This window comes from Talpa europaea, assembly GCF_964194135.1.
Source record: "Talpa europaea genome assembly, chromosome: 6".
In the NCBI taxonomy this organism is placed as follows: domain Eukaryota; kingdom Metazoa; phylum Chordata; class Mammalia; order Eulipotyphla; family Talpidae; genus Talpa; species Talpa europaea.
Window position 1 is genome coordinate 88821156 of NC_140072.1, and position 144179 is coordinate 88965334.

The window sequence follows — 144179 nt, forward strand, 5'->3', positions numbered from 1 at the left end:
AAAGGGCACCTGCACCCCTATGTTTATAACAGCACTATTTACAATAGCTAAGCTATGGAAACAACCCAAATGCCCAAAAATAAGATGACTGGATCAAGAAGATGTGGTACATATACACCATGGAATATTACTCAGCAATCAAAAAAGATAAACACATGTAGTTTGCAGCAACATGGATGGCGCTGGAAGGGATCATGCTCAGCGAAATAAGCCAGAAAGAAAAAGAAAAATACCGGATGGTCTCACTCATAACAGGAATCTAGAAAACCTAAATAAGGGACCAGGAAAAAGAATAACTATAAGAAAGAAAAAAAACCAAAATCAACAAACAACTATGAACCAGAGACACACTTTGGGGGTGGGGGGGAAAGGAGGGATTGGGGTCAAAATCAGGGGGTTGCAATTATATGGGAAATATAAAAATTGAAAAAAATAAAAATAAGAATAAATAAATTCTGCCATCAGTAATTACACCAAAAGCAAACAGTCAATAAACATTTTAAGAACAAAAACTCTAAGATTGGGTAAAAGGATGCAGCCACCAGAGGCCAAAAGGCACCAAGGTAAAGAAGCTGGCCCTGCCCCCTACGATTGCAAAGAATCAGGAGGCCACGAATGTGGTAAATGCATTGTTTGAGTAAAGTTCCAGGACTTTTGGCACTGGACAGGACATCCAGGACACACAGAAGAGACCTCACACGCTTTGTCAAATGGACCCACTACATCAGGCTGCAGCAACAAAGGGCTATTTTAAGTGACTGAAAGTGCCACCTGCCATTTACCAGTGCACACAGGCCTTGGTCCACTAAAACCGCTACTCAACTGCTTAAGCTGGCTCACAAATACAGACCATAGTCCTAGGAAAAGAAGCGAAGATTGTTGGCCTGGGTTGAGAAGAAGGCTGCTGGCTAAGAGGATGTCCCCACTAAGAGACTACCTATCCTTTGAACAGGGGTAAATACTGTCATCACCCTGATGAGAACAGGCTCAGCTGGTGGTGATGTGGAAGCCAAGTTGTCTGTCTTCCTATCTGCCCTGTCTTGGAAGATGGAGGTTTCCTACTCCATTATCAAAGGAAAAGCTGAACTGGGGACCACCGTCACCTTTACACAGGTTACTCTGAAAACAAAGGAGCCCTGGCTAAGCTGGTAGAAGCTATCAAAACCAATTACAGTGACAGAGGTCATGAGATCTGTAGTCACTGGGGAAGCACATTCTGAGTCCAAAATCGGTGGCTAGCACCTCCAAGCTGAAAAAGGCAAAGGCTAAAGAACTTGCCACTAAACTAGGCTAAATGTATGCTGCTATGTCTTCTGCACATATAAAGAATAAACACCCTTCAGCCATTGTAAAAAAAAAAATGCCACGAAGGCATAAAATGTTTTCACATCATTCACTTTAAATATAAGAATACAAACAGGTTGAAAATAAAAGGATAAAAGAGGTTCTGTCATCCAATCAACAGCTAAAACTGGTATGCAATGTTAACGTTGGACAAAGCAAACATGAAATATTCATAAAGATACAAAGTGATATTTTATAATTATGAAATGTTCACTTAATCAAAGACATTATGCACTGAGTAACATAGCTTTGAAGTACATAAAATATATTCTCCACTACTCATTTCTGCACTATCCTGCTTTCCTTTCTTACTCACTGCACTTTTCACAATCTGACATCATGTCATATATCTAATTAGTTTTCATATTTCTCCAACCTTATAATTAGACTAGCTAGTAGTAGGCACGCAATACGTATTTGCTGAAGAAATGAGTAGAACTTCCACTAACAATGTGTTTTCTTATGGCTTATTTCCAAAGTTCTATTATCTACCTATTTTTTTCAGTTATGCAATCCACTAATTTTAACAGCAATAAATCTTTGTTAGCCAAGATTTGCATGACAAGTTCATAAAGCTCCAATATTAAATATCATCCGTCTTTGTTCATTTAGTAAACATATTCCAATATATGTATTGATTCACATAAATCAAATAAACAATTATATTAGCTTTCATGTTTATTCAACTTCACAGAAAAATCCAAAAATGTTTCTGAAAATTGGTTATTTATCTAAATACCAATTGTTCATTATGGTGACATAATACTATGTGGTAAGGGAGATGTGCCTAAGTTAAACAAATTTTTTTAATTCCTGATAATCTTCAAGTGGGCAAAAGGAAATCTTAAAAATCAAACTTACAAGTTGTAATAAGAAGATACAGAAAGTAATTTAACCTTTAATACCTAAAACAAGTTTTACAGCCACATCTGTAATTTACATATACAGTGGAGATCACTGAAATAGCTTCCTGTTGCACTGCAGCAAGAAATTTTATTATAATGTAGATTAAACATATTTGCTACAGAGTGCAGCAAGATAACCTCACTGAAGAATCAAAATTTTCATAATGGAACTTGTTACAGTGAGTTAAATATTTTCTTAATTTTATACAGTACATATTTTCAAAATGAACATTATCACTGAAGAATTTGCTAACTACTGTTAGCAATTAATGTTTTATACATACTTAATTTTACTATAGTTATAGTATGTGGCTCTCTAAATGTTAGTACATGAAATGTTAAGTTTAAACATAATAAGGTACTCCTCCAAGATGAAGACTCAGGACATCAAAACTTCGATCATTATTGCACCTATTTTTCTACAGAAAAATGGAAATTTTACATCATAATCTTCCCAAAAGTGAACAGACAAGTTGCAAAATCACAGACTCATTGGCATTAAACAAAATCTACAATGAACAGTTTTGTGAACTGATGTTCAACATTAATATACGATGAGATTTGGTTAACTATGATCATGCAAATAAAAATCCTCCACAATCATATTTTTATGTTTTATAAAACGGTCTTAAAGATATACTTTCATAAACATTTCTGGTGCAATTTTGCCAATGACAAAAATACAAAGCTATCCTTTATTTTTTATTTTATAGATTTAAAAACATGCCTTTGTACTGCTGACATAGAAATAAGCATGTATGGGAGAATAGGGCTAATGCAACATTTAAGAACCAATTATCTTGGCCCAACATTAGCTGCCTTGATATTTAGCAGCCTCCCACAATCACTGGTGTCATACGGTTGTAAATGAAGAATAGTTAAATATTGAGAGATTAAGACACAATTCACAACATTTTTTAAAAAGTAAAAAGCTGTTTCGTAAACATGAAGAAGTCTTTAAAAGAAAAATAATCACATCAATTGAGATATACACTGGAAAATAGTAAAATGTCATTTTCCAAAATAGTAGTTTCTTTATTATATCCCCCATCTATTATAACCAATCTTGGAATATACCTTAAACATAATGATGTATTATATGAAAATGCTCCATTATTCAGTGTGATAAATTTAATAAGTTAGAATATGATTATTTTTACGATGTTAAAGACATGGAAAAAAGAAAGAACAGCACCTGAAATACTAAAGTGAATTTAGGTAAGCATTAAAGTAGTAACATATATTTTGGTTCAAAACACAGTTTATAAAACTGTATAAAGGATACTGCCTTAAGTAATTTGTATCTATATTTTGCAGATTATAACAACGAGGAAAAAAAAGATCTGGTCTAAATCCAAATAAATTTCCACTTCTTCCAAAATGGACAAAGTAGAATTTCACTCAAAGTTCATAAGATTGTGATACCTACAGTAGCTCATATAGTTGGATATCACTCCCACCCTGCCCTCCCCCCAAAAAACAATTTTTTGGCTCCAAAATAAAGTACAATAATAAACTCTTGATGAAAAACTATGTTATGGGGCAATCTATCATATACTATGGGCTAAATATGAATTTACAAAGAGCACATCCCATTTTCAGCAATTTTTCCATTAACATGCAACTCACTATAAAATACAAAACACTTGCTTTCAAGAACAGCTTTATAAAGACACACTGCATCAATAAAATTTTTTTTCTTTTTCTGATTAACACACTGTTATGGAGAACTGCAACTTTTCTAATGTGTATATATCAGATTTTATATTATAGTGTAATAATTTGCATTTTCTGAACATATTGTCCAAGAGGAAATATCTATACACAATAACATTCTAGACTATTAAAATCTAATTCAAATTACAGAATTTTATTGATACAGTAGATTAATAATAACTGAAAAGGATGGTAAAATGGGATAAAGAATTCAGTACATAATTTTATAACACACTCTTTAAAATTAAAATATTTTAAATCTCTCTCTTCTTAAAATTTTCATTGCCATGAAAGGCCAGAAAATTCTGGAACCAATACTGAGGTGTAAAATAATCAAACAACTTCAGGACTATTTCACAATTTGCAAGGAGTCCTCCCATCAGAGGCTTCGCTCAGATGTAATGGCAGACAATTTAGCACCTCTGAAGATTAAGGGTGCCCAGGAGTAAACACTATGTAAGATACACAAGGGAAAGAGACCATTTAAATTCTCCAACAAAGAGTGACATCAAGAAAATGACACCGTTTGTTGAAAAAAATTTTCACAGTAAAACTGCAGAGAATACAAATACAAACACTGACAGATTACTGCTTACGATCTATTCTAACAAAACTCTTTCAAATCAATAGATCCAATAAACAGGGTACTGTCAGTTTAAAGCCGCAGATAAAAGCTATACAAGCACTTTAGAAGTCAGAAACATTAATAAAAAAAAAAGAAAGAAAAATATATTTACAAGTTTCGTCTTTAGTTTATGTCTACATAGCCATCACACATTACATTTTCACAAGACTCTAGAGTCAATGTTATCACCATGTGTATGGCTAAAGTTGTATGACCACAAACACATGAGGTCATCAAAGTAAGGTCCAACTGTCCACTCTTCAGCAGTCCCATTTTGTGCAGCAAAGGCTTTATTCAGCCTCCGGCTTGACAACAAATGATTTTTTTCAAAGCTTTCACAAAGAAAGTTATTGGTTACATTTGTTCATCGCCTTTCTCTTTTAGAACTTCTCCGCCGTACCTTAAAAGAAAAGTCACCAGGTGATGAATTAAAATGGGTACAAAGTTATTGCAGAGTAATTAGTATTATTTACCAATTGTTATTCTTGCTTGGTTCAGATTTCCTCTTTTTTTTCCCTCGAAACCTTTCTCCTTTTAACTTTCTGCGCTGGCATCACATACTTAGATCTATATACCATATGAATTGCCACAATAGCCTTTCTCACAATAACAAAGAGAAAACTATTTTACTTCTCTATTTTAATAATTTTAAAGAGATATGAGTAGAAGTCAGTGTTGACAGCAAAAAAGAAAACACAAATATCCTTTTTACTTATATTTCCTTATATAAAAGAAAATATTTGATACCTCTGAACTTAGGCTTACAAATGTCTTTTTGGGAAAGTGAGTTTGGATCCTAACAATTATCAAATACATGCGTGTGTGTGTGTGTGTGTGTGTGTGTGTATATATATATATATATATATATAAAATACTCTTAAGTTCAGGCATGTTACTATTTACTGGCAAACACTAATAAAGCCTAAAAATTTAGTTCAAAAAGGATCAATATTAATAAGAAATACAAACAAAATAAGGGTTTTAATTAAATTATGGTATAGCTTTTGTTTGATGAAGACATCAATCACTATGGACACTTTAGCTTTATTTTTACATCCAAAAAAAAAAACTTTCAGAAACAATGTTTGCCCAATTAGTTTGAGGACACAATTTATCATTTTTTTCTGTGATCCTAACTTACATAAATGAATCCTGATACAGACAGGAGAGATTACATTAAATAGGACAGAGATAGAGATCCAGCATTAGTATATCAAGAGAACAGCTCTTGTAAATGTGTTAATTATAGTACATCAAAGAGAAATATCTGAGATGTATTAACTAGCAAAGTGGTTGTTTACCTTAAAAAAAATTCTCAGAATTTTCACATTCCTACTTTCGTAAGAGTCTATTACAAAGTTCATGAATTACAAAGGCTGATTTTAAAGACATGATTTTATTCTGTATGATTGATGTACTTCTAGTTTCTACAGTGAAATTCAAACAAAAAGTTATTAAGTATAAATAGTATACTTAACAGATAGGTGCTCTAAAAATCAAGGCAAAACCTAAATGCTTAAAAATACTAAACTTGTTTGTTCTTTCAGTTTAAAACTTGACATTTATGTTTTCACTAGGTCACATCTATTATTCTCAATTAGCTTCAGGTTCCCCAAAAAAATGTTTTCTCTATTATTCAAGTCAGTAGGTAAAACAACAGTATAAACTAATGAAGAAAAATATACACTTAATTATTAAGTAACAGCAAGTGCTAACTGGATCTAATCAAGTATTCACCAACGGTATTTCACACTATCACACATGGAACTTTAATAAATACATACATTTATGGGGAATATAACAATAAAATTTATTATCTAATAAAAAAAAAAGAAAAAAAGAAAAAAAAAGAAATACATACATTTACTGTAGAAACTTCCTCTTCTTCTGTTTCTTCCTGTGGAATATCATCATTGACAGGAGAGCTACCTTGAAACACATCTATTTCTTCACTTGAATCATTTTCTTTAGTGGCTGCTTGTTTGGAGCGTCCTACACGGCTAGAGCAAAAAACATTAAATAAAATGAGGACTCTGATCTTTAAGAAGTAGATTTTCCCATCAGAGGAAATACTTGTTTAAAAAGCAGAAAATCTGGAGTCTTTTCTAACAGTGTACCAGTCTTTATCTGACCCTAGAGAGTGTACTTATAAAGAAATCTCATTCATTCACTTCTATATCTTCATTGCTACTATGTATTTCCAAACCATCCTCATCTCTTGCCTTTTTTCTCTACAAGGTAATATTTAAAAAATGTAAAAACAGATGATGCCACCTCACTCCACAGGTAATTCTCTACCGAGAGTAATTTTGGAAATACCCTTAACATATTAAGCTCTGAAGGCTGGGGCCTCCCTAGTGGCACAAGGGGTTAAGCACAACACTGTGAAGCTATCTGCAGCCTCTGCAGCACAAACTCACTCCCCAGCAAGCCAGGGAGCTACCCACATGGCACAGCAGACCTTTCCTGTCTGGCCCGCTGCTCCTCTCACCAGTGTATTTCAGTGGATCCACCTGTTCTGTTTTCCACTCTGCCTCTGGTGAATCCTCTCACCCCCCCACACCTCTGTCATGTACCCCAGTTCTTGTATGCATTAAGTCTTTAAAAAAAAAATAAAGCTCTGAAGGCAGTCCTTGCCTACCTTTCCATATCTCTTTCCATTCCACAATTTTCTGCAACTACAGTTCAGCAAATCCTTCCTTCAGCTCTCTGAATCTGCCAAAATTTTTTCCACTTCACAACCTATACATACCTTAATGTTCCTGTCCCTACTCTCTACCTAATTCCTTCTGTTCCCAAGGAATCAGTTCATCACTTTCAAAACAGAAAACTTCTGATTCCTCAACCTTCCCATTCCATTCCCTTGTAACCCTAAATTATTCCCTCAAGGCACATCTAACAATTTATAATTCCATATTTATGTGTGATTTATTTAATGACTACCTATATTTTATATTGTAAGTTTCATGAGGACAAGAATCATGTCTGTTTTATGACAGTATAGCCCCCAATACCTAGTACTCTCTGAACGAGAAGGCAATCAAAATATGTAATAGATAACACCAGTTAATCAAATATTTTCATATTTTTTAATTAGCTTATCACATTTAAAAGCAATCTAAAATGTGTATTGTTTAAGGCCCTGCTCAAGTCACATAATTCTTTTAATTGTTTCAGTTTTTCAGGATATAAAAGAAAATACAGTAATAACATGAAATTAACATAATCCTTTTCAATTCCACTGAGGGCAAAACAGGAAGAACAGGCAAGTCAAAACTTATTAAACCAAGTCTAAAACAGAGCTTTCCAGTAAAGGGAAAACAGACTGTTAAGATACAATATACAACCTTTCTCTATTGATTTTCAAAAAGAAATAACCTGTTTCGTTTACAACATTCATGTGAAAACTGATGTAATTTTATAGGATAACAATTATGTAAGTCCTTATTTTTCTTTTCCTCAAATATAAACAAGTTAAAGTTATGAGCGTGAAAGGTATTTACCTCATTAATTTCTTATCATACAATTAACTATTAAAAGTTACTGTTTCTTTGGAATCCTTTTTTTTTTTTTAACAAAAATACTAATTTTCCATGGTTGAATGCAAACACATTTATGAAGCTGACACAAAAATAAACTTACCTTTGCCTTTTACCTGAGGGAAAAAATTAAATGGAAGAAGGTATGAAGTACTGGCTAGACACTGAAGCAATTTTCCTCTTCCTGTGGAATACACAGGAACAGGAAAAACTTCTAAATACCTAAGTATTTAACCAAAGCATGTTGTGAACTCTGAAGTCAAACCATTGATTTAATTATGTAATGCAATTACTCTCAGCAAAACTGCAGAATTTCTAATAGATGGCATGCTATTTTACTTAAACACTTAAACAACTGGGGGTGGGATGGGGAGGTGTCAAATCTACAAATTGTAGCACTGATGTTCCTGTCACATTACTAATTTTGAATACAGATTTCTTATTATAACTCTCTTATAAACGTGTTTGTGTAAACAGTCAAAATTACCTATATGTACATACAGATGTGTTAATTAGAAAAGAAAACCAGGATACCAAAAACATGAGATCAGCACGATCACTTCTATGGATATAAATTAAGAAAAATGATGTCCATTACTTTCTTACAAAATTCAAAGAATAAAAGTAAAAATAAAAGCCATTTATTAGAGTTAAAGTTGCTGAGAAAAGACATGAAGAAAAACTAGTTTGCAATGATAAGGCATACTTGTCAATATGGTGTGATTATTTAAAAATACCTTATCTCTAGATACCATAAAGCCTGTATAGGGAATAATAAATTATTTAGTATTCATTTATAAAGATTTGCCTAAAACCTATAAAAATATACAAATGTTAACAGAGGGTTAACTGGGACATTGATCACCTAGGCAAGTTTGTAAAAATTTATCTTCCCTAGTGTTATGGTTTTAAATATATGGGATTTAAAACAGTTCTATGTATATTGATAAATTTATGAACTTTTGCAAATAATTTGAAATTGGTTTGAAATTTAATATTATTTACAACTTACACATTTTTTTTTGGTTGTGATGGTGATGGCGTTTTTGATGGTCTTCCTCGTCCTTTCTGTGGTGTGGATTGTGTGGATTCAACTGCACTAGTTTCAGGAGACTCTGCTCTGCTTTGGGGAAGACCCAAATGTGGATAATATCAAATTATGATTTACAATAGAGTGACTAAATCTATGCAGAGTTCAGAGTCACACATAATTACCTCTGTTGAGCTCTTCTTGATGCTCGGTGCTGCTTGCTTTTTGACTTCTGTTCTGTGTTTCCACTTTGTCTTTCCTCTTCTTCCTCCTCTTCTGTTGTCGAAGGTCCAGACTTTTTTTTGTTTCCTTTTTTAGAAGTTTTTATTGTTGGTTCTTCTTTGGGGGTCCCTCCACCAATAGGTTTTGGTGGTCGGCCCCTTTTACCTTTTTTTGGTGGACTATTCTGTTCATCCTCATTTTCTAGTATATCTTCCTTGAGCCTTTTTTCCTCAGACCACTGCTGTTCATCAGATTCTGAAGCTGTATGGCCTCTCTTCCGTCCACGCTGACTACCTTTAGGTTTCTGTTCCTGTACCAATTTAGTCAGGTCATCCAAACCTAACTTCTCTTCTGAATCTGTGACAGTTGTTTTTTTCCGGCTTCTAGGCTTATCCAATTCAGACTAGAAATAAATGTCACAATTTCAAACATAAAATTTTATTACACATTAATCTGAAGAATGAAACCAAAAAGTTGTTACCCACTTCTGTTAAATTTTCCATACACACACATACATAAAACACAAATACATATGGCTGATGTGCTGAGTTAATATGAATAGGTTTGCAACAATTTACATTTTTAAAAATCAGTGGAAAAAAATCAGCGGGAAAAAAGTCAAATTATCTGAGTACCTTTTTTGTGTTTCATTAGTCATTAGCATTTAATTATGTTCTTGGTATTATGCCCATTTTCCTATTTGTTTACTGGAATTTTATTTTTTAATCTACAGTCTTCTATACTTTTGTGTTATCTTTAAATTTTATTTTCTATATATTATGGACTGAATTGTGTTCCCACAAAATTCAGATGCCGAAGTTGTAACTCTTAATGTGACAGTATGCAGGGATGGTGCCTTTAGGAGGTACTTCAGTTGAGATGAAATCATGATGGTGGGGGTCTGATGATGGGATTATTGCCCGTCAAAGAGAAGCACCAGAAAGCCCTCTCTCTGTATTTCTTTCCCCATCATGTGAGGACTCAGTAAGAAGGTGGCCCCCTGCAAATGAGAAAAGAGCTCTCATTTAAATTAAATTGGCTAGTACTTTATCTTGAACTTCCAAAACTCCAGAAATATTAGAAAAGAAACTTCTATAAAGACTCCCAGTATATGGCATTTTTTTATGGCTGCGTGAACTTATTTAAACATTATTTTATCTGGTTTTAGAATGCGATGTTAGATGAGGTCCTAAATTGTTTTTCCTCCCATCCCCCCAAAAGACTGATTTGTATGCTTCCTTCATTTTGCATTATGTTTCTAAAAATAAGACTGTTTCTAGGCTATTGTAAGAGTAGCACAGTGTGTTGTTATTATAACTAGATATGTTTGTGTCTGGCTGGGTTGATCTTATTAATCCTCTTTTCTGTATTCACTCATTCTTCCACATGGACATAAAAATCACACTGAAATTCTAACAATTATATAGTCATTTAGAAAGAACAGTCATCTTTTTAAATTTATTTTTTCCATGCAGGAAAAAACATGTCTTCTCTCTCTTCAAGTCTTCTTAATTTTCTCAATTTTGACATTTCCTCCACAAAGGTTACATTTTCCCTACTTCTTTTTAAGGTTATGTTTAGATCTGTCTATCTAATTTTGTTTTTTGTAGTTGCCACTGTAGTAAATTCCCTTTCTCCCAAGGCTTTACTTAATATAAAATTAAATTACCAGAGTAAAGTTAGCCACATATATATATATGTGTGTGTGTGTGTGTATATATGTATGTAAATGATTATCATGCTAAATTCTTAGTATTTCAATTCTCTAAGTATATAAAAATGAAAATACATGCATCTGCATTTTTCATTATTACACTTTAGATACCTAGTTCATGTCTTCCTAAATTAGTCAAAATAATAGTGGTGAAAGCTGCTTGTTTTGATCCCAATTATTAATAAGACTACTTCAAGTATTTATTTTGCCTTTAAGTAGAATGATTAAATTAGTGACTACGAATTAAAACAAAATTTTTAGCATGTTAAGGAAGCATCCTTCTAGTATTGGTTCGCTAGTAATTCATATCTGTCATGAATAATTTTAAATTTTACATCATTTTGGCATGATCAGAGACTTTCTTTTTAGTGCTTTTTTATTTGGCATACTGATTTACTGTATTATATTAATGATTTATTAGCACTAAATTATCCTTATATGCCAGGAAAAATATAAAACCTTTGACTGATTTTAACTTGCAAAATTAACAAACTTACATAAATTAAAAATTTATACATAAAGATAAAATTGCCCAGAAATGGAAAGATAGGAGGAATGTTAAATTAAAACTAAATTTGAAATGCCACCTTCAATTTTACAATGTTACAATTCATTTTAATGTCCAAAGTTCTGAAAAAGTGTTTGAATTCATTGGGAAACTTGAGTTCCTTTGAAAAGGCTGGTGGAAAACAAGAAATTCAATGTTGGGATTTTTTTTTTAAGAATACCATAAAATAATCTAGTTTCCTAAAGCACTACATTCTGTAATTTCTTTTTCAGTTCACACTATGTCATTTTAAGAACAGAGGAAATATAAAATTGAAGCTAGGAAGCAGAAAATGGGGGAAATATGCTAGCTATAAAACTAAATATTTTAATATAATGGTATATGGACAATAATTCCTTTCCTGTAAAATTTCAATGTGAAAAGCTGGTGGGGTGCAAAGACAATGGTACTCTTTCACTATAACCTATTGGCCTTTAAGAGAACTGTCTCATAATGTTCACCTCCTTTGAGGCTATTTCAGCTAAAACTAGTTTATTAGTATGGTTCTTGTAGAACTTCTAAAAAATGAACATCATGTCTCATGACAGATAGCAAAAGGTCTCCAATGTAATTATAAAAATAAAAGTCAAAAGCTCAGAATTTAAAAACAGTCCTACGAACCATAGAGACTTTATTCTATATTACTCCAAAAGATAGACTGAGGAACAGAATTTGTAAGATAAATATTAAGAATTAATATGAAATCATGTTTCCCAAAATTTTTGGAAGGGATAGGCAAGGGGAGGAATATGCAGGTGTGGGAATGGGTGGCCTAACTGATTTTCCCAACAAATGAGAGATATTATGAGCTCTCCACTTAACGCATTTCAAGCATATGGTAACCACTCTCATTAATGATAATAAAAAATTTCTGCACTAAGTGACAAGTAGGACTAGAAGACATAAATACCTTTTCCAATTCAAGGATTCTCTTCTATAAATCCAGATAACAAGATTCCTTTCTGGCTAAGCGATCAATTTTTAATTCTGGTTGGGTGAAATTTTTAAACAGCCAATAAAAATCAGAATTTAAAATTTTAAATGGAAAGAGAATTAATCTGGCAAAATAATTACTAAAGATATGTGAAAATAACTTAAACCTCTTGGTGTATGTAATGATGGTCCAGTGGAAGACAAATAGGAAAGTAATATTCAGAGAAAGTCAAGTTATTTATTACTAACCTTCCACCACTATTAATCCAGTAGATTCAAACACATTAACTTATGGTAATTATTTATCAAAAATATTAATCATTAGAAAAATAATAAAACAGCAGCATAAGCAATTCATTTTGGACAATTCACTTATTCTGACAGACCTTACCCAGTTAAGTATCCGGATTTTACAGATAAAAGAAACTGACTCAAAAGTCTCATCAACTGTTTATAGAGTTAACCTAGAAAATCAAAATACTCCCAATTCTAAGGCCATCAGGTTGTGTTTGAATGTATAACTATATTCTATACTTGCATAAAAACTAACGAATTTGTCTTCTAAAGACAGATGCAAATTATGTCTATCATACAAGTTATTACTGCGAGTAAGACTTAAAAACGCAACAGGGACTTTACAAGAATTACAGCATTTCCTACTTTTACTAGCTGCTTATTTAAGTAATTAAATGCTCAAGAATCAATCAAAATGGAGGAGCTCTTAAGGACCCTCATTCTAGTGCCCTGCTCTAAAACTAAGTCTAAATTTATTGTGTTTTTAAAAAAGCAGAAGTAATTTGTTCTGAGTATGAAATTGGCATGTTTGATTTCAAAGATCTAAGAAATAAAGATTACTTATTTGAATGACAAGAAACACAAAAGACTCAATATACTGAAATAACAGTGGAAGAGAAACTCAGATTTACAATTAAAACCATTAAAAGAAAATGAAATGCCACATTTAAGAGTAACTTTAACTTGTATCAGTGTAAAAATATGATTAAGAGTAAAATTATTATTAAAATTGTTATGAAATCAAACCAAGTATCTCACCCTTACAAGATCAGAGTCGTCTCTCTTGTCATTTTTTTTTCCTGGCAAAGGTGAAGACATGGTATAATCTTCATTTTCACTGTGATCCATTTCAGAACTATCAAGCCTTTGAATAGACATTTGCAATTGCTATTACAATCACAAAAGCATACAAGCCTTTTCTGTTCCCTAGTGTAGCTTTATAGCTTTACAAGAAAAAGTGTCACTCTTTTTCAAAAAGTATCAGCTATAGCCTATCAAATTTAGCATTAATCAACAAGCAATGAAGCACATTAAATTTATTACAGGGGGGATTCCCTGGTCGCGCAGGGGTTAAAGTCTCAGCACTATCAAGCTATTCTCCAGCCACTGCAGCATGAATTTGATCCCTGCCCAGGAAGCTAACCCACATGGCACAGCAGACCTCTCCTATCTTGCCCACTGCTCCCCTCAGCAGTGTGTCTCAGTAGATTCACCTGTTCTGCTCCCCACGCTGTCTCTGGTGACTCCTCTCATCCTCACCTCTGGCCTACACCCCAGTTCTTGTATGCATAAATCAAAATAAAGTTTTAAAAAAATTTATTACAGGAAAATAAAAAAAATTACAAATTTAATTTTTCCCCTAAGTCTTTTTAAAACCTAAATTCTATTTATTAGTGGGAACAGAGCAAATCAGAACTTTTCTTGTTAACAAGTTGGGCTGGCCTAGCTTACAAATCTTCCCTGTTCCCTGCCTCTCTCTTATCCTCATTCCACATTTTTTTCTCTCTGTAGCATTTTACACCCTCTATCATACTACAGTTTCTGTATTATTATAATTACTGGTTATCTTTCCCTGCAAGAATGTAACCATGGATCTTTTGTCAATTTTACTAATAAACACTTGGCTCAGTATCTGAAATAGAGTAGGTACTCAATAAATACCATTTATATACATTGCTGATCCCTAAATTTCAATCTCTGGCCCAGAAACCCAAGTTCTAGACTCACATATCCAATTGCCCACTAAACACTTCAATTGAGTTTCCAATGGCATCTCAACTTTAAAACAGACAAAACAGATGTTTGGACACGCTTCTTTTCCCAAGTTCCACAAAATTCCCATGCACGCACGCGTGTGTGCATGCACGCACACACACACACACACAGTTCCTTCACAATGCTTCTACATCATATAAAATGACACCATATTTTAAACTCATGTACATGGTAAAAAGAAATTCAAAGCATACCAGAGTATAAAGTGATCTCTCTACCAGATAACCATATTAAGATGTTGAGTGCTCTTCAAAACCTTTTTGTACATTAATAAGCAAATGAAAATACATCTCCAAAACGCAAAGATACCCTAACAGTGGTCTAATTCCTTGCCTTTTTCATTCAAAGTATTGTTATAACTCTTCCATACTAACTCATACCTCATCATTTTCAATGACTGTTTTCCATTTTGGATGTACAATAATTTGAGTTTTATAACTGCTAAACATTTAGGAACTAGCTATTGCCACCAACACAGCTTACCCCCACAAGTTAAAATAGGAAAGGCTAAAACAGAATACCAACTAAAATGAGTGAGCAAATAAATATAAACTTGCAAATAGTTAAAATGTTTAAATGGAATGTTCAAGTATGCATTAATTTCCATTCAGTGCGATTAAATGTCTTGGGTTACATTATTTTAGCTCTCATAGGCTTGTTGGAATCCTTAAATGTTACATACCTCCCTTTAATTCTTCCAGGAGAACTTGGATTTGAGCTGCTACTTGCATTGCTTACAGTTTCCATTCGTGAAGATTTTGTCTGAGATTGTTTGCCTGCTGATGAAAGTGGCTTATTAACAGCTCCTAGAACATTGGTTGTTTTTGGCTGGAAGGAAAAAAAATATATATCTCCTTTTATTTGATTAATGTCAAGAGAAATATAAAAAACCATATAAACAGTAATTTTACTATTGATGTAAACCAAAGGATTTACATACGAAACATGAAAAATGTGCCTATCTTTAAACAAAACAAAGATTATAAACGGAATTCACTTAAATAAAAAATTACATAGACAGGCTAACGGCAAAATTTCTTAGTTAATGTAAGGAAAGGCTCACATAGAAAGTGAAAACAAGTGTGATATGTAGTCAACAATGAAAACAGATTATCAGGCTCTTGGTATGGAAGGACGTAAGATATCCTTTATAAGATTTTTTTTATATAAGATTTTATCATGATATTACACTAGAATAGGATAGGATAAGATAGGATATTTAAGGACTAGGTGTCCACAGCTTTATTATAATCTAAAATATAAGTTCATGTATTTTAGTTCAGCCTGCACCTACATAATAAACACAACTATTTCCTACTAGTAAATGTGAAATACCTAATAATTATAATTTCTACCATGAGATTAAACAATTTCTAAATACAAATTAACATAATAATGCCACTAATCACACAAAAATAAACCACCACAAAGAAGTTAGAACAATTCCCAAAACATACTTTTCCAGGAGTAAAAAACGATTTCATTTCTGGAGGCAGATAATTTTTGGTGTTACTGAAGTTCTACAAGCAAGGGAAAAGATGTAGTTGGTAAATATTGAAACAATGTATCTATGAGGTGTTCAAAACTACAAAAATCATACAGTAAATTTTCTTTAAAATACAAAATAAAATACATCTTTATTTAGCTATATAATTAGTTGAAACACAGAATTTCAGTCATTAATTTTAAATATTGTAATAAGCACAAACTAATCAAATACCACCTATAATAGTAACAAAAATATAAAGTTGAGCTCCAACATGCAAAAATTCTAAGAGCGCATCAGAACACACAGGCTTCTATAAAAACACTCTCCAAGAAAAGATTATCCTAACCACACCAATGTGTATGCTTAGAGCAGTCCTTTTTATCTATTGGTTGAACCTACAAAGGATGTTCCAAATCTCCACACAATGGCAAGACCTTAACTGGTATTTTGCTGGGGGTGGGGAGGAGAGGATACTGGTTATTTTCATACTCTCAGTTATTTACTACTACATTATGAACCTCTAAGAGAAATTCTGGAAAACCCACCTTTTACATCTTATACAATGATTGAATTGAGAATGTTCTGAAACAATCTTGTGTTTCAGGGTCTTGGGCCTCTTCCACAGTTAGTTCGTTTCACTTCCTCATAACCAGTTATAAGTCTCAACTGAGGGTTAATAACTTTAGACAGCATTTCTACCCCAAATTCTCCTTCTCATTTTGGATGAATGGCTATTAAACTCACATATTTACATGTGTGATCATACTTTTGCTTTTTCTTGTAGACTGGGTATAAACCTTTGAAACAAACTAAATTATCTTAAATCTCTAAAACTTACGTATGTCCTTCAGTTTGGCCCATATTCTGTTCTTAAGCCACATTTTAAGACTTATGGCAACCTTTTCATGATATATGGGACAGTTCTTGATAACAATCCTTCCTGATCTTCCAACATCTTGAGAGTACTTTTTATTTCAACTTACACAAATTCTAAAATAACTACCTTATCAGGCTGGGTGAAAAAACGAGCTGGTAGTACCGGGTCTTTAGGAGATTCCAAACTGTATGTGGTGCTCTTTGACATGATGATATTCATGGCAACATCACACACAGTGTACAGTTTCTGCAATGGTATTTTAAAAAAATTAGATACTTAAGTTGTATCCTAAATTCTCTGAATTAGGAGTAATTTGAAAACATGAATTAGTGGGGGTTTTTTCCAGTACAATAGTGTAAGTTAAAATGTTTACACTGACCATTCTTTATATTATTATTAGTTTACTGATAAAGACATTACTACTAATTCTGTATTAGTAATTTGATGTATGTCTAATAACTACTAGTAGAAAGAATGGTGTTTACAAACACTACAGAAGTTTCATACTCTACTCTCAAATGTTGAAAGTGACATGGATTCATAACGATTTATAAAGAATTACTTACTTCATTCATTTTTGCATCATCTGGTCCTTGGGCATCTTTTGTTTGTTTAATATTTTCTACCATCTTTCTGATAAATGCATGGCTGTTATTTTCATTTTTAGCCATCAATATTTCCAGAACAAACCAAAGACATCTTGAAAGCAAAAAAGAAAAATTAGCTGTTAAATACAAAAAAGCCAATGTCACAAATGCATATCATTTCAACAATGTAAGTAATCCCCCCTTCTCAAAGTCTAATTTTCCTACCGAAATAATTTAAAAAGGAATTTAAAGGGTGGAAAGAATGAAGTGATCTTAACCCTTTAACCATGACAGGGAGGGAAGACTGCCTAAAGGAATCACTAGAGCATAAAGTAAAGCCTCAAATAATCAAGACTGACTATATCCCTGACTGAAAGCCTTTAAGAAAATATAACTTCCTTACTCAATAATTAAGAATTTATTTATCAAAAATTAGAGAGTACGAAGTCATGGTTGAAAACTACACACACTATATTTTCTTAAGGAGAGAAAAATTAAAAGACAGTTTCAGTAGCTCAATTTTAGAGTTAGTTATATAAAATTCAGTCCAATTAAAAAAAAAAACCAAAAGTGCTTTGTCTCTAGTCTTATACAGAAAAAACGGAATACCTATAGCACCAAGAAGAAAAGCAATGGGATAAGAGAAGGGCAATGTAAAGTAAGGTATCATTCCAGAAGGGGAAAAAATATGTCAGATATAGGATAAATTCTTCTGGAGTGGATATAAGATAGAATGGAGATTACTCACTGATGTACAGGGACAATTTGGAAATACAATAAACAAAGTTTACTAACTTCTAAAACACATCATCTATTTCAAAAAAATCAACATTCTCTGACAAAGAGGGGTGGCTAGTTTTCATTAGTTATAATCATTCTCACTCAGAATTCATTTTGGGAGAACTAATTTCTTTAATCTTAAAAAACAGAAATTGTGGCAGAAAGGAGATTTTCCCTTGCCATGAGAAGTTATCAGTAGTTTGGTTTCATTTCTCCTGAGGGTCTCAAATATTTGACTATAAAATATTTAAGAATTAAGAAACCAAACGTTATTTTCCTTTAATAGGAAGCTAAAAGTATAATAATTTATTCAAAACCACAAAAATCATCCTTTATTATAACAGAATGTGGGCCAGGGTCTCCACCTGAAGAACTATGCTGGTCTTATAAAGGTTTCACAAAATACCATTATATTCTCCATTTCCAAGCCCAAGCATATATACGCTTTCAGTCTCTGACAATAATATTTGAAAAAAATTACAACCATCATAAACTATAATTAAACAATCAACAATAAAGTAGTAAAAGGAAGTAATTCCCTGGTTATCAATTTTGCCATTGTTAAATTAGACCATTCTCTCTTCCTTATAGAGGATGATAAATACCGCAAAGAAAATACCCTTATTATCTAAATTAAAGAGCATTCATTCATTTCATATGTAAATCTATAGAGTTTCCGATCAAAATAGGAAAAGATAAAAACTGAATGGAAACTTTTAATGAATTGTTTCAATAGAAAAGAAATGTCACACTTTTTTAGAAAGGCAATAGAGCAGTAGTACAATTATACTAAGCTGAGGTTTTGGGAAAATATTTAAGAAATGAAATATGAAAAGAAGAAAAAATAAATCATGAAAAGAATCTTAAATGCAAAAGGAATGAAATAAATCTAATTAATTATGAATGAGAGTCCATTATTATCAGAGAAAAAACTTTGAGAAAATATGAAAATAGGATGACAAACGTCTTACTCTTTAACATCTTTAAGCTGTTCAATATCCTGTACTTTGACATAATCTGGGTCATGTGCCAAAAGGTGAATTGTGTATGGAACAACATACTCTGGAAGTAGAGACAATAATTTTTCTGAAAAAAAAAGGGGAAAAAAGAAACATCCAGGTTAGAAAACCAAATTTACTCATTCATTGTTTGTCTATTTGCCTCTCTAATACTATACTTCCTGTATCCCAGTAGTTTACTACATTAAGGCTAGAAAAATATATATATATTGGAATATCCAGAGCTGAGGTACCTCATAAATTAAAGTTTATTCTTTCATCCATCATGTCCAATACTGAAATGCCTCCTAAATGCACCATGTACTAAGACTACAAAGATAAGTATTATAGTTTTCAAATACATATGGGAAAAGTAATCCAAACAAACTATGTCAAGACTAAGAGACTTAAGAACTAATTTTCTTACTATAATAAGCAACCTCAACACTCTTATAAGCTGCTGAATGAAAAAAACTAGTAAATCTTTCAAAGTTAGTTTGGCACAAAAATGGGAACTAAAGGTTGATAGTGTTTGTAACAGAAGAACAGATATAAAGGAGTAGACTTTAAGAGCTTCTGGGACATTTTCAATAATAAAGAAATATCACCTTACTTTACATTCAAGTACTTTTTTGTATTTTGACTGATTATCGGCATATTGTATTAGAGGTCAGAATGATAATCCCAACTAGCTTTATTAAAGGTAATTCAGAAGACTTAGGATTCATATTCTGAACATTCTGCCTATACTTCCTTTCAAAATAAAATTTCAAACCAATGTTCAACCTGAAGGATAATAATCTATGTACGAAAAGACAAATTTTCTTTACTTCTACTGGTATTTTTAGGTAATACCAATTTCAAGGTAGATATAGAAGACAAAAAGTAACAAGGGCTCAAAATTTTGTTAAATTTAAATGAAAGTCTGTTAAATATTTACTAAGTGATTACTATTTTCTAGGCTTACTATTTTTATTGGGGCTTACTATTTTAAACAAAGATGAATAAGAGTAGAGAAAGAGTGAACATAAACAGAAACAGAAGTTATACTTCAACACAGAACTGCTATAAAAATAGCTAACAACTACTGAGCACTTTTATTGACCGTGCATTATACCAGATGCTTTATATGCATGATTCTTTAATACTCATAACAACTATAATAAATGAGTATAATTATACCAATTTTACAAATGAGGAAACTAAGACACATATTACTAAAATATCCTGCCCAAACACAACCATTAAATGGCAGAGGTGTGACTTGACTTCAGAGTCCTGACTTTTTTTCAAAGCAAGGAATGAAGAGAAAGAAAGAGGGTTACAGTGATACAGTAATAACAAAACTGTATCTTAAAAGACTCAAAATGGGTAAACATAGTCTTTAGCTTTCCTTGTTTGTCTGGAATGAGGAAGTGATTTCCAGGTACGTGTTGACAACAGAGGAGAAAAGCTGTCAGCATAAATTTCAAATAGTGTAGAGGAAAAGGAACACAGAATTTATAGTTACAGAGAGAGCAGAGACAAAACTTAAAACTCAGGCTGGAGACAATCTATACGGGCCATGCAGATGAGTTTCAACTTGATCTTAAGAGCAATGAAAAATCAACATGAATTTCAAGCAAGGAAGTGATACAATCCAATTTGCTTTAGAAGATAATTTTGATAGTTGTGTCGCACAGCTAGCGCTGGGTCAGAGATGGGGAAACATTTAGAATATGAAGGTAGTCAAGAGTGTATATAATACTCTAAGTGAAATACAGGAAGACAGAAGAGTTGAGAAGAGGTGAATTCAAGATATCCAGTGGAGGTATAAAAGGATTTCATTAACAATGAGAGGAAAAAAGAAGGTATAAGAAATGTCTCTGACTTCTGACTTGTTAACTGGACTAATTTTAATGTTGTTGAACAAGTTGTAGAAATCAAAAACACAAAACTAATTACATGAATGTGATAAAGTAAGCAGATTTAAAATACGCACACAAGCACCTGATATTCTATCAGTTACATGTGAGAACAATCTTTGAAGTTCTAAGATCTATATTCTTTATTATAAATTAATACATTTTACTGCTCTAATAAAGGTACCTCCAATGTCACTATTTCCCTTGACCATTTAATCAGTTATAGAGAGAGATGTTGATTTAAATTTGCGTTTGGGGCCTCCCCTGGTGGCACAGCAGTTGAGCGCTGGGCTATGAAGCTGCCCGCAACCTCTGCAGCGCTGGTTCAATCCCGGCCACCGGTGAGGGATTGTGTGTTGTGCCACCTGGCACAACAGACCTCTTCTGCTGCGCCCACTGTTCCCCTAAGCGGTGTATTTCGTCACTCTGCCTGTTCTGTTCCCTGCTCTGGCTCTGGGGAATTCTCTTACCCTCCCGTACTTCTGACTGTACCCAGTGCTTGTATGAATAAATAAATCAATCTTAAAATAAATAAATAAATGTGCATTTGTATTTTTTAAATAACCTTTTAAAGGGGAAAGCTATTATTGAAAAAGTCATTTAGAATTTAATGAGTACCAATGAGAATATAATAAATAACAGTAGCATCATTTTGTGTTCCATAAATCTAAAATTGAAAGTCTGTTAAAACTGGAAAGTTTTACTTTTCACATTCTTATATGCTTACCACTAACAGCAGCATGCTGCTTCAGATACTCGCGTCTCACATTTATATTTTTTACAAGACACTGCCTGGCATGAGCTCTTCTCTCTTTTACAGGATCTTTTGCACAAAGTGCACAGATGGCCATATATTCAAGTGGAAGCCGTAATCGGGAAAGGCCTTTGTGAAGTTTCTGAGCAAATACTTGTCTTACTTGATAGCATTCATCCTGTGAAGACATAATTTTCCACGTATTATTCACCTGGCAGCAAAAGAGTAAAAAATAATTTGGGTACAAAATATGCTATATCAAGTAACCAAAAGGCTAAACAGACAAAATTTTATTTACAACCCATTTCTTCTGCTTACATGATTGAGATGCTGAGCCAAATTATTTTAAGACCGAGTGGCGTGTTCACCTGGGTTGTAATTATTACCATTTAACTGATGTTAGAAATTACTTAATGTACTTTTAGAACAAATAAAACAAGTAACTATAAATACATCTTAACTTAAAAAAGGTATGAAAGTTTAAACACTCTCATATTAGCTTTCTTCATTTACTGAACAGAATAAAATTCTGTCCAATTTTATGTATTGTAATTCTATTATTTTAAAAAAAATCATCAGGATTAAAATGTAGAACTCTAAGAGCAAGAGTTACTAATCAATTTCAAAAACTCCAAACTATTTTAGTTCTGTATTAACCATCTGTTCATTACCACTGTGCCTGCTTTCCTACTCTTAAACCACCCACCTACATTTTACTTTACGCCTCCTTATCCTTAGCGACAGTTCCTATTTCTTCCAGAAAGCACTGTGTAATCTTCTTATCCTGTATTCTCCTCTGTGCTTTAACACTCTGTGCATATCTTCACCATAACAAAATTAGTACACAGTATTATATGATTGGTGTACGTGTAAGCCTTAGCCATTGTTGCTCATTCCTTGAAAATAAGAACTATGTTTTTACTCATCTTTGTGCCTCTACACATAGTCTACAATATCTGGTACAATAAATTATCATTTTTTTTAAACTACAGGGAAAAGCTCAATATAACTTCTGAATGATATATATAACATACAAAGACCTTTAGAGTTACACCTTATCCTCCACCAGTTAACACAAGTTATGGTTTGTTCCATATTACTGGAATATTATGTATACTATTTCTTCTAGGAAAACATTAATTTCATTTTTCTTCAAAACCTATGTCATAACAACTCTAAATCCTTATTGTGTGTGTTTTCCATTGAATTGAACTCCAGTTTACTATAATATAAATAACTTTCTAAAAGGTATTCTAGTTTTCTCAGAAATATTTCTATTATCTAACCTCACATTCAACAGAACAAAGTTAACGTAATTCACTCATCTCTCAGTATTACTCTCCAGGGAAAGAAAAGTCTTGATTATACAACTATTTATGAAAATACCCACTTAAAAACTACATAAAAGTTAACATCACAAATATGAACATGTCATTCAATACAAAACCTCCATTCAAATATCATTTAGATGTTTTACAATCTAAACCAAAACCATGCTTTTGTTCCTTTCTCAATAATCCTTCAGGACCCAACAATACAAAGGAAATTAATCACAAAGTCAATTTGAGACTCATGGCATTAAAAAAAAAAGAATCAAGAAGTCATATTAAAATGATATTAAAGAGTAACTATCAAAGCAATTTAGAGAGTTGATGACAAAAAGAAAACGTGGGGCCTCCCCGGTGGCGCAGCGGTTGAGCGCTGGGTTGCGAAGCTGCCCGCAGCCTCTGCGGCGCCAGTTCGATCCCCGGCTACTCCCCAGCCACCGGAGGAGGATCCCACATGGCGCGCAGACCTCTCCTGCCGCCCGCTGCTCCCCTCAGCAGTGTACTTCGGTCCTTCTGCCTGCTCTGCTCCCCGCTCTGGCTCTGGTGAATTCTCTCACCCTCCCGCGCTTCTGACTGTACCCAGTGCATGTATAAACAAAACAAAAAAACAAACAAACAAATAAATAACATGCCTCTATGAAAAAAAAATTAAAAAAAAAAAAGAAAATGTGACAACAGTGATGATATAATAGATATAGCAAAAGAATTAGCTAAATAAAGACTTAAAAGAGGTACTTCAGGGAACTGAGGAAATCTTTAATGTTTGCTTAACAAACATTGATTGTGTTATAAGAGTTAAATGTGAAGAGAATAATAATCTGTATCAGAAAAAAATACAACCTCAAAAAAACAAACACTTGACTCTTCCATGATTATGGTTATAACCAATAAGTGCTTCAATAGTAGGAAAAGATGGCGTTTAACACTAAAAATATTTTCCCCCAAGATAAAGTTCTAATCAAAGTTTATATTCACCACTACGAAATTAATTTTAAACTGTATCTTAAAGTAAATTCACTTTTTTGGCCTTTTCTAGTACAATTATTCTCAGAACTATATCTACTACCTTGCAAATAGTTTAATTACTTTGTGTGCACTGCACTGTAGTATTTGAATAAGAACAAGTTTTGTGGAAACTGTATCTGAGTTTTGATTCGCAGAAATAGTTGGATTTGGATGTGTGGAAATGGGAGGAAGCAAACTACAAGCACATAAAAGAAAATTGTTAGCTTCACTGAGAGCAGATAAAGAGCAGTGTAAAAAACAAGATTTTTAAATGCATATTTGGGTCCAAGTATTAGAAGATGTGATTTTTTTCTTTGAGTATAAATTCTTAAATATTTTTGACCACAGGAATAACATGATCAAAACTGTGATAGTGAAATTTATCCAATAGTAGAGAAATCCACAATAGTCTAAGTGAGAGCTAATGATGTTACAGCAATAAGAATGGTTAAGAAAGTATGAATAAAAAAGATGCACCACTAGATATCACAGGAAATAATTATCTGTACTTCTGCAGTGAGATATAAAGCCAACCAATAGTCAAATATAAATCATGCATTTAGGTCTAAGAAATGCCATTCAAACTTACTTAACACTTATTGAAGCTGTACATGTCAGGAAAGAATTGAGAAAGATAATGAATTCAGTCTTAAATTCACAGAATTTAAATGTTTGAAATTTCTGGTTAACATTTGTTAGCGGGACCAAACTTGAAATGTTTCTAGTATAGGAGTCACCTATACAGAAAATAAGATGGCCAAAGAAGACTTTGTAAGTGGGAAAGCTGGTCATGGACAAATCCTCACAGAATATAGACATTTAAAGGGAAAGAGAGAATTATAACAAAAATCAAGAGACCAAAACCAAAAAAAAAGAGCCACAAGAATACAGGTGCAATGAACTATGTCCAATGATGCAAAAAGGATATGCACAATGAACATTAAGATCACTGGTTGGAAAACAAAAACAAACAATTATAAATCAGAGACATCCTGCAGGAGAGGAGGAGGAAGAGGGATCAGAGGGAGAAAGCAGGGGACTGTGGTGATGGTGCACGGATGCATTGGTGAAGGAAATTCTATGGGGACCACACCTGAGGTGGGGGAGAAGCAAACATTGTTTAAAAATGAGCAATGATGTAAAAAATATGTAAAATAAATTAATTTTTAAAAAAATTTTAAAAATAAAAAAAAAAATCACTGGTTGGAGGCTTTTATAGAGCATTTTTGAAAAAACAGTGAAAGTAAATGCCAAAATGTGAGCAGAGAGGAGTGAAAAGATAAGAGGGTAAGAGAGACTGAGATTACTTTCTTAAGAGGTGGAGGTTTAAGAAGAAGACATAGGCATCTGGTTTAAAGAAATAGATTAAAGGCCTCCCTCGTGGCGCAAGGGGTTAAGCACTGCACTATGAAGCATCCATAGCCTCTGCAGCATGAGTTCGATCCCCAGCTGGCCAGGGAGCAACCCACATGGCGCAGCAGATCTCTCCTGCCTTGCCTGCTGCTCCTCTCAGCAGTGTACTTCAGTCAATCTGCCTATTCTGTTCCCCACTCTGTCTCTGGTGAATCCTCTCACCCCCCATACCTCTGGACTGTACCCCAGCTCTTGTATGCATAAATAAATAAATCTTTTTTTAAAAAAAAGAAATAGATTAATTTGGGAAAATTCTCATTTACAGTTGGGTAACCTGGTATGTTTGCAGTGGTGAGATTAAGCTAATAATTAAACTTTAACCATTAACACATGTTCCACAGTTAACAGAATTCCAAAGCAATCTTAAAACTTAGGCAATCGTAACTTTCACCTTGGGAACTTGATGACTGAGATAGCAATATTACACAAATATTGTGCTACAAAAGAAAGTCTCTAGAATTTAAAGTGTCGGTGCTTTTCACTCATTGTGGATATTTAATGGTCTGTATGAACTTATTATAGATAGTACATTTCAAACAAAGAGGATCTCTTTTTATGTATTTCCATACACTCTTCTTCTTATTTTACTTTTCACTTCCATACTGACAGCACCAATATCCTAAGAAATATCAGACCAAGAACCGATAAATCAACAGACTACAAGCATTATCAATTTGAAAAAGTAATTAAGCAGGTTTTCTTCCAGGAAAGTTAACATATATGCTTCATAGTCTGATCCCTGATTTCCAGGGTCCTAGAAAGTCTATCAGGAGGGTAAAATAGGTCACCACTTGGTAAGTCCAGGACATTTTTGGACCCTTGACAAGCAAGGAATTTATCCAGATACAGATACTGAAGGCAAAGTGTGATCGTGAGACTTTGGCATGGCTTCTGAGACAAGAGAACATTAAGAGATCAATCTGAGGTTTCTTATGAAAAGTTCCAGCAAAGCAGGTTAAGAATCTATATGGTTGGGCCTCCCCGGTGGCGCAGCGGTTGAGCGCTGGGTTGCGAAGCTGCCCACGGCCTCTGCAGCGCCAGCTGGATCCCCTGCTGCTCCCAGGCCACTGGAGGAGGGTCCCACATGGCGCGCAGACCTCTCCTGCCGCCCGCTGCTCCCCTCAGCAGTGTACTTCGGTCCTTCTGCCTGCTCTGCTCCCCGCTCTGGCTCTGGTGAATTCTCTCACCCTCCCGCGCTTCTGACTGTACCCAGTGCTTGTATAAATAAATAAAAATAAATCTTAAAAAAAAAATCTATATGGTTATTTCTGCACCTACTGTGCTTATGCAGGTCTAGTGTATTGGAACTAGATTTAATTTGAAAATTAATTTTACTGATTATTTGGCAGCATTGGAATGAAAGTAGACATGTTTACTGAAAAACATGTTTCTGTAATATACCTTTTAGTGGACATCAGATTCTTGTCCTCTTAATCATTTTCGGGTACTTATCCTTTACCTCTGTACTGGACTAAATCCTGAGTTTTTCTAAAATCTGCCTATGACTTTCCAAACTAACATTCCCAGGATTTTCTCTCCCTCACTTAGAATTATAAGAACTAAAATTTCCTTTTTCTGAAACCACACAATCTGGAGATGGAGAACTTGACATCAACTTCTGAAAGATCACCACTATGGTTGTGCATGAATAATCCTCATGAATGTTGAAATTTTCCAAAATACATAACATACATCAAACGACAAACAGGAAAACCATTATTTGCTTCTAAAGATCTTCACTGGCTCACCCAAAGTCTCCCAACTGAGCCTGTTGCTTGTTTAATATTTAACCGTTATTTGTCTTCTGTTTCCTCAGAAATGTCTATTATTGTGCTTATGACATAGTCTTAGCTTGGACCCCCTACAGGACTGCCTCCAGAAATTGCACACAACTATTAAATTAGGACTAATCTATTCCCAGGATTGACAGACTTATTATATGTAATAATTGAACAACTCAAGGTCTCAATTACAGGACTTCTAGAGAAGCTCCAGACACCAGACTGTAGGAGAACAAAAATTTTCCACCCCAAAAAAGTGTTTTTGGCAAAATGTTTATTTCATGGAAGGCTGCATCAAGTTCACCCTTTTGAAAAAGAGACTTTTTGGGGAAAATTCTTGTATAAAGGTATCTCCCACACTCTAATAGGCAAACCTAAATTTCATTTATTGCTTTTCAATAGACAAGACAGAACTTAAATTTGCATACCTTTATTTATACTTTCCTTTCCCTGGCAAACTCTTAAATAACCTTCCCCTAAAGCCCCTGTCTTAGCTGTTTAAGATGGTATCTGAAGTGACATAAGTTACTCAGTTTTATTGGATCTCTCCCATGTATATATAAGTATACATGTTATTATTAAATTTGTTGCTTTTTTTCTCTTAAAAAGTACATATAAATTTTAAAACAATTTTTTTTGAAAAATAAGATTTCTCTAAAGTTAAAGAAAACTAAACCATGAAATTAAGGGCTCCTTAAAATCTCATTTCTCAAATGATTTAGTCTAATATTTGAATAACAACAAAATAGGATTTGAAATTGACAAAATGATTACAACTAACAAAAAGATGAAGATAGGAGTTATATGTAAGTAGCAATTTTTAAATAAGCAGAAGAGAGGTGAAAAGAAAATATACAATAAGCCCTGAAATAAATGCCAAATTATTTTATATAAGATTGCTTGGAATAAGAAAAATGAGTGTGGAAAAAAACACATAATTGAAAAACTCATGTTGGAATATACTAACTATTATAGAGTCCTTTTCTTAATAATGCTAAAAACTACCCAAAAAGTTATAGTTCAAATATTTTGTTACTCTAATATGGAATCTGTAGACTATGAATTCATTAATATCACTGTTAATAATTTGAAGACTTCTACAAACTTTCTCAGTAATAAGGAACGTTTATGACCTGAAATTAATCTATGGCTTCATAAAGCTATAAATTTCTATAGCTTTTCTTCAATTTAAGAACTAAATAAATTCAATCCTCTTTATTTGGATTCAAATTTAAGAATTCACCCTACTCAGTAAATTAATTTGTAATCCCCAACTCAATACTTACAGTGCTTTCACAGTCATTTGCAATGCAAGTCAACTACAAAATGTTGAGTGTCTTAACACAAGTTTAAGCTGAGATCAAACAAGGGACCTTTTGGTGACCTATTTTTAGTGCCACAGTTTTCACATTTTGGTACATTTTGTTGGTGATGTTGTTGTTTAAAATGGTTTCCAAACAGAGTGCTGAAGTTCTTTATAGTATTTATAAGTGCAAGGAGGGTATGATGTGCCTCATGGAGAAAATGCATGTCATTTAGATAAGCTTCATTCAAGTATAAGCTATAGTACTGCTGGCCATGAATTTAATGTTAATGAAACAACAATATATTAAACAAGTGTTTTTAAATAGAAATAAACATACATTTTAAAAAAGGTAAGAGTTGATCAATTGACAAAAATATTCTAACCAGAGGTTTACAGGAACCACCCTACGAGCAATGGTTTGATTTTTGCTAATTCAATCCTTGTAGTGACTTTACAGAACAGAACAGCTATAAATAACAAGAATCAACTTACTATGCTAGCAACTAAAAACTCAAATGATGAGTTTAGAATTCTGAAATGTTTCTCATGCATAAATTTTTCAAAAGGAAACATTTTATATCATTTTGACTTGTTTCTAAGAGTCAAGGATCATCTTCTACATAGCCATTTTCCTTACATTGATAGCTAATGCACATAGCTGATACTGTTCTAATGTGATGATTTCATGATAACATGGTTCTTGTGCCAGCTTCACAATAGCACTCCCAGCAGCAAGTCTCAGACGTGACATATCTGGTTTACTAAAAAATAAGCAAGAAAAAAAGTTATTTAGATTTTAATGACTGCACAAAAACATTACTACTTTGTGTATATGTAATTTTATAAAAATTCCTCCAAGCAAAAAAAAAAGTAGAAAATAATTTAGTGATACTGAACACACATGTTTACCAAGCTCTGAAATACAATAAATGCCCTAACTTGCTAATAGGTCAACTAACACAGCTGTGCTAAATAGAAGTAAAATGAAAGGTATAGTGGATAGAACATTACATTGCTTTTAGCTAGAATTCTACTTTTCAAATACTGCCAAGAGGCTTATTTTAAATTTAAGGAAAGAGAAAGTCCAGCAAAGTGGACACCAGTGGCAGAGTGAAGACACCAGCTGATCTCCTTTATATATTCACAAACAAATTACAATGAAACAGAGACAATAACCCCAGAAATATAAAAACTGACTATCACATATATCATGAGCAAAGGCAAGGTAGACAGGGGTTATGTATTTAGAGTGATTCAGGGGCAGCACAACTTTTAAGGAAAGGGGGGCTACTATAGAGAGCCCCTTGGCTATTAACACAAAGGCACACATCCACATCTGGGACTTTAAAAACTGGCAGTACATTGGAGAAGGGGCTACAGAGTCAGAGTGTAGGGCAGAGAATGCACCACTAGAGAACTACAGGGGTAAGGCTGAAAAATGGAGATTACTGGCTTGAGCCTGAGGCTCCCAGACTACAACAGTCAAGAGTCCAAAGGTGGACCTCCTTATGGCACAAGGGGTTAAGTCTCAGCACTACAAAGCTATTTGCAACAAGAGTTCGATCCTCTGCCAGGGAGCTAATCCACATAGCACAGCAGACCTCTCCTGTCTCGCACATTGCTCCCCTAAGCAGTGTATCTCAGTAGATCTGCCTATTCTGCTCCCCACTCTGTCTCTAGTGAATCCTCTCACCATCCCAGCCCCGTTCCCTCACCTCTGGCCTACATTGCAGTTTTTGTATGCATAAATAAATCTCAACCAAAAAAAAAAAAAAAAGGTCCAAAGGAGATCTGGCCACCTGTGTGTACTCAGAGAAGACACTATATTTTGCAGCTTAACCTATAATATGCAAAATACCTACTGAATGTTCTTATTAACCAGAGTTTAAAGTCTGGATCCCATGGGAAGGCTCCTATTTGAAAATTTAAGAGAATAATTCTAGACTTGTAGCCCTATGTCAAGGACAATCCTTCACCCATCTCTGCATCTAGTGCTCAAGCTCAACCTAGGGGTTGAGGCTGAGACAAGATTATATAAGACATTTTGGCCCAGGAACTGGTACTCTGCTGCCCTGGATCCTTTCTATTACCCCTTAACAGCACCAGTGCCCCAGCAATTTATAAACAGATGCAAAGGAGTCACTCTATGAAGTGACACCTACAGACCCTGTGTAAAAAACCTAGGATTACACCCAGCTTCTATAGAAAGGGCATAAAGCCGGGCCTCCCCGGTGGCGCAGCGGTTGAGCGCTGGGTTGCGAAGGTGCCCGCAGCCTCTGCAGCGCCGGTTTGATCCCTGCCTGCTCCCCGGCCACCGGAGGAGGGTCCCAGATGGCACGCAGACCTCTCCTGCCGCCCGCTGCTCCCCTCAGCAGTGTACTTCGGTCCTTCTGCCTGCTCTGCTCCCCGCTCTGGCGAATTCTCTCACCCTCCCGCGCTTCTGACTGTACACAGTGCTTGTATAAATAAATAAAAAAATAAATAAATAAAATAAACCTTTAAAAAAAAAAAAAGAAAGGGCATAAAGCCAATTATCAAGAAAAGGAAACTTATTAACCCCATAAAAACTAAAATTGAAGAGACAGAACATTATCATGAATGCTAGAAAAACCCCAAGAAAAAGCAAAAGCCCTGAGAAAAGTTTTAATCCAGAAATATGGAATATGAGGAAAGACAGTAAAATTAAGACTGGAAGTAACTGAACAGAAATCAAAAACTATACAAAAAGATCAATGAAACTAAGGGGTTGGTTCATCAAGATAAACAAAATCAAAACAGAATTAAATTATAAATGAAGAGGAGAAATTACTACAGATGACATCAGAATACAAAGGATCATGAGATTACAATGAACAACTATACTCCCACAAATTTGATAACCTTAAAGAAATGGATTTCTAAAACAATATAGTTAAACATGACTAAATCAGGAAGAAACAGAAGAGTTGAATAAAGTGATTACAATCATAGAATTGAAACAGAAATCAAAATTCTCCCAAAGACAAAAGCCCAAGGACGGATAGTTTTACAAGCAAATTCTATCAAAACTTTAAAGAACTTAACATCCATCTTGCTCAAATTATTTCTAAAAGTCTAAGGGAGAATGCTCCCTAACACATTTCATGATGCCAACATCACCCTAATACAAAACCAGATACAGACAGCACTAGAAAGCTAAATTTAACAAAATAAAACTTCTGCTATATATGACAAAATTCATAGACCACTGAATATAAACAAATCCTTCCCAATATAGTAATATATTAGATGAATTACAGGGATCTTGGGCTAATCTATGGATGGAGAGCTGTAATTCCTTAAGTAGGACCCCTTATAGTTCTATAGTAAAAGATAATTACTGGAGTTATACAAGTATTTGTCTATCACGGAGAGGGACCTGAAAAAAAACTACACAATCTTAGTCTCCCAGATCTAATGATTTTAGGTTTAAAATTCTTGCTTTATCTTTCTAAGGATAATGTAAAAATATTGAGTAAATGAATACCAGCATTAATAAGGTTGTGAAGCTATATATCCCATATGTGCTTTTCCATTAATCAACAATTATTCCAAGCACCTACCACTTGGTAAATCACTCAACCACTGCCAAAGGAAAGTCGATTTTACTTGTTGGGATTTATTTTATATAAAAATATTATAATTTAATACTTTACAGCTGTTTTGAAGACCAGGTCTATATACATCCTTGTTTTAAAATTCAGAGCCAATATAATTTACATTCATATGCAGAATTCGAGTATACACTGGATTTTTTTTTTAAAGAATACTATGAATATAGACAGGTTAGACAAAGTTCAAATATGCACTTAAGTAATGCACATCATGAATTTAAGAGACAATATGTATTAATACTGGAGAAGTATTTTCCCAATTATGTAAATCTTAAGGACTGGCATGTATCAATTATGAAAGTAGAGGGGAAAGACAAGTTATGAGAGCAAAAGAAGGTAGAAATGACTGTACATGTGAAATGATTCACCAAGTTATATCTACTTGACTAATGTGAGATGGATGTGCTACTGTTAATAGTCTAATGCAAAAGTACAGATGAGCAAAACAGTAAAAATGAAGACAGAAAGGTAGAAAGCAGCTGGCAGTCATTTTTCAATATTTTGTCATTAAGTCTTAGATTTGTTAAGGGGTAGAGGTTATCTCATTTTTTGTTACCAGCAAGCCAAAAAATGGCAGCTGTGCTTTCAAAGAGGACAAATTTCAAAGTTTTTTAGCTAACCGTGACATAACCACTACCAATATAATCACTGCTAGCTGTTATATGTTAGGCAATGTTTCAAATATCTTAAATGTACTAATTTATTTAATTATCATAATAACTAAATGACATAGGTATTATCATTATTTCTATTTTATAGATGAGGAAAGTAAGGTATAGGGAGATTAATTTGCTAATGGTCACCAAGTAATAAGTGGTGAAGCCAGGATTTGAATCCAGGTTCCAGAGTTCATGTTTTCACTAACTATACTACAATATAACTTAAACAAAACAAACAACAAAGTGTGTGTTTTAAATAATTTACATCAGACGATATGGAGAGTGTTCAGGGTAGTTTGGTTAGATAGACTAAGCCTATAGCACTCAGTATTCCCAGGTGGTCTCCTCAAGTACATTTTTTAAACTGCACATACTTCTGGAAATAGATAAGTTGCCATCTATCCAGTCTGTTCTTTTATCTTTGGAGATTAACAAGAAGTAAAATATCAATTATTCACTGGTACACTAATATTTTCATCTTAGATATTTAATGAAGTTAACATCCATGATTTAAAATACATGCATTGTATTACAGCTCTTTGCACCAAATATGTGACTGCTATTTTGAAATGACTACTGTACAAAAGTGTATTATAATAAAAATATATGATTACCTACAAGAAGTGTAATACTACTTTTTTACAGAAACTACATCATTCAACAATTATACCAGATATTGAAATATTGAGAAATCCAAAGAACTCCAAAATAGTAATTACATACCTGATTTTCCCCTGTTCTGTCAAGTCTCCATCACTATGCAATATTGTTGTTAGCAATCTTAAGGTAGAAGTTCCTGACTTACTGTGATTATTTTTCATTCCAAGAAGCCACCGAACCATCATTTTAATAGCTTGAATCTATTTTAAAAAATTGACAATAAAACCTTGCTATATTTTAAAGAAATTCAGTATCGACCTTAAAAAAATGAAGAAATGTTTAATGTATGCTTTAAAAAAGGGAAAAAAGTATTCTTTCCTGCATACATAAAAATAACTTTGAATGTTATAAATTAAAGATGTCTCACCCTTCCTAGGCAAGTGACGATGAAATTACTGAAGATGAGTTCTGATTTTATTTTTCTTTAACTTTCCCCAACTTACACTTTACCCTTTATAACCCAAAGTAAAATCATGCTAACTTCCCTACTCAGAAAAGTTAGGTTCCCAACTGCAAATTATATTCAATCTTTTGTGCCTGAGCAATCACCTCACAATTATACCACATTATGAAATATCTTAAAACCTATTTCTGTCTCTACAACAACTCTTGCTCAAGGAGAGCAGGTAATCTCTTTTTCATATACAAACTTATTACATATCTAAAGCTCAGGGACTAAGCAGGCCTTAAACAGTGTCATGTGGTAAACACTCTTAAGTTCTCTTTCCTGGACCACTTGGTAAACATGAACTTAAGTGAAGATGTCTGCTTTCTAGTTGACAGCTTCTCAAGTAACAAAACTACTGCAGATGACAAATACCAAGAAAATAAGTGTATATGAAATTCAAAGTATCAAGCATTATTCAGTGATGTTAAAGTAAGTGCTGCTCTCCAGACTATAGAAACAGTACACCAAAATCTGAAGCTGGAATACTGTGAAAAAGATATATAAACAAATACACATACTACAAAAGAGCTTATGAAACATAAAAATTAGAAAAACATCAATATTTTATATATTTGTTCCTTGCCTTTACGCCTGGACAGCGGATTGAAATTAGGTCTATACTACAAACTACAGATCATTGTAGTAAATCAATAATCTCTATCTAGTAATGAGCAAGCTTTATGTATAATTCCTAATTCAAGAATGAAATGAAATGAAATGAAAATAAAAACTCTGTTTAAGACCCATGGAAAAGAGGAATAGTCTCAAAACCTGGATAACTATCTTAACTGAAAAGAATGTACAGATGAAAATCAACATTGTCTGCTGCCATTAAAAAGTTGTTATCTAGGGCCTCCCTGGTAGTGCAAGGAGTTAAGTTTCAGCACTATGAAGCTATTGGCAGCCACTACAGCAAGAGTTTGATCCCTGGCCAGGAAACAACCCACATGGCACAGCAGACCTCGCCTGTCTCGCCCGCTGCTCCCCTCAGCAGTGTATTTCAGTAGATCCGCCTGTTCCGCTCCTCACTTTGTCTCTGGTGAATTCTCTCACCCCCTTGTACCTCTGGACTATACCCCAGCTGTTGTGTGCATAAATAAATAAATCTTTAAAAAAAAAAAAAAAAAAAAAGCTGGTATCTGAGAAGTAGCAACATAAAGGTAGATTCCCAACTTTTATCCCCTCAGATTATCTGCAACTTCCCACAAGATCATGGGTTTCTCTCATGGATTTCATGTCCTCTCTCATAGCACATGAAATAATGTCATATAGCAAGCATAAAAATTTGAGTGCTTTTAATAGTGCTATTTTTATAATAGGAATACAAATTTAACACCTATAATTATATTACTAAAATTAAAAAAAAAAAGAATTAACAGGTCCGTGCATATTACTCACTTTGACCATTGTCTCAGGTGAAACTTCTTCATCTGGAACCCAAAGCTTAGTTGTCTTTTTTCCTGGAAGCTAAACATAAAGATTTTTAAATATGGATGTGAATTTCTCTGTTTAACAGTGAATGAATGAAATTTTTACTATTCTGCAGTGATAAAGATCTATGTCTAACCCTATTCCTAAATAGGGCAAATGGCTTGTCTTCATTAGCATCCCCATATAACATTTATATATCCATCACCAGCTGGTTCTTTTCTAGGGGTGAGATAGGACTTCAACCATTTGAGACGTACAATTCAGTTTATTTTAGGCAATTGGCAAGAACCACAATAATAACCAATGAAGACAAAAAGTGTAGTTCTTAAAAAAAAGGGAAAGTATATAAAAAAATTTCTGAGTGGGGGGAAACTTAGACTGCAGTTGAAATAACAGAAAACATGCATGAGTAGAGTCCTGCATAAATACCACCAAAATGGACACATAAACAGCACAGCTGGAAAAAGGAGCCTACAAGGCAGTCAGAACCACTGTAAAATTTTCGAAAAGAATATATTTAAAAAAGAACAGGAGGAAGAATGGAGTTAATGGGCTTACGTTTCTCCAAAATCTCAGAAGGAAATACCCTTCAAAATTTTTTTGTCAGTATAATCACAGTACTCTAAGGTGACAACGTGTAAATACTGATAAGCATGAATTTATAGTGGCAATCAAGAAATTAAAGAGAAAAGGCTGAAGTACACAGAAGAGGAATTAATAGACAATAGTAATTAAGATAGGCTCTTAGTCTCCAAATCACACAAATCATAAGAGATCTAATATATACAATAATCTTGACAATTTCCCCACAAACTACTTTTCCATAACCAACTAAAAGTATTAGTAGAATTAAAATGCATTAATAGAATTGAAGAAAAAGGAGGGATATGAAAGACAGTAATGTAGCTATATATTTTAACAATTCTGATTATATTTTAAGAGGAGAAACTATCTCATATTTCTTCTAATTCTCCAGAGAAGGTGGTGTAGTGTTGAGTACACAGCAGACACAAAATCGATGGTTACCTAATATGTCTATATAAAATATACACACATCTGCATAAAACTGCATTTAACCATAAGGGAGCAATTCTCCCAGACCCAAACAGATACTCTCCCAAATACAAAGTGGAAACAGAATCATTATTTCTTTCCCAATATTTTCTTCCCGGGCTCTTATTAGTCTCTATATAAGTAGGGTAAGGGACAATCAGTGTCATGACAACCATACTATGAATTAGTTTCTAAGTTTTCATGTTTTTAAAATAGATGTCATTACAAAAATTAAACCTCTCCAACAACAAATATTGGTGAGGATGTGGTGAAAAAGGAACTCTCCTACATTGCTGGTGGGAGTGCAAACTGATCCATTCACTATGGAAAGCTGTCTGGAGGTTCCTCAGTTTACTAAAAATGGAGTTACCATACAACCTGGCCATTCCACTCCTAAGGATCTACCAAAAGGACACAAAAACATTGATTCAGGGCCTCCCTGGTGGCGCAGCGGTTGAGCGCTGGGTTGCGAAGCTGCCCGCGGCCTTTGCAGTGCCAGTTCGATCCCTGGCTGCTCCCCGGCCTCCGGAGGAGGGTCCCACATGGCGCACAGACCTCTCCTGCCGCCCGCTGCTCCCCTCAGCAGTGTACTTCGGTCCTTCTGTCTGCTCTGGCTCTTGTGAATTCTCTCACCCTCCCCCGCTTCTGACTGTACCCAGTGTTTGTAAAAATAAATAAATAAATCTTAAAAAAAAAAAAAATTGATTCAAAAGAACACCTGTACACCTATGTTTATTGCAGCACTATTTACAAAAGGTAAAACCTGGAAACAACCCAAAGGCCCAAAAACAGATGACTGGATCAAGAAGATGTGGCATATATACACAATGGAGTATTATTCAGCAATTAAAAAAGATAAACTCATGCCATTCGCAGCAACATGGAAGGAGCTAGAAGGAAATTATGCTCAGTGAAATAAGCCAGAAGAAAAAAGAAAAATATCAGATGGTTTCACTTATAACAGGAATATAGGGGAACCAAATAAGACATCAGTGTAAAAAAAAAAATAAGTAACAGTACAAAACACAACAAAGCAAAAACAGACAATTATAAATCAGAGAAATACTGCAGGGGAGGAAGAAGAGGAAGAGTGATCAGAGGGAGAGAGGGAGGAGCATAGGGGACTGTGGCGATGGTGCACAGGTGCATTGGGGAAGGAAAGTCTATGGGGACTCAACCTGAGGGGGTGAGGGGAAGCAAATATTGTTTAAAAATAAAAATAAATAAAACAAAAAAAAATTAAACCTCTTTAAAAGTAGAAATAGAATCAGGTGATACATTTTATTTACCAGGAATGTATTTCAGGTTGCATGGTTATACTCAACTAAAGAGATGTTTCAATAATTTTTTTAGGTATAATGGATAGACAGCATATTAAAAAAAATAACAAAAAACTTAAGACTGGCAAATGAAGTGCTACATCATTTCATTCCTTTGTTGTATAAAAATTTAGAAGATAACATTATAAAGAATAAAAGTCAGAATTATAAATTACCCGGTCATTCATGAGAAGATCTTTCACAATGAAAGTGGCTACCAATGACTTCAAAGGAGCAGCAAATTGATCAGGTGCAAGGAGAGCAATATGACCAATAGTAACCAACGGTGTTATAAGATGTTCCAGGTTGCTTGGATCTAGACTCTTATGTAGAGGCTGGAAAGGAGAGGAAAATATATTCAAATCTATTATAAACATGCAAATAAACTATTCACATGTCATTTTCAAATTTAGTAACTACAAAATTTCAATACATATATACGGTATAAGGAGTACCTCAGGCTTCATTTCAACTTCAACAGATTATGTCTAGAAGGCATCATGATTAGGTATTTTCAGTTCTGTGCTATCAATTTCGTATCATATATTTTACAACCACATACAAACATGTTAAAGAATACTAGGGCTCACCAATATTCATTTGTGTTCTACTTTCTGGGCATAAGAATGATCACTCTTGAAGACTGCTCTGCATTTAGGTGAGGATATGTGAATAAGTTCTGGTTAACAGGATAAGAGTCAAAATGAATTATGTGATGGCTGCACTGAGGTAAGTATGAGCACTGGCTGACTTAATGTCAACAATCCAGTGGTACTGAAAAAGAAGTCAATAGTCAAAGAGTCTGTGCCTAAGTCGCTGATTAGAATGCTGGCCAAATGTCTAAAGAGACTTGTTTTGATTTTTCTTTTTTTTTTGCAGGACTAAGGAATAAGCTTTTATCAAGTACAGTCAGATGCATTTTGGTAGTTTTTTATAACATCAAATATTAAGTACCATAATTAATAAAATTATTGTTATTATTCTGATAAGAAAATCATTAAATGCATTTTGGCATGACAAAGGAATGAGGCTCTTCATATACAAATATATAGAGAATGAAATCCATAGTAGTTTTAAAATAAGAAAACCAAAAGTGACTACAGTAGGCTATCACTAAAATAAGGGGATAAAATGTGTGTGTGTGTGTGTGTGTGTGTGTGTGACACTTATATATAAATAAAAAATTCCCAGAAAAGTACATTAGAAACTGACAACATTGGTTGTCTCTCGGGAAAGAACTGGGTGGCTGGTGAAACAAGAGAACAAATTTACTATTTACTACTCAGGTATTTGTTTTGTACTTTACAATTTTGAAGCAAGTAAATATATTATCTTTTACAAATTGTGGTGACCTATTTTAAAAAACTGATGCTCTGTTCCCCATAATAAACATCAAGAACATCAATTCTAGGCTTGAAAAAAATACAAAACTGTACTGTTCCAACATATTAGGGCAACATGGGGTTAATTTAATCAAAACATATTTAAATGCATTTATTTCTGGCTATTCTTGATAATTTTCCTTAATACTGCAATTACACAACTATTTACAACATGAACAAAAACCTGACATTGTTTTTTTGATTAGTTTATTATAATGAGCGTCATGATTTCGAACAATAATATAAGAAATTCATCTCTGGGATCCTGGGTAACAGGCAACCTCTTAAAGATCAGATGTCTCTATGAAATCTTTTCTCAGAAAATCATTCAACCTTGTATTTTATAAAAGGGCGACTATAGATTAGGTTCTTGTAAAGATGTAATAAAACAGATGTGAACATTTTTTTATAATACGTACAATTTTTAAAATACAATCTTGTAGAGATGTAAAAACAAAATAACAGATAAAACATCAAAATGAAAATAACAGTATCCTATAAATACAAGCTATTTTCAGCATTATCCTCAATATCCTTGAAAACAAAAAGATTAAGAAAAACAACTTTCCTATAAATCAATATGAATTCATTGAAGTCATTGTTGTATACAAAACAAGACTACAGAAAAACCTCCATCCAAATGCACGAAATTTTAAATAAATTATTTGCTATCTACAGCTAAGATTCTGTTTGAGAAAGAAAACTACCTTTCTTCTTCTTTCAGGTCTCAACATACATGAATATATGACAAATTTAACATAAATGCTTCTGAAGTATTTATAGCAGCTCCAACATAATTTTCAAATTGTTTTGAAGGCCCCAGCACTAAAAGTATAAATTTGGATTTTAGAGATTTTCTGTTTAGCTTCTATTTGCCAGAAGGCCCCCAAAAGCCTGATTATAATAGCTAACATTAATACTACAATACTCATAATGATTTATATAATTATTAGATTATATAAATTGTAGAGAAAATAGTATGAACTGTATGTTGAAAAGATACACCTTATAGCTTACAAAATTAGGTAAGTCATTAAAGTATACACTCATTTACTTTATATTACCAATCAGTCTGATTTATAAAATCCTATGTTTTAGTAATATCTTATAAGTTGAATTTTATTATTTAAACCTGAGAACTGGTAAAATAACCATTACCTACTATCAATAAGTATGATTTTACATATCAAGACTTGCTAACAAAAATTTCCAAATGCTTAAAATATAAAAAATAATGCCATAGTATACAATTGCTTGATTTCTGACTTTGAATGAACATTAAACATCTGAGTAAACAGACATTTTCACGTTAATCACTCATTGATATTGATTATACGGATTCAAATTCTGAAAATAGTCTATAAAATGATCCATCTCCAAATGTGAACATTCTGTAAAATCATTGACTTTTGCTTTTTTTAACTATGACACATGAAACAAAAAATTTTTTTTCTCTTTACCTCAAATATCTGTGCAAACTGAGTCTCTTTACTAGAAAATATCGCATGAATACAATGAATGGCATATTTGGCTTGACGGGGGGGTCCTTTTTTAGATTTGTGATGTAAAACAGGAAGCAAGGCTCTAAAAAAAAAAATCAAAAAACAATAAACCAGAAAAATCAACAAGATTTCTACTAGATATTTTAATGTTTATATTTCTGAAATAGTTTTGTGAGAACAAAGTCACATCTACTCAGACTTATTATCAATTATCCATAACTTTCCTTTACAAATATCTTCATTAAAGTATTTTTTCTCCTTTTTACTAAATAATTATAAATACAAGCATGGATAGTAACTCATCTTTTTCTTTTTAATGTCATTCCCATCAGTCTTTTCTCTTATTCTCACTGCTATCACTCTAATTAAGCTTCTGCCACCTTAGGCACAGACCACTGTAATGGGACATAAATTATTCCTTCTTTCTCAACTCTCTTTGTCTCCTGATTCAATTTTTACTTTGTGCAAGAACAATCTACATAAAGGGAAACGTGGTTATTAACCAACACAAACTGGGAGCTTACTATATGCCAGGCACTATTAAAAGTCTCAAATCCTTGCCTTCATACTACCAGCGTATTCTTGACATGAAAAATGATAATACAAAAATTAGTAAAGTATTTGTTATAGCAAACTATCATTGATAACTGCTATAGAAAGGGGGGAAAAACACAGAAAGAGGATAGGAATAAGGAGGGGGCAGCATAATTGTGCTATTTTAAATGAGGTGGCTAAATAAGACACTTCTGATAAACATTTTTTTATTGAACTTTTATTTTCTTACATTGCTGTTCATTTTTGTACAATGTCTAATTTCCCTGCTCAGGTATAGTGCCCATAAATCTCCCAATACCACATCACCCACAAACCATCACCACTGTCCCTTATGCGCTTCATGCACTTCCCTCCCATATTTTGAACCATTTCCCCTATCCTCTCCCCCCGCCCCACTGTATGCCTCAGATCTATCATTTGCCTGCAGTGATAAACTAACATTGAAACACAGTTCTAAGGAGGAAGGGAGTAACATGTAAGTACCTAAAATATCAGTCAATGTTGCATAACATTTCACTACACAAAAACTTAAAATGAATACCAAATAAAGCAGCCAGAATTTCTTAAGTTTAACTGTTATTCAAACATCTCATAGTGAAAGCACTTCTGAATACTTCTCTCTGCCCAGTAGCAACCTAGTGCTCCAACTAAGAATTCACAGAAATAATAGTTCATCGCGGTAAGTAAATAATGGCAAATATTTAAAAAAGACAAATGATGAAATGAAGGGAAATTTTGCATCTTGTATTACAAAAGAAAGGTTATTATTTCTAACATGTAAAGGCTATCTTCAATTAGAGACTGAAACAATCAACAATATCATGGGAAAATGGGCTGGATAAAAAAAGGCAGAAAGCTCTTCAAAAGAAGAAATACAGCTTGCCCTGTGATATGTGAAAAGATGTTTACCTTAACAGCTGGGACTACATCAAATTAAAGAGCTTCTGCACAGCAAAACAGACAATAACAAAAACAAAGAGAAACCCCACCAACTGGGAGAACATTTTTGCACCCAACACTAATGATAAAGGACTGATCACAAAAATCTGCAAAGAGCTGATGAGACTCAACAACAACAAAGAAAATAACCCAGTCAAAAAATGGGCAGAAGAGCTAAAGAGAAACTTCTCTGAAGAGGAAATGCAAATGGCCAACAGACATATGAAAAAATGTTCAACGTCACTTGCAATCAGGGAAATGCAAATCAAAACTACCATGAGATACCATCTTACACCAGTGAGAATGGCACATATTAAAAAAACTAGCAACAACAAATGTTGGCGAGGTTGTGGAGAAAAAGGAACTCTCCTGCACTGTTGGTGGGAATGCAAACTGGTCCAACCACTATGGAGAGCTGTGTAGAGATTTCTGGACCTACTAAACATAGAGCTTCCATATGATCCAGCAATACCACTCCTAGGTATTTACCCAAAGGACACAGAAACATCAATTCCAAAGAACACCTGCACCCCTATGTTTATAGCAGCACTGTTTACAATAGCTAAGCTTTGGAAACAGCCCAAATGCCCAAAAACAGATGACTGGATCAAGAAGATGTGGTACATATATACCATGGAATATTACTCAGCATTCAAAAAAGATAAACACATGCAATTTGCTGCAACATGGATGGCGCTGGAAGGGATCATGCTCAACGAAATAAGCCAAAAAGAAAAAGAAAAATACCGGATGGTCTCACTCATAGCAGGAATCTAGAAAACTTAAATAAGGGATCAGGAAAATGAATAACTATAAGAAAGTGAAAATCAAAATCAACAAAAAACTATGAACCAGATACACTTTTTGGGGGGTGGGGGCCGGGAGGGGAGGGATTGGGGTCAGAATGGGGCATGTGCAGTTGTATGGGGGAATATAAAAATAAAATTTATTATTTAAAAAAAAAAAGATGTTTACCTTTACTCATTAAAAAAAAAAATTAAAACTACAGAGAGAACTTCTGCTTCAAATAACAGTAATTGTCAGCAGTTAAATCAAGTTGGATTTCTCTCTCACCTTAATGAAGCAGAAAACCAGGCAGTATGTTAAAGGTTTCGGACACTAAAAATGTAGTACAGTACTGTAATTCCTAAAATATGGGAATCAATATAATGAAAAATCTAGGGCAGAATAAATCTGATAGGGAGAACGGAACCATTTCTACAGATACAATTCACACTGCAGTTCATCCCCTGTACATCAACACTACATCCTATTTTTTCCCTAAGTTGAGAAACACAATAGGAAATTCTGTATGACAAAACATGAAATAATATGCACAATAATAAAATATAAATCACCAAAAAAAATAAATAAAATATGGGAATCAAATTAGAAGAGCCCTCTATCAGACCCTACTTACTGAGGGGGCAGTGTTCAGACCACAGTACAAGGAGAAACAAACAAAATAGAGCCTTGTGATTATATGTAATTATCAAGGGAGAGGCGGGAGTTCAGGGAGGCAAAGGAAACTATACATTCAAGGGCAAGTTATCAGAGGCAGGAGTTACAAAGAGAAAAAGAGAGCTCAAGTCCTAGAAATCTAAAGAGGGGTATTATCTCAAGTCTTTGGCTAAATAATGACCAGTGTTCCTGTTGGTGGGAGTGCAAACTGGTCCAACCTCTATGGAGAGCTGTGTGGAGATTTCTTGACTTACTAAACATAGAGCTTCCGTATGATACAGGAACTCCACTCCTAGGTATTTACCCAAAGGACACAGAAACATCAATTCCAAAGAGCACCTGTACCCCTATGTTTATAGCAGCACTATTTACAATAGCTAAGCTTTGGAAACAACCCAAATGCCCAAAAATAGATGACTGGATCAAGAAGATGTGGTACATATACACCATGGAATATTACTCGGCAATCAAAAAAGATAAACACATGCAATTTGCAGCAACATGGATGGAGCTGGAAGGGATCATGCTCAGCGAAATAAGCCAGAAAGAAAAAGAAAAATACCGGGTGGTCTCACTCATAGCAGGGATCTAGAAAACTTAAATAAGGGACCAGGAAAAAGAATAACTATAAGAAAGAAAATATCAAAATCAACAAACAGCTATGAACCAGAGACACTCTATGGGGGGTGGGAGGCAGGGAAAAGAGGGACTGGGGTCAAAATAAGGGGGTTGTAATTGTATGGAGAATATAAAAATAAAATTTAAATAAAAATAAATAAAAGCACACACAAAATAAATAATAATGACCAGTGTTCTATGAGTGATTAAAAGCTACCTGAGATCAGTTTAAAAAAAAAAAGGTTAAAAATTCCCTAACACATACATCACTAGTAATAAATCATGTTTTCCCAGCCTCAGTAAAAACCTGTAATGCACACACAACTAGGAGAAAATTAATCAACAGAAACAAGTCCAGAACACAGCACAGATGACAGAATTAGCCAAGATATTACAACTGCTGTTAAAAATATGTTCCATATACTCTGGGCCTTCCCTGGTGGCACAGCGGTTGAGCGCTGGGTTGCGAGGCTGCCCGCAGCCTCTGCAGCGCCAGTTCAATCAATCCCCAGCCACCGGCGAGGGTCCCACAAAAAAAAAAAAAAAAAAAAAAAAATGTTCCATATAATCCAAGAAGGTTAGGGAGATAACAGGAACAAAATGAGGGCAGAAATAAATTACATTTTTGAAACATCCAAATAGAACAAGTGAATATAAAAATATAATATCTGATATGAAAAATACATTGATGGGACTAAAAGCAGATTATTACAGAAGAAAAAAAAATTAGTGAACTTGAATATGTGGCAATAGAAGCTATAAAAAATAAAACAAGGGTGGGGAGAGAAGACCAGGAAAAAAATTATAACAGGGCTTCCATGACCTGTTACATAATATCAAGTAGTCAAAAAAAAACCTCTACTAGAGTCTCAGAAAACAAGGAGATGGGAAGAACAGAAAAAAATTATTTGATGAAGTAACAATAAAAATTGTCCAAATCTTAAGTAAATAAATCCACAGATCCAAGAATCTTCATAAGAAGCCTCAAGCAAAAGAAACAAAAGTAAACTATTCCAAGGTATGTCATTATCAACTAGGTAAAAACAGCAATAAAGAGGAAAAAAAATCTCAAAATCAATGAGAAAAGACAGTATCTACAAAGGAACAAGGAATAAAAGAACACTTTTTCATCAGAAATTATGCAATCCAAAAATAATTAAGTATCCTTTAAGAAGTAAATGAAAATAATTGTCAGCCTATAATTCTATTTTGAGCAAGAACTCCTCAACGGTGAAGGCAAAATGAAGATTTATTGAGACAAAGAAAAGCTGAGATTAATAGTTAAGCAGGATTCTACTACAAGAAATATTGGCTATTCAAGAAAATCTTACCAGATTAAAATATGGATATACAAACCAAAAAAAAAAAAAAAAAGTAAGAAAAATGGTAATTATGTATTAGAGTTCCTTAGAAAAATTCCAACTATTCAGCAAGACATGTATAAGGGCCTAAAACAATTTGTCATACCAGGTTGCAAAAAAAAAAAAATTTTTTTTTTCAAAAATTAGTGGGGTTGTTCAAAAGGACTCCTGAATAGCATCCCAGATACACACGGAACAATCTGAGCATCGATGAGCGTGATAATTGCAATTAACAAAGCACATATACCTGTAAATCCAGGAATCTTTTTAAAAACAATGCACTGGTCATATTTGGAGGATACTAGGAAATTATTTTGAATACTGTTAAATAACATAAAAGAATAAAACATTTATTCTGCTTTTCAAAAAATATGTAACACTAAGGAACCAAAGAATAGATATGTTCCTTTTTATATTCTCCTAACAAATGATGAAGGAATAACAGACTATCACCACTGATAACTAAGTATCATCAGCTGGTATCATCACAAAAAATAACCAGCTATTACGTGCTTCCTGATAGAGACTACCATCAGAATACCATTCCTGTAATAACAAAGTTGAAAAACAACCTGATTATTATGTGACCCCTATAATGGAGTATACCACCAACTATAAAGTGGCCCTGTTCAAAAATATTGAATTGGAATTCAATTAAGCCTATAGACACAATTACCACTTTACAGAAAATTGAAAAGTATGCCAAAAGCATACAATTAACACAAATCAGTTCATGTGAGAATTCTACAAGACAGCCAGGTTTCTTTATCAAAGACAGAAAGGAAGAACTGAAGGGGGGATTCTAAAGGAGACAAGGGACTTATGAGACATTCCATCAACAACAAAGTAGAAATCTCACTTAGATCCTAATTCAAAGTTTTAAAAATTACTACAATTTTTAGGAAAATTAATTGGATATAGTAACATCCAGCAGAAGCTATAAGTTAGTAATTTATAATCTAGTTAGTGGATACAAGAATGTTTGTTATAATATGCTATTATATACACGTTTGAATTTTTCAATAAAATATGTACAAAAAATCATTCTATGATTTGATTTTTTTGTGAAATGAAAAATTACTATTTACTAATTATAGTTACTTCAGTAAGCTTCCCAAATGAGACATATCTTCTTCTCATAAACTATATTTTATAATACAAACATTCATAATCTCTTTTCTTACTAATCAGGAAAAAAAATGAGCAGATGACACTAACGTAAGAAGCAACTTTGGGTTTTTTTAATACTTTGAGAAATTTTAAACTCAAGAAATGTTTTGCATACTCATTTCAACAGAAATAAATCTAAACAAAAGAAAAAATATAATTTCAAGAATTCTGAAACAGTAGGCAGTTTTAGAAGTTAGCGAAATATAAATGAAGCAACCACCTTCTCTGACTGCTTTTTCTAAGAACACCCTTTTTAAAGGAATCCTTTATTCCCTCAATAAACTGATTTTGTTCTTTCAAATTCAAGGTTTTATCCCTCCCTAGTAACAATCATATACACAGAGAAAATAAAAAGAAAACTGAAAATAATATGAAAAACACTAAAGACTTAAAATTCGCTACCCTGAAATAATTTGTTAACATTCTAGTGGACACATACATCTAAAATTTCCCTCTATAAACATACTATATTAAAATACATGAAAATACAAAATGTGCAATATTGGGAAACTTTTTTTTCACCCAATAATACTGTGGATTGTTAAACATTCTTTTTAATGGCCATATAGCTCTTTAGTGGATGCTATACCTCAACTAATCTAAACAAGCTCTTGCTGAGGAGCATTTAGATGGTCTTTCTTTTTAAAAATATTAACAATAGAATCATTACGATTTCAATGAGAGTTGTTTACCTATTGTCTCATCTTATTATCCTTTAATTTGTTCTGAAATCCAGAAACTATTAACATATTATTAATAGTTAATAATTCTGCCTAGATACAGAAGAACCTTAACACTACTCTTTGCAACTGTTCCACCAACTCTAGGGGTGGTAGTTGCTTTTAGTAACTCAATCTCTGGGTTACCAAAGCAACTTTTTTGCTGTTTGATCCTTCAAACATTTGTATTAATTAATTTATACTTAAACTGCATCAATTTATACTCCAAGCAAGAAAGCATCAATGGAATGCAAGCTAATACTGATTGTAGCATGGTGTTTTTCTTTGTATTTGTCTTTATTACATGAAGGATTTCCTGTTTATGAATTTCTTATTAATTCCCTTTGCAAGACTTGATCACTATTCCTTTAAGAATCTTTATACATTACAGCATACCATCTGTGTTTCCAACAATTTTCTTGAATTAAATTGCATTCTTCCCAACCAAGATATAAGAGAAATCTAAACTGACCTATTCATTTCAATTATCTTCAGTGCTTTATATACAGGATTAATAAAATTATTTTTCAACAAATGGATTTTAAAAATTCAATCCATATTTCATTTCTGACTTGTCGTAAGTGTCCCCTTCCCCACACAAAAAAAGGAGTAACAGAAATATACTTATTACTAACACTTTAATTCATTTTATATATTTAAAACCTGAGATAAATAACTTATCCCTCACTCAACTGTGAAGTCAAGATGAGCAATCCAGATTAATTTTTCTTTTCAAAAGTTTACTAGTTATTTATTGGCTAATCTAACTTTTTCTGACTAATTTCTTTGTTAAACATCGTACTTCTCCACTCATTATTAGAGGACCTGAAAAGAACTTGTGTACTTCCAGGTGTTGATTTTTATTTCTTCAATATTTTCTTAATGGCTGTTACTATTATAGGAAAAACTTTGGATTTTTACATACTTATTTTAGTAATTTTATTTTTAGTTTTCCAGTTGATTCTTTAAGAGTCTCCAAGAAATATAATAATTTTGCTTTTCCTTTTCAACACTTGTACCTTGTACATTTTCTTATATAATGATATTGGCCAATGTCTGTAAAATTAATGACAGAGTGCATTTCCTCATCTCATTCCTGATTTTACTGGAATATTTCTAGTGTTTTACTATATGATGGTGTCTAAAAATTTGAGAGATATTTACTATTTTATAATGGCATTTAATTCATTTTTATTGGATTTAACTAGCAACATACTGATTTTTTTTTAATCAAAAGCACTTGAAACATCTATCAAAATGATCTGTGTTCCCTTTTCCTTTTATTCATTTTTATAACCAACTATAACACGGTTAGCTTTGTATTACTTGAAATAACCACATTTAACCACTGGAGTAAGTTCTCTTTGTGCTGTTTACTTAAGATTTCTGCATCAAGATTAGTAAGATTTGTCTTAGCTTTCTGTTGGGGCATCTTTTATCAGTTTTAGCATTCCTGCTAGTTACTTTGGATTTTTAAGAAGTAATCTGAATGCTCCCCACCCCCACTATGATCTGAACAATTAATAAGAACTAGAATTTCTGATTTCTTAGATTTGAAATTTGCCACATTTTAGTAATTTTTTAAATAAGTGTAGCCTTATAAGTCTTTTTCTTCCCTCTTCTTGAGTTAATTTATATTACCCCTTAAAAAAAAACCCTAGGTTTTCAAATATGTATGCAAAGCCACATCTAAAAGAGAGCGTATGAAATGATAAGAAAAGACAAACCAGAGAGATAAAACAAGAAGAAAACCAAAGTCGGATTTAGGGAAATAAACAAAACTGAATTCAAAGGGACAAAGCATACAACATTATGGATAGAGCAACAATAAAAAGGACTAATGCTAATACATATTAAAGAGTATCTTTAGTTGTTTGCCCTTACTTAAACAGAACTTAACTTGTTAGGAAATTCTTTAACTCCATTAAAACTCACTCTCTGTTGAATCATTAATTTCAGAAATTATATGCAGTTGATGAGAAATGTCAGTCCCGGGCCTCCCCGGTGGCGCAGCGGTTGAGCGCTGGGTTGCGAAGCTGCCCTGCAGCCTCTGCAGCGCCGGTTCAATTCCCGGCTGCTCCCCGGCCACCAGAGGAGGGTCCCACATGGCGCGCAGACCTCTCCTGCCGCCCGCTGCTCCCCTCAGCAGTGTACTTCGGTCCTTCTGCCTGCTCTGCTCCCCGCTCTGGCTCTGGTGAATTCTCTCACCCTCCCGCGCTTCTGACTGTACCCAGTGCATGTATAAACGAAACAGACGAACAAACAAATAAATAAATAAAACATGCCTCTATAAAAAAAAAAGAAAAAAAAATTAAAAAAAAAAAAAAAAAGAAATGTCAGTCCCATTACATTTCTGCTGTACATGACCCTTGATGTTTGTGAAAGCACTTCCATAATCCCTGAAAATTCAGCAAACTGCATCCGAATATTTTTCTAGCCATCTTGATCTTCAGATTCAGGTTTTCACCCTTCTTAAACAAATTTACTATTATTATTTAAAAAATAATTCCCCTGTCCATTTTCAACTGCCTTTGCCAGAAAAGCCAATTATGACTTAACACTAAGTGCAATTCATTCTGTTCAACTGATTTCTTTGCCCATTTTCTCCACAATTTATGGAATTTCCTCAAGTTCAATCTCTATCTTACTGATTACATTTTCTATATTGGTTACTCTGCTCCTTTCAATAAACAAATATTCCATTATGCACATATGTTTCTGCTCTTCTTTATCCGTGGCTCTGTCACTACCCATTTTATATTTTATCTTATTTTTGTTCTTTTTTCCCCTCAGAGGTCAGTTTAAGTTGAGCATTGTCTAAAACCTTTTTCCCTAGAAAAACTCAATTTTTCCAAATAGTGTTTATCAGCTATCCTTTGAGTATCAAGTATTTGAAAGCTTTTTTGTTTCCTAGTTTGTCTTTTGGTAATTCATCTTTTTAATTCTCTCTGGTTATGACATTTAAATAAAAACGCAGGCAGTGTCTCCCTGATGACTGAATATTAGGCATTTCTGTTAAAAAATAAACATCAAAGCTTCCAACGCAAGCTACTTGTGGTTAGGTAAGTAGCACAGAGGAAACAGACTAATGAATTATTTGCCTCTGTGAAATATCTCTCCAAGTCAGTAAAACCCTTCCAAAGTCCAGCTCCACTTGGACAATGGTTATACCTGATATATGAGGGAACTCTCATTTTGAGCACATCTGCCTACCTGGACAGAGGTGGACTTCTCAGACAAGCCTAGTCAGAATGGAGCCCATAACTCACCATCATTTTTGTTAGTGAGTTGGCATATAACTTTTCTGTTTCTGTGAAGTTGGTAAGAAGACATTTGCTTCATGATTCTGTCTAAGCCTTACCTAAGTTTTGCTCCTTCTGTTAAGCAAAATAGGTCAGCCAGAAGAAAAAATGGTATGGTCGCAGTCTCTCCTTGAAATTTTCCATCTTTTTTAAAAAGACTGCCCATATCTCAATTCCTTCCAAATTATTAAATGATCAAACACAGCAGGGTTATGGGTAACAATTGTCAATATTCTCACATTCACTCAATTCAGTCAAATAGCTTAGTACAATTTCTGTCTGGCTTTTAGTAGTATCTACATAGATACATTTTTTTCATTTTGCTCTTTTTAATACTTTGATGAATTCAAGGGAAGATAAATATTCACTTAACTCTATCATTTTTCCTCAAAATTAACTCACCCAATTTAATATTTAAACCACATAATCTGCATACATATTTTATCTCATAGAAGACATATACTACGAGTTACTTCATCGAGAACAGTGTGTGCACACAGCAGGTATTCATTATCAGTTGAGATAATTCTCCTCATGAGGAACATATGAAACATACTCAGCATATAAATCACATAATTTTAAATACTTCAGCTCCATATTAAAGCAGCATATTAAAATGCCCTTGTGTGCTCTAAAATGCCCACCTTTCAACCTTGCTCTCACAGTTCTCCTATAAATATATCAAACAATGTTTCTTTAAAATATAAAGGGTACTAAGACAGTCCAGAATTAAAAAAAAAGCCTCCAGTGAATAAATTAAATTAAAGCTTGTTCAAAGTTCGAATTAAGAAAAAAACTATGTCATAATCAATATAATACCACAGCCACTAGACAAACAGGCTTAAATTCAAATCTTCACTGTTACTTGCTAGTTCTATGACCGAAAACCATTTACATCGGTGAAGATTAGATTCTTCATATGAAGACTAAGATAAGTCCTAAATGAGATAATACAGTAAGTGGGCAGTCAGTAAGTGAGAGAGTATATGTGAGTGCGTGACTGAGAGAGAGAAAGAGAGAATGCATATATGTGTGTGTGTGCACACACGTGCACGCCTCCTCATTCTGTTCTCTGATCTGGACAAGAAATTCACAGCACAACCCCAAAGGAAATTTATGTTTTGGACTCCAGTGAAAATTAAGTAGTCAGTTGTAAACATTAAAGTTTCTTACTTCTGCCAACAAAAATAGTGTTATGAAATTCTGGAATATTTCAATTATCTCAATATTGTCTTTGTGTATCAATAGTTTGCAGAATTAAGTTTACATGAACAGGAAGTAATAACAAAAAGTACACCAGAGATTCTAACTGCTAGTTTTTGTTCACAGTCTCTTTCTGAAGAAAAGGGCATAGGCAATTTTTCAACATGAAAAGAAGCATTCTACCTCAGCGATGACTTACTAGACCAGTGACTAAAAGCCAGAAGTAATAAGGCAGAAGTAAAATCAGCCACCACTGACTATAGCAATAGCAGGACCAACTCTATCTGATACTTTCTCCAGAACAGGAAGGAGAGATGAATACAGGAAAGTAAAAATGGATCCATAAAGAATGAAGACTTAGTCTTCTTTTGAGCTATTTTAGAATCTTGAACAATAATCAACCACAATATAACAGCTCAATTTCCAATTCTAGGAAATGCTAAAACATACCAAAACAAACGAACAAAAAATAACATTGCCATTAAGATGATATTCTATGTTTCCAGCTTCCCTGTGCCAAGTAAAGCAATGCTTTTGAAAATTTTCAATCCAATACCCTTAATCACAAAGAAAAGTGTGCTGTGAACAGTATTCAAAAAATTCCTTTGCAATTTCTCAATGGACCTTAATTTCATGATTTCTTCTATGCCATTGTACATGAAGGAACCATTTCACTATAAATTTTTACTAAAATCTTTAAACAAAATTAATGCTTTAGAAAGATACGTCTACCCCACATTTTCACGAACCTTCCATAATCAACAACCAATATTCTCAGAGAGAAATAACAATCTAAAATAAATATAGATAATAAAACCTAGACATTACTTTCTCAAAACTTAAAAGATTCTCATAAACCAAAAAAGTCACTTATTTCTTCTATTTTTCCAGAATATCAGAATAACATCAACTCACGATCTAATATGTGGGAAATCCTCTTCAATTTTGCTTCCTGTGTTTTTGAAAATTTGGAGTGCAGCCTCTGCTACTTTTTCATCATCCATTTTTAGACAAGCCAGGAGAGATTCAAATGTTTCAGCAGAATGAAATGATATGGGATGTGTAAATGACAGTACCTACAGAAAGAGTCATAAAAATGATTTGTAACCCTTTTGATCTTTCTAATATAAAATACTATATATTAGAAATACGACAAATCCAAGTCAGTACAAAAGTAATTATGTTAACAAGTAAACGAGAGCACTATAAATAAATATTAAAGTTAATCAAATATATAAGTGGAATGTCTTATGTAGGAAGACTACATAATCTAAAAAAATACTTTCTAAATTAAATTACATGTCAATATAATTCTATTCTAATAATTTGGACTTTTGTTGATGTTTGGGTTTGTTTTGAGGGAGATGGTAAAAGACATTATAAAGTTACAATAAACAAGATGGGGGTAGGCAGAAAGAGGGGAGAGGGCCCAATAGACTATTGTGGAGGTGACTGATACTTTGACCATGGGCGTGGTGTGGATAACACACATTTGAAGAGGTATGACTCTATACTCCTAAAATATATTTACAGTGTTGTAAATCAACACTGCCTCAATAAAAATAATTTAATTTTAAAAAGTTACAATAAGTCATTGTGGCAATAAGGTTGCAAGAATCATAGAACAGTAAAACAATAAATAGATCCCAGCATACAAGAACTTTAATTATATAGAATATAACATCTTAAAGAGGAAATATAAGATACATGAGAATAGATGACATTTTTAATAAACTGTGTTGATAGAACTGTTAGCTATGTGAAGAAAAATCAAATTAGACCTTCTCCTATAATACACACTTTCAAAATAAATTTCAAATGGATTATGACTCAGATTTAAAAATCAAAACAAAAAAACCCTCTGAATATAACAGTATTTTAAATGTAAAACAAACAGGTTGAATCAAATCTGCAATATAAAAAAAGCAAGCAGTAAAAAAATACATTATGTACAATGCCACATTTACAAGAATCAGTAACAAGGGAAATAAGCAAGGTGATTCAGAAATACTGATACAAGACACATGACAAACTATCAAGAATAGTAAGAGAATAATAAACCCAATATTCTGGAAAATTACACCTGGGGGATGGGGGGGGGGGGAGATCACTCAGGGACTTCAACACATTGAAGTTAACACATTTGAGTTGATTTCTATTTACTTTTCTTTTTTTCTTTTTTTTTTTTATTTATTTATACATATAAGAACTGGGGTACAGGCCAGAGGTGTGGAGGGTGAGAGGATTCACCAGAGACAGAGTGGGAAACAGAATAGGTGGATCGATGAAATACACTGCTGAGGGGAGCAGTAGGCAAGTCAGGAGAGGTCTGCTGAGCCATGTGGGTAGCTCCCTGGCAAGCCAGGGATTGAACTCATGCTGCAGGAGCTGCTGCAAGCTTCACAGGTTGTGTCTTAACCCCTTGTGCCACCAGGGAGGCCCTTATTTACTTTTCACTAGTATTCATTTTATTAGTAAATTTCATAACTCATATATGACAGTATATGTCCTATCTTGTATAAATGAAGTATGTCCTATAAGAAAGCAGTAATTATGCAAAGTTAAAACATTATTTTTGCTTGTCATACTGACAATTCTCTTTAAATTTTACAATATTTCTTGCTTGTAAAGATAGGGAGATATGCAACTTACTACTAATGAAATTATTTATGTGTACAGTTTCTCTCTCAAGGAATTTGACTATAAACATAATGTGATTATATTTAAGAATTTTGAAAATGATCATTCTTTTTTTTTTAAAGATTTATTTATTTATGCATACAAGAACTGGGGTACAGGCTAGAGGTGTGGGGGGTGAGAGGATTCACCAGAGACAGAGTAGGGAACAGAATAGGCAGATTGACTGAAATACACTGTTGAGGGGAGCAGTGGCTGAGACAAGAGGTATACTGCACCATCCCCTGGCCAGGGATTGAACTTGTGCTGCAGTGGCCGTGGGTAGATTCATAGGTTGCATCTTAACCCCTGTGCCACCAGGGAGGCCCCATTTTCTTTAACCCAGTAATGCCCTTTAGTATCCACCAAAAAAGAACATTAGCCAGAAATCTTAAACATGTTTACCTTAATAGTGATTATAAAGAGTAAGATGAGAAAATACAAATATCCAGCAAAATAGTTGGAAACTAGACTATGATACCCAAGGATGGACAAATCACCATTTCAAAAAGTATTATTTTTAACAAGCCATATACTTCGCCACAAAATCTAGTCACATGATTTAATTTAGTCCTTCTAGAAGCAAGTATCTTCATTGCAGATGAGGAAATGGAAGCTTTTGCCCAAATGCATACATCTAATAAATGACAGTGAATAATCAGGTATTTCTTGATACTCTTAAGAATATTATCTTAAACAGAGAAAAATGCATACACCCAAAATTGCATATTCAGTTCAATCTTAACTATATAAAATTTTCAATCCACACTTATTTAAAGAATAAAGGGCAACAAAAGACACTAACGTTTATGTGTGGTAGATTATGTTATTAGAACCTCAAAATATTCAGCTTCCATTGAGAATACTCAATTTCTAAATTACCTAAAATAATTAAGAAAATTTTATTTTTGGGCTATATAAAGAAGCAAACTTCAAGAATAAAAAATACACATGTACAGGTTTCACATTTATCTAATTAGAACTTAATTTCATCTTAAGCATATTTACCTTAAGCAGTTCAAGACCTGCTCTGATGGCTTGATCAGTTGGAACACCTTCATCTTCATCATCTGCTGTTCCATCTATTGATTTGTTCACTTGCTTAATAAGAGCACTATGATAAAAATATGACAAAAATGAAATTGTTTTTGAATGACTTTATTAACAATGTTTAAGAAAAACAATCCTAAATATTTTATATAGAGATTATATCCAGACCATATACAAATTTGATATAGTTGCTTCCTAAACACTATTGTAAATCAAAAAACTGTAACACTTTGAGATAATTCTTTTCAAAAATTATATTTTCCTTTGTCCAGTCAAATGAGGTCAAATGTTATTTGATTTGCTATATATTAAAGATACCTATATTTTTATTTTTTTATTTTCCATGGAAGCTTCAGACCCAAACACATAAAAATTTATTATTGCTGCAGAAAGAAAAACAATGTATATTGAAATAAAGGATAAATGGCAAAAGTAAGCACTTTCAAACCATTTATCAAATTATTACTGTGTGTCATGTACTGCTCCAAGGGCCAGAAATACACAGATCTGTTCCTGAAACATGTAAAACATAGCTAGGCAAATACCTCACTAGATTATTTGATCAAAAATAAAAGAGTGTTTCAAAGTTTTCTCCTAAAAACAAGTTTTGTCATTTTAAAATAAACACTTAGAAAGGATTGTCAGTTATCTAAAATAATCATACACACAAGTAGGTATTTTTTTACACTAAGTTACAGACATACACATATCAAAATAAAAGAACATTCAGTTATTTAGTGTTCCTTAAAAGATCTTTGTTTCTATAAAAATAGTACCTATTCAAAATTTAAGGTCAAAGTAGGAATCAAATTTATGTGTCAACCCTGCAGAGTCCTGTTAAATTTATTATCCACTTAAACAGTTGATATCTAAGGATATTTTCTCTCCTTTTCTGCCTTATTTCCCTGATTAATCTCTTTTCATAGCTTCAACGACCCCAAATATAAATCTGAAAGTATCCTCTTTCAGCAGCCCTACATTTTTTTCACTTAGATGTACCATAGGCATGAAAAACACAACATATTCAAAATAAAACTCTTTTTTTTTTCTTCCTCTCACAATTAAGAGCATGAAGCTGCCAGTTTAGTGAGGGAAGGCCAAAGTAAGCAAATATACATTTAAAAGACAATAAAGGAGCAGTAAAGACAATAAAGATCCAGACAAAAAGTGAAGTCCTTTGGTCAGGGAAGTCAGGAAAGGCATTCTGAAGAGGTACACAGAGATAACAACAACAGAACAAGAACCAGTGATAAAAAAAATTTAAAAAGCATTAACCTGGAAAAGTAGACAGAAACAACTATTTTAAAATACTGAGAGTTCCACGCGTTAACATCAAGAAAACAAACATAAATAGGGCATTTCTGTATCCACCAAAGCTATTTAAAAAATAAAAAGGAGAAAATTTAATCTCAATGGTGTAAATATATAGAAAATAGTTAGGAATAAAATGTTTTAATCCACAGAAATTGTATGCAAATTCTAAAATTATAAAAACAGGGACCTGAATAAAAACACTGTATTTTTCAAAAGATGGAAACTAAGTAATATAAAATTGGTGTTTTTTCCAATAAATCTATAAATGGTTAGGGGAACACAAAGGTATGTATGGGACAAAACTTAACAAACAAACAAACAAAATTGCTTGGAAACATAATTTTTGGGGAATTAGGAATGTAAGTAGTTTCTCAAAGAGATAAAAATATATCACAAAAACCTGAAAAGACAAAGTGACCAAAACAAATCTGATAAGAGTTCAAGTCATATAAAAATACATACTATAATAAGGAACATGTCAAATCAAAAGGAGCAATAAATTTTTCAATAAAGGAGTTGACGTAACTAATTATCACATGCTTTAACTAAAAGGATGGAGCTCTATTTACACCTTACACTAAAATGAATTCCAGGTCAATTAAAGATTTACATGCAACAGACATAACCACATAAACCTGATACTAAAGACAGAAAGAAATCATAAAGGAAATACTGGAAAGATTTAATTACATAATTTAGTATTTATCAATGTCATGCACAAATTTAAAAGGCAAACTGATTTAGCAATATTATTTTATGAAGCAATCTTTTTTTTGTATTGATTTTTTTTTATTTTTCACATCATTGTTCATTTTTAAACAGTATTTGCTTCCCCTCACCCCCTCAGGTGTAGTCCCCATAGAGTTTCCTTCACCAATGCACCCTGCACCATCTACCTCAGTCCCCTGTGCTCCTCCCTTCCTCCTTCCCTCTGATCCCTCTCCCTCTTCCTCCCCTGCAGGATGTTTCTGATTTATAATTGTTCGTTTTTACTTTGTTGTGTTTTGTACTGTTGTTATTTTTTTACACTGATGTCTTATTTGGTTCCCCTATATTCCTACTATAAGTGAAACCATCCTATATTTTTCATTTTCCTTCTGGAGGTTCCTCAGTCTACCAAACGACCATATGACCTGGCAATTCCACTTCTAGGGAGCTAGCCAAAGGACACAAAAACATTGATTCAAAAGAACACCTGTACACCTATGTTTATTGCAGCACTATTTACAATAGGTAAAACCTGGAAACAACCCAAATGCCCAAAAATAGATGATTGGATCAAGAAGATGTGGCATATATACACAATGGAGTATTATTCAGCAATTAAAAAGATAAACTCATGCCATTCGCAGCAACATGGATGGAACTAGAAGGAATTATGCTCAGTGAAGCAATCTTATAAGCAATAAGAAAATTCCTCCAAGGCCCTTGAGGAATATCTGTAATATGGGATTATTTCCTATCTCATAAAGTTCAGAAGCAAATGAGTTGTTAAAACACATAAACTTTTACAATCATGAGGCACATTTAAACACCAATAGCTACAATCTTTTACTATTATTTATTTTTTTGCATATCCCCTACATCACTGTGCCTTTCTCATTACTGAAGTCAAAGGCCTTTTTAAGTCCTCTCTTTGACTATCCACAGTATGCATTATTTCTGAAAACTTCCTACATCTTACATTTACATAATTTTTCTACTGAAAATAAAAATTCCAAGGTTCTGTTCATCATCTTTTCATCTTTTTATTTCTTTCTAAACAATTTCATGCTTGTGGAACTTCTAACAGCTTCACATTGAATGCAATTTGCCTTTTTAAAAATTGTTTATTGTCTACAAATAAAAAGCACATTCTTTATTTCCTTCAAAATCAGTCCCTTTCATTCTTTTTAAGCCATTATTATTCTTCCTATCTTTGGACAGAAGCCTTTATACTTCAGATTCCTCTTTATTCCACTTTTCCAGTAAAATGATACACATTTCAGGCTGTTCTTTTAAAATTTTCCTCAAACGTGTTTTCTTTCCATTCCATTAATCCAGCCAGACAATAACACCACCTCAGCAGTCTAACTCTTCTATTTCTTCCTACCTACCATCCTAACCATCACCCATGGTTCTCAACAGATTAAAAAAATAAATGCTCTAAAAGTGTCTTAAAGACTTCACAGTCTGATCCCAACTACTTTTATACCTCTCCATACTGTAACTTAATGTCACTTATTTCTACTGTTCTTTCCTCTGCAGTTAGCTTGGCTTATAATAATTCCAATGCCAGGATTACTCCTACCAACTCTATAGAAACAAAATGTTACCCATTATTCCTCCTAGGTAAAATACTACCACTCAAAGAAATCCTGTTTCAGTTCTCTGAACTCTATTTTCATTAACTTTATGAAATTATAATTGCCTGATAAAACTTCTTTTATTCCATTACTAGAAAGAAGGTTGATGGAAGCAGAAAGTATGCCGGGCCAATATTTAAACAGCATTGCCTTCAACAGAGAAAGCATGGGATTAATTATTAAATTAATGAATTTCCATCTGATTCAGATTCTTCCTTAGACTAATATAGAAGGGTTATAGTTTCGTTTTCTTTTCTTTTCTTTTGTTTCTCAAACCACAGAACCCTTCTTCAAATGAAAACTGATGCAAGACAAGTCCAAAGTGACTAATGGGTATTCAAAGTAAGTTCTCCCTACTCTGTGGGTCACCTGCCAGAAACTCAAAGGGGCTTCAGTGATTATAAAATATACATTAGTATTATTCATTTTGGATTCTAATATACCTCTGAAAAAGACCAGTGGTGATTAGTAATTCATTTACGACATATTTTAAAAATGACTTTATTTTTTCAAATAAGATATTTTAATAAAGTTAAAGAACAAAACAAGAAAACCTCCTAATTTCACAAAAGGGAGTACAGACATAAAAAGTATTTTCGAAGATGTCAGGTGATATCAAAGGTGCATTTCAAATGACGGTTTATAAATATTTTCAGTTTTCAAACATGTGAAAATGCATCAGATTGTTGCTTTACAACATATTTACCACTTTGCTTTATCTGAAAGCATAAATGTAATTTGATTGTTTTAGCTAACTAGTGCAAGCTAACCAAAAAGATGAATTTTTGGTATACTGGTAACAGATAAAAACTAGATAAAAACTATATATTTAAAAAAAACCCTAAATATATATATATATATGCAGATGTATATATTTAGTTATATATACACAGATACATACAGACGAATGCCTTGTGTATAGCAGATACCTAACGGTGACCAACCAAAGCATGAATGTATGAACATTAATAAAAATTTAATATTTTTATATAAAAATACCTTATAGATTCTGTATCTATGTGCACAGGTGCTATTCTCTCCAAGAGAAACTTGATCATTTCCAGGAAAGGGTTTGTAGGCTGTTTGGGGTTGCCCAACTTCTTAGTTATTTCACGCTGTAATTCAAATTTTGAAAAATATTACAAAGGTCTTTTTAATTATGTTAAAATGCTAAAAGTTAATCACAATAAAAACCATGTAGTCTTGTTGCTAAAATAAACCAATAGGATTCAAAATAATCTGTAAAAATACCGTATGATAAATTTAGCATATGAGAAGGGTACCATTTCAAATAAGTAGGAAAAAGATAATTCAATGTAATGAAATAACTGAAAGGACATTTAGAGTACATTTAGAGTAAAAACAGGGCTAGATTCCCACCTCATACCATATATCAAAACTGTTACAAGAGGATAAAAACAAATACAAAAGAATAAAATCATGGGTCAATAGCTGCACAAAGTTCAGTAAGCAAAATTATCAGGGAAGCTTGATCAAACTAAAGATTACTGAACTTCATCTGAAGATTTTACTTATTCAACCTGGGATATCGTCAAGAAACTTTTTTTTTTTTTAAAGAAAAGCTTCTTGCAATATATTAGCAGAAGATTTTAAAAATACTGATATTGGTAAATACTATCATTGAAATTTGCAATAAAATAGATTTCACAAACAGATAAAAATCCTGGCAGGAGGCAAAACTTTGAGGAGAATAATGAGAGACTCTGCTAGATATAAATAGAAATTACGGTTTGTAAAAGGACCATAAAATGAAAAGGCAAACTACAACTAACAGAAAACTGTTCACAACTAAATAAGCAATAGCACAACAAACTAACAAATCAGTAAGATAAAGACAAATATCACCCCCAAAATAAGGCAGAGATTATAAACACACAATTTACAAAACAAATATGAACAGTTAACACGTTCAAGAGAAAAACTGACAGATGCCTAGCAACCAAGCAATAAATATCCTTTCAAAAATGAATTGCTTTTGTTTGGGTTTTGCTTGTTTCCAACAATGATACCAATATTGAATTTACCCTAAAGAAATAATCGAGATAGTGAAAAATGATTATTCTATAAAGATATTAATGATACATTAAATCAAAAACTGGGGAAAAATCTAAATGTGTAACAAGTGAACTATTTAATCAGCTGTATTACATATATGCAGTGGTATGCTATTTTAAACATAATACTATAAAATTAAATACAATATTGTAAAAGACTGAAATTGTACAAAGCTATATATATGTACCACATGATCTGATTTCAGAAGGATTTACACTATAATATTAACAGAAATTATCCCCTATACATAATTTATATATTTTTATATACATATATATTATATAGTCATCTTTGTGGTATTTTCTAAATTCTACATAGTGAGTATAAATTATTTTTGTAAAGGGGGACAAAATAAAGATTTGGAGATTTCTTCAAACAGTAGCTTTTTAAAATTTCTCTCCTTACCACACAACCTTCAGCCTGCTTGCAGGAGCATGTTGGACTAACAAGTACTTCTAACTGTTTTCTTATTTTCTCATCATCTTCTAACACCTGTGTGAATTTCTTCATGAAATCCTGAGCCTTACCAGGATCTGGCAAATTTCCTTAAATTAAATTAAAATTCAATTAAAATACAATTTTAGGAATTTCTTAAAATAATAAAAGATCAACATTTTTCATCCTTTTTATGACTCTGAATAGCAATTCTAACTCACAATTTCAGTTTAGTTTAATGAGATAAGTTGTGAAGCACCTTCAACAGTCAACCTTCACAAACAAAACTTTGGATTTCTAGAAATGTAAAACAAGATCATTGTGAAGGAACAAATATCCAGGAAAAATCTAAATGGGTTATTTCTAAGTAAATGCCTAAATATTTCAGGACATTAAAAAACCTGTAATACCAATTTTATTACTATCTCTTAGATCTTTTTGCATACATTGTTCTCGTGAAATTCACAAGCTGTCAATCAGTAAGTTTTACCTGTAAGAACATTACATTGCTTATTTTCAAACTATCCAGAGATAATTCACATACACAAGCATATCATCTGGCACTGAGACATGCTGAGGAGTATGTTGCTGCTGAGTATGTCATTATTGCATGAGAAAGATGAGTCTTTAATGAATCAAAGATGATTTTTATACTACTCTAGTATGTTCATGTATCAAAACACTTATGAAACTAAATAAAATGTTGATTCTAATATCTATAACTCATCAATGTTACAGAAAGTCAGGCTCTAATAACAGAAATTATAGTAAAGAATAATGAATAGTAATAAACCACAGAAAATAAACTGTATCTTAAAATTTCAAGATTACAAATGCAGTCTTCAAGTCTAAAATTCCAGTCTTGGCTAGATCACTGAATTTAGTGAAAAAAATTTTCCACTAAATATCAATCTTGACTGTGTTATCTTTCCATATTTATAAAATACCAAAAAAAATCTACTGTACAATTTTCAAATTAATTTTAGGAAATGTCACCTTACAGACCCATGAAAATATATAAGCGTAATATTAAAGGTTACATAAGGCCAACCATTTAAAAACAAAATGAAGAGACAGAGATGGGTAGAGAGAGAGAAAAGGGAACACAGACAGAGAGACAAAAAGAGGAGATGGAAAGGAGGCAGAACAGGAGGGAGGCAAAGGAGAAGGGAAAAAAAAAACCTGTAAATTCAGCATTCTATTACAAAGCTACCTGGAGCCCCTTTTTTCTAATACATTTAAAAGATGCAGAATACTAACACGCCTCAGAACAAATTTTGGGAAATATTATACTTATTGAAAGAGAAAAGGATATAGGGGAAAAATAGAATTAAAGAGGATAATCTCCTTTAAGGGATAAGTCCACAGCCAAACTTCTGAGGAGACAGTTATAAAAAGGCAATAGTACAAAATCATTTGCCTTAACTGCCTAGAAATAAAAGATAATCTGACTTTAAAAAGCCCTATTCAGCTAAAACTCCTATCACTTAATCTAAAACCCAGTTAACTAGGTTACTGTTCTCTTCAGAATCTTAAATTTTACTTCCATACAACTCCTGGAATACTTTTGTTAATATCTCAGAACTCTATCTAAGAGTTCTTCATTGCCATCAAGTGTAAGTACAATCTAAACAGTCCTCCAGGTGTTTCCAATTTTTTTTAAGTAGTTTTTATTTTTTTAAGATTTATAAATTTATACAAGAACCTGGGTACAGGCCAGAGATGCGGGGGGTGAGAGGATTCACCAGAGACAGATTGGGGAACAGAACAGGCAGACTGACTGAAACATACTGCTGAGGGGAGCAGTGGGTGAGACAAGAGAGGTCTGCTGCACCATGTGGGATTTTCGCTGGCCAGCTGGGATCGCACCCTCGCTGCAGAGGCTGCGGACAGCTTTACAGCACTGTGCTCAACCTGCTGTGTGTGTGCCACCAGGAAGGCCCCTGTTTCTGATTTTCCCCCCATACACATGCTATACAGAGTGGTCCCTGAGAAGGGAAAGGAAACAAATGCCCTGCAAAATGCTACATTTTCCTATCCCTGCACTAAACAAAAGAGAAGTGCTATACAATTCTTTGGTATTTGCTGTAAAATGCAACTATGTAACATTTTATTTGAAATAATTTTTTTCAAAGAAATAATTCTACAGTTATTAGTCATATCGTTTCCTTCACTCTTAATTTTGGTTCAGCTTAAGATAGGTTCACATTGGAGCAAGCAACACCAAAGCATAGACTCGGTTGTTACAATAACATAATTTGAGTAAACTCTCAAAAATGAATTTATGTAATAAATCCTTTTTCTAGCACTTGCTCATCAAAAAAATTTTTAATTGAGTAGAATTCAAAGTAAGTAAAAATCAGGAGAAAAAAAAAATACCTTAATCTTTTCTTGTATTACCATAGTCTAAGACAGAACTGAATAAAACTTTTAAATGTTTCAATTAAACCACACGCTTTACATGTAATATTTGAAATAACTTACTTGTAATAACCATCACTTTTGAAAATATGGCCTTGACACTGGCATCTGTCTGTAAATTACACAAAAAATTACAATTAACATTTCCTGACAATAATATTCATTATTCTACTGAAAAGTGTAAGTATAATTACTAGTGCTGAGGTCCTTGCCCATACCATCATGGCATGCTCCTTCTTAGCTATGTTTAAACTCCAAGTGAAATGAACGAAAGATGGAGGAAAACTCACACTTGACAGTCATCACCTCATTCCTCATCCTGTTTTGCTAGCCTCCAAACCAAAAAACAAACCAAAACAAACAAACTGCTGCACTAATCTTTTAGAAAAGGGAAATAATATCCTGGAAATACTGGGTTTTCAAGTCTTAGCACTACTGTATATAAAAAGTTGACAAGTATACAATTCTGACTGATTTGAAGTGTTCCTAAAATTTTGGCCTGAAAATTATAAAGCACACTCATGAAGCTTATGGGGAAAACACTGAGTAAAGAATTAAAAAGATGTCACTGACATGTATAAAAGATGTTTGCAAGATTGCCAGGTATTTGGTGCATCAAGGAAGTGATTTTTCAGTGAATGTCATCTCTACCTCAATGTGCTACATGTAATATACTCTGGAAAGTCACATCTATAAAACACAAATTCTGAGAGTGGTAGTTATTTGTTGTATCAAGTTTATTTAAAAAAAGATGTTACTGCAACTTTGGTATACAATACTGAGCTCTACTGACAAAAACACTGAGATGAAAACAAATCAAATAAACTATCCTTATTGAGAAGGAGCTTGCTAAGTATAAGTGAAAGACAAAGCAAAATAGAATACTACAGTTAATTCTCAAATATTTGGAATTTAAAGTATTTGAATAGGTTTATCTAAAACCCTGTGATTTATGTTGCTTAATATAGGTGGAAAGTAGTAGTGCTGAAGCTTTCAGGAAGTTGAGGCACATGAAAAGAAAAAGCATCAACAAAAGTAAAATACTGAAAATTATAGTCACTTTGAGTGACACTAATTCAATCTTAGCTATATGAATTAAGAAAATTATGCGCTGAGTTAAATAAGAATAAAAACTATCTCACTCAGATTAAATTAGAAAAAAGGCAAAAAAATTAAAATGATTATGAAGTAAAATAGTAAGACAGGAAACAGAAAGAAATATAAACACCCAAAACATTAAATGGCTTTGCATTATTTTCTAACTTTAACTCCATAATGTCTACATAATTCCTGGTTAATATTAAGTAATATTAAGTGAATATTAAGTAATATAATTACTACTTAAGTAATAAAAAGCAATCATTTTCTAACTAGAATTCCAATTTCAGATATTAACCTCCTCCATTCTTTAAACACAACATGCGTGAGTAGGAATTCTCTCTTTAATTTGCATGATTCAGTTATTATTTTATGACAATTTAAAGGAAAATTCCACACAGTAAAAAGTAACTAAACATTCTAATTGAGTTGAGATAGTTTTTATGATTTTATGTAGGACTAAACAGGAAAGTCATGAGACCTTCTCAGGTTTTTATCACCAGAGGGAAAAGGGTCCCGATAAATGTATTTCAAAGGGACAGTGAGTCCAAAACAAAATTATATTTGATTACAATCTCACACCTCATTCTGTTCAACAGAAAATGTACACACTTAATATATTACTCACTATTAAGAGTTCAATAATACCTAAAATCAGGAATAATTTTATATACACACATTTAAAAAAAATCTTACATTTTTAATTTACTCTGTTGCATCTCTAGCCAAAGGAGTAAATTAACAAAGTTCTAGGTAGCAAACAGAAGCCCTTAATGCACAGCTTACTATTTGAAACATGCTAATTTGTTGCATGATAACACTGACTGAAACACGTTTATTGGCTAAAACACGAAAACTTAACAGGTTGTCCAATATCCTCCCTTTGCTGAGTAAGTATTGAAATAACAAAAGCACTGAAATTTGAATTTTAAGTCATATTTTATAAAGGAAAACTTATTCTAACAGGTTCAATATACTCATAGAAGATTAAGTTACAGTCAATAAACTATCACCAGGGAAGTTACTGTCAGCTTATAAAAGAAAAATACTAGCCAGTTTTAATTAGGCAAACAAGTCGGCATGAAATGTCTTTGTACTTGTGATTTGAAGGTTTTAAAAAATAGTGAGAGGGTCACGATAAGCCATTCAAACAACCAGTGTTATTAGGTCATTGATTTTTTAGGGCAAATGGTCAAATTTACATAAGAAAACTGGAAACTTTTTCCCTTTAGATAAAAATAACACTACTCTAACAGTCTCTATCCTACAACCATGAGGTGTATTATTAGGCAGGGGGCTAAGAGGTGTTCTACTATGAACTTAGAAATAAAAAAACACCACCACTGTATTATGTGCCCAGGGTGCAATTTTAAATGACTAGGCTTTTCCATGAATTACACCTTTTATAGGCCTACACACAACATTCTCAAAAGGAAAAAAAAAACTCTTAGAATCATTCTAAATATCCAAAAATAAAACAATACATCAACTAGACGAATACCACTATCAAATTATATTACAAAGATTAAGTAGTATATTAAAATTACCATAATATTAAGTAAAAACAGCAAGATATTTAACCATCATTAAGATTTTCTAAAGCCACAAAACTATATAAGATGATGAGCACATTGCAGTCTGCCAGATGAAAGTGTAATTTTATTCTTTTTTCTATGCATTCAGTAGTACATGTATTTTCTTACGTAACAAAAAATCTTAATTCTGAGACCACAGAAGCACATTCTCCATCCTGTTGAATAACACCTTTTGCAGATAAAGCAAATATTAGTGTTAAAAGTTAGGGATTATATTTCTAGTCAGAACTATTCCATACCAAAATAAATTGTTTTAACACATAACAATGATAAAGAGTAACTAAAATGCATGTGCTTTACAAAACTCAGCATCAAAGGAAGAATTTTCATTAAATTTAACGTACTTTGGGTTGCTTAATTAAGTCTAGCAAATCCTTTACTTGATGTCGGAGGAGATTTTGACATTTCCACATTTCATTCAATGCTCTGAAAAAACACAAACATACAGATTTAAATAACAAAACAGGATAAAAATCATTCCAGAATATTCCAACTATATTACTTTTAAATCCAAATTACAAAAGGAGATTAACAGAGATGAGGTAAAATTCATACGACCAAGCAACTGATGATGTTATAGAAGAGAGGCTCAGGTATCATAGATAATATTTGATAACTATATGAAAAGAAAGGGATTGTGGTGACTTTTTTTTTTTGGTATAAAAATAGGAAAGGATCTATCATTAACTGGAATATTTTTGTAGGTTCACCCACAGGTGTTAACTACAGAAATATAAACTAATGATGGAGGAAGGTCTTGTAGTAGGCAGGATGAAAAGGACTCAAAAACACAAACAGAAAATAACCTTGAGAAACTGGGGGTACCTTTCCTGAAACAGTACTTTAATTGCATTTTCATTTTAATCTTGTCTAGAATTATTTGTTATATATGAATATTCATTTTTATATGACATAATTTCTGCTGTCCTCTTAATAGTTACATTGTTTACAGGCAGAAGTTTAAATCTAAAATGAAATTGGACAGATACTTAGGTAAATATATATCATTAAGAGTTTTACTTTAACATATTTAGAGGAACCATCCTATGAGCTGTTTTAATAAAATTACATTAAGCAGCGAACAATTTATCCTATAAAGTTGTTTTTAGAAAAGAAAAACAAAATTATACAAGTGGAAGCAACATTGCAATGGAAAAATACATGCTATTTGGTAGCCTGAATTTCAGCTGTCATTAAATAAATGTAAAAATATAGTTAAAATCTCAAAACTCTCATATTTGTTATCTGTCATTTTAAACATGCAAGTATTTCCCTCTCTAGGGCTTCTTATTTGTATCCAACCAATGTACAAGTTTGCGCCAATTAAAAGAAAAAGACAGTCATCACTGGGTCATGGTCAGAAAACTTCTCATAATGTTGAAAAGAAACTCTCCTCCAACCTTTTACTCCTAATTGGGAAATCACACATTAAACAAAGCAGCACAAAACTGTCTAGAAGAGAGCCTGCCCAATGAAAGAAGATCACAACTAAGACCTCTAACAATACAACTTACTCTTCTTGCTAACGGTTGTTCCTGGAAACTTGGGGAAGTGAAAATATACACCAAGATTAGTACTGAAGTTTGCCTTATTCTTTTAATAATCAAGACGCTCAGTTAATATATGGGCTTATCCAAAAACTACTACATGCTAAAAAAGTCTAATATATAAGGAAATGTTCTGTCTTCCCCAAAAGAACCTAGGCAAAGAATAAAATCTAAGGTTCTTTCTGTAAATAAGAATCCTTACCAAGCATGCTCTCACCAGAAATCCATTTGCTAAATAGCTATTTTTAAGTCCCGTTCAAACTATTTAGAGGTCACAAATTCAAGTAACTTCTGGGTTAGAATGGTAATGTAAATATATGAAGTATGAAATGTATTACAATAGAGTGATGAAAACTGTGGTGAAATTTAGAAACACTGACTGAAAACTTCAATATTATTAGTATTCAACAAAATAAAAGATGAGATAAAACTTAACCAAAGATTCACAAAAAAGGTCTGATAGTGTTTAAGAATGTAGAAATTTACACAAAGTGTGCAAGTAAAGATTAGTCCAATTATATGTTGGAAAATAATTTGACACTCATTTTGCAATGTTGAAAACATGCATGTTTAGCAATTTCATACCTAACTATGCATCAGTGATTTCAAACTTTGGTTATCCATTAAAATCTACTGAAATGTTTTTCTAAAACTCCCAATGCCCCAACTATGCACTGAATTAGATTAGAATCTATAAAGTGAGACTCCGATGTCAGTAATATTTAAATGATTTCAGCATGTATCCAATTTGATGACCATTATACCTTAAGATGTATACAATTTGTATATACTAAACTGAAAAACATTCATAGTAGCATTAGTTATATTAATGAAACAACACAGATGTCCATTCTTTCCAAATTTTCAATGTCAAAATGGTGAAACAAAATTGTGATATGATGACACAATGCAATTCTATACCACAGTTAAAATGAATGACTCACAAACAATATGTAGTACTGATAAACTTCAGGGACTTAAATAAAGTTGGGGGAGCAAGGGGTATAACAAAGCAACAGAAGACTTTGCCCACAATTTTTCCATGTTCATACAAGCTTAAAAACAAGCAAAAATAAATTAATGAGGGAGACACATACATACATCTATACATGTAAAACTTAAAACTAATTTTTTAAAGAAAATGATAAACACTAAATTAAGGCTTGGGGTTTCTCTGGAAAGAAGTGAGGAGAATAAAAGAGAAAAGCTCACAAGCTGGGTGGCAGACTCATAAATACTTTTATTTTAGAACTATGCTTTGAAACTCACATATATGTGATCTCTTTGTGTGCATTAAATATTTCATAATAAAAAATATAGATATTTGGAGAAAACAATCAGATAAGTATAAAGTATAAATTAGACTTATAAATTAGACTTATAAAATCTTGATTAAGTATTTTAATTTAAACATCCATTCACTCACCACCCATTTTTGCAGAATCAAGTGGTCCACAAATTGGAATTTACCTTCAACATATATCGGTGACATTATTTGTTAGTCTGTCTATCGTGATTAGTATTTTTACTTTTTAATTCAATAAAATATACTTGTTGTTTAAGAGATGATAACCTAATGAAAGTTTTATGATTGCTATTTATTTCATTTTCTTTTTATAATTATTTTTCTTTCCTTATTTTCTTTATTATTTTTGGCATTAAAGTTTAATTCTTCATTCGTGTGATTGGGGAAGTTATACATTTTAACACTGTTTATTTAGAGGTGACTCAATTTTCTACTACGGACATATTATTTATAGTCTAATCAACAAATTTCTCTTCACTGTGTTATAAAAGAACCCTGGAACACTTTAATGCACATTATTTATCTACTATCTTATATAATACTATCTGATGGGGTCTATCAAGTATTCCATTTTTCTTTCCCACAAAGGCACACCAAGCAATCAGAAAAACTGTCAGCAAAAAACGATGCTACAGAGGCCCTCTACTGTGTCCAGGCATGGAAGGAATGCTAGAGAAGTTCCCCAGGGACACTCAAGAGAACTAGTAAAGTATCAGCCTAGATACTGACTTGCTTTTTAGCCCATACTCCCATCACTTGTAAAGAAAATTAATAAATTTAAAAATGTGTAAAATTTAAATTGTTAAATTTAATTAGACATTTACAAATATTTAAGGTATTATTGAGATCAACAACGGTGTTTTAAAAATATTGCTTTTTGCATCACCCTATCCCTTCCTATTGTCTCTGATTTCCTTTTTTGGCAAAGAAATTCTTCTTCATTGATCACTTCAAATAGGATCTGTAAGTGATGAACTCTCACTTTTTGCTTAAAAGTGTCTTAATTTTATTTTTGCTCCTAAACGATAGTTGAGCTGAGTCAAGAAGTCCAGACTGACTGTGATTTCAAATAGATTGTTTGAAATAGGAAACACATATCATATCTCATCCATTCTAAAAGACCATCAATTGTACCAAAAAGGGTACATTTCAATTCCAGAGATATTAGCATGTGAAAACACCATGTTTTAAAGTCAATTAAATATCACAGCATTATATTTTACTATATGAAATGGGAAAAGAATAAGCTTTAGAATCAGGTAGAATTGAATTCAAATCCTGGCTTTGTCTCTTAACTATTTGTATGAGTGAAGCAACTTCCTGGGATCTAGTCATCATGTGTAAAACATGATGGAAAAATAGCACTTTTACTACCTTTGGCAAGCTTTCTTTTCAAAAGGGCAGACAGTAAGTATTTTAAGCTTTGTGGGGCACATGGTCTCTTTTGAAAATACTCCACTGTACCACAATAGCACAAAAGCAGCAAAAGACAATACATACTCCTATATATGAAATACAGCAGGTATCAAGAAATGACATTTCCCCCCCTCTAAAACTTTTCCTTAACATTTTTATGGAAGATCTAAATAGCAAATATAATAATTTCTATGGGCATTTTTAGTGAAAATGTAGTATATATACAGGTTGACTTTCAGTAATGCACACCTGGAATTTGTATAATGCAACAGTACATCAATTAAAAAAACAAACAAAAAACAGTAATTTCCATCAGGGAAGTAAAGCTAAAAGTCCCATTAAGAATGAATAAAAATTATATATAGCTCTTTAGACTTTCAATTACTGAGCATTTAACTCCCAATAGTGATAACTACATTTGCTGGAATTTTAAGGAAGTACATTTCCTAAAACCAACAGCAAATCAAGCTCTAGGCTTCAGTTTCCTAACCTTAACATGATTTAATTAATAATGATCTTCCACGTCCAAAATGCCAGTTCCCTACTAAAGCACCCAAAATATTTTCCAAAGGAGGAATGGTCATAAAATTATATTTGTGCTTGCTGGTATACTACTATGTTGAGGTTATGCAATACAAAAATTTTTACCCTACTGTACTATAAAATATAATTCATATCAATATCAAGTGAAAATGAGAAAGGTAGTACTTTCATAATATGGACCTCTCTAATGGTTTGAAGAAAAGTTAAGCAAAAAATACAATATTTCTTGAGACAACAATTTGAAAATCTGGAGATAGAAAAATCCAATTCTAAAAGATTGCAAGTCAACCAGCTCTACTTTTTAATTTCTTACAAAAATTGTTGTTATTCTACTATTGATAGCAGTATTTTAAAAAAAAAAACTTTTTTATTGTGTCTGACAATTTAAACAATGTTTACATTTCATAAATTGTTAACATTTAAAAATAAAGTTGTGTAATTTTTTCCCAAATTCCAATATACTGCAGAAGATGAAAAGAACAGAGTTCAACATTTGAAACATACTTCACAGCATTTAAATCCAGTGTGGCATACAAGTAATATAAGCACTTCATTCGTTCCGTAGTTTCCAAATTGTGGGGAACCATGTATTGAGCAAAGATTCGTTCAACAAGAAGGCTATAAAAAAAGAACAGAGAAGGTATTGTATTGTCTAAATATGTATTAAATTTGTATATAAAATTTCAAAACACAAATGAAAGAAATTTCTGCTTTCTGAGATGAAGTTTCCATTAAAGATTTCTTTCTGTAAGGGGGGCCAAAAAAATAAAAGGATTTAGCTGGATTAGGAAACAGTGACATATCCAGCTATGGTAAAAATATGTATACACACACACATCCATATATACACACACATCCATATATACACATGCATACATGTGTATGCATACATACATGTGTGTGCATGTGTATGTATGGGACCCTATTTCTTTATATAAATGATAAAGGATGAAAAAACTGTAACTGGGCCCTGCAAGAAATTCTAGACATGTACAAGTTAAAACTACAAAGAAATTGGTATGATTCTTGAGTTTTCATAGTGACCATCAGAAAAAAAAAAATTCCAAAAAACATGTCATCAAATCATAATACAAATCTCTAGGCACTGCTGTCACATACTCAAAAGTCCAAAAATTTCAATATTATAAAAATAATAACAATGAAGCTTCTTAGTGTTAACTTAAGGCACTCAGTTGCTAGTTCCTATAGCTCTTAAAATTTAAAACTGACCTATACATTATTCATTTTCTCATTATGACATTTTGGCAATGTCATTTGGATCCCACAAATAATTTGTCAAATCCATTCAGACAGCAAGCAAGAATTACAGGTGTGGGCCTCCCCTGGTGGCGCAGGCAGTTGAGCGCAATGCTGTGAAGCTGTCCGCAGCCTCTGCAGTGCAGGTTCAATTCCCGCCAACCTCGGAGCAGCCCATAAGGTGAGCAAACCTCTCCTGTCTCATCCCCTGCTTCCCTCAGCAGCGTATTTCGTCAGTCTGCCTGTTCTGTTCCCCACTCTGTCTCTGGTGAATCCTCTCACCCTCCCGCGCATCTGGCCTGTACCCCAGCTCTTGTATAAATAAAAATAAATCTTTAAAAAAAAATTACAGGTGTGATTAACTACTACATGGTTAGGATCTACATAAGCTCTAAACTTACAATGGAATAGAAAAATACTCAGATCATATTCACATGTGGGGTTTTTTTTTTAAGATTTTTTTTATTTACTTATGCATAGAAAAACTGTGTGATGTACACCAGAGGTGCGGGGGTGAGAGGATTCACCAGAGACAGAGTGGGGAGCAGAACAGGTGATTTACTAAAACATACAGCTAAGGAGAGCAGGAAACAGGAGAAGTCTGCTGCTCCATATGTGGGTTAGTCCCTAGCTGGGGGTGGAACTCAGGCTGCAGCAGTAATAGCACTGAGACTTAACCTCTCCCTATGCCACCAGTGAGGCTCCTCACATAATGTGTTCTATAAAAATTTATAAAATGCTGTTTTAGCCTTGAGTTAGGAGTTATGTTTATTAATATCTTTTGTCCAAAGGGTTTCTTTTCAATGAAAAATTAATAGGATCCTTACAACACAATTACCTAATGAAATAAAGTTTAAATTATAATTACACATATCCCACTTCTAAGTATTACTCTGTTCAAAATAGTACATGAAAATGAATATATAAGCTTTAACCATGCCTGAAGCTATATGCACAATATTGCTTCATTTATGACTTTTGGTGGGAAGGAAACTAGCGCCTTATTTGCAGTAAAAACTGAGGAGGGTGTTTAAAATTATAAAGAAAATAGTTTGCCTAAAACAAGAGATCAGCAACAATTATCAAAACCAGTAAGAATTTTCTATATAGTGTTCTTAACTTACCGATCATCAATACTATTTTGATAATATATATGTAGCAATTTGTCTTTGATCCATGAAATCTGTTTTGCAGCATCTTTTCCAGCTGCTGATTGTAAAGCATATTTCTTATAAATTTGGGCAAGCCCCATCATGGCTTCTTTGCGCACTCTCCACTTAAAATAGAAACAAAAATGGTTTCTTAATATTTAAAAATGCTTCCATTATATAATAAAGTCATGTTTTCTAGTTATTTTTAATTTATTTTACACATACTTTTATCAAAACTCAGGCTATTACTTTTAAATTACTATGTGAAAAAACAAGTATAATTTACTAACTATATAAAGTATAGCTATATCGTCATACATATATAACAAATTTTAATGCTTTCACATCATCATTAACTCCTAAAAAAAAAATCCATCACAATCTCCATGTTGTCATTTAAAATTGGTGCAGAAAAAATGCTATCAAATTTTAGAAGGCAAACATGTTAACTGAATGAACTGTGATGTCCCTTATAATTTTTTTCTAAATATTGGTCTATATTTTAAGCACACTTGTACTATGTCAATAATAATATTAATTCAAATATATTAAAGGCATTTATGACATTGGCTTTATCAACTGTTGAATGTAAAGACACACTGGAAGTTCATTTATAACTGGAAATGAAAATCAAATATAATAGGAATGTATTCAACTATTGCTGAAATAAAAGGAGTATTTGTTATAGTATAGCTAAACTGATAATTATCTTTGAATAAATTTGTTCTTTAATTTTACATAACACAGTCCTATAATAAGGATGGTTAGTAATGTTTATAACTTCAAATATCTGCACATTTCAATTTTCTTTTGTAGTCTATCATGCATAGCCCTTTATCACATCATTCACCACATTTATACTGATATAAAGACTCTGTAAAAGACTTACTCATAAAATAAGAATTCATTTTGTTTGTAAAAATTTCTCTCTCTCACCCTACCTTATCTCTAATTGCCCAAACTGCCGCTTTAAGGAGAATTTAAACATAAAGCATATTTTATACTGCAAGGAGTCCTCCAATGATGAGCAAAAATATGTATGAATTATAATCCCAACAGTACATAAACACTTAAACTCAAATTCCAAGTCTATCTAGTAAATAGATTACTTGAACAGAAAGCTGTTATCAAACCATTACGCAAATCTTTTTCTTTCTCTATATCTTTGGATCTTTTCAGGTGTAATACCCTAAGTGAAATACTGAATAAAAATAATCTAAATTTTCTGAAAATAAGTTGTTCTGAATACCTGTATATTAGAAAGGAAAATCATGCAATGCTGACCAATCTTTTCCCACCTACAACCAACATTATCAAAGAGAGAATTAAATAATGGACAGAGTACAGTCAACTTGTAAGACACTTTTAAAATAATATAAAGCATTTAGTCAAAATTATTTGGAGCTACAACAGGCTTCCTACTTTCTTTGCTAATTAACCCCTAAATACCTCAAAGATTTTCATCCTTTACCAAAATTATTTTTTAAGGCAATAAACTTCATATTACAGAAGCAATATATTCCAAGTTTCAAAGGTCTGACAGTGCTGGTAGATTATCTTTCATCAATAAAAGAATTTCAAACTCTACAATCTTCTGCCAGTTAAGAGTGTCATTCACTGGTTTCAGGGGCAATCTATATAAAGGCAGGTCATGCAGATACTGAAATGCTGGATTGAAAAAAATGTGCAGTGAGGCCTTGTACACTGTTAAATTTGCAATGTTTTGGATGATAGAAGGGACATTCCATCTTCTTCCAAGCAGAGAAGTAACAAGCAGAGCAGATTACTAGGTTATACGGGTGGTGTAACTACTGGTCTGGGGGGCAGTTTTGGAATTCTACTCATATGAGTGATGGAACAATACAGTTTAGTCCACTTTACATCATATTTATAATTCAGATGAACAATCACCTTTTAGCAAACTTAAAATAGGGGAAAGTTTCACAAAGTGAAATAGGATAACAGTAAGCACACTGATCCCCAGTATATAGGTAGGCAATACTGCAGGACTCCATTAGTTTTTCTGGTTTCTGCAGCACACTCAGTTCACTCATCTCAGCTTGACTGATCTGCAGTTTCTGCCATTACTGGGTCAATTTGCAGTCAGGATAAAAAATGTCTCTGTTGAGTTCCTTGACTTTTTTTTTTCCCTTTATGTTATCTCATTTACCCCCCAACCCCTTCTTTAATGAGGACACTTGTTCTGGGAGTCCTGCTTCACCCCTTGACTATTTCCGCTAGCAATTCTTTTTGAAAAATGCAAATTCTGGGAGCAACTGAAGTGTCCATTTCTCTGACACTGCAGATTAGTTTAATTTTGCTACAGATTGCTGAACTTCAAATACTGCCTTCAAAATAAGATTGCTAGATTATTTAGAAGGTGGGAAAAAAAGGTCTCCTTTCAGAGTTTGCTGACATTGACACACTGATGGAAGATGTTTCTTGTCCGGGACCCTAATCTTCACCTTCCTCCTTTTCTCTATCATGACTGAATTTTTTACTTAAACAACTGAACTTAACCACAGACCACTTTCTCCTCCTAACACTTTCTTCCTCAATACTTTTTTTCTGGGCCTCCCCTGGTGGTGCAGGAGGTTGAGCGCCGTGCTGTGAAGCTGTCCGCAGCCTCTGCAGCACTGGTTCAATCATTGCCAGCTAGCAAGAGTCCCATATGGCAAAGTAGACCTCTCCTGTCGCACCCACTGCTCCCCTCAGCATTGTATTTCGTCACTCTGCCTGTTCTGTTCCCTGCTCTGTCTCTGGTGAATCCTCTCACCCTCCCACACATCTGGCCTGTACCTCGGTTCTTCTATAAATAAATAATACTTTTTTTCTGAGTTCAGTGAAGAAGGGATTATGAGTTTCTTCTAAGCAGCTAAGCAATTTCTACATCACACAAATGTCCTGTTCATATACCCAGCTGTTTTGTGTACCAAGTGGGCTGGCAATATGAATTCTGTTAGGCTGCTATTGAAACTGCAACCTATTTAATTGAATACCATTATCTGCATTTCATTGCAAGTGGCTGATAAATTTTAATAGAAGGGCAAGAAGATATGTAAGTATCACTGCAGGTCTTTTCTAAGATAAGGGATTCTCCTGCACAAAATTCAGTTCTTCATTGAGATCATCTGGTTCTGGCATAATACAAATCACATCTTCAGAGGATTCTGGCTACCTCAGGGGCTTTACTGCTGACATCAGTTGAGTTGCAATTCTATGATCACAACTCTACCTTACATTAGTGGTTGTCTGCTCTTAAGAACTTATAAAAACTCTGGAATCTCACTTTTCATGTCTAGTGCTAGAAACTGCAAAAAGTAGCACTGAAACTTGTTGCCTTCTCTCCTGTCAAGTAAAAATACTCTTATCTGAAAGTATATTACTATTAAAGATGCTGGTATTAGAAGACTTTAGACTAGGTTATAACAAAGTCAAGTTTATCTAATATACCACGAGGCCCTATGGTCAATAGAACTGCATTGTTCCCTAGAAATAGGGAAAGTTCCTCTATTATATGACCCAAACTTGTCCTATTGATGACCATCACCAAAATGCACTAAACATAAGCTCCCAATTTTAGCAATTTCCCCTTAACAGTATACCAGATCTTGCAGCTGATTGCTCCTGGCCAAAATTACTCTTAAGTTCAAGTCAGCAGAACCAAGAAAAGACAAGGGGCAGGGCGGGGGGTGGGGGGGGGGGGGAGGTGTGGGGAGAACAAACATTCACTGAAACACTTACTAAGTGACTAATACTATTCCAGGAAATACAAAATAAAAATGTAACAAGACATGGTCCTCTTTTCAGAAGCCACTGATTAATGAGTTGGGCTAGTGGGTGCTCACTAAAGAAGAAATGCAAGAAGACAAAGAATATAGAGTACAAGTATACTGCTCTGTTGGGTTTACTTTTGCCGAGCTGAAAACATCTTTTATCTTCTATTCCAAGGAAATTACAACTCAGAAAGCTATAGGATCACCAAGTGATAAGCATAAAAGGGAAAAGAGAGCCAACAACAAAAGAGAAGTTGTGTCAGAGCTATTTTACAAAATAGGTGAAACATTATAGTTATGGGTGAAACCTCTTACCAACATTTAGAATTATCTCATTTTTAAAATTAGAACAAATAACCTTAATAAGGAAAAACTAAATAAATTTAGTATAACAGAAATAAAACTTCGTAAATGTTACCTTATTTATTAAAATGTCTCCCCCCAGAAAAGGGCTGATAACATTTAACTCTCAATAATTTCAAATAAAATTCACTGAAACTTTAAGTACTCAAAATGAAAACACCTACTAGTAAATATTATTCCTACTTACCCGTTTGTCTAGTGTTCGCTCTCTCACAAAATTAAGCAAGTGATCATTGACCAAAAGAATGTCCTTTTTAGCAGCTGTAACTATAGACACAATAACATCATGTCTAATAGCTTCCTCGGGGTCATGTGATCTCACTTTAAGATACTCTGAAACATAAAATTTTGATTAAAATAGAACCTTATTAAAATGTTTTATAAGACTGTGTAAGATTTTTAAAAGTAATCTGCAATAAAAATAAAAATAACACCTAAACAGAAAATTTAATGTTTCAAAAAAATCAGGAGGGAGGGAGGGAGGGAGGGAGGGAGGGAGGGAGGGAGGGAGGGAGGGAGGGAGGGAGGGAGGGAGGGAGGGAGGGAGGGAGGGAGGGAGGGAGGGAGGGAGGGAGGGAGGGAGGGAGGGAGGGAGGGAGGAAGGAAGGAAGGAAGGAAGGAAGGAAGGAAGGAAGGAAGGAAGGAAGGAAGGAAGGAAGGAAGGAAGGAAAATAAGTAGTTTGGTCAAAATACAGTAGTTCAAATGCAGCTACGTAGTATATACACTCCCCATCTGGAAGCACAGCAGTTGATTAAGGAGTTCCAAATAAACAAGATAAATGAACCAAGAATCAACATTAAATATTTCACTTTTGCTTTTTTAAAAATGGTTATATAGTTAAATGATTCTACTGGAAAAAAATCTAGAGTATTTAAGTTTCTATCTCTTAACTGGGGAAGCCCTAACAAAGCCCTTAGAAGTTATTGGAAGAATAAAATTAAGATATTAGCTGCCCCAAAACAGGATTATAGTAAAGCCATAAGATAATACCACTTAACTGACCAAGAAAAGCCAAAAGTAAAGATATAAGAAATCAAACATTTAACAATTATGAGTGGTTAAAAAATGATCTTAAAGTATAAATATGCGAATTAAGATCTGGCACTGAGAAAGCTGACAAGTAATTAACAATCTTCAGTAATGATATATTAGGCTTAAGGAAGAACTACCACAACTGAATATAAAGTTAACAAGCAAAATATTATTCAGCTTTTTTTAGCTGAGATAGTATGATAAAATTTCTTTGTTAGGATTTGGATTAATATCATCATACATATGCACACCAAACAGTGCTTATGGTTGTGAATGAATTTACTTCTCTATAAATTACCAATTTGACAAATAATTATAAAGCTAACATCCTTAAAACCACAGTCCAGATGCTCAGTTCCTCCCTGAGCATTCATTACTAATAGTAACTATTTCATTTAAAAAGAGAAAGACCATATGTTGCTTTAAAAAACTTCTGAAGTGGGCCTCCCTGGTGGCGCAGCGGTTGAGCGCTGGGCTGCGAAGCTGCCCGCAGCCTCTGCAGCGCAGGCTTGATCCACGGCCACCGTTGAGGGTCCCACATGGTGCACAGACCTCTCCTGCCCTGCCTGCTGCTCCCCTTGTTATAGGACAGGGAGAGGGGCAGCCCAAAACCCCGCAAACCTGCTTGTTCTAAATGGGTTCTGCCATCCGCCGCATCAACACAAAACATATGAGACTTTAAAGGGAAGGAACTTTAATAAAACTAGGAAAAAATACAGGTAAGGCAAAGAGTCTAGTTTCTAAATGAAGCACCCAAAGTTACCTGTCCCCTCGTGGGTAAAACTCCATCCATATGGGATCAGCCCAGAACAAGGCCCCAAAGCCTGCCACAAGTCTAAAGCATCTTCCAGTGGGGACCCACAGAAAAGGGTCAGAAACAACCAGACAAGCCCGGAAGGAAAAGAGCAAAATCAACATCAAGATAAAAGCTGCCATTGTCACCTCCCCATGGGTTTCACCCTCATCTGTGTCACCCCGTCCACGACCAAAAGACAAGCGCAGTTTCTTCACGTGTCTCTAGGCTCCATGCGCCTCCTCCAGGTCTCCTGGCTCCATCCTGCTTCCTTCCTCAGTCTCTTCTGCAGCTTCTCCTCTCCCTGCTCAGCTCCACCCTCCTTGGGAGGGGCAGGGAACCTCCCCCTTTCCTGGGGACCACCCTGTTGCACCCTCAGCAGTGTACTTCAGTCCTTCTGCCTGTTTTGCTCCCCACTCTGGCTCTGGTGAATTCTCTCACCCTCCCGCACTTCTGACTGTACCCAGTGCTTGTATAAATAAAAATAATAATAATAATAATAAACTTCTGAAGAAACAGAAATGTTATTTCACTTATTCAATAAGGAAAGCTAGTTTTAGTGTTGATTTCAAACAACCTGTTAAATATGTCAAATTCATTTTGCCACCAATATAAATACAAGATTTTTTTCCACTGTACTTATTTCAAATGCAATATATATTTTAACTGCCACTAAGAAAGATTAGTGACATACCATCAATTTTAAGATGTATCCCATGTCCTTCAAGTAAATTATCCCATGCCTTCAAGGCATACACAAGCACTACTAACTCACAGGTATTAATTGTGTGGAAGGAGGCAAAACAGGAAAAGAAGAAATTCTCAATGGTTAGCATGACAAAGCATCTAATAACACTCTTCAGAATATGTTTCTCTCTCAAAACTTGGCTGAACACAGAGGCTGAATCTCACAACACAGCCAAGAAAAGAAATAAGTGTGTGTGTATAACACATTATCTAAGCTCACTCCTGAAATCCTCAGAAAATGTTTTTGTTTTGTGAAAGAAGTAACAAGACATCATAGCAAAAGAAGTTTTTTCTTTTTGCTTTTGGCAGATGGATGACTGATAAATGCCAGAAGACAAAGGAAAGGGAAGAAATCCAAAAAGGGGGGGAGGGGGACATACATACAAAAGTTCATCTCCAGGGTAGAAAAACCCTGAAAATGTTTAGGAATTCAAGGCAACATGCAATGAGAAAACCAGAGAGGAAGACTAAAACTGAAAGCATGAAGAGTGGTTAAAAATTTTGCATAAAGAGTAGTTGATACCCATAAATTTTGCAGAACTATCTTGTAGCCAATTACAAAAATTAAAATGTGCTCCAAAGACTAGGAAATCACCTAGCACAACAACATAAATGTTCTATAGAAAATAAAATTCTATATAAACTTTTTGGGAAAGCAAAGCATTCAAAACAATATTAAGGACTGAAAAGGTTAAGTGGAATTATTACATCAAAAGTATATTGTAGATCACTAGAATAAAATCAAAACATCTACCTATAATTTCCCCAACAGTAGTCTTCTATGAAGTTGTGACTACTGGAAAAAAAATACCTTCTCTTATACTTTAAGAAGGGATCGAAATATGCACAGAACCACTACAAACCAACAACCAAAATATTAAACAAATCAAAAAAAAAAAAACAAGTCAATGAAAAAGATGGGTTTTTATCAATATGCACATAAAAAGAGGATCAAGGTCATTAGTTATCAGGAGAATGCAAATTAAAACCACAATAAAGAAGCAAGATTTAAGAGAATGACTAAAGTCAAAAAGAATGACAACACAAAATATTGGCAAGGATACTGAACAACTAACTCTCAAACATGTTTGTGCAAGTGGAAATGGTACAACTAACATGAAGAATCTAGTCGTATCATAAATGTCTACCGTGACCAGCAATTTCACTCCTAAGTAGTTCCAAACAGAAACAAAAACATAAATCCACCGAAATACAATATATAAACAAGAATGCCAGAACACAGCATTCTTAATCATAATAGCCCAAATGTAAAACCCAGATAGCCATCAAAAGAAAAAAGGAGTATTCACTGGAGTATTATTATAATGAAATATTCAGAATAAGCCAATAACACAGGGTAAATCTCAAAATCATGTTCAGTGCAAGCAACCTCTTAGAGTACATACTGTATAATTCAACAATATATGAAGTCAAATAACAGTAATCACATACAGAGAGGTCATCCTGCTATTCAGAAATGAAGCCCAAGGAATTTAAAGGAATTTAAAAGAATATAATTGAAGACCTAATAGGAACCGATAAAAACTGATAAAAAAGAAAGGCTGCCTCTTCCAAACAATAGTAAAGATTCCTTTATTACTCTTACAGTTTTATCACTTTCTACAGCAGTAAAAATGTTAGGTCTACCACAAAGAACGAAAGCTCTATTAAGTCATATATAAATTCTCTTGTTTTCTACATTGCTACTTGTAAAACAAAAATCACATTTACTGAGGTCTGGTTTAACTTAAGTGAAAAACACTAAATAAAAAAGAAAATTCAAAATCTGAAATGAAAGCTGTAAAATAAAATACTGAACTACAGAAAGCAATTCAAGTGTTATAAGAAACCTATAATTGAAGTATTATAAATGATATCATTTTTACTATGTCACTAAAGTTTTTTAGAAAAATAATAAATTTGAGGCCTCCCTGGTGGCTCAAGGGGTTAATTCTCAGCACTGTGAAGCTATCCACAGCCACTGCAGCACAAGTTCAATTCCCAGACAGGGAGCTGACCCACATGGCACAGCAGACCTCTCCTGTCTCGCCCACTGCTCCCTTCAGAGGTGTATTTCAGTAAATTCGTCTGTTCTGCTCCCACTCTGTCTCTGGTGAATCCTCTCACCCTCCCCACACCTCTGGCCTGTACCCTAGTTCTTGTATGCATAAATAAAGTAAATGATAAAAAAAGAAAAATAATAAATTTAAGACAAAAAATTATTGCATACTTTAAGCATTACTGCATTCTTTAAGCTCCTTAAGAATGAATAATGTGGGCCTCCCCGGTGGCGCAGCAGTTGAGCACTGGGTTGCGAAGCTGCCCGCAGCCTCTGCACTGCCAGTTCGATCCCCAGCTGCTCCCCGACCACCGGAGGAGGGTCCCCACATGGCGTGCAGACCTCTCCTGCCGCCTGCTGCTCCCCTCAGCAGTGTACTTCGGTCCTTCTGCCTGCTCTGCTCCCCGCTCTGGCTCTGGTGAATTCTCTTGCCCTCCCGCGCTTCTGACTGTACCCAGTGCTTGTATAAATAAAAAAATAAATAAATAAATAAATCTTTAAAAAAAAGAATGAATAATATAACTAACATTATTTTTAAACATATCACACCTAAATACCTTCAAGAACTAATCCATAAGAAGGACACGAAGACAGAACAGACCACAGGAAAGAAAAAAATTAACCTATGGAAAGTAAATCAACAAATATAACTTTGGAGACCCCAGAAAGTAAAATTCCAAGCTACTACAGGGAAAGTTAGTGAACCAACCCAATATACACTATACATTCTTCAAAAGGTCTAGAAACTGGTAACAACTATTTCAGAATCTTAACAGAAGGGACAGATGTAAGAGTGGGTGAAATTTCTTTCAGAAAACTCAGCCACACATCTAGGCTATCCCTGCTTTACAAAAAAACAAGTCCGAAATGAACTCTATGAAAAACATAAAATATAATTCTATGGAAAAATGTATAATAAATGTCACCTCTCTAAAGTGGGGGATACCAAAAACAGCTGAGGACATGGATAATACTACAAAGGGAGATTATGTGACAAGACCCAAAATGTAAATTCAGAAGCCCATCAATCTTTTCCTAAAGACATTAGCTGCTAGACTCTCAAACTCCAGATAATCTTCTCTGGGAAATCTGACAAAGCAAAAAAGGAAAGGTTCTCCAACAAACAGTCGAGATTTCAAAGTAGTAGAAGCAACTCTGAGAACGGCCCATATCAAAAAGAAGAAAAACAAGTATTGGCAAGAATGTGGACAAAAAGGAACCCTCACACACTACTGATGGGAAAGTAGACTGATCCAACCTCTGTGAAAACAGTATGGAGGTTCCCCAAAATATTAAAAATAGACATACCATATGATACAGCATTTCCAAACCTAGATATCTACCCAAAGAATGCAAAAACACAAATTTGAAGGGATATATATATATATAAACACTCCCATGTTCACTGAAGCACTATTTACAACCCAAGTTCTCAACGAAAGAGAAGTAGATTAGAAAAATGGAGTATATATACACAATGGAAAACTGTTCAGTTATTAAAAAAAGATAAACTCTTGTCATTTGCAACAACATGGATGGAATTGGAGGGAATTATACATAGCAAATAAGTCAGAAAGAAAAAGATAAATACCAGGTGGTTTCACTTATATGTGGTATAGAAAAACAAAACATAGGGTCAGGCAAAGCCAAACCACTAACAAACCCTAGGAATCTGATTGTAGAATTGAGGCTACCAGAGTGGGAGATGAAGGGTGGAGAAAAAAGTTGCAGAGGATGCCCAATGGACTATGGGCACCTGGTGGTGGGTGTGTTGTGGTACCATACATCTGAGGGATGTGGTCCTGTATCTCTCAAGCATATACAGATTTATAAAACAACCATCTTTTTGAAAAAGAACTACTATGAACAAATACTTAAAAAAGGGAGTTAAAAGTGTATTACAAATTAAACTTTTAAAAAGAATAAAAACTAAATAATAAGAAACAATGAAAAATGGGAAGGAAGTATGCAGAGATAGTTTTCAAGGTCCTTATTTGCTCAGAAATAAGATGAAATTCTGATTAACTTTGGAGTTCATTAATCAACTATGTTCTGAAAGCATGAAAAAGAATGTTAACCATAGCCATGAAAGGAAAAAAAAAATTAGTTAAGCAAAAGAGAAAAAAAATAGAAAAATATAAAGATGCAAAGAAGCATGATAAATAGAAAACACAAAATAAGATACAAGGAATAAGTTTAGCTATGTCAAGTTTAAAAAAATCAATAAATTTCGAAAACATTTATTGATCTATGGAAAAATACACACACGACATAAACAGAAACACACGAACAGGATACAAAACAAACTGAGTGGTTACCCTCTGTAGAAGCAGGAAAGAAAATCATTTGTGAGGGGCATTTCAACTATTTTTTTTAATCTCTTAAATACAGAAAATGTTAGCTTTTCTCAAGAAGACATGGTAGCTGTTATTCCTCTGTATTTCTGAACTATTTCATAGTTGAAAAAAATAAACAGAACAGCGACAGATATGCTAATTACTACAAAAATGCAAAGTTCTAAATTGCCTGACACGCTTACACAGATTTCAGAACAGTCACCTCCACTAAGCAGTTAGTTTACAAATCAATAACATTCACCTAAGTTTTCAAAATATTAAAGGATGTTAACTCTTATAATCCACTCAATGCCAATACCTACTCAAATCCAAATGCCTGAAGTGTTTTAAAAATTGTCCTTAAACTAAAAAACTAGTATTTTCTAATAGCAACTTTATAGGTGTTCCTCTAAGTAGTTACTAGAAAGTAAAATTTCATCTTCAGAGTGTACCTCCCACAATAATGAACTGAAACAAAAAAACTGCACCTATCACAAAAACCTGAAAAGTGGGACAGGTGAGAGAGGGTGTAAGGAGCAGCTTCTTATATATATAAAATCAAATTTTTTCACACAGATCATCTAGGAATATTTGCTATTAGGGCTACACAGTTACCTGTTAAGTCCTTTGCTAAATCAGGATGGTTCATGAGACAATGACTTGCAAACTTCACACATTCCAGGCGGATTGGTACATGGATATCATTGAATCTGACAAAATATAAAGTTTCAGAGTAATCTTTAAAGTAACAGAAACATATATTTAACCAATCTATACTTTTTTTCTAGCCAAAAGAAAAATTAATGTGTACAGGATAATCCAAAGTGGAGTCAGATTATTTAAAGAAAATTTTTGATACTCCACATATTTATGACACTCTAGAACCTGTATATTAAGCTAGCACAATCTCCTGTGATAACTAAACTATATACTTTTAAGGACAATGTTTAAATAACATGTTTGGCTGAAATGTAAGAATTACAATGAAAAGTTTTTCCTATAAATACTATGCTTTCAAATACACCTATTTTTGTAACTGCATATGCAGAGTTCATACAGACATTATATAATATCCCACACCGTGTTTGAAAAAAAAACTTTTCCTCAAGCTATTCTTTCTTAAATACAGAGCATTCACAAATGTGTGGTACATCTTGCACTAAAACCAGTATGATTTTACATGACTCTAAAAGTGTCCAAATTACTTTTACACAGTTAAACATTAAAATTGTCGTTTTAGGGCCTCCCCGGTAGTGCAGCAGGTTGAGTGCAGCGCTGTGAAGCTGTCCACAGCCTCTGCAGCACTAGTTCGATACCCAGCCGGCCAGGGAGAAACCCACATGGCATGGCAGACCTCTCCAGTCTCACCCACTACTCCCCTCAGCTGTGTATTTCAGTCCGTCTGCCTGATCTGCTCCCTACTCTGTCTCTGGTGAATTCTCTCACCCTCCTGCACCTCTGGCTGGTACCCCTATTCTTTATAAATAACTAAATCTTGGGGGAAAAATTATCTTTTTGGACCTGTATTTCCATCTCATTTTTTATTATTATTTGATAAAGAAACTGTTTTGTTATTTTATGTGTAGTTTTTCTAAAGTTGAAATTTTGCTAATTACATCATTCTGATGTCAAGTGACAGGATCCCCTCTCCTCCTAAATCTTGAGAATTGCTAGTTAGATCTAGAGATGTGATCATATTCAGGTTCATTTTTTTAGCAAATCTAATTCATAGATGGCATTGCGTACTCCATCAGGAAGGATATTTTGTCTAAGTTGTCTCTAAGCCATAATAGTTCAATATGTTGTATTAATATATAGCATACTGTAAAAAAAAAAAAAAATGCAACAAGAATTTCAATTGGGATTTTTTTTTCCTCCAAAAATAAAGTTTGGGTAATCCAGATTATGAGTCAAAGCTATATTATACTTTTAATACCTTAAATAAAATGGGCTTTAAATTGAGCCACAAAGTTTAAACTCGTAAAATATTTCACCCTTCTGCCCAAAGTGACAATGGGCCAATATTTATTATTACTGTGCTACATACATGAGAGATAAGAAATCAGACCAAAAAATTTAGGGGTGTTAGCATTGAAAAAGGCTTATAATGTCATTTAACAAACTAGAAAAAAAAAAGACTAAAAAAGATTAAATTTTTTGGGCCTCCCTGGTAGCACAAGGGGTTAAGCACCGTACTATGAAGCAGTCCACAGCCTCTGCAGCACAAGTTTAATCCCCAACCGGCCAGGGAGCAACCCACATGGCAAAGCAGACCTCTCCTGACTCACCCGCTGCTCCCCTCAGCAGTGTATTTCAGTCAGTCTGCCTGTTCTGTTCCCCACTCTGTCTCTGGTGAACACACACACGCATGCATGCACACACACACGCACGCATCTCTGGCCTGTACCCCAGATCTTGTATGCATAAATAAATAAATGTTTTTTAAAAAAAATTAAAAAGATTAAATTTTTCTTTTTAAATCATGGACAATAATTCATTGACAGTTTTACAATTTAAATGAAAAGTGTAATTATAACAAGGTAAATATTTCACTACCAAAAAAAAAAAACCAGAACAAGAGTCTTATAAATCCTATTTATTTATAACAATTACATATTTACTATAAGAAAAAATTGGTGGGAGTGAAATCCTCCTTCATGCTGAGGATAAAGGTAGTTTTCAGTAAGGGCCCATGAAGTGGCTTTGCCATATTCATGGTTGGGGGTGTCTTTAGGAAAAACTAATGAAAAGAGAAATATACAAACACACTCAAAAATTTACAAACCAATTTCAGGAGATTTGTGACTAAAAGCATACTGAGAATCCAGATTATCATTTTCTTTAAAGTGAAAAATGATTGAGGATAGAAAAAGGAAGATACAGTGTCTAGTATTTATTTATTCTGTGGATGCCCTTATCCTTGTAGTATTTCCAAGTAATGGAACTAAATACAACTTTTTATGGAGGAGTTGTATCTCACAATAGTGTATTTTCTGTTGTAATTAATCACTGCTATGTAATAAAACATTATAATACTCTGAGACAGTTTTTAGTAAGCATCTTTTTTAAAATTATCAAAGATAAAAGATGAAAAGAAAAAAGGAAATTATAAACATGACAAATCACTATCAGCATTCAAATATTTCAAAATATAAAAACCCTTCATTTTCATGAGTTCAAAAAAAATCCTAAATATGGATAGTGTTTTAAAATAATATAATCAAATACAGACATATGTTACTTTTAAACAGGTCACCAAAATCATTTACCTGCCCAAGTAGCACTGCCAAAGTGGTTTATTTTGAGAAGCCAATTCTGAATCCTTTGCCCCAAACATTTTTGCCAGTAATTTAACAACTTGCAGGCGTTCCTCATTATCATTACTCTAAAACAAAACACAATCACAACTTTAAAACTGTAAGATAGACATATTCAGAATACAAATCTTTCCTATCACTTCCTTTATCCAATTCACAGAAAACCTTTCATGAACTCCACATGAAAAATTTCTTCAGTAGGGACAATAACTCTATTTTATTGATTTTGGTACCTCCAACAAATATCATAATGGTTATATAAGTGAGACAACCACAATACTAAACTTGAATGTTGGGAATATCAAAAAGCTTTGATACACAAGGTACTATGGATGGCACTACACAATATTTTTGAAACCAGTGCCTCAGACTAACATTAAGTGCACCCCTACTTATTTATCATCTCCATTATTTCTTTCATTATTCTTCTAAAAACACTAAGTACTTCTCAAATATGGTAGCACATTACAACAATCTCTAAAGCATTTAAAAACAAAAATAAAAAAAAATCCTAAAAAATTATTAAGGCTACACAGGTGAGGACCCTAATTTCAGCCAAAGACAATTTAAATTTATTTTATGCTATTGTCTAAGCATAATTCTTCATGCTCCATGAATTCATCCAGTACCTTTCTACCTCTATATTCTTCTGCTGCTTCCTTTGCTTCAATTATATTCTGTTTGTATCTTTTATGACACAATATCTGGCCTCTTATTAGATCTGGATTATTTTTCCCTCTTCCTCACATACTGGATGTTAAATTTGCTAAAAACTGGAATGACAAGTCCTTATTCTTGAATTTCTTACAGTGTATGGGAAAATGCACATAGCAAGTATTTACTCAACATTTTTATTAGAGAAAATCAGGCCAACAAATAAAGGAATAACTGCCTATATCTCATCAAAATTGCTAATTACATGAAAAAAGAGAGGCTAACAACCTAATAGCTCACTTGAGAAACATACCAAATATATACCCCAGAAAAAATGAGATTATTTACCAGCTTTTTTTTTTTGGGGGGGAGAGGGGCTAGGGAGGGCGGATATTTACACTAACAACATGTTTATTTTTTTGTTTTTGAAAAAGACAAATCAAAACTTTCAGAAACAAGAAATACAACATGGAAATTATTTAAAAACTTTTGTGGGATGTACACTGACAATCAAAGATTAGTAATTATAACCAGCTTTAATCTTTCGGTAATGATTTAAAAAAAGTATATTCCCAAATCTACAAGTGAAACTCAATTTTATGGCATAATTTAATGTCACGATGATAGGAATACGCTGCCAAAAAAATTCCAGAGAATTTTGAGACAAGGAACGTTCAGCATATGCAAGTATAAGATAATTATGCACAAAGGAAAAACTGTGGGTAAGATCCTAAACTACTTTGATGGCCCAATCAGGGGATATCAGGAACCACTATAAACTGTGTTTTGAAAACAAAAAGCTTGATGGACATTTATGACGTCAAAAGGCAGTCACAACCTAGAATTTATACAGAGAAAAATACCAACCTGGTAGTCATTCATTTAGTACTCCACTAACTATCATGCCAGACATTGGAAATAAACAAACAGGAAAGGCACAAGCATATAAATGAGTAACAACAAAATAACCCATCTGTAATATTCAGTTAAAACCACTATAAGAATTTAAAAGACAAAAATAATGTTATTTTCTAATTTGGTTGATACAATCACATTATTTTCAGAATATTACCTTTAATTTAAATTCAAGCTGGGGTAAAACTGAGAGCAGCAAGTGACTATCAATATTGTACAGCTCCAAAATTAAGTCAAAGACATGCTCTGACAAATCACTGATAGATGTTTTCCCAAGCATCAATACCTGATTAAAAAACTTTTGAGAAAGAAAATTTATCATTAGTAGAAACATCACAGATAAAATGAATTTTCCAAAATCTTAGTTACTATGCAATTAAATTATTTCAAAATAGTCATATGTCACAGCTGGCAATCAAAACATTTTCTAACAATAGGTGAACAATCACTACAGGCTATATAAAAAGATAAAACGGGGGCCTCCCTGGTGGCACAGCGGTTGAGCACTGGGTTGCGAAGCTGCCCGCAGCCTCTGTTGTGCCGGTTCGATCCCCGGCTGCTCCCCGGCCACGGGAGGAGGGTCCCACATGGCGCACAGACTTCTCCTGCCGCCCGCTGCTCCCCTCAGCAGTGTACTTCGGTCCTTCTGCCTGCTCTGCTCCCCACTCTGGCTCGGTGAATTCTCTCACCCTCCTGCGCTTCTGACTGTACTCAGTGCTTGTATAGATAGATAGATAGATAGATAGATAGATAGATAGATAGATAGATAGATAGATAGATAGATAATTTTGTTTGAAAAAAAGATAAAACATGGAATTCACCTTGCACACAATTAAAGATAGGTAATTTGTACTGATTCATCAATTAAAAGATCAACAGACATGCTACCTACTAAATACACTTTATTCTCCACTATGATAGTTACCATAATTTGCCCAGTATTTATTTGTACACATGTATTTCTCTATTAAATTTCTTTTTTTAATATACAGAAAAATTTTTAATCTATTTATTGATTTATATGTATTTTACATCATTTTTCATTTTTGTACAATGTACGCTTTCTCCTCTCATAGTCCCCATATTAATTCCCACCACCAATTCACCTGTTCACTATCACTACAGACTCTTGTGCTCTTCCTTCCTGTTCTGATCCCTCTACCTTCCCCTCCCCTGCAGAATGTCTCTGATTTATAGCTGCCTGTTAATTTTGTTGGTTTTTTTTTTCCCTCCCTGATCCCTTATGCAGTTTCCCTATATTCCTCCTATGAGTAAAACCACCCAATATTTTTCTTTTTCCTTAAGGCTTTTTTCACTGAGCATAATCCCTTCCAGCTCCATCCATGTTGCTGTGAATAGCATGAGATTATCTTTTTTGATTGCTTAGTAGTATTCCATTGTGTATATATACCACATCTTTTCAATCCAGTTATCCATGATAAATTTCTTAAGGCAAGGGTAACCTCCTCTTGTTCACCTTAGCATGTATAGGCGACTCTAGCATCTAAGACAAAACCTTGCACCTTCATTATAAGAGCCAACTCCATTTTTTAAATATGTAGTTTATATTTTTAACACTCTCTTTCTAATCCTTTTTGACTTCTTTTACATTCCTTTACATTCTGATTATTTTACATATGTACAAAGTTTACAGCACCAATTAAAATCCAATCAAAAGCACACAGAAACACAAGGAAAAATCCATGTCTGACAAAATTTTTTTCCTAGCCAGTTTCCATGCTAAGATCACCATCTTACTATCAAAAATGGTAAGACACATGGCATAAAGGTCATATGTTCTACTTAGTGTCCTAAAAATACATTAAAAACTAATCTGAAACATATGTCACATATTCTGAACAGTATCTTCTGTCTCCTTAAAGAAAGAGTTAAGGATTCTTTATAACACATAAGCTGATTTCTTTTCCCTGTGAGAGTTAACACACAGTTTGGCTTAATTAGGCCTTCTATATGCAAAGAAAAGTGTCTTTTCTGCGTCCTTTTAACTCTGGGCCATTCATAAACATAGTATTTTTTCTGGTCTATGAATCTTTACAAACTATCTAGCATGAAGAGAACAAATGCTATTTTGCTATTCTTTCTTCACTGATTTTAAATTAACTTGTCCTTCGTCTTTGCTTATCAATTTTGTTGGAAAAGAATTTCACAATGTTGAGCTTTAAATTTTCATTCAGGGTGAAAACAAAGTGACTTTGTTGTTTCTGTTCCCAAATTTTTTCTTTTTTAAAACTGGTAAATCTATTTTTTGCTAAACAAAACCAAAAATCCTTTCCCATCTGGCCACCTTGGTAATGAAATCATCCTCTTCTTCTGTCAGTCTGGGGAAAACTCATTTGAAAATTTAAAAAAGCAAATATCAATCCTGCTTTAACTTCTTACAAATCCATCAAAAACATTTATTTAACACTTATAATCTCCATAAAGGAAATGACCAAATGAGTCTTCTCTACTGTATAACAAGAGCCTAGCACAGTAATTGACAATAGATACCCAATATATATTTAGTAAATTAATAAATAATGTAAAATATATTTAGTAAATCAATAATGTAAAACAATCCATGCCCTTCAGGAGGGCTTACAATAGAAGAGGCAGATGTAGATTTATTCAAGTAGTATGAGTAAGGTAAATTCTACCTTAGAATAAATTCTACCTTAGAAATAAATGGCCAATTTTACTTCCAAAAGAGTTTTTACATATTCTCTGTCATAACCCCAGCATTATTAACCCCAATTAACAGATTTAAAACCGGAGGCTAAACAAGATTAAGCAAGGGCCGGGGGGGGGGGGGGGGGTTTGAAGAGAGTCCTATTTCTGTAGAACAAAAAAGAACAGCAAATTACCATAAGATATAAGTCATAGAAATTATTTTATATTAATTTTCTGGAAAAGCTAAAAGTATTTCCTTAGTCTTTATCTTTCTTTTAACTGTTATTGTTAATATTCTCTAATAGGTACAAATGTTGAGAGAATATAGTACAATAAACCTAATTACTGAGCTCCAACAAATACCATTACTTTATCTTAAACTTTTACTTCTTTTATTAGCCAATCAAATATTATTTTCCCAAATCCTAGAGAAGATACATGATGTATAATGCTGTTTTCTTATTTCTGTGGCAGAAAAAGGCACCAAAACAATTTAAGTGTTCCCCTAAAAAACATCTGATTTGGCATTATCAATTTAAATAAATGACCACCAGGAGGAGCTCACCTAGTGGAGCTAAAGGCCCATGGAGATAGACATTGACAGGCACTTGAAGCAATGGAAAAGGGAAGGAGTTATAATTTACAGATTTAAATCTGGGTCTACATCCTTCAAGTACTATTAAGTAAATAATGTAAAAATAACTCAATCCATTCAATCCAGCCAATTTACTCTCACCAATACCCAAGACTCACAAAACTTAAAGAAATCAATACAAGGAACTCCCTGCCAATCTTAGAGCTATTTAGATTATAAAACTTGATTCTCCAGCTTTTGTAAATTCCAGAATAATTTATTTACAAATCCAATTTTTCCACATCATCAAATGGCTAGAATCATTTAAAGCTATAAACCAGGAACAAAAGTTGGGATTTATCCATGTACTGTTTTAAAAGTATGTACTTCTTTTCATGATGACTTTTACGTACTTAAATTTTATACTTTAGGAAAATTAAATATGTAAGAAATTATAAAAGGCTTTCTTTCTCACATTTTGCAAGAAGACAGATTTATATCCTATACGTCACTGGAGGTGGGTAAAAGTGGAAAGGAGGCAGAAGGAGAGAACTACTACACAATTCCAGAGGTCAACATTAACAGCGTTCTAGGTTTGTCCCAGGACAAAATAAATTCACATATATTTCATGTGAATGGGGCCATCTAAAGTGGTGTAACTGGGTCCTCCCTGGTAGCATCAGGGGTTAAGTCTATTAGCAGCCAGTGAAGCATGAGTTCAATCCTCAGCCAGGGAGCTAACCCACACAACACAGCAGACCTCTCCTGTCTTGCCCACTACTCCCCTCAACAATGTATTTCAGTGGATCCACCTGTTCTGCTTCCCAATCTGTCTCAGGTGAATGAATCCTCTCACACCCTGCACCTCTGGCCTACACCTCAGCTCTTGTATGCATAAATGAAATAAATCTTTAAAAAAAAAAAAGAAGTGGTGGAATTCAACAGAACTATGAAGAAAAAATAAAACTTACAAAAAGCTTCTACCAGTGAATCTATCAGTTAAAATACATTTCTTCTGAAAATACAAGATGATTAATTATAAATAAGTAGATTTGGAATGATACTGAAACATCTCATTTCATTACAACTCTTCCCCTTTTTCAGAAAAGATGGGTATATATGGAATCTGTCCCAGGGATAATGAGATAAGTAACTTCAACCAAATCATTACCATTCATAACTGCCTTCAATTTCTAGATATTGATATTAATCCTTATCTTCTACCTGTGTATATCAACTTAATTTCAAAAAACTATGAGCAATTTCTCTGAATAATGAAATATATTTGTAGGGTAAAGAAAATGTCAGGCTTTTCTGCCCTCCCGCCATCAGGATAGATGATGGATCCTAGTCCTGAATGCATGCCTGATGGCGGGCACCTGGAATAGGGTGTGGGCATAGGTAGATGGGATTCAGCTGAGCTAAGACTGTGCTTTTAAGGGCGGCGTCACGGGGGGACGCCAGAAGCAGCAGCACCAGTAGCAGCAGTAGAAGCCGAAGCAGAAGCCGAAGAGAAGCCGAGATCACCAGAGAGCCCAGATAGAGTGAAGACAGCACCCCAGCCTGCCATATGCCTGGTGAACCCCAAATAAAAAACCTGCAAAACTACTGAGGACTCTGACTCCTCCAAAATGATCGGTCTACATGGGATCAGAAAACCTGCACTGTGCCCAGTCCGGCCTTTACAATTGGCGTAAGTCGGCAAGATCCATGTAGACGGGTATTGGAGCCCTCCGAAGACCTGGAGGGACTAAGAAGTAAAAGACTGCCTGTGACGACGCTGGAGGCGCCATGGCGGTATAGAAGATGGATACGTCCACGAGCTACAGGATGAGACCTGGCGTGAAGGAGATGCCCGAAAGGACCAGCCAATGACACCGGATAGGACCAGCCAACGACACCGTATAGGACCAGCCAACGACACCGGAAAGGACCAGCCAATGACCCCGAGGCAGCAGGCCGTTGCTGAAGCAGGGAGAGGCCAATGCACTTGAACTGACGGACTGAGGAACTGACAATCCCGCCAGAAGGCGGAGGACCTTGGCAGGTTATGTTTTTTGTTTTTTGTTTTTTTTTTTTTGAGAATCTGGGGGTGGCCAGTGGGCCTAGATGGCCAAAAGCAGCCTGTGCATGCCCAGCAGCCAGGTGGAGGAGAAAAGCCAACTAAGAAGGCAAAAGCTGGTACTGATGCTAAGTTGAGAAGCCCCAAGCGGCTATTAAGCAGCCTGGGTATGCTGAAGAACTGTGAGTCTCGTAAAATCACCTGTGGGTGATGCCCTGCTCATTCTTGAGTGAGGGTGAGGAGCTGAGGAACCTGTCCTTGGGGGACGGGCGGGGAATGTGGCTTGGGGTGGAGCCCAAGCCGAATGCAGAGTTTGGATCCCCGACCCATGTGATTGTGCAGTGGGTTGGCTTGAGTGCAGGGGTCTGCGAGTCGCATGGATGGCTATGAAGGCCGAGTGTTGGAGCGACTGCAGACAGAAACCCTGAGGGTTGGCGATTACCCCCAACAGAATAAAATTGCCAGTCCCAGAGCTACTGCATCCTGGGGGTGGATGCTGTGTGTGCCTTGTAGCCTAGACTACAGCCGGAGAAGGCCAGGAAGCCTGATGGCTCCTAGTATGTTATAGTAGATGTCGTGAGTGATTCCCCTCCCTCATATGAGCAGTGCCTTCGGCAGCAGATTTGGTGGCTCATCTGCTGGTACCAATAATTGTCTTTTGCACTTGGTTGGTGCCCTGCCTGGACTTATTTGTGTTCTGTTGTATTTTGTTATATTGTATTTTGTTATATTTATTTGATGTATTTGCTTTTGTGGGCCATGGCTGCATTGTTTGTTTGCTTAGAAAATTGTATATATATGTATAGACTGTATGGCAGAAAACCCTGAGGGGGTGGACTGTAGGGTAAAGAAAATGTCAGGCTTTTCTGCCCTTCTGCCATCAGGATAGACGATGGATCCTTGTCCTGAATGCATGCCTGATGGCGGGCACCTGAACAGGGTGTGGGCATAGGTAGATGGGATTCAGCTGAGCTAAGACTGTGCTTTTTTAAGGGCGGCGTCACGGGGGGACGCCAGAAGCAGCAGCACCAGTAGCAGCAGTAGAAGCAGAAGCCGAAGAGAAGCCGAGATCACCAGGGAGCCCAGATAGAGTGAAGACTTGCTGGGGGCTGGGAGGCCTGCCAGCCTCCCAGCCAGCACCCCAGCCTGCCATATGCCTGGTGAACCCCAAATAAAAAACCTGCAAAACTACTGAGGACTCTGACTCCTCCTTTACCCGGTCTGCATGGCATCAGAAAACCTGCACTGTGTCCTGTTCTGCCTTTACAATATTCCATATATTTTAGAATTACATTTAACTCTTTCAAATATTATAAAGTATATCTTACTAACCAAAGCATTTACAAAAACAAAATCTGAGAAAACTGGTGGTTATAAAATGGGTAAAAGAGGTGAAGTATACAATGAAGGGTGGAAACTAGACTTATGGTGGAGATCATGATGTGATGAACAGGTGTAAAATCATAATGGTGCACACCTGAAACTAAAACAATGTTATAAACCAATGTTACCTCAAATAAAATGTATTTTTTTTTAAATTTTAAGGTGTTTTAGTTCTTAGGCAATTTGAAAGAAGCAAGTGAATGAAGATAAGAGCTAACCTTCTAGAAAATATTAACCAAAAATAATTTTGAATGAGAAAGAATATATGATATACACAACACAAAACTTAAAAATATGTACTACTTGCCTAAAATTTGCACCTCAAAGTCTTTAAAATTTTAGCTAATCCTTCTAACAACCAAATACAGGTAAGACTTACATTAGTAATATATGGTTCAATAGCTTGAGCCGTCCTCTTCAGTAAAGCCTTAGCCAAATCATACGCTTGTTTGTTTAAATTCTGAAAAACATAAATATTATCACTATTAAATATCTCTAAGGAGAAAACTAAGATTCAGAATAAAAGGGGGCAAAGTCACTTTTCTTCTCTGAAAACTGTTCTACTAAATCATATGATCCCTTCCAAGCAAAAATAATTATATTCTCTTCATATCTCATTCAGGGCTTAAGATAAACTACAATAAAAGTTAATTAGATGAGACAAAAGACACTTAGTCATCCTAAACTAGCCCCTAAATCAAATCCATTCTATTGAGTACAAATAAAGGTTATTTCACTATAGGTTCAGAGGAACCAAAACATCATAAAAGTGTGAACTGGATCCTAGTGTGGGCAGGAATGGGGCGGGTTCACTGATGAGTAAAATCAAAGATTTGTATTAAAGCAGATCTACTCAAGCACATCTCAGAACATAGGTATACAACAGAAAATAAAGAGTAGAGTATGAAAAGAAAAACAGTGTAAAAAATGTGTTTCTACAAGAACAAAGATCTTCTTTTAAAAATCACTGTTCCACTTTAAATATATTAGAGAACAAGAACACTATATATCATGAAACTCATACTCAGTAATTTTTTGTTTAATCTACAGTGATTCTGTATTGTACTACTTCGTCTGTCTCTGTTATTTACCATTTTACTATATAACATACTATTCATAGACATTAAATTATGCCGTATATAGGACTCTGAATTCTGATTTTACCAGTTGTCAAATGAGTTGTTCTGTCTTGCTCTTATTTATTTCTAGAGTTTCTAAGTTCTATACTAAATCTTTGTAAATTAACTCTTTCACATATCTATACTTTTTTTCACAATATTTAAGGTATCTTAAGGCTTTCTATTTTTCATAAGAAATTCTTCTCTACCTTGAAGGTAAGATGTTTTATATTTTAACATAAAAAGTTAAAGCCTTGCTTTTCAGTTAGATCTTTATTCTATCTGTAATTTATTTTTATGTATAGTATGAAATAAGAATCTAATGCTATTTTCAGGATATTCAGTTGCCCTAAAACCATTCACTAAATAGTCCATTCCTTCCAACAACCTTTAATACCCACACTCTCAAGATTCCATATAATCATGTATCCATTTGTAAAGTCTCCATTAATTCAGTATGCCCCCTTGTCTTTACCGCCTGGTTATCGTAAAAGGGACAAACAGAAACATGTCTTAATACAAGGTAGGATAAGTCCCCACTTTTCTTATTATTCAGAACTGTCTATTATTGGTCATATGTTCTTCAATGTGAATTTCTGAAGCACTTTGTCAAATGACACAGGCACATATTCTGTTCTATTTTAAGCGGATTATCTGCCCATAAGAGCAGACAATCCTCAATGTTGATTAACCTCCAACGTTGACGAGAAGCTACATACTTCTTCCTGAACAGAAGTAACTTCTTTGAAATGTCACTAAACTCAAAGAAAATGCTCCAGTACTTAATCAAGTATATTGTTATACATATCCTCATCTGTTTAAGGAAATCCCTTTCTATTTCAAATCTCCTAAGAGATTTTATCACACATACATAAAATTTTATCAAAGGACCTTGTCCTACATCTCTGATACTTTTCCTTTGATCTGTTAATTTATGCAAGTATGTTAATCTGTGACTAACATTGTCTAACGTTAATCCATTCTCATATCCCTAAAATAAATCAATTTGCCTCTTACATACTTTATACTATTCTGGATATTACCTTCTGTATTTTATATTGGATTTATGTGACTATACTTAAAATTAAATTCACTTATGATTCTCCTGTCTTGCTTTTGTGCCGTTTCCCTGAAGATTGTTCTGCTCATAAAATAAGTTGTGTTGGAACATTCCTTCCTTTTTTTGTAATTTGGATAATTTTCCTGAATATTAACAATATATCCCATTTATGTGATGCAAAGAAATCGGTTAAGCTCTTTGGTGGTTGCTTTAAGTTCTGTTGCTTTTCCTTTTATTACTATATTTGATATTATTGTTTGGGAGAAGAGTTTTTGCTTTACGAACATAGTTTTAAAAACCAATTAAAACTTAGTAATTGATTGTTATTCAAGATTTTCTCTCAAGACAAATTTGTCAAGTTTAATTTTCTAGGAATTCTGTCCCATTTCAAATAATTTGTCATAAAGTAAAATAGTTTATAGAATTATCTTTGGATCTTTTTGAAGTCTGCTGTTCTTCATTTCACTCTAAATACTCTTTCTGTATGCCTAACTTATCAAGGGTTTGCCCCTCTTCAAATTACCAACGATGGGTATTTGTGAAATATCACTGTGTTTTCTATTTTATTGATTTCTGTTCTTTATTGTTTTCTTCCTTGTATACTTTATATAGTCTGATGTTTTTAATAACTTCTTGAATGGGACACACTAGTTTATAATTGCCATTGTGATTAATTCTTTTGACAGACTATGACTGTTTTTAGTTTCAAATCTTCAATTTTCTTACTAAGAGTCTACTTGATTGATAATTACTGGGAATGTGTTAAAATGGCCTACCAAATTGTGAGTTTGTTTCTTCTTTATAGTTCTCTCAATTTATGCTTTTATATTTTGAGTCTATGTACCTAAAACTAGACATCATCTTGCAAACTTTTATCACCATATAATCTCTTCTTTATCAATTAAAGGCAATTACAACTAATATTAATATAAACTACTTCAGTTTTCTTTCAGGTAGTATGTACCTGGCAAATCTTTTTTCCATCCTTTTACTTTCAACTGCTTTGTGACTGTTATTTTTGCTGTTATCTCTTAATAATGACCAGCTGGATAATTTTCAATCCAACCTGACAATCTATGTTTAGTAAACTTGAACCATTTATATTTATTGTAATTCTTCCTTTTAATATAATCTTTAAATTTTTTAAATGAATACTTCATTTAAAGTTCAAAATTAATCAACAGTTCCATACACCTAATCATCACTATGATCATATTACTTATTAACTCCATTAAACCATTCAATCATATATTATTTGTATCCAGTGGTTTAGGATCATTTTGTTAATGAATAACTGTTATTATTTAAAGTATTATTTAAAGTTCAAATTTAAAGTATTTCTTTGTTCACCATTATCTGTTGTACTTACTTTACTTCCTCTAAATTCAGTTTTCATTATTCTAAATTATTCACATAATTTCTTCAGGAAAGGGTCTGTTGACAAGTGAGTATTTGGTATCTTAATTTCCTTCAAACTGGACATGCAACTCTAGGTTGACACATATTTTATCTTAGCACTATGGAAATACAATTCTACTATTTTCTAGTATCTATTCTTCTACTGACAAGTCAGCAATCAGTACAATCTTTACTCATTGGTAAAGGCTGTGCCTTTTCCCTTTGCATAATTCCTGGGTTGTTTCTGTTCTGGAGGTCTACAATTTTTCCAGGATATACCTGGACTGCTTATTATGTTCATGATACTTTTGCTACCATACCCATATATTTATGCTTTTCATCAGTTCTGGAACACGTCAAGCAAATTTACATTTGAATTATCATTTCTTCTCTACTCTCTACTTATTTTTAAATATTAATCTTGGGCCTCCCCGATGGCGCAGCAAGTTGAGCACAGCGCTGTGAAGCTGTCCTCAGCCTCTGCAGTGCGGGTTTGATCCCCGCCGGCCTGCCATTGAGAATCCCACATGGCACGGCAGACCTCTTTTGTAGCGCCTGCTGCTCCCCTCAGCAGTCTATTTCAATCGTCTGCCTGTTCTGCTCCCCGCTCTGTCTCTGGTGAATCCTCTCACTTTCCTGTGCTAGCTCTAGCCTATATCCCAGCTCTTGTATAAAAATAAATAAATCTTTAAAAAAAAAAATATTAATTTTTTTTTATGGTTTCACTTACTACCTTTCGTTTTCTTTTTATCTTTACCTCACCGAGTCTCTATTAATTTTCTCAGCCCTACCTTCCAGTTCTCTAACTCTGTAATTCAATAAAGATTTTAATTTCAGTTCAATTTTTAATTCTTCATTTCTTTCCTCAGTCCTTTCTCCTTTCATATATCTAGCTACTGTGATTTTTAAATCTTACTTTTAGGTCTTTAATCCCTTTATACATATGCTATCTTATTAAGGAAATTTTAAGGAAATTTTATTATTTTTATCTAACACATAAATTGTAAGGTTTTTTAGGTCTGCTCTTGCTATTTGTAGTGTTGGACTTCAAACACTGATGGTAACTTTCTTAAGGAGTTTGGAAATTTTGGATTTTGAAGTCATTTTCACTGACACATCATTTGTGTGAAAGCTATGTAGCTGTAAACTTATATTACACCTTGTCAGCAAAGTCTTAGCTTTGTACAGATCCTTATACTCATGATTTCTGTGCTCCTCTCTTTAACCTAGAACACTTGTGAATCAAAGAACCATTTTTGCAACTGCTTACTGGATACTCAATGAGCAAAATACCTAATACACAGAACATATATACACATACACATACCCCTTGATTAACGTGACACAGGCAAGAAACACTTGTCATCATTTATCCATTGTATCCAAATTAGTAGAGACTTCCCTTTAAATTTCACTCCTCCTTTCCACCTACACTATCAATTACTTTTACTTACAGTCTAATTAGTTACAACATCTCCCAGCATCTAAGTAGCTATTAATCAACTCCTTAAAACATATCCTTTATAAAAACTGAGTTATTACCCATATTTTACTACATGAATTATATCTATTATTTCTTTTAAACTGTTTAAAAAATAAGCATGTTGTGCTTCAGTGAACATTAAACACTACTACATTTATTACTATTAGTCAGTGACACGTTCTTCAAAACTAAGTTTTAAGCAGGATAAATTGTAATTGAACAGAAGCACAAATTGTGGGCCTTAATATTACTAGATGATAGGTATTTCAGTATTGCTACTTACCTTATGGGCAGGTACCAGATTTACCAAAACAGTATCCAAAAGTTCCTGGGACACTGTATCACCTTCACATATAATAGAGCTCATAAGATCTACCATGTGCATATGAACTTTCTGGTTGTGGCCATTGCTGAAATTCAAAATAGATGTTTTATTTAAAATAGAACTAAAATGTATAGGATTTAATCGCATGGCAATAACACATACTGGGTTTTTTTAATGAAACTAAAGTATTATGAAATCAAATTCAGGATACTTATTTCAAAATTTTCTTCCTCCCAAATCTCACAGCAGTATCCAAAATATAGTTGTACTCTACATCTGCTGGATTACTTTTCCATAATTTTAAACAGCCTCATAAAGTAATTAAATGGAACTGTAGTTGTGACTTAAATTCAAAATCAATTGCCCTGCTAAGTTAATTCTATTAATTTTAAAGAGTACACAAAAAAGTCAGAAATATATAAGTTAAATAATCAGTAAAAATACAATAATCCAAATAATATTTTTACACTTGGGTATAAATTACCTTATGGCAGTCTTGTAATACCACTACCTTGTAATACAAAATTAAGTTCCATTCATTTTTAAAACATCTATAAAAATGTTAATGAAGTCTTATGTTATATCTTTGTCTTCCAATATTAATCATAACACAGTTTATAAATATTTATCTACAACTTAAAAAAATCTTTGTATTTTATTAAAGTCCTACTGCTACTGAAGGAAAAAAACTTACTTTATAACTGAAAATAATGTTCTGTATAACTGGGTAAAAATTTCATTGCTATCTTCCAACTCGAAGCATATGTTATATGACTTGACCCAAGCAATGTTCTAAAAATAAGAGATTAAAAAAAGGTGAAACATATATAATCAGCAAAAATATAGAGCACCAAACCCATTTAAAATGTCATGCCAAGATATATTGCTTACCTCCAGTAAATAAAAATACCTATTGAATTGTGGGCTCTTTGTATCTTCTAGACCCTTCAACTGCCTTGTTATAAACATAAATATATCCTTTAAAAAAAAAAGATGAAATATTTTTAGATGGTATATGTCAAATGAAAATACCCACTGAAACGGTTAAAGTGAAAGTCTGCGCCTATCAGTATCTATCATGATAAATTTTTAAGCATCAGGAAAAAGAAATATTTGGCTGGAAATTTTTTAATGCACACTATCGTATAACACTATATCTTATTACCCATCACAGGAAAACAGTAACTCATTTACCATGACCTTAAAGCAAGTTTAAAAAAGACACTTGAAAACTCATTAAACTAAAATTTATACAAACTAGGGCCTCCCTGGTGGCGCACTATAAAGTTATCTGTAGCCACTGCAGCACGAATTCGATCCCCAGGCAGGGAGGTGACCCATATGAGATAGCAGACCTCTCCAGTCTCTCCCGCTGCTCCCCTCAGCAATGTATTTCAGTAGATCCACCTGTTCTGCTCCCCACTCTGTCTATGGTCAATCTTCTTACCCCCTGCACCTCTCTCTGGCCTGCACCCCAGCTCTTGTATGCATAAATAAATCTTTTAAAAAAATTCATACTGGGCCTCTTGTAATTTTGATTTACAAGGTAAGACACAATTTATGAAGCTATCCGCAGCCATAGCAGCACAAGTTTGATCCCTGGCCAGGGAGCTACCCACATGGCACAGCAGACCCCTCCTGACTCACCCGCTGCTCCCCTCAGCAGTGTGTTTCAGTCAATCTGCCTGTTCTATTCCCCACACTGTCTCTGGTGAATCCTCTAACCCCCCCCCCCCCCCGCCCCGCATCTCTGGCCTATACTCTAGTTCTTGTATGCATAAATAAATCTTTAAAAAAAAAATTTATACTAGGGCCTCCCTGGTGGCACAAGGGGTTAAGTGTCAGCACTGTGAAGCAATCTGCAACTACTGCAGCATGAGTTCAATCCCCAGCCAAGGAGGTGACCCACATGGCACAGCAGATGGATCCTGTCTTGCCCACTGCTCCCCTCAGGAGTGTATTTCAGTGGATCTATTTGCCTGTTCTGCTCCCCATTCTGTTTGATGAATCCTCTCAACCCCTGCACCTCTGGCCTACACCCCAGCTCTTGTATGCATAAATAAATAAATCTTTTTAAAAAATTATACTAATTAATAATGTTAGAATTAAAAAAAAGGTCACAATGGCTGAGAACTGATCAAGTTTGCTGAAAAAAAGCACTAAGTGATAATTATATAGGGAGAACCCAGTTTAGGAAACTTAAAATTACAAAACAAAATGACCAAGTGAAAAAAACAACAGATTACAGAAGCTTTGAGATTTTCAATGTCCCTTAGAAAAAGCTAACTTGTCAAGTTTCCTACCTATCATTGTAACTTGTTTTTCCCTATTTCTCAGTCTATTCCATATCTTGATTTTTTTTTTTCCTACATCTCCCTTTGTACCTAGATAGAGATAGAGTCAATGTCACTTGAGTCAAATTTTTGTGGAGATGTTTTTGAAAAGTTTGGGAAAGGTTAAAATTATAAAAGCAAATTCTGCAAAGCATGCTATCAGTCAAAAATCAAACAAAAAAAATATTTCTCTGTAAATTAAATGATAAACAAGCATATTTTTTAATGGGAAGAATGTAGTAAGCAGATGACTGAGTAGCTTCTCAAGAAAAATACTACCAAGAGTACATCCTTCAAAAATCATTACTTTGATAGTTGTATAAAATGTCTGAATTAACCCTTTCCTGATTTGCCATACTGACTCCATCTTAAGATGAAAGCCAATAGCCATTCACTTATAATCTCTCCAATAATCACTAACCTAAACATGAAGCCAGGCATATAAAAAAATTTTTCTGATGACAACAACAATCTGATAGTGGAAAGATAATGATCAAAGTAATAATTTGCTATCATGTATATACTACTACTGTAGAAGAGAAAATAAGAACTTGACATCAACTAAGATTAAAAAAAATTTAGTGGGGCCTCCCTGGTGGTGCAGCAGATTGAGCGTAGCATGTGAAGCTGTCCACAGCCTCTGCAGCATTGGTTCGATTCCTGGCCAGGCAGGGCGATAACCACATGGCGCGGCAGACCTCTCCAGTCTTGCCTGTTGCTCCCCTCAGCAGTGTTTCTGGTCCGTTTGCCTGTTCTGCTCCCCACTCTGCCTCTGGTGAATTTGCTCACCCTCCCACGCCTCTGGCGTATACCCCAGATCATGTATAAATAAATCTTTAAAAAAAATTTAGTCCTTAAATATTTTTTAAAATACTCCCAAATTAATAATCTTTAAGTTCTACCCAATAAAAGAAAAAAAAGGCATATAAAATAAGACCAAAACAATGACCCCAAAAAAAGATACTTTAAATTTTTCAATTGTAAAATAATCCAAAAAGATTCTAGTTTAATCTCTTGCTCTTCAATATTCTTCTCATAAATTCTTCTGTTGTAACTAGAACAGATCTGTAGCTATTCTTTTGGGAGGACTTTTCATGACCCCAAAGCCTGGAAGTAGGTCATGATCATGCAAACTGAGAAATCCACAAGATAGGTAAAACAAATTGTGAGGCAGTAGTTTAAAATTAGACATTTCTCCTTATGGGAATGACAACAACTCTTCCTGGTGAAGAAGCCAACCAAATACAGAAGAAGCTCACAGCCAACCAAATACAATCACTGCTTAAATCAATAAAATACCTCCAAATTAGAAGTTCTCAATTCAAATGCAAGACCTATATCAAGGTTTCATAACTCCAGGGGCCAGCCTATATTATCAACTGTTAAGTCTGTAACCATTCTCAAATCTTAAAATTCCATGTTTATGAAACTATTAACCCAACCTCCCTCATCATGAGCCAAACAAGCTTTCAAACTGGAATTTTGGCAGACTTGATCAAAACAAGGATCCTTGCTCCAATATTCAAGAAGCTACACCATAAATTTAAAAACCCTATCTGGACATTTTCTTCACCACTATAAAACCAGCTCATGACACATACTTTACATCAGTATTTGTTAAATGAAATCAACCCAAACTGTGTTTTTCTCCATACTGGGTGTTAACCTTCCTACAGAATCAATTCTCTAACTCGCAGCTACCACAATTATCTTCTGCCGTTGTTGTTTTTCTAAATTTCTGCTTACTCTGCCTTATTCAATATATTTTTGAACTGCTCGAATTATTTCATGTTTCCTACCAGCACTTAATTTTTCATCATATTACTTTACTTAATTACAGTAACCAAGTACGTACTAGGTGTCATTTACACCTTTTCACTAATATTTTATTTATTGTGTTTCCTTCAATACAATTCACATCCCACCTTCCATGAAATGAACTTGGACTCTTTATAAATTTAGGTTTACACAATGAGCTACAATCTCACTCATGTGAGAATGGCCCATATCAAAAACGGCCAGAAATAAGAGTTGGTGAGGATGTGAAGAAAAAGGAACCCTCTTACACAGTTGGTGAGAATGTAGGCTGGTCCAGTCCCTCTGAGAAACAGTATGGAGGTGTCTCAAAATATTAAAAATCAATCTACCAGGTGATCCAGCAAATCCAATTTTAGGTTATCTACCCAAAGACTACAAAATAACTAAATCACTGCAGTACTGTTTACAATAGCTAAGCCATGGAAACAACCTAAGCTCCTAAAAACAACTGAGTGGATCAGAAAGATATAGTGTATGTACATAATGGAATACTACTCAGCTATTAAAAATTATAAACTCTTGCCATTTGTGATCATTTGAGTATAACTCAAGGAGATAATGCTAAGCGAAATAAGTCAGAAGAAGAAAGAAAACTATCAGATGGTGTTACTTATATGTGGAATGTAGAGAAACAAAAGAAAGGGTACAATAATATCAACTAATTAAAAAAACCTAGAAATCTGACTGTAGAACTGAGGTTATTAGTGGGGGGACACACACAAAGTGGAAGGGAACACAATGCACTATCAGTGATTTGGAGGTCTGTATGGGGTAGTAACAACACCTGAAGGGAGAGATCATATACCTCTAAAAACAAAAACATGAAATAAAATTTAGGTTTATACTAGAAACTGTCTTTTAAATAATAAATATGACCTTTGTTGTGAATTTTCAAAGGGATGAACAAAGTGTCCTCCAAATGATACCAAATTAGAGCTAATGATGAGGTAATAAACAATTATAGAATAGGGGACTCCCTGGTGTTCTAGGAGTTAGTCTCAGTGCTATCATGGCTAAGGCCTAAGTTCGATGCCTGGCCAGGGAGCTGACCCACATATGGCGCAATAGACCTCTCCTATCTCGCCCAATGCTCCCCCTAGCAGTGTATTTCAGTATATTGCTCGTTCTACTCCCTACTCTGTTTCTGGTGAATCCTCTCACCCCGCTGCACCTCTGGCCTACACCCTAGTTCTGCACAAAAATAAATAAAAAAATTTTTTAAGAATCATCGAATATACTGTACTAATCTACTATTTCATAAAGATAGAAATTGTTTTACAATACTGTTACACGTGGCGTTGGGGGGAAGAAGGGGTGCCTCAGAAGAAAAAACAAGTTTAACTAAAGATTTAATTGCAGCTAATGTCAAAGAATGTATATAAATTATTTAAGTGCTTTAACTCCCATTTTATTAGATAAATGGAAGTAGCAATCAATTCAACAGTTCTTTAAATCAGTACTTGCCTTTAGTTTATCAGGAGATGTGTAAGGAGCTTCAGGAGCATAAATCCTGAAAATATCAGCAAGGCAGCAGGCTACCAATAAGCGAACATCTTTATCAGGATGCTTAAGGAAAAAATCTGATGCAAGGTGTAAAGCTAGGTTTAAATAAAGCTCCTTTTCTTCTTCAGAGTCCTGGTCCATATCCATGAAAGTTTTCACAACCATCTAGACAAAAATAAAATAATGAAATCCTCTATGTAAACATAGTCATTTGAAATAAAAACTCTACTAACTGCAATGGTTAACTTCAAATAAATACATTTTTCCCCTGAAAGTATCTGAGTTAAAACTACAGGGTAAATAACTTTTCTTTAAAAGACTAAGTTAAATAGAGTCTTCCTGGTGGCACAAGTGGTTAAGTCTCAGCATTATGAAGTTATTTGCAGCCACTGTATCATGAGTTCGATCCCCAGCCAGGGAGCGGACCCACATGGCGCAGCAGACCTCTCCTGTCTTACCCACTGCTCCCCTAAGCAGTGTATTTCAGTGGATCCACCTGTTTTGCTCCCCACTTTGTCTCTGGTGAATCCTTTCACATACACACACCCCACACACACATCTGGCCTACATCCCAGCTCTTGTATGCATAAATAAAATCTTTAAAAAAAAAATTAAAGTAATTTTCATGATATCAGATAAACAGATTTTAAAAGTATAAAACCAGTCTTACAAAGTGTTTCTAGTCTCGCTTTTACAATTGAGCTAAAAGGAGTAAGCGCTTCCTAAAAATAGTATTCCTAGGGCCTCCCCGGTGGCACAGCGGTTGAGCGCTGGGTTGTGAAGCTGCCCATGGCCTCTGTTGTGCCAGTTCGATCCCCGCCGGCTACCCGGCCACCGGAGGAGGGTCCCACATGGCGCTCAGACCTCTCCTGCCGCCCGCTGCTCCCCTCAGTAGTGTACTTCGGTCCTTCTGCCTGCTCTGCTCCCCGCTCTGGCTCTGGTGAATACTCTCACCCTCCCGCGCTTCTGACTGTAGCCAGTGCTTGTATAAACAAACAAACAAACAAACAAATAAATAAATAATACATGCCTCTAAAAAAAAAAAAAAAACCTTCTAATCCTTTTACTAGAAAAGTATGACTCTAAAGAAAAACCTAGGATGATCACTTACTTTTCCATATAAATTATGAGCCATAAACCACTCCAGATACATGGAGATTTATATATCCAGATTAAAAAAAAAAAAGACCATATAAGCAGATTCAAGAAAGAAATATTTCTAGAGGGTAAAAACTACCACCAAATGACCTTGTGGTCAACTCAACATATTATCTATTGTGCCACAGTAAAAGAGAACGTGAACACTGATAATTCATTAGTGGGACTCAAAGTCATGTATGGAATGAGCAGAAGGAAACTATACAAAATGGTTTCTTTTTCAAAAATATTTAAAATAAAGGGGAGAGAAACAAGAATGGTGAGGAATGGTAATGTTCAAATTTTGTGGAGAACATTTCTAATTGCAGTATTAGTACTCACAAAGTATACACAGTCTACAGTATTCCTACTTCAAGTGAGACTTTACAAAATTTCCTAAATTGACAGGAATATTTAAACAAGTCTGATGAAAGGTGACCATCTGACATCCACTAGGTGGTGCTGTGAATACTAATCAAAAAGTAGGACTCGCCACCAAGTTATCAATGGCGATGCCTTAGTCCTTAAGATGTACAGCAATGATTTCCTACTATAGCGCTAGACTTTTGAGTAATAAATTGTTTGATGTCTTACTGAATTCTTAGCACAGCATGGAAAACAATGTTCCTCACAGAACAGACCCCGAATTCTATTTTGCCAGATGTCAGAATAAACAGTAGACTAATCCTTTCAGTCTGGCAATACAGTTATTAATAATTTAAAAGTGTGATTTTGAAAGTTACTCCCTAATTTTCTAATTGTATTACTTTTAAGATAGATACTTTGATGACCTACATATAAAAAATGGAAGAGAACTCACCACCCCACGTACCTCTGGCCTACACCCCAGCTCCTGCATGCATAAATATTCAAAAAAAATGGGGGGGGGGGAGAGCTATGTTCAAGGGGCTATCCCTTCTCTAGAATCTCTTCAAAGACTAAGAGATTAAGCTTTTTTTTTGAAAGATTTATTTATTTATTTGTTTGTTTGTTTATACAAGCACTGGCTACAGTCAGAAGCGTGGGAGGGTGAGAGAATTCACCAGAGCCAGAGTGGGGAGCAGAGCAGGCAGAAGGACCGAAGTACACTGCTGAGGGGAGCAGCAGGCGGCAGGAGAAGTCTGCGCGCCATGTGGGACCCTCCTCCGGTGGTCGGGGAGCAGCCGGGAATCGAACTGGCGCTGCAGAGGCTGCGGGCAGCTTCGCAACCCAGCGCTCAAGCGCTGCGCCACCAGGGGAGGCCCGAGATTAAGCATATTTTTAATAAAATGTTACAGGAAACCGTAGATATGACACCTTATATGTTAACAAACATAATTTATACATCTTACATCTGTACTTGTACATATCAAAACTTATTATCAACCTACATACACTAAATTCTTTCTATATTTCTCTAAGAAGGATGTCAAAAATATAGTGGAAATGTATATTAGGAAAGTAAATGAAGAAAAAGTGTGTCAAGTAAATTACTACTGGGTGTAAGTTTACAAAATAATGGATGCACAGTACAAACTAAATGCAAGCACTTTGGAAATCATTCCATTAAGAATAAAACAAAGTTTACTGAAGGGTTATATAACAGGTAGTTCCTCACTACTGTCTAGAATTCAAATGGTGTTATGAAACTCATTACTGACTCAAATATGAGTCTTCTAAATTGAAGTTGCATGAGAAAATAGGATCTCTAAAGATGTTGCTAAATACTAGTCAGCCTGTAAGTGTCGTCTCTGTTTCTTATATGTCATTGCTGAAATACAAACAAATATAAGGAAATAAATGTATCTGTAAATTCAATAGGGTCAACAGATGTAAATACAGATAATGAATAATGTTAAATACATAATTTGCAGCTCAACTATTTTAGGGCCTCCCCAGTGGCGCAGAAGTTGAGCACTGGGTTGCAAAGCTGCCCGCAGGCTCTGCAGCACCGGTTCAATCCCTGGCTGCTCCCTGGCCACCGGAGGAGGGTCCCACAGGGCGCGCAGACCTCTCCTGCCACCTGCTGCTCCCCTCAGCAGTGTACTTCGGTCCTTCTGCCTGCTCTGCTCCCTGCTCTGGCTCTGGTGAATTCTCTTACCCTCCCGCACTTCTCACTGTACCCAGTACTTATATAAATAAATAAATCTTTAAAAAAAAAAAAATATGTATATATATAAGTTCCCAGCTAGATAAAATATCCACCTATTTTTCAGTAAATTTAATTTCCTCAAAAACATCTTTCCCATTTAATAATAAATATCTGATATCTGACATTCTAATACTTTATGCATACAAGTATAATATTAAGACTTTAGGTGAAATTTATAATTGTATTAGAATTCTTATCTTTTAATTAAAATAACCCTTGTAATAATAGCTATACAACAGGGTACTTTACTATAAGGGTCCTGGCCCTCAACCATTTAAGTAAGGCAGTTTTCCGCTATTAAAATACAGGTAAATAATAAATCAAGTCAACATAAATATCTAGGTAGATACAGCCTAGAAAGGGGAAAATGCTCAAAAACAGATAAAGAATATCAGCGTCACATTCTCCTTGGTAAAAATCTTAAAGGATGGCCTATCACAGAACTCTTCATTGCCTTGAATGAAAAGGTATAAAATATTACTCAAAGACATATAGAGGACTATCGTCATACAATGACTTATCCATGGAAATTCACCATCAAACTTGATCCATTGCTACATGTCAGAAGTAAAGAGAGAAGTTAAAAGCTCTTTAACCTACTCTCAAAATAACAATTTAAAATAAAGCCTGAGTACTCAGTGCAAAGACTTAGAACTTTCTCAAACTAAAATGGTTCTCATAAAATATTAAATGAGATATAGGAGAAAAGAGACATCTTACCGCAAATAAAAAAGAAGGTAAGAGTATTCTGGATTAGTTTTTTACACCCAAGTAGAGGAGGTCTTAGAGTAAAGTTGTCTTAAAAACACAGTCCTATTTGATTTCCATAGTTTAGCCTCTCAACCTAAACAGATGTACAAAATACAAAAGCCTTCTTTACTCACCTTTAACCGTCTCACCATCTCCTCTTTAGATATTTTATCTGAGATTTCCTTGACACCAGGAGGATAAGTAATTTTTCCATCATTGGTCCTTGTCTTTGAATGAGCCATGTTGGATATATTTTTACCCCTAAAACAAGAGAACTATTAGATGCAGACCAAAAAATAGGTACAAACAACATTCATAGTAAACATGAAAAGTAACCTCCCTCCCATACTTAAAAATACCTTTTACGCTATAGTAATTCACTTATCTCACTAGTAAAAAAAAAAAAAAAAAAAATCACTTGATTGAACATTTACATTTTTTTAAATATTATTTTCATATGTTAGTGGCAAGTTGGGTTATCTGCATTAACCCTTCAGCTATAGAAACTGTACCTCCCTGGTGGCGCATAAGGTTAAGTCTCAGCACATGAAGCTATCCGCAGCCACTACAGCTCAAGTTTGATCCTAGGCCAGGGAGCTACCCACACAGTTCAGCAGACCACTTCTGTCTTGCCCACTGCTCCCCTCAGCAGTGTATTTCAGTAGATCTGCCTGTTCTGCTCCCCACTCTTATCTCTGGTGATTACTTTCATCCCCCACCCCTTTGGCCTGCACCACAGCTCTTGGATGCATAAATAAAGTAAATGTTTTTGTTGTTTTTTTTATTTTTTTATAGAGGCATGTTTTTATTTATTTGTTTGTTTGTTTTGTTTTGTTTATACATGCAGTGGGTACAGTCAGAAGCGCGGGAGGGTGAGAGAATTCACCAGAGCCAGAGTGGGGAGCAGAGCAGGCAGAAGGACCCAAGCACACTGCTGAGGGGAGCAGCGGGCGGCAGGAGAGGTCTGCGCGCCATGTGGGACCCTCCTCCAGTGGCCGGGGAGCAGCCGGGGATCAAACCGGCGCTGCAGAGGCTACAGACAGCTTCACAACCCAGCACTCAACCGCTGCGCCACCGGGGAGGCCCTAAAGTAAATGTTTTAAAAAAAAAAAAAACCTAATATTGATAAAGAAAATATCTAAAATAAGCACAGATTTTAAAAGCAACATAAATTACTCAGGCCAAAATCTAAGAATACAGGAAACCAGAAAAGTAAATGGAACACTGGAACTTTACACCTATTTATGCCCTGAGGGCATTTGCCAACACTGACAAATCTAAGATTCAGTTTTAGTGGTGTTAAGCAACAAAAGAACAAGTAAATCTGTACCTGTCAAGGTAAATATCAAATAAGATATCCTTTCTGACACTAACAGAGTTAATCAATCCCAAAAAGAACACCTGCAAAGGAAAAAGTAAACCAGAATACCAACATGTGCCCATACTCCTCAACACCACCCACAGGGGACAGAGCTAAGTAGTAATGGATACAAGGGAGAAATAGCTACTTTTGGCCATGAATCTGCACATTAGCTGAGATACACATAACCTCAGTATTCAGAGAACCTTAGTAAGTGAACTCAGTGACCCTCCCAATAGGTAGTACTCCCAAGCACCTAATGTAAGTAAGTCTAAATCCTGGCTAGAGAAGGGCATCTTCATCCTATACCTCAAAGAATCTATACTGTAGTGTTTCTTTCTCTCTCTTTTTTTTTAATTTATTTCATTTATTTATGCATAAAAGAGCTGGGGTATAGGCCAGAGGTGCAGGGTGTGAGAGAATTCATCAGAGACAGAGTGGGGAGCAGAACAGGCAGAGCCATTGAAATACACTACTGAAGGGAGCAGTGGGCCAGACAGGAGAGGTCTGCTGTGCCATGTGGGTCAGCTCCCTGGTCAGGGATTGAATTCATGCTGCAGTGGCTGGTGACAGCTTGATAGTACTGAGACTTAAACCCCTTGCACCAACCAGGGAGGCCCACACTGTAGTTTTTCTAGGACAGTGAACATTACCAAGTCAAAAATAACCAAGGAAACAAGGTAATATAAAAACAAGAACCAGAAGAAATCTGCAGACTTGTGATAATTATCAGGGATTATAAAACTACTTTGTTTTAAAAAGTTAAAGAAATAATAAGTAAATTTGGAATTTCTACAAGAAGTGAAAAATTATGAGTTTATATCAGCAGGTTATAGAATTAGTGACCTGGAATAGAGGTCAGAGGAAATTATATAAAGAAGAGAATATGCATATCACCACAATGGTATCATTATATACTGGTAGTATGACTAAAATAAAAAGTGACAACATCAACTATAGGCCAGGATGCAAAGAAACTTAAACTATCACACACTACTGGTAGAAATGTAAAATAGCACAGCCACAGTTGAAAACAGGTTGGCAGATTCTCATAAAACTAAACATGCATCTACCAATACAAACAAGCAATTGCACAGTTGAGCATTTATCCCAGAGAAATGAAAGCTGAGTTCATACAGATCTGTACCAGAATGTTTACAGCAGCTTTATTCATATACCCTAAAACTGGAAGCAATAGAAATGTCCTTCAAAGGATGGATAAGTTAAACTCTCAGAGATCATACGATGAAGTACTACTCAGCAATAAAATTCAAATACTTACATATGCAGTAACTTATGGTCATTATGCTTACTGAAAGAATCCATCACAAAAGGTTTCATACTAATGGTTCTATTTAACAATCTCAAAATTATATAACTACAGACATGGGGAACAAATTAATGGTCACTAAGAGGCATGATGAGTGACAGAAGGTAGCCTGAGCTACCCTTTAAGAGGGAGACAGGAAGAAAGAGAGAGAAGGAAAAAGAGAGGCAGAAGCAGAAAAAGAGCACAAAAACCCAAGAAAACTGATTGTCTGTAAATAAACATTATTATACCAGTGTCGATTTCCTGATTTTGTACTATAGTTACAGTAAGATACCACACCACTGGCAAAAGATGGGGGAATGGTTCATAGGTCTCTGTATGCTATTTTTGCAACTTTCTGCCCATAATTATTTCAAAAAAAAAATTTCAAATGTTAAGAAAAAATCAGTTATACTCATCTGAATAGCAGTCGGAAACTTTAAAAAAATACAATTTATGGTGAAAAAGTACAAACTACCTTGGAATCAATCTTAAAAGATATAGAACAGATGTACTTTTACAGAGAACAATCAGAAAGCATTACTCACTGATAGACATTAAAGCAAACATAATGAAGAGATAATCACGTTCATGGACTGGCAGTCTTAAACACTACAAAGTTACCAAACTTTCCCACACTGATTATGGAATCATACAAATCCCACTCAATTTAATTTTTTTTTTTTTTTGTGGGACCCTCGCCGGCGGCCTGGGAACGAACCAGCACTGCAGAGGCTGCCGGCAGCCCTCACAGCTAGGCGCTCAACTGCTGAACCACCAGGGGAGGCCCCTCAATTTAATTTTTAAAGAAACATGACAGATTTATTGTAAAATTTATATGTAAGTACAGAAGGCCAAGTACACTAAGACACTTAGAGAAGAAAAACAAAGCAGAGGGATTTATCTACCAGATGTTTAAAATCCACTTGTAACACTAAAGTAATTTACATGGTGAAGTACTGGTACAGTAAAAGATCAATGGGAAATATTAGGCAGCCTAAAAACATACCCACACAACATCAAGCAATATATTAAAACAGTGACAAGGCACATCAGTAATATAAGAACAAAATTAAAAGTTCTGAATATCAATTAATATTTCAACAATATTGTCTTCTAATTCAGTGACAATGGTTATCTTCATTTATTTGTATCTTATTTTTTCCATCAATATATTGAACTCTGGGTCTCCCCGGTAGCACAGCGGTTGAGCGCTGGGCTGCGAAGCTGCCCGCAGCCTCTGCAGCGCCGGTTCGATCCCCAGCCACCAGGCGAGGGTCCCACATGGTGCACAGACCTCTCCTGCCACCCGCTGCTCCCCTCAGCAGTGTACTTCGTCCGTCTGCCTGTTTTGCTCCCTGCTCTGGCTCTGGTGAATTCTCTCACCCTCCTGCACTTCTGACTGTACCCAGTGCTTGTATAAATAAATAAATAAATCTTTTAAAAAAAAAAAAATATATATATATTGAACTCTTCAACATACAAAGTCAACTTGTTGGTAAAGTTTATTCTTAAACACTTTTCTGTGAATGGGACTGCTCTGTTAATTTCCTTTTCAGATAATTGTTAGAGTGTAGAAATGTAACTGATATCTGCAAGTTAATTTTGTATCAGGCAATATTACTGAACTTAGATACCAATTCTAAGAGGTTTTTTGTAGGACTCTTAAGATTTTACAAATACAGGTCACAACATCTGCACGCTGATAAATTTTTCTTCTTCCTTTTTAATTTGTATGTCTTCCATTTTGCTTTCTTGTCTAATTGCTCAGGTCAGGATTTCCAGTACCGTGTTAAAGAAAAGTGGGATATGCAGGCTTCAATGCCATATTCATGATCTTAAAAAGCTTCCCATTTTCACCACTGAGAAATGCAAATCAAAACTACAGTGAAAAATTACTTCATACCTGATTGGATAGCCACTATTAAAACAAAAGACAACAAGTATTGGCAAGGATGTAGAGAAATTAGAACACTTGTACATTGTGGGTGGAAATACAAATTGGTGGAGAACCTATGGAAAACAGTATGCAGGTTCCTTAAAAATTTTAAATTAGAATTATCTTATGATCCATCAATCCCAATCTAGCATATATAGCCAGTAAAATAGAAATTGGGATCTCTAAGAAATAGTTGCACTTTTTACAACATCCATGACAACAGCCCAAATCTTCATCAACAAATGGATAAAGAAAAAGTTGTATATACATGTAAGAGAATATTATTCACTCTTTGAAAAGAAGGAATTCCTACCATCTGCAACAACATGGGTAACATTATGCTGGGTGAACAAAGGCAGTCACAGAAGAACTAACTCATGAATTTGTATCTATGAGGTATCTAAAATAGTGAACTTAAAGAAGCAGAAAAGAGAACAGAAAAGAGAACAGCAATCCTCCCCGGTGGCGCAGCAGTTGAGCGCTGGGCTGCGAAGCTGCCCACGGCCTCTGCAGCACTGGTTCGATCCCCGGCCACCAGCAAGGGTCCCCCATGGCACACAGACCTCTCGTCACACCCGCTGCTCCCCTCAGCACTGTACTTCGTCAGTCTGCCTGTTCTGCTCCCCACTCTGGCTATGCTGAATTCTCTCACCCTCCCGCGCTTTTGACTGTACCCAGTGCTTGTATAAATTGTATAAATAAATAAATAAATCTTTTTTAAAAAAAAGAGAGAGAGAATAGCACTTGCCAGGGAATGGGAGGAAAGGAAATGGGTTATTATTCAGTAAGTATAAAGTCACAGATACACAAGATGATTAAGTTCTAGAGATGTGCTGTACAACATAGTGTCTATAGGTAATGAAGCAACATAAAAACAAGCAAAGGAACCCAGGGAAACTTTTGGAAATGACAGCTCTGTTTATTACCTTGACTGTGGTGATGGCATTAGGTACATGCATATGTCCAAACTCATCAAATTGTATATGTAAAATGTGGAGTAAACATTAAATGCCAATTATACTTCAATAAATCTTTTTTTTTTAATGGTGGGAAAAAATAAAGGGAGAAATCTTCAGGCTCAGGAAATAAATGTTGGCCTTAAGTGTCCAGTGAGCAGTTAGATCTCCAGAGAGATATGTAAGCTAGAGACAGATTTGGAAATCCTTAGTGATAAATGCCAGGCAAACGATGAGAACATTCACGAACACTTATAAAGAGAGAAGAGTGACAAGACCAAGGGAGAGATGAAAGAAGATCCATTTTTAAGAAATGGGCAAAAGGAAAAGAGCTTGCAAAGAAACTGAGAATGACTTAAGAGGCAGAGGGAAGATCTAGGAGGAAACTATGCCATTGTTACTATTATAGAAATGTGACTAAAGGAAAAAGTGGAAGAAAGTAAAGGGTACACCAAGTTTCAAGACAGGGTGGGTTCAAGAGTACTAGATACAGCAGAAAGCTCAAGATGAAAAAAAAGAAGAAACAAAAACAAACACAATTGAGGGACAAACTTTAAATTGGTATGAGGGATCTTACTGGACTGATTAAAATGACCTAAATATGGATTGTTGTGATGGTAGCACATCTTAAGTCTACAAAAAGTCAAATAAATTGTTCACTTGAAATGGTGAGTTTCATTAATTCTATGGCATGAAAAGTACACCTCCATGAAGTTATTTAAATTCATTTTACGTTTTTTTTAAGTTGTGATACACTTTCATATCTATATGGAAAAAAATTGCATTGCATCTAGACCTCACACCATACACAAAATGAATTCCAGGCAGATTCATGACAGAAATGTAGAAGCAAAATGCAAAAGCATTTAAAACATGATACAGAAGAATAATAGCATGACTTCAGGTTGGGAAAAGCATGATCTAGCAAGAATGAAGTTCACAACCATGTTCCCTCCAAACAAAAGGTATTCAAAGTCCTAGGACAAACCATTCCAGGTAAAGGTAGATAAATATAACAATTCTCCCAGTTTTCCTTATAATCCAGAGTAGACGAAAGTCCCTATGTTACCTCAATAGAAATAAGTTGTTTTTCATATATAACAACAGATACACATTTGTGGCCACAGACTGAAGCTAAATAATGTACACATGGTATCTTTGTAGAATATATTCATCCATACTGTCAAAAATGTATCAAGTACCTATTACTTGTAGAACTCTTTAGCAATGACTCATTAATGAATAGGATGAGTTTCACAATCTACCCTAAATAATTAAAACACACTAAATTCTAAAATTATCCTAACAGAAATAACAAATGACAAGCTTATATTGTAAGAAAGTTCATTTCTGTAAGTGGATGGGGATAAAGTAATAGCACCATACAGAACAAAAAGACAGAAAAAACAATTTGAATAAATCTCAGAGAAGAAAGTTTAGAATGTGTTGGTCTAAAAGTGTGACTGAAGGAAAAAGTGGAAGGAAGTAAAGGAAGCCAAAAAAGGGAAAGATAAGAACCTCTGCACTTCAGTTTTATAAGCAATAATATTATAAGCAGAGTTTGAAGTGACTCTGTAGTACGCAGGCTGTTGCCTCAAGTATACTTACTGACCTTGTCTAATATTAAGCAAACTTACCTAAAAGTCTCAAGTCTGTGTTTAAACTTTCCCTGACCACTTCAGGCAGAGCTAGCTCATTCCCCTACAGCTAGACAAATTTTCACTTTTATTATATTGTATTTGATGTACTTTTTTAAATTCCTGTATGCTTCTACTAAACTGTACACTCCTTAAGATTAGGATACTGGGGACTCCCTGGTAGCACAGGGGTTAAAATCTCAGTGCTAGTTAGCCATCACCAGCCATTGCAGCATGAGTTCGATCCCTGGCCAGGGAGCTAACCCACATGGCACAGCAGACCTCTCCTGTCTCACCCACTGCTCCCCTCGGCAGTGTATTTCAGTTAAACCACCTGTTCTACTCCCCACTCTGTCTCTGGTTAATCCTCTCACCTCTCCTCCCTCTCACCTCCCCCCCCACCCCCGCACCCCTGCTTACACCCCAGCTCTTGTATGCATAAATAAAAAAAATAAATCTAAAAAAAAAAAAGACAAGGATACTATATCACTTTATGCTAGGATCTATTACAGAGCCTAGCACATAGGAAGAGTTCAGGAAATACTTGCTGGACAAATGACCAGAACTATTCTAAGATATGGTGACTACAACAGGCAATACAGACTAGACAGAGAACTCATATAATAAAACCAATTAGGAAACTGCTACAAAATTCCAAATAAGAGGTAATGAAGAGCTGACATAGGCAAAAACTGGAAAACAAGAAAACTGACCCAATGACTCTTATAACCCAATGGGTGGTTGTAAGAGAGAAGTAGCAGACGATTATAAGATTTTAAGTCTTTATTCCTGGAAAGTCAATTATTTAAATCATTACTGAGAATTCACTTGGTGCCAGGCACTATTAATGATAAAATATATAAAATCTCTGCCCTCATTTTTATAAAGACAAAGACAAATCAGAGAGAGAACAAATCTTGGGGGAAAAGTAACTTTGATCTAGAAGGAAACTGGAGATGATTCTGATGTTCTAAGGAAAAAGTAAAACACTGTAGGATTATGTATAACTCATGATTTGTGCATTGACAGGACTGACAAACTATACATTGATAAGACTTGAGAAAATATCTATATGGGGAGGGGACAAGTAAGGAAAATGGAAGAGTCAAAAAAGGTAGAAAAATAAAAAAAATTTGTTTAATAAAACCTGAAAAAGGGCCTCCCCGCTGGCGCAGCGGTTGAGCGCTGGGTTGCGAAGCTGCCCGCAGCCTCTGCGGCGCCGGTTCGATCCCCGGCTGCTCCCCGGCCACCAGAGGAGGGTCCCACACAGACCTCTCCTGCCACCCGCTGCTCCCCTCAGCAGTGTACTTTGGTCCTTCTGCCTGCTCTGCTCCCCACTCTGGCTCTGGTGAATTCTCTCACCCTCCCGCGCTTCTGACTGTACCCAGTGCTTGCATAAATAAATAAATAAATAAAAATTAATCTTAAAAAAAAAAAAAACCTGAAAAAATGTTTCGGGATAAAGGATGGTATACAGTGTTGATTACTTCATATATACATCACAAAAACATAAAATGACCTCAAATACTCCCTTGGACTTGACAAGGTGATAATTAACAAGTTTCAGAGATTAGGAATGAACACCAAATTACAAGATAAAAGAAAATAGGTGGGGATGTGGGGAAGAAAGAGGGAAAAGTAAAGGAGCATGCAGAGAAAACAGTTAATTTCAAAAATTACTGTGTGCATTTACTGTAAATAATTACATTTTTATGTTCAGTATGAAGAATAGGTAAAACATAAGAAAATAGTCTCATACCAAAGAGCTTACACAACTTCTGAAGAAATCAAATATAATGGTCATTAATCAAAGGAAACATATCAGTATTTTTTTTTTAATCATTAAGTCTTAGAAGAAAAATCAATGAGGTCCTCATTCTTCACTGTTCTTTCTGGTATTATCAGGTATAAATATATGTTCATAAGATTAAACGAAGAGACTGCAGTAAAAATATTTAAGATCCTTTCAATGAGTCTAAAAGAACAAACTCACTTAGGAACAATAAGAGCAGTAGTATTAATCATAGTTTTTAACTGACCTGAGAGAAATAAAGATAAGGCATCTGCCATTTTCATGATGATTTTTCTCAAGACTCTAACAGGTGACAAATTCAGAGTCAGAGAAAGCAAACCAAACCATCACTAAAATACCTGTTTGTTCCTGTTTTATTAAAAACTTTTTTCCTAGTGGGACTTCACTCCAGGTTTGAGGAAAACAAGATTTTGTGTCCAATCCAGTGACTGCAAAAAGTTTTTCCACACTGGTACCTCTTATAACCAGCAGATGGTGCCCTCCATAAAGACAACCCTTCCAGTACACAGTAATCACAGAGTAAGAGGTGACTTTTTCTTGGTCATGGACAACTAAAAATCTAAAGGGAATTTTTCCTAAGAAAAAAATGACAATAATACTAATCTCCCCAAAAATATATAACTTTAGAACTATGTTTACATATTTTCAAACTATTCAAAAAGACCGCTCTTTTCCATTTTTCAAGCTACCGTTCAGCTTGAATTACTCTTTAATTCAATGTCAGTGTATTCAACAGTTATTTCTATATGTTCTGACAAACAAAATAATTTTAAATGCTTTAGGAAGTCCTTTTAATAAAAAGCAGACCCATTCTGTTCTTTTTTATGTTTGTTATTAAAGGTAAAACATGTTTATCTCTTACATATATTCTTTTTAAGGGCCACCAATGGTTACAGAACAGAGCAAAGTAAAACTAAGTTTACACAGAAAGAGTCTCGGACTCTGAAATAGCTCAATTAGCACCAGTTTCTATCTAACAGCACAGAATATATTCTGTGATATCTTTTAGATATTATTTCTAATACTAACAGTATTATCTCTCATGTATTGAATGATTGGTATTTCTCTGGTTAGTAGTAAAACCCAAGGTTTCCATGGAGGAAGAGGGGAGAAGAGCAGTTAATTTTATTACACACCAAACCTCAAGCACATTCTTTTTATTTTTTTAATTTTCGTATCTTTTCAAGCACATATTTTTGCATAATTCCTTCCCAACTCTCAGTAGAATACTCCTTTGAAAAACAAAAGTTCTGTCAAACAGGAACTTCTTCAGTCTCTCCCCACTAATCTACTTGCTTACCTAATATATTTGTACACAATTCCCTCCTTCTTCCCTGTTACCAGAAAGCAAGTGGCCCTCTTCATATCAAAAACTAATCTCTTTATAGGTGCACAAAATCCTATCCTCTACAGGTTTTTCAGAGACTTTCACTTCTTTGTTTTTCTTCTCTTTCCTCTATTTCAGCATCCCCTGGAAGTAGTAGACCCTTTCTTGGCATTCAATATACCCTTTTTCAGTGGAAGAAAGACATTGAAACTTGGGGCCTCCCCGTTGGCACAGCGGGTTGAGCTCAGCGCTGTGAAGCTGTCCATAGCCTTTGCAGCGCTGGTTCCATACCCAGCTGGCCAGGGAGATTCCCACATGGTGTGGCAGACCTCTCCTGTCTCGCCCGCTGCTGCCCTTAACAGTGTATTTCGGTCATCTGCCTGTTCTGCTCCCCGCTCTGGCTCTGGTGAATCCTCTTACCCTCCAGCACTTCTGGCCTGTACCCCAGCTCTTGTATAATAAAAAATAAATCTTAAAAAAAAAAATGATATTGAAACAGAGAGGAAAAGAAAATACATCTGCTTAAACCAAATACCCCTCTGGTTATTGTCTTCTAGTTGGAATTACCTTCATAACCAAGCTTCTCAAAAGCAGCCTACACATTCTTATCTTCCCATATTCAGTTCCCATTCACTTTTCATACTAAACACAATCTTGTTTTCAGCCCTTCCACCATCACCAATCACCAGCAATAATGCTTTTGCCATAACACCGGTGCAGGCTTCAAAAACAGCAACTGATTTTTCACTTCCCTGTACTGACAACCCTTGTGATGTGACTTTGTTGCTCTTCCCATCAAGAACTAAGAGTGTTTTCTTTTCACCCCAAGAATCTAAAATGGTTTATGACTTGCTATGGTCAATGGGCCACTAACTTATTAATAAGTACTTGTGCTTTTGGGTTTACTGACTTGCTACTCTTGGAACTTTGCTCGTAACATATGTACAAGCTCAAAAATTATCCCACTGAAAAATGAGAGATCATATGGCCAGAAGCACCAGATGCCCAGCCATGATCATTATGAGCAAGTCAGTCCCAGTCAAACCACCAGGTGACCGCAGACACTTATCTACAGATGCATGAGCAAGCCAGGTAAGATCATCTAAGGCTGCCCAGAAACTTAAGGGGCCAACCTGCAGAACTGAGAGCTAATATAGGGTGGTTAAGTCACTTAGTTGTTTTTTTTTTTTCTTGTGAAGAATACTTTTAAGATGTACTCTCACAGCAACTTTCAAATATACAGTATAGTATTATTAACTATAGTCAACATGATACATATTATATTCCCAGGATGTTATTTTGAACTGGACGTTAATACCTTTTGACCTCTTTCACCCATTTCCCCCATCACTTGCCTTTAGCCATTACCAAATCTATTATCTGTATCCATGAATTCAATTTTTTCTTGTTTTTTTAGATTCCACATCACAAGTGAAATCAAACATTAGTAGTCTTTCTCTGACTTATTTTACTTAACATAATGCCTTCAAGATCAATGCTGTAAATGGCAAAATTTAATTCTTCCTTATTGCTCAGTAATATTCCATTGTGCATATAAACCACATTTTCTTTATCCATTCATCTACATATGGATGTTTAAGTTGGTCTCAGCTATTGTGAATAATGCCACAACAAACATAGGGTTGCAGATGCCTTTTCAAATTAGTATTTTCCTTTCCCTCCAATACTGAGATGTGTAATTACTGGGTAATATGGTAGTCCTATTTTTAACTTTTTGAAGAATGTCCATACTGTTCTCTAAAGTTTACATTCCCACCAACAGTACACAAGGGTTTCCTCTCATAGACTCTTGCAAAACCTTGTTATAGCTTGTCTGCTTGATAACAGGGACACGCTAATAGGTGTGATGTGATAACTCATTGTGGTTTTGATTTGCCTTTGGATTCAGCATTTTTTTTTTTTTGGTATCTTTATACACTGAACTGTTATCTTTGAAAATAAAGATGTTTGGAAAAGAGATTGCCCTTAAATGCTTCAAAATATTAATATGTTGGGGGAAAAAAAACTTATCTATTATCAGTGAGAGTTTTACACTATACTTGTATCATGCCTCTACTTAACAATCACAGGAACTTAATTATGTTACAGAAATAATTACGTGGCAGAGAGTGATTTAACTTAAATGTGCAAGTGTGTATATGTTTATATGTACACCTGTGAATATACTGGAGAAGACAATTATAGGGGCCTCCCTGGTGGTGCAAAGGGTTAAGACACAGCACTATGAAGCTATCCGCAGCCACTGCAGCACAAGTTCAATCCCTGGCCAGGGAGGTAACCCATATGGCGCAGTAGACCTCTCCTGATTTGCCCGCTGCTCCCCTCAGCAGTATATTTCAGTGTATCCACCTGTTCTGTTCCCCACTCTCTCTCTGGTGAATTCTCTCACGCCCCACACCTCTGGCCTGTATCCCCGTTCTTGTACACATAAATAAATAAATCTTTTTTAAAAAAAAGACAATTCTAAAAGCAATTGGGAACTATTCAACTAATATTTCATACACCTAATAAGGAGTTTGTTCTTTATTATACAGAACGGTTATGTTTTTCTTTGTTCTCTAAAGAATATATAGAGGAACCAAATTTGTATTTTAGAATTTCCAAAGACAGTGATATACTGACTGGAACATAAGAAGACTACAGGAACATATAAAGGGCTTCCAGGAGCTCTGAATCAATGGAAGATAACATTCAAAGGGAGCATATAATAAAAATAGGAGAGAATTATGATTTAGGAGAGACACAGACTAAGACAACAGTAGTCAAGCTTTAACCATGAATGGAGACTATCCTGACCCTTTCTCAGATCACAACAGGCAATGAAATTTATCTCCTTGGGATTCCTGTTACTTCCCCTAACTCTTCCTTCACCTAAGGACTTCAGAATAAAAACCGTTTACAAGCAGATTCTGTGTTGGTAATAAAGCGCATAATGTAAATAACTTACTTTAAAAATACAAACTAAGAGGGACTCTCTGGTGGCGCAGGGATTAAAGTTTCAGTGCTATCAAGCTATGGGAAACCAATGCGACATGAGTTCAATCCTAGGCTAAGGAGCTAACCCACATGGCGCAGCAAACCTCTCCTGTCTCACCTGCTGCTCCCCTCAGCAGTGTATTTCAGTCAATCCGCCTGTTCTGTTCCCCACCCTGTTTCTGGTGAATCCCTTCCCCCCCCAAGTCCTCTGGTCTGTACCCCAGCTCTTGTATGCATAAATAAATCTTAAAAAATAAAATAAAATACCAACTGAGAGAAAACTACACTTCTGATTAAAAATCCAATACATCATGCATAACACTACTTTACCTTCTCAATAAAACTATAATATAATGGGCAGAAATGTAACATCCATGTTGAAAATTAAAAAAAAAAAAGATGAAATAGAATCATTCATCCCTACTAAGAGTTAATATCTAATCTCCCTGTAGTGTCAACCTTTCCCAAAAAAGTGTAACAATGAATCAAACAATCTGGTTTCCTAATCAGCCCCAGGGTGGTAATATGCACAGTAAAACCCTCTACCTTATCCTGAAAGTGGCTTTACCTAAAATAATGTTTTCTTCAGTTAAATACCTTATCCCAACCTATTTGTCTATAAATAACCACCATTGTGTGTAATCCCTCCCAGTATCTAGATAAGATGCTGCCCAATTCATTAATCCATAAAGCCAATAAGGTAGTGAACATTTGTTTTTAACAATACTTAAGGACCATACCATTAGTAAGCAGAGTAAATTCAAAGCATAATTTTTAATTCTACCAAACTGAAAGTGTCTACAGTGACAAACTTGTGATTAACAAATTCGTTTTAAGAGTTATACACTTACATACTGTTTATTTGGGAGAGATTTCAAGTTAACTTTATACCTTGTAGAATAAACTGGGAGAGGGGTGTTGGATAATACATCTGGATCTCAAATCCACCAAAAAGTTTAATTTGATAAATTCCCCAGTACATTTCCCTTTAATGGGACAACAAACCAAAACCATCATAGTACATAAATTTTTAAGATACTAAAGAAGATATTAATTTTGAAGGTATGCACAAGTGTTTTAACTTAGTCTCATTGATCAACATCACTTGTCATTTATTCTTAATTGAATTAAGTCTATAATTTCAGGTTTCCAATTTTTTTTTTTTTCACCTACTTGGGGATATTTTGCAGCTGTATCATCCTGACTGAGAAACTGCTGCTCAGTCCATGGGAGAATTACAGACTTTTTTAATGGCTATGAAAGAAAATTGCCAACATCGTCCTTGCTAAAATCAACCCAACTTTGTTTTACAGAGGTGTTACCAAAATATGGATGTTGGGCCTCCCCGGTGGCGCAGCGGTTGAGCGCTGGGTTGCGAAGCTGCCTGCGGCCTCTGCAGCGCCGGTTCGATCCCCGGCTGCTCCCCGGCCACCGGAGGAGGATCCCACATGGTGCGCAGACCTCTCCTGCCACCCGCTGCTCCCCTCAGCAGTGTACTTCAGTCCCTCTGCCTGCTCTGCTCCCCACTCTGGCTCTGGTGAATTCTCTCACCCTCCCGCGCTTCTGACTGTACCCAGCGCATGTATAAACAAAACAAACAAACAAATATAATAAATAAATAAAAACATGCCTCTATAAAAAAAAAAAAAAAAGTTAAAAAAAAAAAAAGTCAAAATATGGATGGCTGGTTTTGTTTGTTTTGTGTTTGTTTTCACATCCTTAAACAGTTTCACTGAGATGTAATTTACATACCACACTATACAATTCACCCTTTCTTTGAAGTGTACTAGTCAATAGTTTTGTAATAACATGTTATTTTGTGATCTGTCACATAAAAAATGCCATTTTAAAATGCAAAATTCAATGGTATTAACTGCATTCACAATGTTATGCAACTATCACTGTTACAGTGTCATTTCCATAAAGGGGGGAGTTTCCATGTTCCCTGCCCCACCTACTGAAGGGTGGAGAAGACTGGAAGGACCTGCAGAAGGCACATGAGGCAGAGAGACATATAAAGAAGTCCCACCTGCTTCACCACTTTATCCCACCTGTGATAGGATTTGTTGGACATGGAAAGAGACACATGGAATCAAGATATGAGACACTTGGAAGAGATGTGGATGAGAGACTATGGGGAGGCTAACAATGACAACCTTTAACTTGATTTGTGCTTTGATTTTGTTGTTTTCCTTCCAGACTTGCCTGGCCCCTTCTGCCATTTTTCTATGGTTCCCACCAGAAGATGCCTTAAACTTGTGGCACGTTTTCAGACCTCAGCAGCCTCGCTTTGGTCAACCCTGTTTACTGGGCATTTTACCCAAAAGGGGAAGGGTAACTTTGAGTGTTTTACTAGAAAACTATTACCCTCTCTTCTCTTCTCTTTCTATGCACGCTAATCTTATTAGAGCTCTTTCACACTAAGGGAATGTTTTGTCTTTATGTGGAGGATAGCAAAACCCATTTGGGGCATGGAAGTTTGGGGGCCCCAGAATGGCCCTCCAGTCTGCCCAATAATACCACCAATATCTACTTATCAAACATTTTCATCAACTTAAACAGAAACTCTGTAATCGTAAAGCAATAATCTCCATTTACTCCTCTCCCCATACACTAGTATTCTGTTGTTGGTGGTTGTTTTTTTTTTTAAGATTTATTTTTATTTATATAAGAGCTGGGGTACAGACCAGATGCGCGGGAGAGTGAGAGGATTCACCAGAGACAGAGCAGGGAACAGAACAGGCAGACTGGTGAAATACACTGCTGAGGGGAGCAGCGGGTGAGACAGGAGAGGTCTGCTTCGCCATGTGGGATTCTCGCCGACCGGCCAGGATCGAACCCGTGCTGCAGAGTCTGCGGACAGCTTCACAGCGCTGCACTCAACCGCCTGTGCCACCAGGGAGGCCCTACACCAGTATTCTGTAATCTACTTCCTATCTATGAATTCACCTGTTCTAAGTATCTCATAAAAGTAAAACCTACAGGACCTCCCCAGTGGCACAGCGGTTGAGCGCTGGGTTGCGAAGCTGCCCGCAGCCTCTGCAGTGCCGGTTCGATCCCCGGCTGCTCCCCGGCCACCAGAGGAGGGTCCCACATGGCGCGCAGACCTCTCCTGCCACCTGCTGCACCCCTCAGCAGTGTACCTCGGTCCTTCTGCCTGTTCTGCTCCCCGCTCTGGCTCTGGTGAATTCTCTCACCCTCCTGTGCTTCTGACTGTACCCAGTGCTTGTATAAATAAATAAAATAAATCTTTTTTAAAAAAAAGTAAAACCTACAGTACTTGTCCTATTGTCTACAGCTTATTTCACTTACCATTATGTCTTCAAGATCCATCTATGTTGTACCATGTAACAGACACTTTGGTTTTGTGGGGTTTTTTTAAATATTTATTTATTTATGCAAGAGCTGGGGTACAGGTCAGAGGTGCGGAGGCAGGGGGGCGAGAGGATTTACCAGAGACATAATGGGGAGCAGAACAGGTGGATCCACTGAAATACAGTGCTGAGGGGGGCAGCCACCGAGACAGGAGAGGTCTGCTGCACCATGTGGGTCACGTCCCTGGCTGGGGATCAAACTAGTGCTGCAGTGGCTGTGGATAGTTTCACAGTGCTGCACCTTAACCCCTTGCGCCACCAGGGAGGCCCTAAATAAATAAATCTTAAAGATAAAATAAAATTGGAGGGAAGCACACAAAAAGTAAGTGTATGTGTATGAGTGTCAATGTGAATGTTAAGAAAATAAACAGTTAAGTAGGGGGAAGGGTTGTTTTAGACCACAAAGTCAGAAAAGGACTCTGATAAGATGATAGGCAAAAAACTGAAAATGAATATGGGAATAATTACACAGACATATTAAAGAGAATATACAAGACAAATTATAAAATGTAAGATTACAATCTTGAACTATCTATTTACTACTGGACAACAGTCATCAAAGTGGCACAGAGAAGATTTATATTAGTGAATGACTTCTGAAAGAGATTTAATTCACCTCTTCCTCTAGATCAGAGCTTTTCAACCTCAGCACTACTGAGATGTTTTACTTAGGATTCTTTGTTGTGGATGGGAACTGGGGTGGGCTTATGCACTGGGAGATGTTTAGCAGGATCCCTAGCCTCTGCCTATCAGAGGCCAATAGCACACACATATACACACCCTATCACCACTCCTAATGTGACAACTGAAAGTATCTCCAGACATTGCCAAAACTCCATAAAGTGAAAAACACTCTAGTTCACATAAGAATCAATTCTCAAACTAAGTTCCAAGCAGGAAACCTAATGGACTAATGGAGGTTTATGAACTACATACTCATCAGAAAGACTACATGAAGTTTGCATGTACATGAAAATGTGCTTTTTTTCTGGGAGTAAGATATAATCTAAAAGGCTCATGATTCAAAAATAAAGTTAAGAATAATTCAATTCATATTTTAAGTCAGTAAAAGAACAACATCTCAAAGCTCCCAAATTGAGCCAGATTTACTTAACCCCCACATATTCACTTTCAATGAGGTGTGCTTTGGTTTTATTTTTTTTTTTTGGCTTCCATCAAGTAACCCATTTTTTAAAAATTTATAATTTGTTGATAGATGTTTTTGGCAATTCATCAATTACCACTTTATTATCCTTCCTTAACAAAGAAACCAAAGAAGTAAGGTCAAAAAGTTCACTGATTTGTACAGAATCACAAGCTCCCGAACAGCAGATTTGGAACTACACCACAGCTGCTTACATGATTATATAACGTATAGGGAAGCAAAAATCTGTCACCCCAAAATACGTCTTTTTGGTTTTTTTGGGGGGGAAAGGGGAATTTACTGTTAACTTCCATAAGGGCATGTGCTGTAAAGTCTCATCTCTTTTCAACGAAGAAGTTGGAAGATAATAATCTGCCCATCTTTGTCTACTGTGCCTTCCCCATAACTTCTCTGAGTGGCCTTTCCCTTTCTCTGCCTTTCAAAGTCTTTATCTATCAGCTAAGCTATTTGAATAGCATCTGAAGTTGTAACAGTATAATCTCAATAAAAAGGGGAGGTTCCAGGTTCCCTTCCCCACTTAATGAAGGTTGGAGCTGAGCTGGGAGATGTAGCAAAGACTTGGAGAAAAGACGAGGAGACATACAATCAGGAGAGAGAGGAATAATCACGCTTGCATCCTGGTTTTAAACTTGCAACAGGGACTTGTGGGACATGAAAGGAAACACATGGAGTCCAAACATGTGGAGACACTTGAAAGACATATGGATGGAGATAAGTGAGGAGGCTGACAATGGAAGCCTTTATCTGGACTTTAATTTTGTTCCTTTCATCCCTGACTTGGCTGGCCCTTTCTGCCCTTTTCCTATGGTTCTCTGAAAGAAGGTGGCATAAACATGAAGCAACTTTCAGAACTCAGTGGCCCTGCATTGGGCGAACCTTAATAGGCTGGACATTTTTCCATAGGGGATGGGTAACTATTATCCTTTCTTCTCTTCTCTCTCTATGCACACTAAAGTTCTTTCACACTAAGAGTATGCTTTATAGAGTGGATGGTAGAACCGCTCTAGAGCACACAGGTTAGGGGATCCTGAGGTACCCCTCAGGCTATCTGCTAATGAAGTCACGTGGCAAGTTACTCATGTATATGGAAAGCACATGTTATTATTAAACTTCTTTTTTACTTTTTCTACTATCAATCTGTCTGATCTGTTTTTATTTGCCTTCTAGAAAAACCCACACTGATGTCCTTTACACAACAACAATCTGACAAGTCAGTCAAGAGTCCTATCAAATGGCTGGAGCTGCTTGTTTCCCAGGACAGGAATCTAGGAGGAAGATGAGATCTAGGAATTCTGAACACGGTAAATAGTAAGGTAAAGATTTTACCATGTCTGACTCCTTGCCGTCTCTGAAGAATGGAAAATTAAGTGGTGAGAAATCTTTTTATTTCTCTCTCTAAACTTAAGAATAGTAAGAGAGGGCCTCCCTGGTGGCGCAAGGGGTTATTAAGTCTTGGCATTATGAATCTATCCTAACATGAGTTCGATCCCCGGCCAGGGAGCTGACCCACATGGTGCAGTGGACCTCTCCTGTCTTGCCCATTGCTCCCCTCAGCAGTGCATTTCAGTGGATCAGCCTGTTCTGTCACCCTCCCCACCACAGACACACCTCTAGCCTATACCCCAGTTCTTGCATGCATGCATAAATCTTTAAAAAAATAAAAAATAAAAAGAAGCCCTCCCCTGGTGGTGCAGCAGTTGAGCGCTGGGCTGCAAAGCTGCCCGCAGCCTCTGCAGTGCCGGTTCAATCCCCGGCCGCCGGCAAGGGTCCCACATGGCGTGACAGACCTCTCCTGCAGTGCCTTCTACTCCCCTCAGCAGTGTATTTCGTCAATCTGCCTGTTCTTTTCCCCGCCCTGGCTCTGGTGAATTCTCTCACCCTCCCGCGCTTCTGACTGTACCCAGTGCTTGTATAAATAAATAAATAAATAGATAAATAAATATTTTTTTTTGAAATATTTAAAAAAAAAGAATGGTAAGAGAAAAATATCAGGAACACTAGCTTCTTGGGCACAGGGTAACTCTTGATTTATGGATTTGATTCCTTATTTAAGTTCATCCTTTGGTTCTTGAGTTTGTGTTATGTGGTATGTGCTATTTTATGATGTACTGTTAAAGATTTCCAATCTGAGGATGAGTAAAGGCTCTTCCATTTTGAGGTACTGCTGCTCTTTTCAAAAGGTAGGAAACTGAGGTTCCAGGTTCTTCTATTTCCTCAACATCTTCCAGTCTTGTGGTTCTAGTAAAGGTACTGACACATTTTGTCAAATTTTTTGTGTTGTCATAAGAAGGTAAAAGCCATTGCAAAGGAAATTTTGGTAGATGAAATGTTTAATGGGCATGAGTCAAGCATTAAAAATTAGACCACGTGGCACCTCAAAGAAGTCTCCCAACTGGGGGTAAGTTGGTCCAAGATCAGGATAAAATCTGCACCTACCAACTACAAGAATGCACCTTAAAAGGCACACTGTAAGATAAAATGCACCCTAAACCCTAAGGCCTATCTCTCCAAGTTTATAGTTCTAGGAAATCCACGGCTTTGCTGAAAACTGTTAACGTGTACGGAATCGTCTCCATTTGCAGTGTTTTATGCCACGAGTGAACTTCTAGACTTCTGAATAAGCTATAAAGATGGCTTATTAGCTGACTGACTTGTTACTGAGTTGAAAACTAAATTGTTTATTGGGTCTATAAAAACCTAGAGAGCTCTCAATTTAATTATTGGGAAAAACTGAGCTGACAGAAAAAAGGAAAAGACACAGTCATAGACAAATATCCTGGCTACCCACAGAGAATTTTTTAAACAAAGATAAAAATACAGGAATCATACCTAAAATCATGTCTAAACAAAAATGACAGCTTTTACTTTTACAAATCCTTGTCAATAAATTAGGTCATTAATATCAAATAAGTCTATACTGTTACAGAGACTACTAGGAAGTTCTTTTGAACTTTCAAAACACTGCAAAATAATTTCAAAATCATGGATTTAAAGGAAAGGAAAAAAGTTATTGAACAAATTGATTAGGGTCTATGAACAGTAGAATGAAAAGTAAGAAACCTCAATCTATCCTCTTTCTTGTCCTCCTTTTTATAAGACATTATAACCCATCTGTCTTTTGTGTTCTTCATAAAAAGGAAAAACCTTAGGATTGGATGAGGTTCTCTTTGCACTCATGTTATTTCAGAAAAGAGGGCTTGATCTCAATGTGGCTCAACAGAAACTAGGACTTTATTCCATCTAAGGTCTATTGCCAACCTTCAGGGAAACGATCTTTATTTGGTTATCTCTGGAATGGTTCTAGCCTTGGAACCCACAAAGTTTTACTTGGAGTTAAATAAAACTTCTGATAATCCTAACTTCCATCCTAACTAGGAAACTACCTTGACATAAAAGCGTATTAGAGGAAAATGTAACTGAATGTGTTAGGGGGAAAGGATGTCCTGAGCAAACTCCATACAGACTTTGTGGACTACGCCCCCCACTCCAGAGCAGAGCCATCAAGACACTGGGAACTACAAATCCCATGATCACCAAAGGGAGGGTTGTGAGGATCTGAGGGTGGAGTTAAGCAGCCATATTTTTTGTTTGGGTATATAACCAGCCATGTGGGTGGGGGTCGCTCGCTTTGCCTCACGGCGCTTGGCTTTTTGCCACCTCTCAGCAGGTCACTGGGATTCCAGGTCAGCAGAACCCATAGGAGCACGAATTTATCTCCCTCTTTTTCTCCCTGAGTTATTCATTTCATTTCCCCTTCTCTTGTAAATAAACCTTTAATTAACCTTTTGTGTGTGCCTACAGTTTAGCATTAATAAGTCCCTTTTAAGCACATGGGTGAATACCTAGTCACACAACCCGTTTCATATTGGGGTTGCCCTGTAACAGCTGGACATGTCAATGTCTTCATATCATACAAGTTTCAACCAAAATTCTTTAAGGAATTAAACTACCTTTTTCTTTTTTAAAGATTTATTTATTTATGCATACAAGAGCTGGGGTACAGGCCAGAGATGCCGGGGGGAGGGGGAAGTGAGAGGATTCACCAGAGGTACAGGGGGGAATAGAACATGCAGACTGAAAGACACTTCTGAGGGGAGCAGCCGGCAAGACAGGAGAGGTCTGCTGCGGCATGTGAGTTTCTCCCTGGCCGCCAGGGATCAAACTTGTGCTGCAGAGGCTGTGGAATGCTTCACAGTGCAGTGCTTAGCCCCTTGCGCTACCAGGGAGGCCTTAAACTACCTTTTTCCTACACATACAGACTTCACAGACCAGAGGTGGCTCCAAAAGTAACTCAGAGTCCACTCATAGCAAATCTGATCAAGGTTTTTTAGAAGAAATAAAAAATATCTGGTCTTAGAAAGCAGAGAGTATCTCTGTGATTCAAATTTTCTGCCCCCACAATTCTGAGAAATTCAAATTTAAGTAGTCTCTTAAAATGCAAATTTAAGTAGTCTCTTGATTTGGTAAGCAAAAAGAAAGGGATATTTAGAAACTGAATCAATGAAAATTCTCATGTCTTCACAAAACTCATAGTCCCACTAATTTCTTTAAAACTAGTATATGTGGGTTCTCCCCGGTGGCGCAGCAGGTTGAGCACAGCGCTGTGAAGCTGTCCGCAGCCTCTGCAGTGCGGTTTGATTCCCAGCAGGCCGGGGAGATTCCCACATGGCGCAGCAGACCTCTCCTGTTTTGCCCACTGCTCCCTTCAGCAGTGTATTTCAGTCCTTCTGCCTTTTCTGCTCCCTGCTCTATCTCCGGTGAATCCTCTCACCCTCCCGTGGCTCTGGCCTATACCCCAGTGCTTGTATAAAATAAATAAATCTTTAAAGAAAAAAAAGCTAGTACATGTGGCTGAAATTTTAAATGAAACTTAAGAGATCTCTGATTTTGCCTAAGTTATAAATATCTAAAATATCCAATTCTAAGTTGCAGCTCTCTCTGCAGCTAAGGAAGCACCTAACCTACTTCTTTCACACCTGTTACAATATTCATGGATCTGCTAGGCGTCAACAAAAAAATTCACATATAAGCTGCCTTACATGAAGGAGAGTGGGATGCCCAGACCTTCAATGAGAGCCTCTTAGCTTTTTGAATACAGAGTTCTTTGGGAAGGCATCCATTTTAACCCAGAGCCTAACATCAGGACAATAAGTCTGATACTTTTTTTTATTAAAATACCGAGAGACAGGGACAGGATGATGATTAAATAATATGCTTCTTATGTGTAATTCATTCTGAGATTGTCTGTTCTCGCTCAAGTCTGTTTCACAAAACTCTAGGCTAAGAAATCAGTTCAATGTCTTCTCAGCCTAACATTAAAAAAAAAGTAACATCAAATAAAATACAATAAAGTAAATAAAGAGAGAAAGAGAGAGCAAATATGGTATCTAAAAATAAAACAAAGACTTTCACCATATCATTCATAACAAAAACAACAAAAGAGCAATGGAGAAGAGGGTAAGGAGTGAATCAATACATATTAGAGAGTTATCAAAATTCTCTCATAAAGAACTGCACTTTCTAAGTGAAAATAAGAAAAATTTAAACTTTTTAAATAGAATTTCTGATTTTACAGAGGTCAACTGCATGGTGACACTTATCTCTTCACCCAATCCATTTTAATAGCCAAAGAAATACAAAACTAAGCAATAAATGGTAGCAGTCTTAGAAACTAGAAGATCATTAGCAATGCTAATAGTCAAGACAAGCAAAACCAGGACTCAGTAAACCACCCCAACTCAGGAGAGAGGGGACAAAAAGAGGAAAGGGGGCCTGTAATGTGGAGAAAATAATCCCAGTTATATGATTGCTAAAGATATCTGCACTCCAGCTACCAGTAATTTTCAATTTATAATTCCACTTAAAACTAAAATTACATAAGGATAAATCAACAAGCACATCAGGAGCCCAAAAGAGGTACAGAAATTGAGAATCAGGGCATACAGGTCAAATAAAATAAAAAATACAAAAACAAAAAATCTTTTTTACTTTTTTTTTTAGTGAATACTCAATGTGGTAAGATTTGTATACATAAAACTAAAGTAGACTACTGGGTAAAGGAGTAATAATAAAACAAGAAAATTCTGGGGACTTGAAAGCATGACAGTCCAAACCAAAAGGTTTAATTTTTTTAAATAAAAAAAGATTTATTTATTTATTTATGCATACAAGAACTGGGGTACAGGCCAGAGGTGTGGGGGGTGAAAAGATTCACCAGAGACAAAGTGGGGAACAGAACAGACAAAATAACTGAAATACACTGCTGAGGGGAGCAGCAGGTGAGACAGGAGAGGTCTGCCGTACCATGTGGGTTGCTCCACAGCCAGTGGGGATCCAACTGGCACTGCAGAGGCTGCAGACAGCTTCATAGCGCTGCATTCAACCACCTGGGCCACCAGGGAGGCCCCAAACCAAAAGGTTTAAAGGGAGAAGCAACGAAGTATCAAGAGAAGCAATGAACAGCTCAACAATTAATTACAGCTTAAAACACGGAAGATCAATTTCAAGAAGTGTACAAACTATAAATTATGAAGAGCCCAAAATAACTAGCAGAAAAACATTACTTTGCTGATTTCATCAAAAGAAAAATATAAAAGGTCATTTCCACATTCCAGCATCTCTCCATCCCTGCAAAAATAAGATGAACTGAAACTGAATAGTAAAGAGTATGGACAAGGAAATGCAAGAAGGCAAAGGTCCATATCAACATTTGGCCAGCTACAAACAGTAAAGTTGAACCTGACAGTCATCATTTAATTATTGAAAATTTCCAGTATATATATATATATAACAAGCCTATTTCTTAGCAAATGCAAAAACAAATCCTCTATGGAGTTAAAAAAAAAAAAAATGCCCTCAATTTAGGCAACAAAAATTTCCACATTTAAGCTCAAGAAAATGAGTCCTACTCAAGGATCACCAAACACATAAGGAAAAAAAAACCACATATGACACTCAGCCTACTAAATTCAGATTAGTAAAATTCAATTTCCAAAATATAAAATATGAATGAAACTTTTAAATGTGAAACTACAATACATGATAGCAAAATAGGCTGCTGAAAATAAATGAACCAGAAAAGAAAAGGAACCAGTAATGAAGAGTTGGGTGATTTCAAAATTTTAATAGACTGGTTAAACAGAAAAAAGATGGGAAGAGAAAGAATCATAAAAATTGATAACTTGAAGAAACTACTTAAAATAAAGGGCAACCAGACACAAAGAGACAAGAAATTAACAACGAAATTACAGAATATGAATGGAAGAAAAAAGACCTTTGAAATCCTAGTAAATGAAAATTTTTTTAATTGTAAAAGTAGAATAGGAATGAATAAGCATTGTACATAATAACCAGTATAATCTGAGGAATAAAGAAGAATGAACTAAATGATGGGTGCTGATCAGAGTTAAAGGATCTTTGTGTCAATTTTGAAAAAGTCTTAGGTATTAATCTTAAAATTAGTTTTAAGAAAAGGGGGTCCAAGAGTAGCAACATTTTTTTAAATAGAAAACAAACTATAACTCCCATACCACACACAAAAAAAAAATCAAATGGATTGTGGGAAAAATTTTTAAACTCAATTTTTAGGGAGGAAAAGCAAGTTAAAATAAGGGAAAATAGGGCCTTCCTGGTGGCGCAAGGGAATGGGCACAGCACTGTGAGACTGTGCACAGCCTCTGCAGCACGAGTTCAATGCCTGTCCAGCCAGGGAGCTACACATGGCACAGCAGACCTCTCCTATCTCGACTGCTGCCTCACTCAACAGTGTATTTCAGTCAGTCTGCCTGTTCTGCTCCCCACCCTGTCTCGGTGAATCCTCTCACCACCACCACCCCCCACACCTCTGGCCTGTACCCCAGTTCTTGTAAGCATAAATATATCTTTTTTAAAAGGGGAAAATATATGAAAAAGAAACAGGTGGTGCTTACATTCTAATCAGAAAAACCAGTTTGAAGACAAATTATAAAACATAGAAAAATCATTACAAAAGTCTTAAAATACTTAAATCACCAAGAAAGTAACCTTACATTTACATGAAGTATTAAAGAACATGAAAATATAAATTTAATAGAACCACAGGGACAAATGGGCATATTCAGCAACACAGAACAAGAAGTTTTAACTTTTCTACTACACCAGAAAACTTAGAAAAGATAATTTAACATGCTTAACTTTTGGTCACATATAGAACCTTACACCCTTATACAAATCTTCTCATTCATGTAACATTTACAAAAATGGATGACAATATGGTATCTCATGTACATCTCAACAAACTCACAAGAATCCAAGTATCATCTACATCTGACTAAAATTTGGGAAAAAAAAAAAAAACATTTCCATACATAAACAAGTGCAAGAACACAGTTCAATGTAAAACTTGCAGAAATTAGAAAAGCACTATAGAAAGGAAAACGGAGAGCCTTATATGTGTATACTGAAAAGGTTCATAATATGCATGAAACTTACAAAGCCAAGAAAAAAAATCTTACAGAATGAGTGCAAAGAATACAGAAAGAAGAAAATTTTAAAAAGTAAAAATTATTAAAATAACATCTAAATAGCCAAAAACTGGCAAATCTGACAAATCTGATCAAGAATAGAAAAAAATTAACACTGGAATAAAACCAGGGATGTAAAACTACAGAGAATGAAGGGAGTAATAAAAGGACTATTAAAAAATACTCAGTCAAGAATTGGCAAACTAGTTCTTAAAAAGACTAGACAGTATTTTGGGGTTGTAACTCAAAACTTCTGTCACAACTACTCAATTCTGCATTTATAGCACTAAAGCAACCACAAAAGGTGTGGTTATATTCCAATAAAACTTTACCTACAAAAAGAGGCATGCAGCTTGTAGGCAAAAGTTTGCTGATGCCTGCTTTATATCAATAAATCCAATTAACTCAGATGATATAACTTTATACAAAATATGTAAGTACCAAAAACTTATTCTAAAAGAAATAAAAATCAGAATAGACCAGTATTATTTTTTTTATTATCTTTTTTTTTCTTTTAAACATCCTTATTTATTTTTTTCAGAATACAGGATTTCTCCCCTCAGGTGTGGTCACCATAGTTTTCCCACCACCAAAGTGCCCACCGTCCTTTCCACCACACTCTACCATGCTCTCCTCCTGCCCTGTTCTCTGCTTTCCCCCACTCTCTCACTTCCTGAATGTCTCAGATGTACTATCTGCTTTCAAGGGGCAGTCTTACAGTTTGTCTTTGTCGGACCCTTTGTTTGGTTTCTCTAGACTCCACACATAAATGAAATCATCCATAGACCAGTAATTACTAAGGAAACTCAGTAAGTAAAAATTTTCCCACAAAGAATCATCAGGCTTGATGAGCAGTCTCAGATTTTCAATGAATAAAATGGTTCTATTTCATACAAACTCTACCAGAGTTCAGAAAAAAAGGTTTCCATCTCTTTCTATGAAACTAATATAACTTTTATATGAAAACCAGAACACAGTACAGAGAAGACTCATAAGCAAACATACACAGAAGGATTAGCCAAGTAACTCCAGCAACTTATTTAAAAGGAAATTATATCACCGCAATGCCTAAGAGAACTCTCCACAATAATGGAAATGCTAAAACTTGCAGTGTGTAACAGCCAATATTAAAATTAACATGTTAATGTGACCGCTATAACTAAGAAGAACTATATTTTTTATTTTATTTAATAATCATTAATTTTCATTAATTTAATTTGCTGTATGTGGCTAGCAATTTCTATACTGATCAACATAGCTATAGTATCATGACCAAGTTGGGCTCATCCTAATAATGCAATGTTGGTTTATAACCAAAAAAAAAATCTACCAGTATTATTTATCGAATCAACAGATTGAAGGGAAAAAAGCTATCTCAACAGATTATAGAAATCAGTACCTATTTGCAAAATGTACTAGAAGGAACAGCTGTTTACATGGCAAAGGTTATCGACTAAAAACTACAACAAACATCATTTTTAATGATTAGTCTCAAACATCAAATATTCCCTCTAAAGCCAGAAATAATCAGAATTCCTCTATCAATAATACCTTTCAAGAGTTACAAGAAGTTTCTAGTCAGTGCACTGAAGAAAAGGAAAGCAATGGTAAATGGTTTAGGAAAAAAGTAGTCTCCTTATTTGCATATAATTAGTTACACAGCAATGCAAAAAATGCTAAGTATTGGGACTCTGAAAGCTTAGCAAGGTAGTCACATAGTATGTTAAAAAAAAAAAAAAGTACTGGATTTCTATGTACCAACCACAGTAACTGAAAATGTATTTTTTTTTAAGAGGCATGTTTTATTTATTTGTTTGTTTGTTTGTTTGTTTTGTTTATACTTGCACTGGGTACAGTCAGAAGCACGGGAGGGTGAGAGAATTCACCAGAGCCAGAGCGGGAAGCAAGCAGGCAGAAAGACCTAAGTACACTGCTGAGGGGAGCAGCGGGCGGCAGGAGAGGTCTGCGCGCCATGTGGGACCCTCCTCCGGTGGCCGGGGAGCAGCCAGGGATCGAACCGGTGCCACAGAGGCCACGGGCAGCTTCGCAACCCAGCGCTCAACTGCTGCGCCACCGGGGAGGCCCCTGAAAATGTTATTTTAAATCCAAAAACTTATTATAAAGTACATTTCTAGACTCTAAACACAGATGTCTAAGACATATAAAGAAAATTATAACACCTCAGTAAATACATCATATAAAACTTAAATGATTACAAAGATACACTAATGTTCCTATCATAAAGATGTTCAATACCACACAGATGTCAATTTTCCCTCAAAATACGTTACAGATACATAAACTCAACAGGGCACCTCAAAGACTTTAGCACCAGGTTTTAAAATTATTTGGACAAAGACCTAAAACATCCCTGAAAAATAAAGGAGGGGGATTTGCCATACCAGATAGGAAGAAACTTGTATAATGCTACAGTGTGTTATTACAATGGGATAAATAGATCATGGAATAGAAATAAGTCCAGAAAGGGACCCACACACATGTGGAAACTTGATTGACAGGGCTATGTTTTATAGATCACTGCTGAAAACATGAAAACCAAATAAGTGAGGCTCAAAAAAATTATTATTCATAAGGAAAAATGAATTTCAATCTCTTCCCCTAAACTGAATTTTTTAAGTTAGTAACCACAAAAACACAAAGAACAACTACATATAGTGTAGAAAAATGCAAAGAGCCCAACAGGGGAAAAATGGAATTATCAATTCCATTGCAAAAGAAGAAATAAATACTCCACGAACATTTGACAAGCTGTCCCCTCTCTACTTCATAAATGAGAACATAAATTAAGACTAAGAATAGTTTTACACACCCTGGATCAGCAAAACTAAAACAAGTAACATTGCCATCATTAAACCAGATGCAAGCAAGGGAAATGAAAATGCCACAGAGGTTTAAATTACTCTTATTTTTTAAATCAAAGCAGAAATAAATGAAATAGAAGTTAAGAAAATACAAAAGATCACTGAAACCAAAAGCTTGTCTTCAAAAAAATAAACAAAATAGACAAACCAGGTTCACAAAGAAAGCAGGAGAAAAAGCACAAATAAATAGGATCACAAATTAAACAGAAATCACCACAGACACAGCAGAAATCAAAAGAATAATCAGAGATTACTGTGAATAGCTATATGCAAACAAGTTCAACAATCTCGAAGAGAAAGACAAATTCTTACAACTTTACAACCATCCAAAGCTAGAGAAGAAATAGAACACCTAAACAGACCAATTACAGCAGTGAAACTGAAACAGTAATCAAAACCCTCCCCCAAAACAAAACAAAAGCTCAGGACTGGATGGATTCACAAATGAATTCTACCAAAAGTTCAGAAATGAAATAGTGCCCATCCTACACAAACTCTTACAAAAAATTGAGAAAGAAAGGAATACTACCAGATATGTTTTATGAAGCCAGTATCACTCTAATACCAAAACCAAACAAGGACAAAACAAAAAAAAAAAAACCTACAGACCAATTTCTCCAATGAACACTGATGCAAAAATCTCAATAAAATCCTAGCCAACAGAATCCAGCAATGAATCATAAATATAACTCACCACGACCAAGCAGGATTTTTTCCAGGGACACAAGGATGGTTCAACATCAGAAAATCAATCAATATAATCCATTACATCAACAAAAAGAAAAATAAAAACATATGATCGCATCAACAGGTGCAAAGAAAGCATTTGACAAAGTTTAACATCCATTTCTGATAAAGGCCCTCGAAATTCTCGGGATAGAAGGAACTTACCTTAGCATAATAAAGGCCATACATGACAAGTTCATAGCCAATATCATTTCAATGGTGAAAAACTGAAAGCCATTCCCTTAAGATATGGAAAAAGACAAGGATGTCTACTCTCACCACTGCTCTTTAATACAATACTGGAAGTCCTAGCCAGAGCAAAAAAAGAAAGACATACAAGAAATCCAAATAGGGAAAGAAGTAAAATTATCACTATTCACAGATGATAGGATAATATACACAGAGAACCCCAAAAACACCACAGAAAAACTACTCAAAATAATCAACTAGTTTAGTGAAGTAGCAGGATACAAAATCAACACACAAAAATCAATAACTTTCCAATATGCACACAATAAAATCTGAAGAAGAAATCAAGAAAACTATCCCTTTTATAATTGAAACAAAAAAAAAAAAAAAACCACTTGGGAATAAACCTAAAAGAGGTAAAGGACCTATACAAAGAAAACTATAAAGCATTGTTAAAAGAGATAAAAGACACAAAGAAATGGAAAGGCATCCTCTGCTTATGGATCGGAAGAATTAACATTATCAAAATGGCCATCCTACCAAGTGCAATTTACAGATTCAATGCTATCCCAGTAACAATTTCAATGACATGATTCTTCAATGAAACAGAGCAAATACTGATGAAATTCATGTGGAGCCACAAAAATACCTTGAACAGCCAAAGCTCTCCTGACTAAAAAGAAGGGGAATGGAGGTATCACACTCCGAGACTTCAAACTATACAACAAAGCCATAATATTTAAAACTGCATGGTACTAGAACAAAAACAGACACACAGACCAATGGAATCAAATAGAAAACCCAGAAATAAACCCGCAGACTTATGCACAACTAATCTTTGACAAAGGAACTAAGACTATGCAGTGGAACAAAGACAGTTTGTTCAATAAATGGTGCTGGGAAAACTGGACTGCTACATGCAAACGAATGAAGCTAGACTACTACCTCATACCACGCACAAAAATACAATTCAAAATGGATTAAAGAATTAGACAAGACCTGAAACCATAAAATATATAGAAGAAAAAATAGGCAAAACACTACATTACATACACCTCAGTAACATCTTTAAAGACACATCACCCAAAGCAAATATAGTGAAGGAAAGGCTAAACAGCTAGGACTACATCAAAGTAAAGAGCTTCTGTACAGCAAAAGAGATATCAACCAAAATAGAGACACCTCAGTGATTGGGAGAAAACTTTTGCACACAATACTAATGATGAGAGACTGATCACAAAGATCTACAAAGAGCTGACAAAACGCAACAAAGTAAACAACCCAGTCAAACATTGGGCAGAAGTTGGGCCTTCATGGTGGCATAAGGGGTTAAGACGCAACCTATGAAACTTTCTGCAGTCACCACAGCACGAGTTCAAACCCTGGCCAGGAAGATACCCACATGGCACAGCAGACCTCTCCTGACTCGTCGGCTGCTCCCCTCGGCAGTGTATTTCAGTCAATCTGCCTGTTCTGTTCCCCACTCTGTCTCGGGTAAATCCTCTCACCTCTGGCCTGTAACCCAGCTCTTGTATGCATAAATAAATCTTAAAAAAAAATGGGCAAAAGAGCTAAAAAGACACTTCTACAAAGAGGAAATGCAAATAGCCAACAGGCATATGAAAATATGTTCAACATCACTTGTCATCAGGGAAATGCAGATCAAAACGGCAATGAAATACCATCTTAACCAGTAAGAATGGCGCATATCAAAAAAACTAGTAACAACATATGTTGTCAGTGATGTGGAGAAAA

The 144179-nt window shown here is 34.8% G+C and overlaps 1 protein-coding gene across 4 annotated transcripts; it reads right to left on the reverse strand.

The window, feature by feature from the left end:
• Positions 1 to 4954: 4954 nt before the first annotated feature.
• PDS5B (PDS5 cohesin associated factor B) lies at positions 4955 to 112506 on the reverse strand (the record flags this gene model as incomplete). 4 transcript variants are annotated; one of them, XM_084235485.1, is made up of 34 exons in its annotated part: positions 4955 to 4990; positions 6452 to 6590; positions 9142 to 9252; positions 9345 to 9784; positions 13629 to 13734; positions 15328 to 15473; positions 16103 to 16165; positions 17138 to 17257; positions 17578 to 17710; positions 19350 to 19464; positions 22008 to 22212; positions 29505 to 29628; positions 33882 to 34018; positions 35665 to 35733; positions 38246 to 38404; positions 40912 to 41035; positions 53197 to 53357; positions 55966 to 56071; positions 60666 to 60781; positions 62148 to 62287; positions 64662 to 64710; positions 67636 to 67717; positions 72608 to 72721; positions 74485 to 74636; positions 78838 to 78983; positions 86234 to 86328; positions 88888 to 89003; positions 90662 to 90802; positions 97573 to 97653; positions 102536 to 102662; positions 103272 to 103369; positions 103469 to 103555; positions 108193 to 108396; positions 112384 to 112506. In XM_084235485.1, the coding sequence occupies 34 exons, from the start codon at positions 112489 to 112491 to the stop codon at positions 4955 to 4957; spliced, it is 4350 nt and encodes a 1449-aa protein (XP_084091611.1). The 4 variants fall into 4 exon arrangements, with proteins under 4 accessions (XP_084091611.1, XP_084091612.1, XP_084091610.1 ...); XM_084235486.1 differs by having other exon boundaries at positions 13635 to 13734; positions 112384 to 112497; XM_084235484.1 differs by having other exon boundaries at positions 9142 to 9249; positions 13635 to 13734; positions 112384 to 112491.
• Between the last annotated feature and the right edge of the window lie 31673 nt (positions 112507 to 144179).